Consider the following 142,903-nt stretch of genomic DNA (forward strand, 5'->3'; position numbering starts at 1 on the left):
CCTTTGAAAAATCATCTATACAAAATGTTATTGTGTGAAATACGAAATGAATAGTTTTGAACAGCACAATCAAAAAAACTTCTCACTTTTGAATACATTTCTCACAATAAACCAAAAAAAAGTTTAGAAAAGTAAAAACATTCAATTTTCCTGCTTAGACTGTCTCTCTCTACAATGATGATTTGGCAACTCGTTTTACTTAACAAATATGATAGATGCTCATCGATGATTTGTGCCTGCAAACTTAGGTAAACACGTCATCCTTCTTACCATGAGAGGATATCTATCCATTTAGAGTTATGAGATAGACTGATTTTTCTAAAAGATGATTTTCTATCCAATAATTCGTATTTTATGATCTTAATTGTTAAATCTCTTCGCATTAAGAAACAAACGAACAAAGGGGTCGGTTGATAACATAATATAATTCTTGCTCTATGATTTCTTTTAGATGGGTTAGAAATATCTTTCTTTTTCGATACCATCTTTCTGTACGAAAGATAAGATGTTTGAAAAAATACACTGAGTTTTTTTAGCATATTAAAATATGATTTTTTTATCTTGATTCGACATGAAATGATAGAATTGTTTGACTCATTTCATTGAACGAGCTCAAAAAATGAATTATTTCACGAGCTGATTATCAATCCAAATGAAAACTCATTTTATTTTAATAAAACTATCAGAGTATTTTTTCAAAATGAACACTCTATATTCATATTTGATAAAAATAGAACATTCCAATCTCTCTTACACAACCATTCAAGAAATATTATTCCTTGGGCAAAAATTAAACAATGAGATTAAACATGGCTCTAATCGATAAACCAATTTCTTCAACCTTCGAATGCGAAATATTCATTTTACATCCTAAAAATATCTCTCATAAGAAAATTGAAGATGAATGTCCATAAAAAGAAAATTTTCTGTGAAATAATTTCCCTTGAATTTCAGGAATCAATTTGAAAAATTTCATTAATTGACACTCATTTTTGACGATCGACTAGACTCAATCAGTTACTTTAAACTTAACATATGACTCGATTTTCAGATGGTAAATTGTGAGTTATTTGTCTTGAAAATATGAGAATTTTCACATACATTTTTTCGTGTACATCCTGAAAGAGTAACTTCTTTTTTTGAGTGTGATTCAAAAATATAAGAGCAGAATATTTATAAATGTTTACAATCTTAAATAAAAGAAGAATAAAGCAGTTAAAACACACAACATTTAAAAATTTTCTTAACAAACACAATCAAATGATAAAATTTATGAATCTTATCCTCAGATTCATTGTTTTCTTACAAGTAATATCCTGTTCAGAAAATTTAAGTCAGTCAGAATTCATGAATTTTCAATTTAGACACTCAGAAAAAGAAAAAAATTGCGTGATTTTTAAGAATTTTATCAATGGTTTCAATGCAAATGGCTACACTGATGAAAGGGTACAGTATTTCGTTCAGTTTTTGAAATTAGCATTCAAAAATAGAGACATAGAAAGAGAATTTGCAGTGCAGTACATCAACAGCCCTTCATTTGAAGGACCAGTCGATCCTCTAGATGAAAAAAAGGATTATTCTAATTCAGACATATTTGAAATATTTAGGTACTACGATGGCACAAGTCCTCACGAGATGTGAAATGTATTATTTTCTTGAGTTCACGGCATGTTTTCAACGCAATGAATCAAGCCATTGATCAGAAAGGTCCTGATATTTTAAAAATTTTTAGGATATTGCTAGATTGGAAAATAAAAAATTTCCCAAGCGAAAATTCTTTCAAAAAAGCGGTATTTCAAATGTTTATGAGGATTTTTATCGAATTTATAAGAGTTGAATATAAAAACTATCGGTATGGAAAACATCTATCTGCATCTTCGATTGATCTACATGAAATTTTTTCATTCAAAACACAAAATGGTGGTTTTTTAGTACATTCGAACTATTCACCAACCACATATGATCTGGTTTTAAGAGATGGTGTTTATTATTTTAAGTATGGAGTTGCTCTGCAACATCTCACAACCTTTAGAAATCATCCACGAATAATTGAAATTCGTAATCCATTAGAGAGCGAACAACATTTAACATATTTCAAAGGCTATCGATATATAAACCCGGACAATTTGCTAGTTTATCATGGAAGAAGGTTCAGACTTCTAGGCAGTTTAAAGTTTGGTAAAGGGAACTCATTGGATTCAATGTCTGTGAAAACCTACAAAATTTACAAATGGAATGCAGATGGTACAAGACTAGTTAAAAGGTACGACCTAAACAAGCCTGTCTCCATTATTAATAAGTCAAGTGAAAATCTATCCTGTGATGATCCACAAAGCTACTTCTATTTTGAGTGTATTGATGAATAAATTCTATTTTTCGAAAATTATGGTCTTCATTCTTCGTCTCTGTAAATCGAATGTATTATTTGCAAGATCTGTATGTTCAGCGCTTTGTGACTAATTTCAATACTTTTTCGAAACTAATCGGTTGAATATATTGAAAATAAAGAATTATACTGATTTAAAGAACAAACCTACCACTTAACAAATTTGAAGAAATATGACAACTGAAGTAGATATTAGATGTAAATTTTATATACGTACATCCGCTGGAATGTCACATTTACGAAAGTGAAATTGTTTCGGTCTACTTCTTGGATTTATTTCTGTCTAATCAAAAAAACCCTGAATCTTGAAACCCTAGTAAAAATTCTAAGAAGAAAGTTACAAATTATAAGAACATTTAAAACATTTTTCTGTACATTGTTGAATGATCTTATTAAAAATGTTTTCAATACCTTACAAATATCTTGGGCTGATCATTCGGTTTATATAAAGCACATTTATGTCTGTATGCGAGGCGTGATGCTGTAATCTCGCGAGAGGGTACGTGACGCGCGCAGGTCAGACAAGCGGAATACAGCGCTCCCAAACAATCTTAACTATTCAAACATCCGCAAAGTATCCTTAGATATAAACCAACATATTTAACTGCTGGAAAAGTTACAGTTCACAAAAAACAAACCTGGAAGATCTGGAGGAGTACATCGACGGTTGCTTCGATAGTATCGTCATGGGCAAGTCGGGCAAGTCACCCAAGACGCCGAACTCCAAGCGTAGCCGTCCTGAGGACTCCCCTGGGGAAACGTCGCCACCAGGCACAGACATCAAGGACATCCTCGATTCCATCGACAAGAGGCTGATTTGCTTGGACGGCCGCCTGGCTCTTGTCGAGGTACTCCATAAAGAATTTCAGGCCATCCGTGAGTCTCTGGACTTCAGCCAAAAACAAATAATCTCCTTGGTGACGGAGAACGCAACCCTCCGTGAATCGGTGAAGTCCCTCACCGACGGAGTTTCACAACTCCGCCAGGAAAACAAGTCCATGAAGGAAACGATCTTGGACCTTCAGGCTCGAAGCATGAGGGACAACCTCGTCTTTGCAGGAATTCCGGAGAAATCCGAGGAAGACCCGGAAGAATCCGTAAGGGCCTTCATGGCGCAACGGCTCAAGCTCCCGGCTGACGTCATCGGGGACATCACCTTCCATCGCGTCCACCGCCTGGGAGCCAAGAAGCCAGAAAATACAAGACCGAGACCCATCGTGGCAAAATTTGAACACTTCAAGCAGAAGGAGCAGGTGAAAGGCCGAGGCCGAGAGCTGAAGGGGACGGACTTCAGCGTGAACGACCAGTTCCCAAGGGAGATCCTCGACAGACGCCGTCGCCTGTTCCCTATCCGAAAAAAGTTCATCAACGAGGGGTGCCGAGCTGTCATCACAGTGGACAAACTCTTTGTTAATGGACAGCTATACCGCGATCGTGAAATTACACCATGGCTGTATTAATCATTCTAACATGGTAACTGAATATGCTTGGTAAGGTAAGGTAACGTCCTACTTTTTCATAGTTACATGATAAAGGTTCGTATATTATAACGCGCTCATCCTCGTTAACGCCTGCACTCTGCCTTCAAATTACTCCCCATTTTTCTCCCTTCCATGTCACCTCATTCCTTTCCTCCCTGTCTTGCACACTTTCTCACTGTCTTTCCCCTCTTTCACTCACTTATATTCCTGTTTGTCACTTGTCTGTTTTCTGTACCAGCATGTCTATACAGTTCACACACACTCACATAATCACAAACCCGCAAATACAAACATTGTACATAAAGACACACATCCATGTACACAGGTGGCTCGTACTGTACATCTGACACATAAATCTACAACACTGCCACTTACACACACGCATATCTCACACATGCATACTCCAACATTACACCTTCACTAGTCAGATCAGGAGGACTACATTATAATATGCCCATGTGCACTTTAAGCATATATGTAATAGTATATGCTTACACTACCTACAGGCACATATACTTCACACTTGCACATATATACACACACATATCATCATAAGCTAGTCTAGGATGTCCTCACTGCAATTTGTCACTTGGAATGTCAGGGGAGTCGGGTCTCGAGAAAAAAGACAAAAAATGTTTAACCATCTAAAGAATATCCAAGCAGACATTGTCTTATTGCAAGAGACTCACATCTCCAATGCAGCTGCCCATACATTTCACTCACCACAGTTTCCACACATATACCTAGCAAACTACAACTCCAAACAGAGGGGCGTAGCCATTTTAATTCGCCGGAGGGTCAATTTTACACTGCTCAACAATACTATAGACATAGAAGGTAGATATATAATAATCAACATATCTGTGGACAATGTTAAATTTTGCATTGCCAACATACGTATATGGCCCTAATGTTGATGACCCCTCTTTCTTTCACACCTTTTTTTCTTCTCTCTCTGCACACCTGGATTCAAGCTTGATCTTGGGAGGGGACTTCAACTTGGTATTTAATCCAGATTTAGATAGGTCTAGCCCAGCTGGGGGACATCGTGAGTCTCAAGCAACAACAACACTGAAAAAATATATGTCTGATTTTGGTCTTTGTGATGCTTGGCGCTCTTATCACCCTACTCACAGAGAATATACGTATTTCTCACCAGTGCACCACACGTACTCCCGAATTGACTACTTCTTAACAAGTAGCTCAATCTTATCTGACATATCAAATATTCACATACACCCTATCATTATTAGTGATCACGCACCAGTCTCTCTCTTTCTCACTAACCAAACCACAAGTACACCTACTAAATGCTGGAGATTTAATACATCATTGCTTAAAGACCCAGACTTTTTAAACGACTTTGAGAGAGAGTGGACAATGTTTTTAGATTTTAATGACCAACCGGGAACCTCGGCTTGTGTTCTCTGGGAGACAGCAAAAGTAGTAATGCGCGGGAAAATTATCTCCTACTCATCATATAAGAAAAAGAAAGAAAGATTATTGGAATTGGAATTGGAGGAAAAAATTAAACTCCTTGAAACCGCTTATGCAAATTCACAGGATGAGAATACTCTGAATAATCTTAGAAAATTGAAATTAGATTTAAAAGAAATTACTGATAAGAAAATTCAGTTCCAATTACAAAGACTACGTTTGGAGAAGTTTGAACATGCCATAAATCTGGAAAATTCTTAGCTAACCAACTAAAACTCAATAAAGAAAAAAACTCTATCTCCTCCATTAGAAACTCAGAAGGTAACATCACTCACCTTCCGGAGGAAATTAATTCAGTCTTTAGGGACTTTTATAAAAGACTATACACACCTCAGATTAACCCTTCTGATCCAGACATTGAAACATTTCTAAGTACCATAGAATTACCAAAATTAGAAAAAAATCAGGTGACAACCCTGGACTTACCCATTTCACTAACAGATCTTTATGATGCTCTACAGGAAATGCCAAATAACAAGGCACCAGGACCGGACGGGTTTCCTGCCGAATTTTATAAAACATTCTGGTCACTGCTAGCCCCAGTTTTTTTTTAAATGGTTCAGGAAATAAAAGAAAATGCACGCCTACCCCCATATATGAATTCTGCTACAATCAGTCTTTTGCTAAAATCAGAAAAGGACCCAACATTACCTTCCAGTTATCGTCCAATTTCACTTATTAATGCGGATCTTAAAATAATATGCAAAGTATTAGCTAGAAGACTGGAAAAAGTTACCCCTCATATAATACATCCCGATCAATCAGGATTTATCAAGGGGAGACACTCAGTTAGCAATGTACGCCGCTTAACCAATCTGATTGATCACTCTATCATCCATAATTTGGAAACCACAATCGTCTCACTAGACGCTGAAAAGGCATTCGACAGAGTTAACTGGAAATTTCTCTTTGCAACCCTACAGAAATTTGGCTTTGGCGAGTCATTTAGAACGTGGATCCAAATATTATATAGCATCCCAAAGGCCTCCGTTCGAACCAATAATCTGATCTCTCCAGAATTCACTTTACAAAGAGGTACTAGGCAAGGTTGTCCACTCTCCCCCTCATTGTTTGCTATCTTTATTGAACCTCTTGCAGCTGCTATTCGACAACATGGAAATATTAAAGGGATCCAGACAACAAATGTTCATCATAAGATAAGCCTTTATGCTGATGATGTGTTACTCTTCCTAAAAAACTCACACTTCTCACTTCACCAAGCTATCACACTCATCAATAACTTTAGCACCTTCTCGGACTACTCTATTAACTGGTCTAAATCCATAGTATTGCCCATTAATTTCGTTTTCCAGAGCACCCCCTCTATACCACTGCGTTCAGGGAATATCAGGTATTTGGGCATCAACATTTCCTCCAATCTGTCAGACCTGATCAGCTTGAATTATACCCCACTGTTGAAATCGATTGAGGATGATCTTGAACGTTGGAGAACTTTGCCGATCTCTCTTATGGGCAGAGTGTCCACTGTGAAAATGATGATATTACCAAGGATCAATTATCTGTTCTCTATGATCCCAACCAAACCATCTATAACTTGGTTTAAGTCATTAGACTCATATATAAATAAATTTCTTTGGAAAAATAAGCCAGCACGAATAAGCCTAAAAACATTACAAAAATCTAAAGAATGTGGGGGCTTAGAACTGCCAAATTTCTCCAATTACTTCCTGGCAAATAGGCTACAGTATATCTTAAAATGGATAAAACCTAACCCCTTGGATCAGTTATGGCTAGACATTGAACAATCATTTAGCCAAGAAATCCCCATCTTTAACTTACCTTTCATAAGTCAAATCCTTAGGAAACACGATTGTTTTAAAAGCATAAATATTAAAACCACTCTGACAGCTTGGTGGGAATTTTTAAAAATAACCAGGTCCTCGCTCAATCCTTGCCAGTACACTCCGATCTGGAATAACCCTGATATATTGCTTAAAAAAAAACCCTTGGATTTTACAACATGGCATGACAAAGGAATAAGTTGCTTGGAAAATATCATAAGGGGGGGAAAGTTTGTGTCATTCACTTACCTTGTCACACAGTATGGGTTAAGCCAGAATACATTTCTTGAATACTCACAAATTAAATCCATAATTAGAGCTAGGTTTCGTAACATATCTTGGGAAAGCTATCCCACCATTGACCAATTCTTAAACATATCCACTCCCCAAACATTATCCAAGTTGTACATTCTTTTGTCAAAGTGTGACAACACCGTTGGGGTCCCAGTCTCCAAATGGAACCTAGATTTATCTACAAGCTGTGACCCTGAGTTCTGGAAGCAAATATGCCTTAATTCGTTCCGTTTAATAAAAAATCCCAACCTACAGTTGGTTCAGTTCAAAACCATTCATAGAGTACACTACACAGGGCAGAGAATGTTTAAAATGGGTCTAACCGACTCCAACATCTGTGTATACTGCCCAGATCATGTAGTAGATGATTATTTACACTCCATGTGGGCATGTGCCCCCATTAGTAATTTCTGGCAAGCAGTGTGCGAGGACCTTTCTTTGGCACTTGGGACCTCTATTCCTTCCTCACCTGTATTATGCTTGTTGGGTGATCTTTCTACAGTCAACGTAGAAACAAATCACACACAACTCCTCATCACAGCGTTAAGCATTGCCAAGAAAACCATTCTTATCAATTGGAAATCCAAAAAAAAACTGAACATAGCCTCTTACAAAAATCTTCTGTTAGATCATATAGCAATTGAGAGAATGTCTGCTGAATCCAAAGAACAACTGTCAGAATTTCAATCTATATGGGCTCCAATAATTAATCTCTTAAATTAATCTCTTTTTGTAATTCTCGAAGGGCTGAGTGTGCCTGTCTCTGCCCCTGGCGGTCTCGTTCCTCTGGCTTGGGGCATGGTCTTGGTCGCCGGGTTGCCCTGGCGTCTGGGGGGTGAGCGGGTGGGTGCCGTGTATCTCTGTCCCTTCCTGCTGGGCTGACCCCCTGGAGGTTCAGGTGGGGGTTGGTGGGGGGCTGTCCGGATCTGGGGATGGGGCGTGGGTGGGGTGGTGGTGGTCGTCCCGGGGGTGGTGCAGGCCGTCCCTCGGGGTGGTGGGTAGACGGGGAGCCGCATCCTGTGGGTGGTGGGCGCCTGCTGCTGCTGGGGGGGGCCTGTGTGCGTCCGGTGGCGCTGGTTCCTCCGCGGCCTCCCTCGCCCCTGGGGGTGGGCCGGGTTTGCCCTGGGTGCTCTGGCCTGGCTACTGTGTGGGACCGTGGGGTGTGGGCATGGGAGGCTTTGGCCCTGCCCTTGGTGTGGGCACGGGTGGTTATACCCCGCTGCCCTTGCAGAGCCTTCCCTCTTAGGTATGTACATGGCTATATATGTGTGTGTGTAGGTATGCATGTATATATTTATTATTATCATATCTAAAATAGTTAAAAGATCTAAATTATTAGAAAATATATTTTATATAAATTATTATATATTAAGTATCAATAGTAGTATCATTATTATACATACATAACTATCAATAAATATTATTATTATTACTATTATTGTTATTACTATTATTGTTATTATTATTATTATTGTTATTATTATTATTATTATTATTATTATTACTACTATTATTATTATGGTTACTATTATTATTATTATTATCAATTACTTTACTTTATTTTTATTTATTTATTTATTTATTTATTTTTTATTATTTTTATTCTCAATTTTAATTTTTGTGTATGGTAGGTGTATGGCCCCGGGTGGGGCGCCTGGTAAGCTCATATGGGAGGGGGGGTCTCGTTTGTGCAGCTTGGGCTCTGGGTGGGGAGGTGCGGTGCTGGGGTGGGGCATTACCTGCTTCCCTCCCTTCGGTGGAGGGATGGCTGGGTTGTGGTGGATGTGGGGCGGGCGGGTGGGGGGCTGGCTGTGGGTGCGTGGGTAGCGGGGCGGATAGCGGTGGGGGTGGTGCTCTGCGCGGCGTGGGCCGGGATTAGCGGGGGGCTTGCTTGGGGGGCGGGGTGGTGGGCTCTGGGTCGTGGGGGGGCCTCGACCAAGGGTTGGGGGGTGGGGCTGGCCGGTGGCTCACGGGCGGCCCCTGCTATTTGCCGGTGTCTGGTTGGCCCCTTCTGTCTCCGGTCTGGTGGCGGTCTTCCCGCCTCCGGGGTGTCCTACTTGGCGGGTCCGTGGGTGGATGGGAGATGTGGTGGAGATGGGTCGGCGCTGTGGTGGAGGGTGGGACTGGGGGGGGCATTCACTTTTTGCGGCTGTTGGGGTATCGTCTGCCTGGTGGGCTCTGCTGCCTGGTGTGTGTGTCTCTGTCCCGCCCTGGCACTCTTGGCTCACGAGCCCGGGGGGTGGGGTTGGGCTCTTCCCCATGCGGGTCCCGGTTCTCCTGCGGTCTCTGTGGTGTCACTCCCTGGGCTGCCATGGTGACGGATGTGTTGCCGGGGCGCGGTTCCTGCTGTTCTGGTGGTTGTAGGAGCAGCCTCGGGGCGTGTGGTTTGTCCGCGGCTCCTGGTGGTCCGGGGGTGGCATAGCTGGCTCAATCTCTGGTGGGGCCCTCCGGGGGGGAGCTGGCAGGCCGGACTGGCCGCCACGATGGGCTGGGTGGGGCCCGTGGTTGGTCCTGTGGCCCAGGGCTTGCTCCGGGCGGCTGGCTTGCCCGGCTCGGTTGGCCGGTAGTGCGGGGTGGGCGTGTGTGGGGCCCCGATCCTCCCTGCTGCACTGCACCACCTCACATACATGTAGGACTTTGGGGGGTGGCCTGCAACTGGTTTTGCCGGGGGCGAAGGGTTTCCTTGCGGATGCCCTTTTGTCCTCGGCATTCCTCTGGCTGGTCACCCTTCAATTTTAACCGCACCTTAGACACTCAGTTCTGGGGGGGGTCTGGGCAGGCAGGGGACCCACCATTGCTCAGCTTCCTTCCACACACACACACACACATACACATACACCACACACATAGGTCAGCCCTATGGGACAGGCCTATTTTTAATTGCCCTATCTACACAATACCATCTTCACACACACAGGTGTAGCGGGCTGGACCGGAGAGCCTACTGCCTACCCCCGCGATTGGCCCGCTGGCTGCTGGGGCTTGGCGGCTCGCTCGGGGTGCCCTGGGCTGCAGGTCTGGTCTGCCTGGCCTTCCTGGGGGTCCCGCTGGAACCAACTGACGCCGGGGCTTGCCCTGGTGTCATGGTTGGCGCTACCTCCCTGGATCTGTCCTGGGTCGCGGGCGCCAACGTGCCCTTGGGGGGGCGTTCACCGGCCTCCAGGCAGTGGGGTCCGCGCTGCTGGTGGCCTGAAGTCTACGGTGGTGGCTTGGGGTTGTTGCGCTGTGGTGGCTGCTGCGGGGACCGGGCTGTGTGTTGGGAGGGGACCTGATCCTGCTCGTGGGTACGGGGGCCGGGGTGGCGTGTGGGGATGGGGAGCATGCTCCTCGGGGTGGGGCCTGCTGGGGGGGGCAGTGCTCTTTCGGGCGTTTGGGTGTCTGCTGCCACTGGTCCTATGCTCTGCCGCATCGCTGTCCCTGTCTTTGCCCATCCCCAGTCTTGCCTTAGGGCTCGTCGGGGATGGTTCTCCGGTACGTGGGCGGAGCGCTGCTGGTTCTGGGGGCGGGGGGGGGGCTGGCCCTCCCGGTGGATGGTGGGGTCCTTCGGGGGCCTTGCGCTGGTCTTAACTCCTCGGCTCTGGTGCGTGGCCTCCCCGTGACTTGGAGCTATGGCTCTCCCTCACGGGGGTGAGCTGCCCGGTGGATGTCGGCCGGCGCAGTGGAGCGCCTCACCACTCGCCTGCTCGCCCCCTCCGCTTGCTCATGTGCGGGCCTCCTCCCCTCGCCCGCTCCTTTGTCTGCCACACTGCAGTAGCCCTGATGCCGTGGTCGAGGGGAGTCTGGGGGTGCTATGCCTTGGCGGTCCGTACCTCCCTGGGCTCGGGGCCTGGTTGTGGGTCTGGGACCCCTGGGTCCCCCACCCTGTGATGCCCCGGACGCCCCACCCGGGGACGTCCACAGCATGTGTGTGTATTGAGTGGATGGGGTGTGCATGTGTCTGAGTTTATTTTATGTATTTATTGTTTTAAATACTTAGATAATTAATGATTAGTTTTATTATAATTATATATATATGTATATATATATGTATATGTGTGGATGTGTATGTGGGTATATGGCCATGTAGATATACGGGGGGGGGCTCTGCGGGGGTCTGGCGTAGGGTGTTCCATCTCAACCGCCCGGTCCTCCATGGGGCAGTGTGCCCGGGCCTCTTCTGTCCTGGCCGGGGCGGTCCTATGTCGGTGGTCGGGCCTGGGGTTACCTGGGGCGGGCCGGGTTCTGCTCCCTGGGGGTGTGTGGGGGGCGGGAGGCGGTGCCTCCGGCCGTGGACGGGCTCCCTTCCGGCCGGCGGGGGCGCCCCTGTGCCCACGGGTGTGTGGCCTTCGATGCCCTTCTGCCCTAGTAGGGTATGGTCTCCCGCTGGTCTCGGGGGTGCGGCTCTCCTCCGGCCTGCTGGCGCCCTGTTGCCGGTTGGGATTGCTCCTCCATGGCCTCTTGCTGGTCTCTTCGGGGAGTTGCTTCGGGGGCGGGTCTTGGGGAGTCGGCCCTGGCTTTGCCCACACCCACGGGGCCGGAGGATCTCTGGCGGTGGGGGCTTGACCTGGCTGCGCGGGGCGGGGTTTGCTGGGTGGTAGAAGGCAGTCTCTCTCCTTTTGTCATTCTCAGTGACAATTACACATTCACACACTCGCATTCACATACACAACACACCTCCATATGGGCACTCACAGCACATGGGTGCTTCTCTATACAATCTACTCTCTTATCCCTGATGTTTATATAGTATTGGTATGCTATTATTACAGTAATAATGATGTCAAGCAATGAGATTTTAATTACTGTAACTGTATGGTTGCAATTGTGTTTACTATCATGGGTCATGTCCTCATTGTTACTATTGCTATTGGTAAGTTGGACTGTTTCATTCCACTGATATCATCTCCAGTGTGACCCTTAGCCATCATTGACATTTAACTGTTCTGTTTGTCACTGTTGTTGTTTTGGGAATTCTTGTTGCTGCTGTTTTTGTCTCTCCCTCTACTGCCCCCCCCCCCCCCCCCCCGACCCCACCTTTCTCTTCTCTCTTCTTCTTTTCTGTTCTTCTTCTTGCTCCGGTCCGGTCGTCCCAAATGGCATAACAAAGACATCAAATAACGGCAAATAAAATTTCATGGTACAGGGAAGTTGTAGCCAACACCTTTCCTGACACAGAGCAAATCTGTCTAGCATGTAAGGGCATTTAGATCAACAATACTATCTGCCCCAATGGCTGGACGGGACAAAAAAAAAAAAAAAAAAAAAAAGAAAGTGGAACTTAAGTGTGCTAATATTGAAAGGCTTTTGGAACATAAAAGAAAAGTGTTGAAATTGTAAATATGGTACCTTTTAGATAAATTGCCTCACCCTCTCATTGGGGAATTATGGTTGGCCCTTCACGGGTAAAAGGGGCTGGTGAATTGCTGGGTGGAAGGCCTGTTGTGTGTGTGCTGGGGAAAATACTGTTGGACTGTCTGGTCTGGGGTGCGCTTCAGAGGCTATGGCTATCCTGGGCTAGTAAGAGGCCATTTTAAAAACTAAAATCTTACAGCATGCTAATGAATCATTAGCATCAGCAATGAAGCCCCATGAGGCTTGGAACCATTTCAGTCAACTGGTTAGAGAATGGATTCATTTCTTGAATCTTCATGTGCACACGAAACCACCTGCTGGCCGTGGATCGAATTACAGGCGGATGTATCTTCATGTGTGATGCATTGAATGCTGATCTGTTTTGGCTCTTGGAAATTATGTACCACAAAAAAATGTATAACCGAATGATTAATCTACAAAGTGTAAGATAAAATATACAGTATATATAAAATACTGAATGTTTTCTTGTCCATAAATGCCATGTATCATGTGATATGGCTAGCTTCATCATGGTTGTGTTGTTTATACTGTAATATGTTAATATTATAATGTAGTACTATTAACCTTACCATGGATGGGTGAAGGTCATGTGGTACAATTCTGGCCCCTCCCTCAAATGAATCAAGCCTTGGTACACGCTTTGTAGAAGTGCCCACTCGATTTTTCGACACACACTTCGAAGCCCTGGCACCTCATCACTACTAATGATGTTTACTGATGTGATACAGGTGTGGTCAAAACTAGTGTATTTGTATATCACCACACAAGTGGACAGACAATACAATTCCAAAAGCAACACACACCTGCCATGACCCTGATTCGACCAGGGTTGCTGCGGCCACAACACAGAGTACGAACCACGATACCGTTACGGCTGTGAGCTATGCTTTTCTGGGCAAGAACCATAAACTCAGATTCGGAGGTGCAGATTGCTCATTCCAGCTGCTTCAAATTTGTCTGTGAGCAAAGCTTGAATTTTAGACTCAAATCAATTGAAAAGGCTGTCATGCACGTTTTCCTTTTGTTAGAATAAAATGTAGATAGAATGAATATAATGTCAGTTATCACCCTCATATCCATTTGCTTAGACAATAGAAAGTGTTTGACTGTGCTGAAGAGGGAATGTTCCTGTGACCCTGATCTCAGACCCCCAGTGACCCCCAGGTCCTGGAGGTGCCTGGATGCGCCAACAGCAACCCTGCCTGCAGATGTTTCTGTTAATCCTGCAAGAATGTGTCAAGATAAGAACTCATAAAACAATAAAAGTAATAACTCTCAAAACAAAACAAAACAAAAATAGCAGTAGTTTGAGGTTAGGATCTGGATTGTCACTGTTTTGCCAAGAGTAAAATGGGTTCGAGAGAGAGGTCCTATTTGGCAAGACAAGAAAAAAGCAACAATCCAGAAGCTAGAGAGAGATGCTGATGCATGCTTTTATTTCCAGTCGTATTGACTAATGCAATGCCCTGCTTTCTGGTCTTCCTAAAAGAAACATCACAAGTCTACAACTTTTACAGAACAACTTTTGATGCATGTGTGCTGACGAGGACCAGAAGGCAGGCGCATATTACACCGCTTCTAAAATCACTGCATTGGCTCCGTGTATGTTTCAGGTTCGATTTGAAGGTTCTCGTAATGGTTTTTAAATGTCTTAGGGGTTGTGGGCCTTCTTATCTTTCTGAATTACTTATAAGTTACGAACCCTCGCGGACCCTCAGGTCCTCCGACACCGGCCTGTTATGTATTTCCAGAGTTAAAACATGGACACACACGATGAGGCATCTTTCCAGTTTTATGGCCCCGTTTGTGGAACAGCCTGCTGGAGGACCTGAGGGCCGTAGAGAACGTTGAGATTTTTACAAATAGGCTCAAAACCCGCCTATTTAATTTGGCTTTTAACTCTTGCTCCTAGTATACTCTTTTTTTAACTTTTGAACTTGACTTTTATTTAATGATTATTTTATACCCTGTACCTTTTATTTTGGATCTTAACCAAATGTTTTTATAGTTTTACACATGCTTATTTTAGTTTTTATTAATGTTCCTATAGATTTCATTTTTATGTTTATTTCTATATATACGTACATTAAGGGAAAAGACCACAAGGAAATGCGCACAAGGAATAATTCTCACTTGTGGCCACTCAGACTGGCATTATTTCACCAATCCTGTTCAAAGCTCAGCACTTCATATGATTTCCATAGTGTTGTGGTAACCATGTGCCCCTAACCTGTGAAAGGTCCCCAGTTCAAAACTGTCATAAATAAGCAGGGTGACATGGCAGTCATAGCAGAGGATAGTTTTCATCCATCGATCTAAAGCACCAGATGAAGGCTTTCGCTCAGGAAAACCGAAATCTGTGACACCGTGGTGAAGTTAGTTTCACGTTGGATATTCTCCTCCATAGAAACGGCGGTCGTTCCCCTCACTGTGCCGGCCGGGCTGCTCTCTCCTGCTGCGGGGAGCTCACACGGAAGTCCCGCCCTCTATGCCGCTTGTTCGGACTAGGGACCGTCAATAAATTTCCATTCATTTCTATTCCATTGAAGAGAGTTTGCTAAAAAAAAAATTAAATCACACCAGAAATTGATCCACAACCGTGTCAAATAATAATTCGGTGTGCAGAGAAGGTGATTGGCTGCAATTTCCCGTCCCTCCAGATCTGTACGCCTCCAGGACCCTGAGGTGTGCAGAAAGGATTGTGGCCGATCCCTCTCACCCCGGACACAGACTCTTCGAGACGCTCCCCTCTGGCAGGAGGCTGCGGTCCATCAGGACCAAAACCTCACGCCACAAGAACAGTTTCTTCCCGTCTGCTGTCAGTCTCATCAACAAAGCCCGGAACCCCACCTGACACTCTTCACACCCCACCTCTGCCTCATCCTGCCACTTTGACACTTTCATTATATGCGTTACATTAACGCATATAATGAAATCCCCGACAGCGAAGTGTACATCTCTGCGACCTGCATTACAATATCTGGCTTGTCGAGCTTTGGCCGCACCAACATGTCTCTCCACTTCATTGTGCAACTGTGTGTGTGTGTGTATTGTGTGGTATGCAGATGTGTGTGGTGATGGAGCTTTGTGTACCAGTCGTTCCAGCGGTCCCATCAAGTTCCTACCAAGGGCCAACATGGCGGGAGTGGTGCCTGTTGTCTCGTGGACTGCGGTGTTGAGAGCGAGACGGAACTCAGGCAACCATCCATCCCAGTCTTGATGATGGTTCCCCACAAAGGAGGCAATCATTGTTTTTAAGGTCCGATTGACTCTTTCAGTCATGTTTGTTTGGGTGTGGTAGGCTGTGGTCAGCTTATGGGACACTCCCCAAGCTTCACACAACCGGGACATCAACTGACTAGTGAACTGGGGGTCACGGTCGGACACCATGTATTTAGGAACCCCCCATCGGGTGAAATGGCGGTGACTGCAGCAAGGCTTTGAGGTGGTTGAAGGCCTCTTGGCAACTTGGGCTCCATTCCCAAGACACATCCTTCTTTTTTAGATGGTTTAAGGGCGCTGCTAAGTCAGCGAGCCTGGGGATGAATTTATGGTACCAGCCCACCAACCCCAGAAACCTCTGGAGACTTTTCAGGTTGGTTGGCGGCGGGTAGGCAGTAATAGCAGAGATCTTAGCTGGATCCACCTCCACCCCTTTCCCGGAAACCAGATGTCCCAAAAAGGTGAGCTGGCGTTGGAGTAAGTGGCACTTTTTCACGTTGAGCGTTAAGTTGGCTTGATGTAATTTTCGAACACAGCATCAAGGTCGAGGAGATGTTCCTCTGTCTTCGAGAATACAATGATATCGTCAATGTACATGAAACAGGTCCTCCCTCTCAGCTCACCCAAGACGGTCTCCATCAACCGCTGGAAGGTAGCCCCAGCGTTCTGCAGTCCAAAAGGCATAACCTTGAACTGGAACAGGCCTAGGTGGGTGGTCATGGCAGTCTTCGGCTTGCACTCCACATCCATGGCCACTTGCCAGTATCCACTCTGCAAGTCCAGGGAGCTGAAATAGGTGGCGCCGAGCAGGGACTCCAATATCTCATGGACCAGGGGCATGGGGTACGCATCATGCAGTGTTTTAGCATTGAGGCCCCTGTAATCCAAGCAGAACCGGGGTGCCCCATCCTTCCGGGGAGTCAGCACTACAGGCGATGCCCACGGCGATGTTGATGGCTCAATCGCTCTTCGATTATCTGCTGTTTTTGACACCCTGTAAGCGCTCCGCCTCACCGGCACCTCATCGGTCGTCCTGATTTTATGGGTAATGATCCGGGTGGCACCAGTGGTCTCAGTCCAAACGTTTGGCCACTTCTGCAGCAGCGGCCTCACAACTTCGGGCTGAGCCTCAAAGAATGGAATGTTGGATGGGTGGCCTTTGGGCTCCTCGTCAACAGCCATGTAAAAATTCACAGAAGATTGAGTATGATTCCAGTGTAGTTTATCTCGGGTTTTGTTGAGAAACCTAAACTCTTTCCCACCTGACATAGCATACTTGCGGAGATGAGGTTTCAGAGTGATCTCAGTCAGGGCCATGAAGTCAAGACCTAGGAGCAGCGGCATACACAAATGGTTGTCAGGCATCACATGTACTACCAGAGTGCCGTGGAAGTCCTGCAGGGTGAGGAGCAGGGTGGCTTTTCCAAGTGCCCTTTTCTCTTGCCCATTGGCCATGATGAACCTTGGAATTCCGCTTGGCTCTAGGATTTCCCCCTCCTTCCTTATTGCCTTCCACAAGGAGTGACTAATCAGGGAGTAGGAGCACCCTGAGTCAAGGACTGCATCCCCATGCGAACCTCGCAGGCTTACAGGCACGACCAAAAGGGCTTTTTCTCCCACTGCAAAGGCGAGGTCAGCTGCTGTGCTTTGGCTTGACCCCTGCTCCGCCTTCTTGCCCGGCCTTTTCACTGGGTTAGCCTGTTGTACACGACTCCAATAGTCTTTGGTGTTGCTCCAGTCCCTCTCGATCAGGGAGACAACCTTAACCATCTGGTCCACTGTGGATACGATACCCCGCAACACGCTGGCCAGCCTTGGGTTACAGGCACCGAGTATGCGCCGCACGATTTCCTCTTCCTCCATGTCGGGTCTCCATTTCAGGCACAGGGCGCGGTAATCATACGCAAAGTCACGCAGACACTGATTGGGGGTTTGCACATTGGAACGGAGCTGCTCTTCGATCTCAGATTGGTAGTCGGTGGGTAAAAAAGCCTCAAGAAAGGACTGCTTGAAGGTAGCCCAGCATGTTATTTTACTGCGGGCAGCCAACCACGAGCTTCGTGCAGGTCCCTTTAGGACTGCATTGAGGGTTCCCACAGGGTTCGGCATCACTCAGAGGCCTGAGAGCCAGGAAGTTCTCACATTGCTCAATGAATTATGTTACATCAGCAGAACCCCTGGACTCTCCAAACTGGGGAAACTCCATCCTCGCTGTGACAGCCGGCGGAATGGGAAAGGTGGCATCGATGGCGGGCGGCTGGTTGCTGCCTGACGCTGGAGGTGCAGGGGTGGAGAAACTAGCAGGTCTCCAGGGCAGGCGACTCTTGGTCAGGGTCTTCTTAAGCGCTTCGTCCCACCTTGCATCTCGGCGTTTCAAGCAGGCTACCACAACTTGATCAAAATGTTGTAGCTTGGTGTCCACATATGCCTTTAATTCTGCCGTCATCGTCTCCATTGCCGCTCTAAGCCCCTTCTCTTGACTGAGTGTGCTGAGTGTACAGCCCTGTTTCGTCATCGCCCTCATCAGCCTGTGCGGCGTCCTGATCTGGCTGGTCCAAATACATGGACCCCAACAGGCTGGACAGTTCAGTGACTGCTGTGTGGCTATGCCTGTAGGTGACATGTCGGCAAGGCTCAAGGAGCGGTCAGGTCCTGGGCTGTTTCAGCCCCGTCCACTCTGTCGTCCTCGTCTGACACCTGCTGGCTGGAAGCTGACATAACTCCGGTTTATGTATGCAAATGTATTATGCTGTGTGTTATGCTGTGTGTAAAAGTAGATGAGTGACAATATGCTTGGATGTAAAACAGTGGAAATGCCGCACTGATGGACCCCACTACCTCAGCTGATGAACTTCTGTGGCCATTACATCTTTACTAGGATTTTTGATGAATTTTTTACACAAATCATTATCAATAGCTTCCAGGTCATACGACCCTTGACCTCCAAACCACTTTGTATCAGTTGGACTTATCTGCTAGTACCGTACACGCCTTATTGCTTTTCTACTCAACTTTGCTAGGATTTTATGTAATTTTTTTAAATGAACTATTATCAATAGCTTCCAGGTCATATGACCCTTGACCTCCAAACCACTTTGTATCAGTTGGACTTGTCTGTTAGTACCGTACATGGTTCTTTGCTTTGCTACTCAACTTTCCTAAGATTTTATGTAATTTTTTGAAATGAACTATTATCAATAGCTTCCAGGTCATGTGACCTTTGACCTCCAAACCACTTTGTATCAGTAGGAATTGTCTGCTAGTACCATACACGCCTTTTTGCTTGCTACTCAACTTTGCTGGGATTTTATATAATTTTTTGAAATTAAATATTATCAATAGCTTCCATATCATGTGACCTTTGACCTCCAAACCACTTTGTATCAGTAGGAATTGTCTGCTAGTACCATACATGCCTTTTTGCTTTGCGACTCAACTTTTCTGGGATTTTATATAATATTTGGAAATTAAATATTATCAATAGCTTCAAGGTCATATGACCCTTGACCTCCAAACTACTTTGTATCAGTTGCACTTGTCTGTTAGTACCGTACAGGTCTTATTGCTTTGCTACTCAACTTTCCCAAGATTTTATGTAATTTTTTGAAATGAACTATTATCAATAGCTTCCAGGTCATGTGACCTTTGACCTCCAAACTACTTTGTATCAGTTGGACTTGTCTGTTAGTACCGTACAGGCCTTATTGCTTTGCTACTCAACTTTGCTAGTATTTTATATAATGTTTTGAAATAAATTATTATCAATAGCTTCCAGGTCATGTAACCTTTCACCTCCAAACCGCTTTGTATCAGTAGGAATTGTCTGCTAGCACCATACACGCCTTTTTGCTTTGCTACTTACCTTACTAGGATTATTGATGAATTTTTTTTACACAAATCATTATCAATAGCTTCCAGGTCATGTGCCCTTTGACCTCTAAACCACTTTGTATCAGTAGGAATTGTCTGCTAGTACCATACACGTTTTTTTTTATTTGCTACTCAACTTTACTAGGATTTTTGATGATTTTTTACACAAATCATTATCAATAGCTTCCAGGTCATGTGACCTTTGACCTCCAAACCACTTTGTATCAGTAGGACTCTTATGATGGTACCATAGGAGTGGCAGTCAATCAGGCCGGGAATACTATTAACTAAATGCTAAAGTGTACAAATAAGTCTTGAGTTGAGACTTTAACATTTCCACTGAGGTAACAGCTCTAGTATCAGCAGTTAGGGCATTCCACAATGCTGGAGCCCCAATGGAAAAGGCTCTCGAGCCCGCATTCTTCTTTCTTGTCCTTGTTGGGGCATTGTTGCTCAAATGGTAGTGTGGTCGTACCTGAAGGTACTAACGGCAAGCTTTACAAACTAGACATTGGAAGACCAGAAAGCAGCACAAGCAGCACACAGTAATAGAGGTGAGACATGACAAATGCATGGAGTAGGTTCTCTGCATCGGAAGTGGATAGAAGTCGATACATAGAACAGGAGGTGTCCAAACAATGAGGCAAAGTTGCAACAAAAGCACAACTCAGGGAGCATTCATTCTTTCATTAATTTTCTACTGCTTATCCTCACAAGGGTCGCGTGCATGCTGGAGACTATCCCAGCTGTGTTAGGGAATACACCCTGGACTGGTGGCCAGCCAATCCCAGGGCACATATAGACAAACAACCATTCACACTCACATTCATACCTATGGCCAATTTGGAGTGGCCAATTAACCTAGCATGTTTTTGGAATGGGGGAGGAAACCGAAGTGACCAGAGAAAAACCCACACATGCACGGGGAGATCATGCAAACTCCACACAGAAGGTGGAATAGAACTCAAGTTTCCTAGCTGTGTGGCCTGCACACTAACCACTCGACACAGTGCAGCCTACTCAAGGAGCAGTCCAAGTTAAAACAAAAACACTGTAGTTAAAGGGATTCAGGAAAATGACGCGTTAGGTGCTGGAACCAAAAACACGGATGCAGAAACCAGCGGGCAGGTACTCAGTACAATACAGGTAAAAGCCAGAAAGTGAGGGGTCAAAGCGTTGCTTTCTCCAGATTGTCCCAATCTGGTGGTTTGCAGCTTAGGAGCAGGGATGATAAGTAATCCCAGGGCTATTGGGCTCTGGTGTGCAGAAGAAGCCCGCCTGCTGCCAATCAAGGTGTACTAAAAGAGAAGAGGCAGCAGGAGGCAGCAGAGCAACAACACAGATCATGACAGTTTTATGTAACATGGTAATTGTAGCTTACACTTTTCCCTGGCATAGTAAATCTGTTTAGCATGGAGGGGTATCTAGATCTGCCGTAAAGGCTGGACAAGACACAAAAACACTTAAAACACAATGTTCTGCCAACATCAACTTTTATTGGCACAGAGGACAAAGCCAGTGATTATCTTCCGCTTTCTTGAGATCGTCAATTTTTATTCCAACGCATTCCCCGTGAAACCACCGGTCACATATGTCACATTAAATCTGTCATAATGGGAAAAAATGAAACTGTCAAAATCAACAATTAATGTCCTGTAAATGTCATTCTGCATTATCAATCTTACCCAACCAGTATCACTCTTCACGGTCTATGTAGCTGTGGCAGCAGTAGATGTAGGTGGGTCTTTGGAGGCACAGATCACACACCAGGAATCCATTTGGAAAACTACAAAATCATTATATTTTCAATGAGTGCATTAAAAATGTACCTTATAAATTGATGACCTATTAGCTACCTGATCCCTGCAGAAGTTCAAGGGCCATTGTTTTTCTTTCAGTTCTCATGCTGTCTGTCGTTGTAGAAAACATTACATTGGGTACACTGCTGTAGTACACTGCTGGAAAAATGGTTTCCAATTTACGCCTATGGCCTCTTCGACCACCAAGAAACATTCATTCACATTCATACACCAGTGTGGGCCGCTTTGGAGACAAGGTGGGTGAAGTATCTTTGTCAGGGGACACAAGAGCGACTACTGGGTGGAGGGAGCAAGGATCGAACCGCCAATATTCCAGTTTCTGGATGACTGACTAGCTCTACTTCCTTAGCCAATGACACCCAGCAAAAAATATCATCAAGGATTTGTTAAATGTCAAGTGACCCATAATAATTTAACCCATAATGTCCTCTTTTAAGAATTGCAGTCTGGCTTCTGTAGTGTCCTCTTTAGGACAAAAGATAATCTTTTGTGCGACAATGTGTAATTGCACCCCCAGCACAGCACTGAAAATGCACTGAAAACCCTGTGCAGCCACAAATTATCATGACAGTTAAAATTTTTACTTATTTGATTTACTTATGAGTTTTTCCTATGATTGTAGGTATGTCCTTGGGATCCTTAAAATCTTACAAAAGAAAATGCATTATTATTATCATCAGTGGTTCAAGTGGTCCATCATATAAATGTGGTCCAGTACCCCTTTCTTGTGGGCAGCAAGGTGGAGCATAGCCTCAATTACCTGAGAAATATGCAATTAATGTCTATCCATATATGTATATGCAGAGATACATACAAACACACACATGTATACCTCTCCAACCAGCCATTCATGAGGTCTGAGGGTCTGGAGCTCACTCTGGCGAATAAGGATACTAGATGCTACATTTTGAGAAGGGATGGCGGCCACAACAATCTCTGTTTCCTTTTTTTGCCACAATAAAGTTAACTGTAAAACATAAACAAAACTTTTTGGATTGATGAATACCATATTCAAGTTGTGCATTTTTGATAATGTGCACACTGTTAGAATTACATTTCTATACAATATAATACTGCAATTACATAGATTCACATTGGCTTGCATTGAAAAAAGCTTACCTGTGCCTCGGTTTCTTTCCTCGGTTGTGTTTTTGAAATACTTTGACCTGGCAGACTTAGCAGTACTGCTGCGTTTATTCCAGGCCTCCTGATGGTCATCCTCTGGCATTAAATGAGAGTCTTTTCCTCTGTACAGTATTTCTATTGGTAAGTTGTGCTCGTTTAGATGTTCCACATACCGTCCCTGCAGTGCACTGTACATGATGTTCACAAATTCCGCTGGTCTTAAATGCCTTCTTCTCTGTAAAACAGAGTTTTTTACCAGCCCAAACCACATCTCCACATAACAGTTGGTTTCTCTGCTTTTTTTGGTTTGATTAGTTTTTTTGACAGGCTTATCGTATCTTTTAAGATCGCCCAGTGCAATTCCACTCCAGAGAGGAAAGAGGCCCATGTATTTCCTCAAAAGAATGTCCACAACACCTGGGCAGAAGTATGCATTGGCCTGTCCATTTTTTTCTTGATGAGAAATGTCAGACTAAGCTTGGTCCCTTTTTTGCCAGAAGGCTTTGGTAAAGGGTGACTGATCCACAAACTAATTTGCTGATCCAGGGTCTCCCTTCTCACAGACCTCGGTCAGAGGCTCAGCTTTGTGGATCTTCATGACCTTCTGCAGATGCTGTAGACTCCCCCGAAGCAAGTTGTTTTCTTCTTCGCTGAAGAAAACAACGCACATATGATGAAAAATTTGTAGCGCTGTTTCAACATCTGTGCTGTTTTGGACAGCAGCAAAACAGTAGGTAGCAAATTCCTTAGATTTTTTGCATTTGGTTTTGCTGCCGATTGCCTGGCTAACAGCTTTTAAAATATGGGCTGCACAGAGATGAAGGATAGTGAAGGGTCGGTTGAAGTCACCTTGATGGTGGACAATGGCGTACACTTTTCGGATATATGCTGAGACGTCTTCTCTATTGAAGGCCAGTAAAACACTGTTTATAAGTGCCCAACTGAAGTCTGTCTCCACCTGACTTATTTTCCTTTTGGTGATGTGTGACAGCTGTCGATGAAAGTTCATGAGCCAGTGTGTTATTGAAGGGACGGCATGGTCATTTGTTATTACCTCCGAAACTGGCAAGGGGGGGTTTCCCATTCCTGGTAATACCAGAGCATAATATAGAATGCCACTTCCTGCTGTCATTCCCGTGTCACGAGCCTAGTAGATTTGGATTTGGCAGCTTTGACTTTGACTTTGACCACATTTTTTTACAATTAATTAAAAACAAAAGAGAGTGAAAATGCCACCGAAAAAGGGACCTGCTCCGGAGGAGTTTGAGGAGATCAGGAGCGCACTGGACTCCCTGAGTGCCAATGTTAGCATGGTGCTAACACAGCAGGAGCAGCTACTGCGGAGGTTCGGAGCTATGGAGGAAGAGATGAAAAGACTGAGTGCTAGAGACGCCGAAAGGGAGCAAAGGATCTTGGAGCTAGAACAACGAGTGGACGATCTGGAGCAATATACAAGATTAAATGACATCATAATCACAGGTATCAAAATTCGTCCGCGCTCGTATGCTCGGGCTCTTGTACCTGAGGAGAGAGGGACCGGCGAACCGAGCGATTCTGAATTGAGCTCAGTTGAGCAGCAGGTGATGACCCAGCTACACAACTTGGGAATTAAACTGGAAACGGAACATATCGAAGCTTGTCACCCCCTGCCTACACACGGAAGACCACCCGCAGTAATAATTAGATTCACCAACAGAAAGGAAAAAAACAGAACTGCTAAAACAAGGACGCAAACTTAAAGGTACTGATATCTACATTAACAAACACTTGACAAAACGGAACGCAGACATCGCAAGAAAAGCACGCCAACTAAAGAAACAAGGGAAAATCCAGCAAACATGGGTCAGGAATTGCAAGGTCTTCATAAAACAAAATGGATCACCAGAAGAGGCAAGAGTGATGGTAGTGAGGCAAATTCAAGATCTGGACAAGTATTTGGAAACATAATCAACACATCATACCATAATGACAGATACACATGGACAATCATCATCAAGTAAGCAACTACAATCATTAATTAGACAATATCAAAATATTGAATTAAACCCCTTTGAGAGCCAAGAGTATAGTGATTTAGAAAATGAAACAAATATAGACCCTGACAATAATCTTTTCAATAATATAAACATAAATAGCAAATACTACACTGCTGAACAATATAATCAATTAGATAATGAAGGCAAATTCAGTATAGTTCATTTTAATGCACGCAGTTTGCTTTCCAATTTTTTGAGTATTAAAAACTTCATAAGTGAATTTACACAGCCGTTCAATATTATAGCAATAACTGAGACGTGGTTAAGACCAGACATAGATAATCAATTTGACATAGAAGGATACAAATTCATTCATCTAGATAGGAAAAATAAAGGAGGAGGAGGAGTTGGCTTGTATGTGAACAGGAATCTAAATTATAAAGTCATAAATAACATGTCACTTACCATAGATAATTTAGTAGAAAGTTTAACAATTGAAATATTTAATGAAAAAGATAAGCGAGCACTTGTGAGTTGTGTATATAGACCACCATCAGCAAATATCGAACAATTTAAGGAATGGATGGAACAAACATACTCACCGAAAGATCATAAGAATTTATTCATATGTGGAGACTTTAATATTGATATTCTAAAAACCGGTCATGACAAGACAATAGACAATTTCGTAAACACAGTATATAGTATGCATTTGTACCCATCCATAACCAGGCCAACTCCAGTTACAACTCACAGTGCAACACTATTAGATAATATTTTCATAAACAATTTCACCAATAGCCTGGAAAGTGGGATCTTCTTGAGCGACATCAGTGACCACTTACCAATATTTTTATTATATGACACTAATTATAGAAGAAAATATTGCGGCACATCTAAAATATATTACAGAAGAATCAAAGATGACAACTCACTTAACAAATTGGAAAATGAATTGAAAGCAGTGAACTGGGATTTGGTATTATCAGATAATGATGTGGACAGTGCATACAATAGATTTCTGACTGTTTTCAATACTATATATAATGAGTGCTGTCCAATCAAAAAACATTGTATAAAAAAGAATAACAATCCATGTCCATGGATGACAAAAGGTCTTCAGAATGCTTGTAAGAAAAAAAATGCACTTTATAAAAACTTCATCAAACAAAGAACACAGGATGCTGAAAGTAGGTACAAATCATATAAAAACAAATTAACTTCCATTTTAAGGAAAAGCAAACAAGATTATTACAGTACCGAGTTAGGAAAAAGCAGAAATAATATGAAGGCTTTTTGGAGTATTCTAAAAACTGTGATAAACAAAGGAAAAAAATCTAATAATTACCCCAATTTTTTCCGTATTGCAGGCAAAGAATGTTTCGATAAAAATACTGTGGTAAATAAAATAAATGAATATTTTGTAAATGTGGGACCAACACTGGCCAGGGAAATACCAGATCCAGTACTCCCCTTAGGCTGGAAAGAAAATTTAACAGAACGTAATACCTCATCCATGTTCATATCCCCAGTCGAACCAAATGAAATTATACAAACAGTTAACAAATTCATCAGTAAGAAATCAACAGACTACAATGATCTCGACATGTCAACAATTAAATCCACAATTAAACATATAGCTTTACCACTGACACACATATGTAATTTGTCTTTCAGTTCAGGTGTATTCCCCAGCAAAATGAAAATAGCCAAAATTATACCAGTATATAAATCAGGTGACAAACAGGACTTTAATAACTTTAGACCTATTTCATTATTACCGCAGTTCTCAAAAATTCTCGAAAAGTTATTCAATAATCAATTGGAAAAATTTATGAACAAACATTCACTACTGTCCGATGCTCAATATGGGTTCAGATCCAAGCATTCAACAGCCTTAGCACTCATGGACACTGTAGAAACAATATCATCTGCTCTTGAAGAAAAAAATCACTCCATTGGAATATTTGTGGACTTGAGCAAAGCTTTTGACACCATAGATCATGATATTCTACTGAGGAAATTGGACAGATATGGAATAAGAGGATTAGCATTAGAATGGATTCGAAGTTACCTAGACCGAAGAGTACAGTACGTTAGTATGGAAAATTATAACTCAGAACATTTGCAAGTAACCTGTGGGGTCCCCCAGGGCTCTGTGCTAGGACCCAAATTTTTCTCATTATATATTAATGATCTGTGTCATGTGTCAGACTTTTTAAAACCAGTTCTTTTTGCCGATGACACTAGTTTGTTTTCCTCAGGAAAAAATCTTGATGAATTGATCCACAAAATAACATCAGAATTTTTCAAGATTAAATTATGGTTCGATTCAAACAAATTATCACTGAACATGGACAAGACAAAATGTGTATATTTTGGAAAGCAATTAAAAAACAAAGAGATTAAAATTTCAATTGGTGGAACAACAATCACACAATTTAATGAAATCCGATTTTTAGGTGTAATTCTATGAAGTAAGATAGCTGTCAAAAAGGTGTGTGCATGATTTTAACCATTCATATTCGTAATCTTAAACATTTGTATGTCAATGAAATTGTTGTACACAAAATTCTGCTGTCATATACATGAATCTGAGAAATTGTGCGGGTTAGGATTTTTTTCATGTGAGTATGAATCTAAAAGCTGTGAGTGCAAAGTCTTGTGAATACAACTCTAATTTCTACGACTACGACGTCTCTTCTATGAGCACGAATTCAAGTTTGTGGGTACGAGTTGAAAAGCGTTAACATGACGTCACGTAGGTCACAGGCACATCACAGAGAAAATAATCGAACCTCGATTCCTCCAATCGCGCGTTCGCCAAAGGAAAAAATGGCTGACAGCAGTGGACCGAGTGGAGCTGCCCGCTCAGGAGAAACATCACAGGTAAAGTCAACAATGTGTTTATCCAATATTCATTTCATAAAATTGTACTTTATTAAACAATGTACAGTTCATGGACTTACAGACTTACTCCTTTAGCTCGCAAACTAACGACATGCCGGTGACGATAAGTTAGTGCTAGCATTACTAGCATCAGAAGTTGGCTTGTGCTAGTTATTTAGCATTGACCTGCAAAATATGAAATTATGTGAAATTAATTTGCAAAATGATGTTGATCAAAATACAACTTTTGTCGATTTGTAAATGGTGTTATTTGGCGTATAAATCTGTCCATCGTATAAGTCCGGTCTCTTTTCCTCTTTGCCAATTCTCCTCTAGGCCATGTGCATTTGTTTACCACAGAGGAAATCAATCAGTGGACGATGGAATTATCATACACACATTTTGACGTCTGTATTTGTGTAGTCTTATCTGTCAACAACAAGAGATTCCGGTTTAAGGGGCGCGTTTGTGTCGCGGTAACCAGCAGCACTATTACTCTGAAGCTGTTGTACTTAAGGTAAAAATGAACCATAAGGAAAATATCCCATGCTCCTCTGATCAGAGCGGCGTCGCTAGCAACGCAGCGATTGGCAAGGTTCAATAGAGCCGGCTATAATAATTATTATTATTTGCCTGCAGTCAGTTGCTAGAGATTAGGCGCACAAGTGTGGGTTGCATGGGTCCAGACTAGCTTGCTGTTTGATGTGGATGCTGACCCAAACTCAGACTTTAAGTTAAGGAGAAGTTATTTTGCAGGCACTCTGTACAATCGTGCAAAATACCCATGTCTGTAACATTTGCTGTTCTTCTTCTTTCTTAATTTATTTCAGACATGCATACTATGTTACATTATTCTTTCTCACATATACACTTACAATATCTATATATATATATATATATATATATATATATACGTATATACATACACATTTACATACACACATATCTACATACATATATATATATACACATATACACATACACATACATGCATATACACAACACCTCATTACTACACATGTCTGAAAAGGAGCAGGAAGAAGCAAAGCTTATTAAATCCTACCCCTTCTCCACGCCATAGCAGTTACCAATTCAATAAGTTTTTTTTTTGTTTGTTTGTTTTTTTTCACACATATAATCACAGAATCTTTCATAAGACAAACAACAAAAGAAGAGTGGGAACATCGGACACCCCAGCAAAACCCCAGGACATTGCTGAAGCACACCACCAACCCCGCCAGTCAACCCACCTGGCCCCGACCCCCCTAGCCCCTAAGTGCACCCACCGAGTGCCCAGCACCCCAGCAGTCCCCGCGCACAATTTTGTCTTTTCTCTCACTCAGGTCCAATTAAGAGACATCATCATCACAGCACAAAATCTGGTGTTGATGTTAAGTAACAGCGTACAGGAGAATCAGGCCAGGCCAGTCAGACAGGAAAGTACAGGAGAAGCTGCTGTCGGACAGGGAGCACAGTCAGTTCCAGCAGTGAGGTCTCAGCAGGCAGTGCAACAACTTATAAGATCTCAGAACAATGGCCCTGGACTGTCAGTGAAACAAGAAATGGCGCGGTAGGGTACATGGGTCATGTATTGCACTCTCAGTGCAGGCACATTTGGACAGACTAGGTCCCTGATTTAAGTAGAAGGCAGGGAAACGGCTGCAGATGTTTTAAATTCTATTATTTACCTTAGAATATTTTCTGGGCTTCAGACCATCACCATGTGAACTATTGCATAAAACAAATTAAACAAATTTACATAAGCTAACATAATCATAGAATGTAGACATCTTCTAAGTTTGGTTGTTTTTTGTTGATGGAATATAAAAGATGAGAATAATAGTATGCCTTCTTTTTAGGTCCTTTCCAGGATTTTTTCAAAAGGAGGCAAGAGGCAAAAGACGTTTTGCACCATATAGGACAAAAGAATCTGGGAAGAGTTTTTTGGTGAGCTTTTTTCTTCTTGAAAAACAATATGAAAAAACACCAAAAGGAAAAGAGGAACTGCCACTCATGCTGGCTGGCCTTGGCAAGCGTTCACTAACCATATCCGAAAACATGACACATTCAGAGGTATGCTACCATTCATTAACGGCCTTGTGTCAAGTCAAGAGAAAAACACCCATCTTAGAATTCATCTTGATGCATGGTTTTATTAATATTTGCATGATGAAATACACAGTAGTTCATAAATATAGGTCATTGCAATAAAGCTCTAACTATGCTTTTGTCTCTTAAGTTTTCAGAGTTGCTTGTCAGTGCATATCCAAGATTGGCAAATATCTGTGGTGGCTGGATGCTGCACAAGTCCACAGGTATGTAGTCAGACACACTGGATTAACGTTGTTCCAAAATACTCTCTATATGAGTAGTTATTGAATTTTCAGGTTTGTTTAGTATCTATAATTCATTAATTTTAGGTGGGGGTGGACGGCGGAGCTTGGTTGTTATTCCTCCAGATCTACATGGATACACTGGCCAGCAGCTGAAAGTAGTGAGCGGGAATGGAAAATACACATTGTACATTTCTCCTTTACAAGAAGAACTTGATACAATTCCATTACCACCTGAAGCAAAGGAGTTTGAGAACATGCCCAAAGCCCAGTGTACAACCTGCAAGAAAATGATTCCTCTTCAAATTCTTCCAGTACACATCAAGGAATGCAAGACAGACCTTGTAGATTTGTCCTATTCTGCTGAAGAGGTATGTCAAAGTTTTAGTCTTTTAGGCTTTATCTCACAGCTGTTTGTATTGAAAAATGAGATGTTATCCTGTATTATGCTCTAAACACTTACATATTATTATTGTTTTTCTCCCCCAGGAAAACTGCAACGAAGAACATGAAGATGAATTCCCAGATTCCATTTGCAACCAGACAGACAAGGTGAAATTGTTTGTGCCTTCCTGGTAAATTAAGATATTAATCTCTGGAATAATGTAAAATTGTATTTACATGCCTTGTGGATTCTATTTTAAGACTGCAGAGTGTCCTGTGTGCAACAATGCATTTCAAGTTGACATAATTGAGATCCATGCAGCCATATGCGGATTACGGTAATATTAATGATTTTGTGCAACTTTTTTAAATGTTTACCTACATTCATTTGACAAATTACATATAAGGAGATTGCCTTGCAACATTTTGTACGTATGCAAGTGTTTATGTCAAGATAATTTAGGACAAGTTGTTATTCTCTATGTGTGCAGACCTTCAGATAATGACGGCCATGAGTCAAGTGGATCAGTACCAGTCAGTCAAATCAGTACCTTTCAAAGGTAATATTGTACATTAGGTAATTATGGTGGCAAATTATGTCATCTAGATAATATGCACTTTAAATTGATACTGCAGTATCAATCATCTTTTTCCTGTTGAAAAGCTTTGTAATGTGTTCAGTGTGATCACAGAGAAATGTGGTAATCACAAAACATTGTATGTTTATGACACATTTTGCTCTTATCTTGATTTACATGAAGCCTGCTCTCACCACATAGTTTCACCAGAATAGGAGGTGTCGTGGTTGTTAGGTACAACCACCCAGAATAATTGTAGCAAACAGCTATGAAATTATACATACAGTATAACCATGTCTAATTTTGGTTTTTATTCAAATGCCCAGTGGTGAACAAGAAACAAATAAGTATAAGTGTCTATCTTAATGTTCATTTTTTGTCTTTTGTTCTTAATTCCAGTTCTGAGGAAATCTTGGAATGGATCGCTTGTCAAGTTGATGAAACAAACACATTTTCCATCTGTGTGTCGCGAACTGACCTCTTCAGCAGAGGCATGCAACAGTGGCAACGGCAGAAGAAGACGTCGCCCAAATGTAGACTTAAGGTCACATTCTTTGGTGAGGCAGGCATCGATACTGGAGCCCTTAGCAGAGAATTCCTCACAGGTACAAATGTTTGTCTATATATCATGTCACGATAAGAGAATATTTGTGCACATTAGATTTTTACAAGGCCCCGTGCAGGATAAAAGATAATCGAGAACAAAAAGGAAAGGAATTATCTACACACTGAATATAGTTCCAAGAATTTTTATTGGACTGATGTGTGGATTTCGTCCTCTTCCTGTTTGTCCATATTTGTCAAATCAGACACACTTTACACACTGTGAACATCACCACCTCTGGTGTTGTAGTGGGCTCAAATGCTAATTAAATGGGGAAAAACGAGAGACAGAAGAGACCTTTTGAATGTCCTGTATTTGCTGTTTTGCAGAAATGCTGGCAGAGATCGAAAACAGACTCTTCATTGAAGGGTCAGATAAGAAAGGGAAGAATCCTGTTTATTGTCTGAACAGTTTGGACTCTAATTACTTTAGGTGTGTATTGAAATTCCTCTTGTTTTCTTTCAGTATATTAATTGCAATAATACTTAACCCTATTTTGTATCATTGTAAATATATTCAGGCAGTTTATGCTGTGTTGTTTTGTTTTGGTTAGGGGTGCAGGAGAGATCATGGCAGCCAGCCTGGCACAAGGCGGACCTTGTCCTAGCTTCATGCGTGAGTGGTGCGTCAGATATCTCTGCTCCGGAGACTCTGACAGCATACAAGTGTCTGCCAGTGATGTAACAGATTTTGAACTGTCACAGCTTATTGAGAGGGTAAATACAATTTTATTAAAGTTAGTAATTGCATTAACCTCAGTATGATATAGCTTGCACAATTACTTTTTAGGTTTGTAGCCTTTAGAGAAAAATGATACAATGCAACTTAATTTCACTTGACACCCACTCTGTTTTCAGATAAACAGCGCCAGTAATGACAACATCAGTGACCTGGTTGACGATGTTGTGACCTGCGGATACACTGGAATCGTGTCTCTGGAAAACAAAGACAGCATGATAAGGTACGTTGGTGACATTTTTGATTTTCATTAAGGTAAGGGTGTATTGTACAAGAATTTGTGACTTGAGTTAGGCTACTTGTTTGGTCATGTCTAAAGCACGGATTACGTGGATTAAGTAACATGGCATTGTTTCATGCAAGGCTGTGTTGTTTAACTTCTTTACATGTCACCTAATAATAATAATATAGGTTTTTTAAGTTGTTTTGGCAGTTTTTCCCTCTACATCCAACAGGTTTACCACTTAAGTATATTCTCCTGATGAAACATTTTGTCCATTAGAACTGTTATACTTCACTCCACCATGAGAGTCATCCCAATGCTCAACCAGCTCAGAAAAGGCCTGCAGCTGTATGATCTATCAAAAATCATGAAGACTCATCAAGACCTCTGCCTACCACTGTTTGTTCCAGGGGAAGATAATGAGGTCTATTCTTACATTTTAGACTGCTTTTAATTGAGCATGAATGTCTTTTGCGAGAATTACAATGTTTATGCAGACTGAAATGCACTTCCTTCTTCTTAAAGGCGGATGCAGGCTTCCTTCTAGAGAGGTGCCGCCCTGTCTTCAGTGAGATTGGTTCTGCCAAGCACCAAAAAGAAGTAAAAATCATTAACTTTCTCCAGGACTACCTTCAGGAGATTGAGGATTCTGGTATGTTTTAGCCAAGATAGGGTAATAAAGACATTAACTTTTTCTGCTATCCTGCAGTACATTTGATTTAGTGCAGTGTAAATGGTTAATTGATTCAAAATAAACAACCCATTCAATCTAAGCGTTTTTGAAAACTTGATGTCACTATTTAAAATGAATGTAAATGATGAAATGTAATATTGTGACCTAGAAGAACAGTTTGATTAAACTAGACATGAAGGGCTTACAGATGGATGACTTGCAGTTATATCTACAATAATATAACAACATAGTGCCTGTCATCCAGTCACAACAAATGCTGCTTTTATTAAAATCTCTGTGGTTTCTACTGTGATTAATCAAATGTTCTTATACTCAAAAAGGTCAGTATGATTTGTGTATATGTAAGGGATTTTTATCAACTTCAAAACTAAAATGTATTGTTTTCAATTCAGACTAACATTGTGTTAATCTCTTCATTAAGAACAAGAGGGCCCCAACAACAACGTTACTCCAGAAGGCTTGACTGTAGGACGCATCATGCAGTGGATGACTGGACAACGACATAAGCCTGTTCTGCCAAGCGAAAAGAAGGACTTTGTCATAAATATGAAATTCAACCATGACTGTGATACGCAACACACTTTTTTGTTTGTTTTCCAACTGTAAGCGCCTGCAGTCGTACTGTCACATTCCCTTCAGCTCATCTGAAAACATATACTGAATTCAAAAACATTTTGACACTAGCCATATGCCATGGGCAAACTTTTGATCGGGTGTAACCGCTCAGTGTAAAGGAAAACAAGTAACTGCGACATGTCAGATCATATGTTTTATTCTGGTCATTTTTGTGACAGCTTCCTTCCTTTTCTGTAATCGCCATGTTGCTCTTTGGAATACCCACAGTCATTTTGTTTTAGAAAAGTCCAATTTAATTCTGATGAATAGAAATTTCATCGGAAAGTTCTCAGTAAAAATGTTTGGGACTCCTATCTCATGTTAAATTGAACAGATGTCAGAGCAAGTCTTTTTTAACAAGTAGACTGCAAATGTTTACCTTTAGTTTATGCTATTAAAATCTTTTGCAAGATCATGTTATATCTCAGGCATTTCTTGTGTTGCCATTAGACTTTCAATACACTGAACCATTGTTATGTAAATGTCTCTGCCAAATGACTCTGATGAGGCCAAGGGATTTATCATGGACTGTACAGTTTCCATAATATGCGGAGTCAGAGGGCACTCAATTTCCTGGACTTGAACTCCATATGGTTCCTCGTGCACAGCATCAAACATTTCCCAGTCAGTTCCAAATAGCTCCATGTTCTGGGGAGGGGGGGGGGGGGAATATTTTTAATATTTTGTATGAAACAGCATTTGTTAGCGTCATAGAATAACTGCCTGAGTCATATTTTAAGGTTTTTAACACAATAATGCACTGTGAATCAGCAGTGTTAGGGGAACTAGGCAGAATCAAAATTTAGCTAAAATATGATTAGGTTATAAGTCTAATAATTTTGAATTATTTTAAAAACATACCAAAGCACACACTGAAGTACACAGGCATAGTGCAGTGACAACAGAAAACCATTGAAATAACAATAAAAAAATCATACGTTTTTATATATACCTAAGCCTTGTATTTTGATCAACATCATTTTGCAAATTAATTTCACATAATTTCATATTTTGCAGGTCAATGCTAAATAACTAGCACAAGCCAACTTCTGATGCTAGTAATGCTAGCACTAACTTATCGTCACCGGCATGTCGTTAGTTTGCGAGCTAAAGGAGTAAGTCTGTAAGTCCATGAACTGTACATTGTTTAATAAAGTACAATTTTATGAAATGAATATTGGATAAACACATTGTTGACTTTACCTGTGATGTTTCTCCTGAGCGGGCAGCTCCACTCGGTCCACTGCTGTCAGCCATTTTTTCCTTTGGCGAACGCGCGATTGGAGGAATCGAGGTTCGATTATTTTCTCTGTGATGTGCCTGTGACCTACGTGACGTCATGTTAACGCTTTTCAACTCGTACCCACAAACTTGAATTCGTGCTCATAGAAGAGACGTCGTAGTCGTAGAAATTAGAGTTGTATTCACAAGACTTTGCACTCACAGCTTTTAGATTCATACTCACATGAAAAAAATCCTAACCCGCACAATTTCTCAGATTCATGTATATGACAGCAGAATTTTGTGTACAACAATTTCATTGACATACAAATGTTTAAGATTACGAATACGAATGGTTAAAATCATGCACACACCTTTTTGACAGCTATCTTACTTCATATAATTCTCGATAGCCAATTAAATTGGAAATCACACATTAACTACACAGCAAAAAAAATGGCAAAAAATGTTGCAATTCTCAGTAAAGCACGACATGTTTTAACCTATAAATCTCTTCACATCCTATATTCCACACTTGTAATGCCATATCTGACTTATTGTTCAGAGATATGGGGAAACAACTTCAAAACCAATCTGCAACCTCTGGTCCTCCTGCAAAAAAGAGCAATTCGGCATATACATAAGGTAGGTGTCATAGAGCATACTAACCCATTATTCCTCGAATCCAAACTGCTCAAATTTGCAGATATAATATCCTTGAAAACCTTACAGATCATTTACAAAGCTAAACACAAACTCTTACCAGGAAACATTCAAAGTCTGTTCAAGGAAAAAGAAATATCCTATCAATTCAGAAATCCAAACCATTTTAAATCTGAAAGTTACCGGACCACAAGAAAAGGTTTCTGTGTTTCCAATTGTGGAATAAAGCAATGGGAGAGTTTGCCGTCGGAAATTAAGGAGAGTAAAAGCATATCACAATTTAAACGAAAATATAAAGATTGGATTTTATCAAATTATAATAGCGACATCATAAGTTAGCCCAATTTCACCATCAGTAAAACGACACTAAAAGGTCTGACTACTTGATGCAGGTCATATTAGTTTGGAAACGTGTATATAAAGTTGTATTGCAGTTATGTTTATCCTCAATATCTTATTTGTGTACATGTGCATGTGTGTGTATACATCTATGTGTAGATGTGTATATATACATATGCATATGTATGTGTGTTATATGTATATGTATGTATATATATATATATGTATATATATGTATATATGTATGTATATATGTGTGTATATATAAATGTATTTTTTTTCCCCCTTTCTCCTCTTTAAATGTTCTCCTCTTTAAATGTTACTCATTATTTTGTTTGCTTGGTTGTCGGTAGCCACAGGGGAAAAGTATTGTTGATTTTGGGGGGAAAAAAAAAAAAAAAACTGTCTACATTGGTGGCACTACTGAATTTAATTTAGTTGTAAATTCAATGACATGTGACACAGTACAAGATAAGTGTCTTATAAATATAAATATAAGTGGGAATGGTATTTTAATAGTGATCATTCTACTGTCTTGTCATCTCTGCTGGAATCTCTGATTGACTGATATGAGAAATGTAAGAATATTACCTTAATACCTTTGTAACTATACTAAATTGTTAGAGGTACCCAGGCTAACATGCATAAATATAGAGGTAGGGATTATCATTATTATTATCATTAATTATAATTATTATTAGTTATTACTTTACAAAAAATAGTAATAATGGACAGCAAGACATCATTGCTTCAAAAATTGGTGTGAGCACAGACCTAAAACCTTGCTTCCTAATGCACAAGACTAGACACACACAAACTAATAAACACGTCTAAAAACCTCAGGTAGGGTTTAACAAGAAGAAACTGATGTTTGGGTTGGTCACCTGTCCAGACACAGTCTCAAGTTCTTGTTTTTTAATGCATAAGATTAGACACATGCAATACAGTAAATAAGTAAATGTCACAAAAAAAAGTGGGCTAATAAATTGACACACAAAGACTGCGGATTTCAGAAAATAACAGATGAAATCTCTACACTCTACAAGAAGCAATGAAGTCTGTAAAATTAAATAATTAAAAATAAAAAATCACAAAAATTTTAACTATAATGATGAAAATGGTAATATTAATGATGATTATAATGATGGTAATAATGATAAAGATTATAACAATAATTATAATAATGATAATAATAATAATAATAATATTACAATAAAAATAATAACAGGGGAAACAAGACAGTGGCATGAACATGATTATATCCTGCAAAAAGGGGTAGGCATTTATAAGCTTTTGCTTCAGCCTACTCCTTTTGGGCTAGTTGAATATATATATATATATATATATAGTTGAATACAAATGTAAATAATGGAAAGTTATATTTTGATTGATGTAAGAAATGCACTGTAATGATTCACATATTTGCCCAAATAAAGGGAAAAAATATATATATATATATATATATTTTATGTTTTTTTTAATTTTATGTACCCCGAAGCAGACTCAATCGGTACCTTGGCGTTATTAGCACCACGCTCTGACCAACTGAGCTAACCAACCACAGGACACCTTTGCATCAAATGTTTCCAGCTCAAATCAACTAACTCATCCTTAACAGACCGCATTCTCTGTGCTCGTGGTCGAAATTTTGCTTCTCGGACAACGGGGTCATCTGCCCCCATTGATTATGCAGTCACGGTGGGCGAGAGGTTTGCCGCTGCTCTGCTTTGCCATGCTGTTTTCTTTACCTTTCCCCGGTCGGTTGGCAGCCTTGATGGGGGTGTTTCGCAGTTGACTGGGTTGTGCGCTGTTGGTTATGGGGCCTGGGGGGTTTTGGGCTTTTGTCGCCGCCATGCTGTTTTCCTTGTGGTGGTGTACTGTTAGTTGTTGTCAACGGGGGCTTTTGTCGTTTCTTCACGGTCCGCATTCTCTGCACTCGTGGTCTGAAGAGGATAATGGGGTCCACTGCCCCCATTGATCTGCTCCTTGAGTCTTGGTGACCAAGAGGTTTTTTGCCGCTCTGCTTTGACATGCTGTTTTCTTTACCTTTCCCCGGCCTTGTCGAGGGTGGGTGGTGTGATGTCGGTTATGGGGGCCGGTAAGTTGCCGCCCTGGGCTTTTGTTGTTCCTGGAGCACATAAAGAAGAGTGGCTAGTACGGGGGTTGAACCCGTGACCATGGCGTTATTAGCACCACGCTCTGACCAACTGAGCTAACCGGCCACTGGACACCATTGCAATATTTTATGTTTTTTTTTATTTTATGTACCCCGAAGCAGACTCAATCGGTACGCTGGGGTCTGAGGGCGATAAGTGGGTACCTGGTGGACACCTTGTTTGTGCTCTTGACAGGTATTTCGGGACAGTTTAACAATTGGCTTTTGATGGTGGAACAAGCTAAAACAAGGAAAACAAATTGTTTAGCGTGCCTGGGAGTGGGCCCCTTATTGCAAATAGTTCCCGCTGTGATTTCCGCCGAGTGTCCCTGATGAATACATCCACTGCTCCAGAAGCAGCCTCTGCTAATTGTCGGCCATTCGCCATAGCGCACCCCGAGGTTACAGAGGTCAAAGGTAAGCCCATATTCAGCAGCACACTGGCGAAAGGTAAATTTATGTGCATTACCGTTTCCACAGGTTCCCGCTTGGTACAACCCGGCATTAATATCTCTTGGTGTAATTCTACCTTACAGATGGATGCCTTCTTCCGGCCGATACTCAGGGCTGACCTCTGGTGGTGGTGCGGTGGCACACGGTGCAAACGTCTCCTTTTTGCCCTCAAAATACAAGGGCAACAGGACAATCCCTTGGTTCCACCAAGACTTGAACTTAGACCACTGGATTCAAAGTCCAGGGTGCTAACCATTACACCACGGAACCTGCAAGGGTACAGACAGCGCCGGGCCCTGAAGTACATCCTGTCAGATTACATTAGCGTTGATATAACTTCACTGAGGGTAATTTCTCTACGCCTTCGGGCTGGGGAAAAGGTCCTAACTGTCATTTGTGCGTACGTGCCAAACGGCAGTGCGGAGTACCCGGTCTTTTTGGAGTCCTGGTGACTCCGTCGTTCTACTGGGAGACTTCAACGTCCATGTGGGCAATGACAGTGTGACCTGGAGGGGCGTGATTGGGAGGAACGGCCTCCCTTATCTGAACCCGGGCAGTGTGATGTTATTGGACTTCTGTGCGAACCACAGTTTGTCCATAACTAACACCATGTTCGAACATAGGGATGTCCATAAGTGCACTTGGCACCAGGACACCCTTGGCTGCAGGTCTATGATCGACTTTGCAGTCGTGTCATCAGACCTGCGTCCGCATGTTCTGGACAGGCGGGTGAAGAGAGGGGCTGAGCTGTCAACTGACCAGATTAAGGTTCCTTACGCTCAGGAGGCACTGGTTGAAATCCCACAGCTGGCATTTTCCTGGTCAGCTCCATTATCCACGACTGGAATGATTTGGCAGCAAAAGACTGTCAGATTGTACAAGACACCTGAACACCTTGAGAAGAAGATTAAGAGAGGTTTTGTTCTAATGAGAAGGGTTTGTTTGTTGACATTGTGACATACAAAAGAGGAACTCCCCGTCGGGGAATCGAACCCCAGTCTCCCGTGCGGCTGGCGGGGATAGTTCAGCTGAAACGAGCTAAATTTTCCCCATTCATTTCCAATGAGAGAGAAAGGCCACTATGAATGTAATATACTTTTGTCCATGAGTGGCGCTGTGGCCGCTTCTGCTACACCCACCCACCACATTCATCCTGAACTTCAGGTAGAAATTAACTCTATTGAGTTTCATTATTTCATATGTTATTTGTGTTTCTCAGAGATTGCTGCGCACCATTCAGGGTTGCAGAGTCTTCTGCGGAGAAACACCTCAACTGGGATGCATGGCAAACAACTGACACAATTGTTACTGAGGCCACATCTGTGTGCCTCAGAATATCCCCCGTTATACGGCACCTTCGCACAGTTCCTGTCGGCTGCCTTCTCTGTGGTGGACCAGGAAGACCTGCAGAGGCTCCAGGATGCATACGTCTTCTGTGGCATCCAGCCTGCAAATCCCACCAAGCAGCATATTCGTGAGCACTGCAGGATAAAGAGTCCGCCGCCCGGGACGCTTATTCAGAGAGTGGAAGGGGTGTTGAAGCACTTTCACCTGACCACAGATCCGAATGGCATCCCTCTTTATAAGCCCTCCATGCTAAAGAGATGGAGGATCCAACGAGTCCACATTCTGCGCGGTTGCCTCAGTGATCCTGAGGTGGAAGGGGGCATACTGTACCGCCGTGGAGGAACGATACAGTTAAACCACGTGCCAGGTGAGCGTGCAGCAGTCCCCGTCTGGATCCCCATCAGAGGCACGTCGCAGCAGGAGGGCTACCACTTTCACCAGGCCAAATGGGTGACCGGCACGCAGGTCTCCCCAGAGCTGTTCCAGGCCCAGGCCATGACAGGAGTGTGTCGCTGGAACTATCAGCGTCTGCTGGACCTGAAACTGCCAGGCGTTTCTCTCCCGCCTGTTTTCAACCCTGCACTGATATGCTCCCTGAATGCTGTTTCCAGACGGGTCTTTGGCGAAGAAAAGTACCCTGCTCTTCGTCTGGCAGCTGAAGACACCGGGGAGAGGTTTGGCCTGGAGTACAGGGAGCCAGAATGTTGTCCGGTCCCTTTAGACTGGGACAAACATAAAACCAAGAAGGACCCCGGCCACGCCACAAGTGCTCCTTCTCCAGGCATCCTGCCTGATCAGGGAGCTGGTCAGGGAGCAGACCCAGTGCAGCCTTCCTCCACACCTCCCACCAGGCTTTTCAGCTTTGTTCACCCTCTTCAAACTGCTACTGTGACTACGTCTAGTCGTGTGGCCCCTATCCCAGCATCTGACTTGGACAATAAAGCTTCTGTTACTGAGCTTCAGCCACAGCCAGGTAAAAACCTAATCATGTGTCCCCTTGTTCTAATAGTGTTGCATCTTGTTTGAACCAAATAACAAATGTGTATCTCTTGGTTTTCTTTGCCTAGAGCCCACAAGAAGATTACCCATCCAATGTTCTCCGACTGCTGCCCGCACTGGACCAGTGAAGACTGGAGGGAGAGTATTTGTGTTGGACCACAAGCGCTGGCCGTCTCCAAAGAAGTCGGCAATTGACGAGCTCCTTAATAAACACCGCGGGCACGAGGACATGATCAAGCTTGTGGTTCGGGAGTATGGCACTCTTGTCCACAAGTCCAGCAAAGACCCCAACAGCATGCTGCATCCAACATCAAAATTGCATATTTCCAAATACATGAAACACAACAGTAAATTTCTCAATACATCATCTTCACTAAATACCAGCCCAGAGAAGCTGCAACATACACAGCAGCTTTGGCAGTTGCTAAGCACTACCTCTGCTGTGCCTGTCGTGACACTGCCTGCAGCTATGGTCATTCCACCATCACCACCACCACCACCACCTGCTCATACCCCATTGGAGCAGGAGCAACCACCTCCCGTGTCAAATAAACTCAAACAAAAACATGTCTGTGCTGTTGTCAACCAAAATCAAAATATCAAGGGGATGGGACATCAATACATGACTTTTATCAGCGGGGCCCTGTCAGATACTTTTATTGCGCCACAAAAGTGTGTGTTTTATTTCAAGCACTGGTATCAATATAAGCCTGATAGGAATAGTTTGTAATCATATAGGGATTAATTGGAAAAAATATATATTGTGGAGAAGAAAATGGTGACTTGACTGATGCTTAGACGGGATTCGGACACCTGACTTCATTTCTCCAAAGTCTCTCTGCTTGTCTGACATCCGTCTCGCATCCTGATTGGCTGGCAGCAAATGTCAACAACACAAGCGCGGCCCGCGCTTGGCAAGTGAGAATTCTACCACTGAACCACCAATGTCACGTGGGGACACACTGTAAGAGAACAAAATTCAACTGTCAAGTGGATGAGCCTCTGCAAAGTGGCGCTGAATGACAACACATCACAATGTCATACTCTTTGGATTCAAGCACCTTCTGGCGTACTGGGATCCACAACAATCATGTCAGCTGTGGATGCAACGTCAATTCGTTCTTGAAGGGCAAGTGACAAAAAGAAGTACATGGTTGACAAATCAGCTGCCAAAGTTTCACTTACCAAGCACCCAGGCACTGCTGGAATTTGAACCCACGATCTCCTGTTTACTAGACAGGCACTTTGACCAGCTTAGCCACAGTGCCAGCAGTTCATCTGGTACCAACACAAAAACAGTTCGCCAGTGGGGAAAAATGTTCATACAAGGGAGGGAGTCCAAAGTCCAACACATGTGTGAATTGAGAGTCCCTGGGTGGGCTCGAACCACCAACCTCTCAGTTAACAGCCAAACGTGCTGACCAATTGCGCGACAGGGAGTACAACAGCATGACTGCAGTAAGGTTTCACTAAGTGCTGTCCACCTTAACTCTCGGGTGGTCCGGTCTGTTACGTTTCAGGTGTCATTCTGAATACTGCCCTTTCGCAGGAAAAGAGCCTTTGTACTTTTTCAACATGAGCTCTAAAGAAAGGTATAAGCTGAGATATACTGCATTGGCCGGGAACAGGACCCGGGTTTCCCGCTTGACAAGTGAGAATTCTTTTTTTTTTTTTTTTTGTCCCGTCCAGCCATTGGGGCAGATAGTATTGTTGATCTAAATGCCCTTACATGCTAGACAGATTTGCTCTGTGTCAGGAAAGGTGTTGGCTACAACTTCCCTGTACCATGAAATTTTATTTGCCGTTATTTGATGTCTTTGTTATGCCATTTGGGACGACCGGACCGGAGCAAGAAGAAGAACAGAAAAGAAGAAGAGAGAAGAGAAAGGTGGGGTCGGGGGGGGGGCAGTAGAGGGAGAGACAAAAACAGCAGCAACAAGAATTCCCAAAACAACAACAGTGACAAACAGAACAGTTAAATGTCAATGATGGCTAAGGGTCACACTGGAGATGATATCAGTGGAATGAAACAGTCCAACTTACCAATAGCAATAGTAACAATGAAGACATGACCCATGATAGTAAACACTATTGCAACCATACAGTTACAGTAATTAAAATCTCATTGCTTGACATCATTATTACTGTAATAATAGCATACCAATACTATATAAACATCAGGGATAAGATAGTAGATTGTATAGAGAAGCACCCATGTGCTGTGAGTGCCCATATGGAGGTGTGTTGTGTATGTGAATGCGAGTGTGTGAATGTGTAATTGTCACTGAGAATGACAAAAGGAGAGAGACTGCCTTCTACCACCCAGCAAACCCCGCCCCGCGCAGCCAGGTCAAGCCCCCACCGCCAGAGATCCTCCGGCCCCGTGGGTGTGGGCAAAGCCAGGGCCGACTCCCCAAGACCCGCCCCCGAAGCAACTCCCCGAAGAGACCAGCAAGAGGCCATGGAGGAGCAATCCCAACCGGCAACAGGGCGCCAGCAGGCCGGAGGAGAGCCGCACCCCCGAGACCAGCGGGAGACCATACCCCACTAAGGCAGAAGGGCATTGAAGGCAACACACCCGTGGGCACAGGGGCGCCCCCGCCAACCGGGAGGGAGCCCATCCACGGCCGGAGGCGCCGCCCCCCACACACCCCCAGGAAGCAGAACCTGGCCCGCCCCAGGTAACCCCAGGCCTGACCACCGATTTAGGACCGCCCCGGCCAGGACAGAAGAGGCCCGGGCACACTGCCCCATGGAGGACCGGGCGGTTGAGATGGAACACCCTACGCCAGACCCCCGCAGAGCCCCCCCCCCCGTATATCTACATGGCCATATACCCACATACACATCCACACATATGCATATATATATACATATATATATAATTATAATAAAACTAATCATTAATTATCTAAGTATTTAAAACAATGAATACATAAAATAAACTCAGACACATGCACACCCCATCCACTCAATACACACACATGCTGTGGACGTCCCCGGGTTGGGCGTCCGGGGCATCACAGGGCGGGGGACCCAGGGGTCCCAGACCCACAACCAGGCCCCGAGCCCAGGGAGGTACGGACCGCCAAGGCATAGCACCCCCAGACTCCCCTCGACCACGGCATCAGGGCTACTGCAGTGTGGCAGACAAAGGAGCGGGCGAGGGGAGGAGGCCCGCACATGAGCAAGCGGAGGGGGCGAGCAGGCGAGTGGTGAGGCGCTCCACTGCGCCGGCCGACATCCACCGGGCAGCTCACCCCCGTGAGGGAGAGCCATAGCTCCAAGTCACGGGGAGGCCACGCACCAGAGCCGAGGAGTTAAGACCAGCGCAAGGCCCCCGAAGGACCCCACCATCCACCGGGAGGGCCAGCCCCCCCCCGCCCCCAGAACCAGCAGCGCTCCGCCCACGTACCGGAGAACCATCCCCGACGAGCCCTAAGGCAAGACTGGGGATGGGCAAAGACAGGGACAGCGATGCGGCAGAGCATAGGACCAGTGGCAGCAGACACCCAAACGCCCGAAAGAGCACCGCCCCCCCAGCAGGCCCCACCCCGAGGAGCATGCTCCCCATCCCCACACGCCACCCCGGCCCCGTACCCACGAGCAGGATCAGGTCCCCTCCCAACACACAGCCCGGTCCCCGCAGCAGCCACCACAGCGCAACAACCCCAAGCCACCACCGTAGACTTCAGGCCACCAGCAGCGCGGACCCCACTGCCTGGAGGCCGGTGAACGCCCCCCCAAGGGCACGTTGGCGCCCGCGACCCAGGACAGATCCAGGGAGGTAGCGCCAACCATGACACCAGGGCAAGCCCCGGCGTCAGCTGGTTCCAGCGGGACCCCCAGGAAGGCCAGGCAGACCAGACCAAAATATCCTGCAGCCCAGGGCACCCCGAGCGAGCCGCCAAGCCCCAGCAGCCAGCGGGCCAATCGCGGGGGTAGGCAGTACGCTCTCCGGTCCAGCCCGCTACACCTGTGTGTGTGAAGATGGTATTGTGTAGATAGTGCAATTAAAAATAGGCCTGTCCCATAGGGCTGACCTATGTGTGTGGTGTATGTGTATGTGTGTGTGTGTGTGTGGAAGGAAGCTGAGCAATGGTGGGTCCCCTGCCTGCCCAGACCCCCCCCCAGAACTGAGTGTCTAAGGTGCGGTTAAAATTGAAGGGTGACCAGCCAGAGGAATGCCGAGGACAAAAGGGCATCCGCAAGGAAACCCTTCGCCCCCGGCAAAACCAGTTGCAGGCCACCCCCCAAAGTCCGCCAACCGAGCCGGGCAAGCCAGCCGCCCGGAGCAAGCCCTGGGCCACAGGACCAACCACGGGCCCCACCCAGCCCATCGTGGCGGCCAGTCCGGCCTGCCAGCTCCCCCCCGGAGGGCCCCACCAGAGATTGAGCCAGCTATGCCACCCCCAGACCACCAGGAGCCGCGGACAAACCACACGCCCCGAGGCTGCTCCTACAACCACCAGAACAGCAGGAACCGCGCCCCGGCAACACATCCGTCACCATGGCAGCCCAGGGAGTGACACCACAGAGACCGCAGGAGAACCGGGACCCGCATGGGGAAGAGCCCAACCCCACCCCCCGGGCTCGTGAGCCAAGAGTGCCAGGGCGGGACAGAGACACACACACCAGGCAGCAGAGCCCACCAGGCAGACGATACCCCAACAGCCGCAAAAAGTGAATGCCCCCCCCAGTCCCACCCTCCACCACAGCGCCGACCCGTCTCCACCACATCTCCCATCCACCCACGGACCCGCCAAGTAGGACACCCCGGAGGCGGGAAGACCGCCACCAGACCGGAGACAGAAGGGGCCAACCAGACACCGGCAAATAGCAGGGGCCGCCCGTGAGCCACCGGCCAGCCCCACCCCCCAACCCTTGGTCGAGGCCCCCCCACGACCCAGAGCCCACCACCCCGCCCCCCAAGCAAGCCCCCCGCTAATCCCGGCCCATGCCGCGCAGAGTACCACCCCCACCGCTATCCGCCCCGCTACCCACGCACCCACAGCCAGCCCCCCACCCGCCCGCCCCACATCCACCACAACCCAGCCAATCCCTCCACCGAAGGGAGGGAAGCAGGTAATGCCCCACCCCAGCACCGCACCTCCCCACCCAGAGCCCAAGCTGCACAAACGAGACCCCCCCTCCCGTATGAGCTTACCAGGCGCCCCACCCGGGGCCATACACCTACCATACACAAAAATTAAAATTGAGAATAAAAATAATAAATAAAAAATAAATAAATAAATAAAAATAAAGTAAAGTAATTGATAATAATAATAATAATAGTAACCATAATAATAATAGTAGTAATAATAATAATAACAATAATAATAACAACAATAATAATAATAACAATAATAGTAATAATAATAATAGTAATAATAATAATATTTATTGATAGTTATGTATGTATAATAATGATACTACTATTGATACTTAATATATAATAATTTATATAAAATATATAATATTATATAATATAATATATAATATAATATAGGGAAGGCTCTGCAAGGGCAGCGGGGTATAACCACCCGTGCCCACACCAAGGGCAGGGCCAAAGCCTCCCATGCCCATACCCCACGGTCCCACACAGTAGCCAGGCCAGAGCACCCAGGGCAAACCCGGCCCACCCCCAGGGGCGAGGGAGGCCGCGGAGGAACCAGCGCCACCGGACGCACACAGGCCCCCCCCAGCAGCAGCAGGCGCCCACCACCCACAGGATGCGGCTCCCCGTCTACCCACCACCCCGAGGGACGGCCTGCACCACCCCCGGGACGACCACCACCACCCCACCCACACCCCATCCCCAGATCCGGACAGCCCCCCACCAACCCCCACCAGAACCTCCAGGGGGTCAGCCCAGCAGGAAGGGGCAGAGATACACGGCACCCACCCGCTCACCCCCCAGACGCCAGGGCAACCCGGCGACCAAGACCATGCCCCAAGCCAGAGGAACGAGACCGCCAGGGGCAGAGACAGGCACACTCAGCCCTTCGAGAATTACATTAAGAGATTAATTTAAGAGATTAATTATTGGAGCCCATATAGATTGAAATTCTGACAGTTGTTCTTTGGATTCAGCAGACATTCTCTCAATTGCTATATGATCTAACAGAAGATTTTTGTAAAAGGCTATGTTCAGTTAGCATAATACAGGTGAGGAAGGAATAGAGGTCCCAAGTGCCAAAGAAAGGTCCTCGCACACTGCTTGCCAGAAATTACTAATGGGGGCACATGCCCACATGGAGTGTAAATAATCATCTACTACATGATCTGGGCAGTATACACAGATGTTGGAGTCGGTTAGACCCATTTTAAACATTCTCTGCCCTGTGTAGTGTACTCTATGAATGGTTTTGAACTGAACCAACTGTAGGTTGGGATTTTTTATTAAACGGAACGAATTAAGGCATATTTGCTTCCAGAACTCAGGGTCACAGCTTGTAGATAAATCTAGGTTCCATTTGGAGACTGGAACCCCAACGGTGTTGTCACACTTTGACAAAAGAACATACAACTTGGATAATGTTTGGGGAGTGGATACGTTTAAGAATTGGTCAATGGTGGGATAGCTTTCCCAAGATATGTTACGAAACCTAGCTCTAATTATGGATTTAATTTGTGAGTATTCAAGAAATGTATTCTGGCTTAACCCATACTGTGTAACAAGGTAAGTGAATGACACAAACTTCCCCCCCCTTATGATATTTTCCAAGCAACTTATTCCTTTGTCATGCCATGTTGTAAAATCCAAGGGTTTTTTTTAAGCAATATATCAGGGTTATTCCAGATCGGAGTGTACTGGCAAGGATTGAGCCACCAAGCCACCAATTCCCACCAAGCTGTCAGAGTGGTTTTAATATTTATGCTTTTAAAACAATCGTGTTTCCTAAGGATTTGACTTATGAAAGGTAAGTTAAAGATGGGGATTTCTTGGCTAAATGATTGTTCAATGTCTAGCCATAACTGATCCAAGGGGTTAGGTTTTATCCATTTTAAGATATACTGTACCCTATTTGCCAGGAAGTAATTGGAGAAATTTGGCAGTTCTAAGCCCCCACATTCTTTAGATTTTTGTAATGTTTTTAGGCTTATTCGTGCTGGCTTATTTTTCCAAAGAAATTTATTTATATATGAATCTAATGACTTAAACCAAGTTATAGATGGTTTGGTTGGGATCATAGAGAACAGATAATTGATCCTTGGTAATATCATCATTTTCACAGTGGATACTCTGCCCATAAGAGAGATCGGCAAAGTTCTCCAACGTTCAAGATCATCCTCAATCGATTTCAACAGTGGGGTATAATTCAAGCTGATCAGGTCTGACAGATTGGAGGAAATGTTGATGCCCAAATACCTGATATTCCCTGAACGCAGTGGTATAGAGGGGGTGCTCTGGAAAACGAAATTAATGGGCAATACTATGGATTTAGACCAGTTAATAGAGTAGTCCGAGAAGGTGCTAAAGTTATTGATGAGTGTGATAGCTTGGTGCAGTGAGAAGTGTGAGTTTTTTAGGAAGAGTAACACATCATCAGCATAAAGGCTTATCTTATGATGAACGTTTGTTGTGTGGATCCCTTTAATATTTCCATGTTGTCGAATTGCAGCTGCAAGAGGTTCAATGAAAATAGCAAACAATGAGGGGGAGGGTGGACAACCTTGCCTAGTACCTCTTTGTAAAGTGAATTCTGGAGAGATCAGATTATTGGTTCGAACGGAGGCCTTTGGGGTGCTATATAATATTTGGATCCACGTTCTAAATGACTCTCCAAAGCCAAATTTCTGTAGGGTTGCAAAGAGAAATTTCCAGTTAACTCTGTCGAATGCCTTTTCAGCGTCTAGTGAGACGATTGTGGTTTCCAAATTATGGATGATAGAGTGATCAATCAAATTGGTTAAGCGGCGTACATTGCTAACTGAGTGTCTCCCCTTGATAAATCCTGATTGATCGGGATGTATTATATGAGGGGTAACTTTTTCCAGTCTTCTAGCTAATACTTTGCATATTATTTTAAGATCCGCATTAATAAGTGAAGTTGGACGATAACTGGAAGGTAATGTTGGGTCCTTTTCTGATTTTAGCAAAAGACTGATTGTAGCAGAATTCATATATGGGGGTAGGCGTGCATTTTCTTTTATTTCCTGAACCATTAAAAAAAAAACTGGGGCTAGCAGTGACCAGAATGTTTTATAAAATTCGGCAGGAAACCCGTCCGGTCCTGGTGCCTTGTTATTTGGCATTTCCTGTAGAGCATCATAAAGATCTGTTAGTGAAATGGGTAAGTCCAGGGTTGTCACCTGATTTTTTTCTAATTTTGGTAATTCTATGGTACTTAGAAATGTTTCAATGTCTGGATCAGAAGGGTTAATCTGAGGTGTGTATAGTCTTTTATAAAAGTCCCTAAAGACTGAATTAATTTCCTCCGGAAGGTGAGTGATGTTACCTTCTGAGTTTCTAATGGAGGAGATAGAGTTTTTTTCTTTATTAAGTTTTAGTTGGTTAGCTAAGAATTTTCCAGATTTATTGGCATGTTCAAACTTCTCCAAACGTAGTCTTTGTAATTGGAACTGAATTTTCTTATCAGTAATTTCTTTTAAATCTAATTTCAATTTTCTAAGATTATTCAGAGTATTCTCATCCTGTGAATTTGCATAAGCGGTTTCAAGGAGTTTAATTTTTTCCTCCAATTCCAATTCCAATAATCTTTCTTTCTTTTTCTTATATGATGAGTAGGAGATAATTTTCCCACGCATTACTACTTTTGCTGTCTCCCAGAGAACACAAGCCGAGGTTCCCGGTTGGTCATTAAAATCTAAAAACATTGTCCACTCTCTCTCAAAGACCTTTAAAAAGTCTGGGTCTTTAAGCAATGATGTATTAAATCTCCAGCATTTAGTAGGTGTACTTGTGGTTTGGTTAGTGAGAAAGAGAGAGACTGGTGCGTGATCACTAATAATGATAGGGTGTATGTGGATATTTGATATGTCAGATAAGATTGAGCTACTTGTTAAGAAGTAGTCAATTCGGGAGTACGTGTGGTGCACTGGTGAGAAATACGTATATTCTCTGTGAGTAGGGTGATAAGAGCGCCAAGCATCACAAAGACCAAAATCAGTCATATATTTTTTCAGTGTTGTTGTTGCTTGAGACTCACGATGTCCCCCAGCTGGGCTAGACCTATCTAAATCTGGATTAAATACCAAGTTGAAGTCCCCTCCCAAGATCAAGCTTGAATCCAGGTGTGCAGAGAGAGAAGAAAAAAAGGTGTGAAAGAAAGAGGGGTCATCAACATTAGGACCATATATGTTGGCAATGCAAAATTTAACATTGTCCACAGATATGTTGATTATTATATATCTACCTTCTATGTCTATAGTATTGTTGAGCAGTGTAAAATTGACCCTCCGGCGAATTAAAATGGCTACGCCCCTCTGTTTGGAGTTGTAGTTTGCTAGGTATATGTGTGGAAACTGTGGTGAGTGAAATGTATGGGCAGCTGCATTGGAGATGTGAGTCTCTTGCAATAAGACAATGTCTGCTTGGATATTCTTTAGATGGTTAAACATTTTTTGTCTTTTTTCTCGAGACCCGACTCCCCTGACATTCCAAGTGACAAATTGCAGTGAGGACATCCTAGACTAGCTTATGATGATATGTGTGTGTATATATGTGCAAGTGTGAAGTATATGTGCCTGTAGGTAATGTAAGCATATACTATTACATATATGCTTAAAGTGCACATGGGCATATTATAATGTAGTCCTCCTGATCTGACTAGTGAAGGTGTAATGTTGGAGTATGCATGTGTGAGATATGCGTGTGTGTAAGTGGCAGTGTTGTAGGTTTATGTGTCAGATGTACAGTACGAGCCACCTGTGTACATGGATGTGTGTCTTTATGTACAATGTTTGTATTTGCGGGTTTGTGATTATGTGAGTGTGTGTGAACTGTATAGACATGCTGGTACAGAAAACAGACAAGTGACAAACAGGAATATAAGTGAGTGAAAGAGGGGAAAGACAGTGAGAAAGTGTGCAAGACAGGGAGGAAAGGAATGAGGTGACATGCAAGGGAGAAAAATGGGGAGTAATTTGAAGGCAGAGTGCAGGCGTTAACGAGGATGAGCGCGTTATAATATACGAACCTTTATCATGTAACTATGAAAAAGTAGGACGTTACCTTACCTTACCAAGCATATTCAGTTACCATGTTAGAATGATTAATACAGCCATGGTGTAATTTCACGATCGCGGTATAGCTGTCCATTAACAAAGAGTTTGTCCACTGTGATGACAGCTCGGCACCCCTCGTTGATGAACTTTTTTCGGATAGGGAATAGGCGACGGCGTCTGTCGAGGATCTCTCTTGGGAACTGGTCGTTCACGCTGAAGTCCGTCCCCTTCAGCTCTCGGCCTCGGCCTTTCACCTGCTCCTTCTGCTTGAAGTGTTCAAATTTTGCCACGATGGGTCTCGGTCTTGTATTTTCTGGCTTCTTGGCTCCCAGGCGGTGGACGCGATGGAAGGTGATGTCCCCGATGACGTCAGCCGGGAGCTTGAGCCGTTGCGCCATGAAGGCCCTTATGGATTCTTCCGGGTCTTCCTCGGATTTCTCCGGAATTCCTGCAAAGACGAGGTTGTCCCTCATGCTTCGAGCCTGAAGGTCCAAGATCGTTTCCTTCATGGACTTGTTTTCCTGGCGGAGTTGTGAAACTCCGTCGGTGAGGGACTTCACCGATTCACGGAGGGTTGCGTTCTCCGTCACCAAGGAGATTATTTGTTTTTGGCTGAAGTCCAGAGACTCACGGATGGCCTGAAATTCTTTATGGAGTACCTCGACAAGAGCCAGGCGGCCGTCCAAGCAAATCAGCCTCTTGTCGATGGAATCGAGGATGTCCTTGATGTCTGTGCCTGGTGGCGACGTCTCCCCAGGGGAGTCCTCATGACGGCTACGCTTGGAGTTCGGCGTCTTGGGTGACTTGCCCGACTTGCCCATGACGATACTATCGAAGCAACCGTCGATGTACTCCTCCAGATCTTCCAGGTTTGTTTTTTGTGAACTGTAACTTTTCCAGCAGTTAAATACGTTGGTTTATATGTGAGAATTCTACCACTGAACCACCAATGCCACGTTTGGAAACACTGTCGGAGAACAAATTAAATTGTTGAGTGGATGTGCCCCTGCAAAGTGGCGCTGAATGACAAAACATCACAACACACGCATGGGATGCCAGGGGAGGCCGAGTACTAACAGAGCTGAGCGAGAGGGCATAAGAAAAAAATTTGTGACCTTGTGGTGGTTACCCGGCAGCACCAAGGATATGGTGCACGTCTGATGCGTAATGCATGCCAGGTGATGTTCATCTAGCGAGCGGACATTCTTGTGGGGGACAAGCTCAACAGTAGGAATGTTGAGAGAACTGACCAGTCCGCTATCAATGAAGTTCTCGTCCGCCCCATAGTCAATTAATGCTGTGGTAGGAGAAGCTTCCCCCGCCCAGGATATCGTACCTTCCACCTGAAGTCGGCCCACCAAAGCGGATGACGCAGCCGGTGTGGTTGGAGCGGGCAGTGCCAGCAGCTGGGGAATATCCCTGGTGGAGGAAGAGCGTTGGCGTGCTGGGCGAACTGGACAGCGGGAAATTGTGTGTAGGACTCCCACAGTACAGGCACAGCCACAGGCGTGGACGGTGACTCCTCTCCGCTGACGAAAGGCGACTGGCTCCCAGTTGCATGGGGACGACACTCCCGACGTCATCAGACGGCGCTCCGCTGCTGGAGCAGGGAGGGAGGAGTGGTGCCGGAAGAGCCCCAGGAGGTGGGATTTGGAGCCGACGTGTGGGTCGGAGAGGCTCCGCCCTCCGCTGTGCGCTGCGCTCCCGCAGCCGGTTGTCGAGTCGAATGGATAGCGACAGAGAGCGGCTGGAATGACAAGGCGCTGCGGAGCGCATATCGGGCGAGCCTCAGCCAACAAGTGCAAGATGAGCTGGCCGCTCGGGATGAGACCCAGACGCTGAGGCTCGCCCGATACGCGTTTCGTAGCGCCTTGTCATTCCAGCAGCTCTCTGCCGCTATCCCGGTTAGCTCAGTTGGTCAGCGTGTGGTGCTCATAATGCCAAGGTCATGGGTTTGACCCCCCGTACTGGCCACTCTTCTTTATGTGCTCCAGGAACAACAAAAGGGCTACAACCCACTGGCCCCCATATCCAACATCACACCACCCACCCACCTGTGAAACACCCTCGACAAGGCCGCTGAAAGACCGAGGAGAGGTAAAGAAAACAGCATGTCAAAGCAGAGTGGCAACAAACCTCTCGGCCACCGAGACTGCAAGAAGCAGATCAATGGGGACAGTGGACCCCATTATCCTCTACCCAAAATTTAGACCTCCAGTGTAGAGAATGCGGGCCGTGAAAGGACAACACCCCGGCCCTCATAACCAACAGTACTCCACCACAAGGTAAACAGCATGGCGGCAACAAATGCCCAGCCAAAGCGTCACAGACAGGATTCCAACCTGTGCGGGGAAACCCCATTGGATTTCGAGTCCAACGCCTTAACCTCTCGGCCACCGTGACTCCTTGGAAAAGACCAATGGGGGCAGGTGACCCCATTGTCCTAGAACCAAATTTTTGCTGATGTCAAGGATCAGCTGGCAACATGTGCATGGGTTTGTGTGAGGGGCTACACAAGTCTTTCCACTTCTAGTTAAAAGCCAGGCACCTCACATTGTTTCCATAAAGTACCAAGGGATTGTCCTGTTGCCCTTGTATTTTGTGGGCAAAAAGGAGGCGTTTGCAAGTGGACCTCAGACCCTATCACTGGTCACCTGAACAGGGACTTGAATCCCGGACACTCAGATCAAAAGTCTAATGTTCAGGTGACTGGCTCAAACTTTGTCTTGTCTGACCACTCTTTTGTCCAGAAGATATTTGGCTAATGTTTTCTTAAACCTGCAAATGTCCAAATACACAAGGGTATTGTCTTTGTAGGGAGCATTGTAGTACATGTGACATGTATACTACATATGACATCAGAAATGATGGGTCTTTATTCAACAGAAGAAGAACAACATTTCTTTTAAATAACAGCATAGGAGCTGCTGAAACACAGAGAAGGCACTGCTGGGATTTGAACCCAGGATCTCCTGTTTACTAGACATGTCTGTCAAAAAATCACAACAGTATACAGTATACCTCAGTATGTTTACAGACCATGGACTCCTCCTAAATTTAGATACATACCCTTATCCATGCCAAAACCACACAACAACCATGACCAAATCCTGACTGACATAACTGACTTGGTACATAATCACCGTCTCAACGGAACTGAATTAGCCCAACTGTTGACATTGACCACAGGCTCCAAGTATGGTGCTTTTTGTATGGCCAATTTGGCCAAAGGGGAATTCAGAACACGCTCGTGGCCCATTGCCATTTTTATGGTACCTGGCGACTTCAACCAGTGAACTCCACTGTACCGCTTATCCTCATCAACGGACTGTATTCCCCACCCTTTACCAGCATGGGGACATTCCAACCCAAGATGAGAACACACTGGACCAGGTGCACAGCAACATAGTACGTGGCACAGACACAGCTTCACCCTACCCCCACTTTTAGCCCAGACTGAAAAAGCAGAGAACCCCCTTTGCAGCTGAAATTGCTCAGTTGGGAGAGCGTTGGATTGAATCTCTAAAGGTCCCTGGTTCAATCCCAGTTTTCAGCACAATTGCTGTTTACATCGTGAGTTGGCAAATAGTTTGTAAAGGGGTGACTTTGTTCTCTTGATTTCATCAACATCGATCACGACAACACAGCCAATGACATATTAAGACCAGACAAGTGCAGTTGGGAGGTGACATACCGAATCCTGATGCATATCATGTTACAATCAGACACAAACAGGATGTAGGACCCAACCTTGAGTTTGCGCAAATGTTCACAGCATTAGGTCTGCAAAGTGTTCAGCTGATGCACATTTACTGGAAAGGAAAATGGGCTTTTGTCACGGTAGCCATGCCGACACAAGCTAAAATGTTTCTCCCGCCAGGACAACACCCACATGAAATTCAAGCTTTGCTCGCAGACGAAAAAGAACCAGCTGGAATGAGCAATCTGCACCTCCAAGTCTGAGTTTATGGTTCTTGCCCAGAAAAGCATAGCTCACAGCCGTAATTGTATAGTGGTTCCTACTCTGTGTTGTGGCCGCAACAACCCCGGCCGATTCAGGGTCATGGCAGGTGTGTGTTGCTTTTGTAATTGTATTGTCTGAAAAGACAAGATTGTCTGTCCACTTGAAGTGTGGTGCTATAAAAATACACTAGTTTTGACCACACCTGTATTTTTAGTAAACATTATTAGCATGCAATGAATCAAAGTATAAGGTACGATGTCGGAGATCAAGAACGCTTTTGTTGGCAAAAAAGCCATAACATATCATTTCGACAATACGGGTATCAAACCCGCTATTTCTTGCATGTAGAGCAAGAACTCTAGCCTTTGAGTTAAATCCCCCCGCTGCACAGGAAGGCTGCCACAATTTCTGCAACACCAAAACACTAATTAAGATGTGTCATTTTGAGTCAACAAGACCATGTCCACAAAGGAGATGAGGTGACCGAGAGGTTAACGTGATGGACTGCTAATCCATTGTGTTCTGCACGCATGGGTTCGAATCCCATCCTCATCATACTATACTAATGCACCAGTTTTGACACCACCTGTGTTTTTAGGAAACATCATTAGAATGCAAATAATTAATTGCATTCTTGTGGGGGACAAGCTCAACAGTAGGAATGTTGAGAGAACTGACCAGTCCGCTATCAATGAAGTTCTCGTCCGCCCCAGAGCCAATTAATGCTGTGGTAGGAGAAGCTTCCCCCGCCCAGGATATCGTACCTTCCACCTGAAGTCGGCCCACCAAAGCGGATGACGCAGCCGGTGTGGTTGGAGCGGGCAGTGCCAGCAGCTGGGGAATATCCATAGGTGGAGGAAGAGCGTTGGCGTGCTGGGCGAACTGGACAGCGGGAAATTGTGTGTAGGACTCCCACAGTCCACAGGCGTGGACGGTGACTCCTCTCCGCTGACGAAAGGCGACTGGCTCCCAGTTGCATGGGGACGACACTCCCAACGTCATCAGACGGCGCTCCGTGTTTTGTCACGGCTGGTGTGTGTTGCTTTTTGTTGTTTTCTTGCCTGAAAGGACTTCTCGCTCGACCCAATTTTACTCTTGGCGAAACACTGATAATCCAGAACATAGCCTTAAACTGCAGGTGCATTAGTTGGAGGGCTCGTGGCCACCTGGTCACCTGAACAGGGACTTGAATCCCGGACACTCAGATCAAAAGTTTATTGTTCAGGTGATTGGCTCAACCTTTGTCTTGTCTGACCATTAACTATTTTTGTCCAGAAGATATTAGGCTTGTCCATGTGGGCAGTTTAAGACCTCCGTCGATCTTGGAGGTGGCAATTTCGGGACAGGGGCTTCTTCATCTCTGCAAGGTCAAGTACAGTATGCCAGAAGATTTTGCCTTGTGAGTTGTCCTCATTCATCAAGCGCCTGGATAGCTCAGTTGGTAGAGCATCAGACTTTTAATCTGATTGTCCAGGGTTCAAGTCCCTGTTCAGGCGGAGAAGAGTAGACCCCACATTACCAGCATGGGGACATACCAACCCAAGATGAGAACACACTGGGCGAGGTACACAGCAACACATGTGGCAGAAACACAGCTTCACCCTGGCCCCTCTTTTAGCCTCTACTGAAAAAGCGGAACACCACCTTTGCAGCTGAAATCGCTCAGTTGGGTGAGTGCGAGAATTAAGATTTAAAGGTCCGTGGTTCAAGCCTGGGTTTGAGCACAATCCCTGTTTACGTTGCGACTTTGCCAATAGTTTGAAAATGCTTATTGGCAGGCTGAAAGGACCTTAACTTCATTCATCAAAGGGCCACCCCCCAGACAACGTTAGAGGAGGTTACAAGCCAAACCTGTCAAGCCGTGATTGTGATTTCATGTTTTGTTGAAGAAAAGCCCATAATTTGTGGAACAATTTTCCCTACAAGGGAGAAACATTTGTCGATTTGGACAATTGTCAATATGCCCCCACATCGGACACATCGTCTTGTGTCATTGTTTGGCAACTGCTTCACCAGTCCCCTTAAAGGGCTTACCCTTCATAGTGTAGTGGTTAGCACGTTTGCCTTACATGCAAAAGGTCCCTAGTTGGAAACTGGGTGGAAGCAAGGCCGTTCAATTCCTTCTTTCACAAAAAAATCAAGGTGACAAATGGGAACAAGGATATGTGCTTGATCCCTGAAGGTGTGTACACGGGCATCTGTCCCCAGTTTGGACACACAATCCATATTTCCCGGATGACTGATCGGGTGCGTCACTGGCCTGCACGAAGGGGCTCATAGGAAGGAGGTGGCCGCTGTGGTGTCGTTGCATGCAAACAACATCCTCATCCTTGACACAGCGAAGACCAAGGAGGAGAATAATCGTGGATTCGGTCCGCTTACACTGGCAGGATTTCACCAGTCCTGTTGAAAGCCTGGCCACTGGTGTGGTTTCCGTCATGCAGTGGTTCGCCTAACACTGAAGACACTCCTTCGCCGACGCTGTGGCTTAGTTGGTCAAAGTTCCTGTCTCGTAAACAGGAGGTCCTGGGTTCAAATCCCAGCAGTGCCTTGCATATGTGTTTCAGCGACTCCATTTTTTTCTCTCCAACATTTCAAGTAAATGTTTTGAATCAGACGTCATGTTCTGTTGAAAAAATATCCATCATTTCTGATGTCATATGTAGCATAAATGTCATATGTACTACAATGCTCTCGACAAAGGCAAAAACATTGTGCATTTGGACATTTGCAGGGCTAAGAAAACAGACCACATTAGCAAAACAAAAGAGGTTCGGGTCTAACATTTAAGGGAAGCGCTCTACTATCTGAGGTAATTCCCCTGCTGCTGCAATGTTGGCAGAGAAGGTCCAGTCACAGAACTATTTTGGTTCCTTTGCTGGAGTACGTCAAAGTGACACTGTCTCTGCCTTGCTGAGTGCAGACATAAAGCAGTCCCTGGTGGTCTAGTGGCTAGGATTCGGCGCTCTCACCGCAGCGGCCCGGGTTCGATTCCCGGTCAGGGAATTTACATTTGGGTAGGTTTTGACTGGAGCTAGGATTTGTCTTCGGCCTCGGTCGAATGGTTGGGGTCATCTTGAAGCACAAACCGTTGTCATCCTGAAGCGACTGACAACAGAAATATAAACAAAACATGGACAACACAATAAGACAAGGTCCTCGACTGAGAATGCTGTCAGGCCTGGGTTTAGGGTGAGACAGAGCATTTGTCGGATGCTCAGGGATAGATCCTTGTTAGAATAAAATGTAGATAGAATGAACATAGCATCAGTTATCACCCTTATATCCATTTGCTTAGACAATAGAAAGAGTGTTTGAATGTGCTGAAGAAGAAATGTTCCTGTGACCCTGATCAGAGACCCCCAGCAACCCCCAGGTCCTGGAGGTGCCTGGATGCGCCAACCGCAACCCTGCAGATGTTCACGTAAATCCTGCAAGAACGTGTCAAGATAAGAACTCATAAAACAATAAAAGTAATTCCTCTCATATACACACAAATACACATAGAGAAACAAATACAGCTCGTGCAACTGCCACCCCTAGACCCCTAGAGTTGCATGACCATGTAGTAGGGACCCCCGAAAGAGAATAAATAAAGAGGAGTTTGAACTGCATACTCAGTGGAGCGGCATGTAACTGGGTATGTGGTTTCACTCTCCTCGCTGCGAGTAACTTTGAATATTGTTGTCTGTCTCTTCTGTATTTCTGCATTTAAGTGTTTTTACAAGTGTCACAGGAGTTTGACCCTGACAACCCACTGACTCACAACGACCTTGCACATCTACACGTGTCAGGGTTAAACATATTGGCCTCTCATGTTACATGGTGTGACTAGGGACGTGGAGTCAGTACTTCAGTCTCCGCATTGAACGTCTGCAGCAACTGCCCTAAGCCACTTGCTGCCGCTGCCTTTGCTCAGAATGAAGTCACAAGAGTGCCACACAGACTGACTCCTTGAGATAACCAAAGTCCTGTCTCTGAATTTGGACACAGGTCAAGTGGCTGGGCTTGTTGTGGGCGACCTGATGAGACCACCACTCAGCATGTGGCATGTGCGAGAGACTAGTCCGGGCGGGACCGGTGCAACTCATACTTACCTGCCAGGGGAGATACCATGATCAAGAAGGTGGTTCACCCAGGGCGAGGCTCAGCCATTGCACATGGGTTGAGCTGACCTCTGCGAATTCCCCAAATGCGGGAATCTCGACTGCATAATTTGTGGTAGTGGGGGACTGCGTTCGCGCTCTCCCCTTATCCCGTGTTTAAAACAAGAGGCAGCACCGTGCCGAGCTCCTTGGCTTGCGAGTGCAGCCAGACCGAGCAAGAAACGACCAGCCCAGCACTACCAATGCTTGCTGGAAAGGTCTGCCCGTCCACGGGAGACAACCAACCAGCCGTGAGGCCGATCTGCTCTCAGTCAGGAAACCTCAATGAGAAACGGCAACAAGACAGAGAAAGGGGCGTCGACAACCATTTCGATTGATCTGAGTCTAAAGTTCAAGGTTTGCTCGCAGGCAAATTTGAAGCAGCAAGAATGAGCAATCCGCACCTCTGAGTAGGAGTTCATGGTTCTCACCCAAAAAACGATAGCTTGTAGCCGTAATCGTGTTCTTGTTTGTATTCTGTGTTTTGTCTGAGTCACGGCTGGTGTGTGTTGCTTTTTGTTGTTTTCTTGCCTGAAAGGACTTCTCGCTCAGCCAAAGCAAAGCCAGGTAAAAACGCGTAATCATTTGTCCCTTTGTTGGAATAGTTGCATCTTGTGCCTGTAGTGACACTGCCTGCAGCAATGGTTATTTAACCACCACCACCTGCTCATACCCCGTTGGAGCAGCAGCAACCACCTCCTGTGTCAAAAAACTCAAACAAAAACCATGTCTGTGCTGTGGCCAACCAAAATCAAAATATCAAGTGGATAGGACATCAACCACGACGTTCATCAACAAGGCCCTGTCAGATAATCTTAGTGCTGCAGAAGGTCTGACAGACCCTAAGATGCCATTTAAAGATTTCAGTCAAACAGACTTCTTCCAGCGAGAGGTGGATGAGACAAGAAAGAGGGTGGAGGAAAAACAGCAGAAGAAGAGAAAGAGGGATGAATCCCCTCCACTCCCTGTCCGAAAGTGCCTCTGCAGGATGCAGCTGAAGCAGGGCCGGAAAAGCCCCCGCATCCACACTGGCTTCAGAGAAGTACATCTACTGTCCTGCCAAAGTGTTCTCCATCTATAGAGAGCACAGGATGGAAAAAGAGATGAGCTGGAGGGAGTTCCAGGCCTCTCCTTTCTATGAAAAGGAGAAACAAAGGCGGCAAAATAAGTGAACAATGTGTATATTCATTATTCATAACTGCTTACATGTAGATTTTTTTTATTATTATTGAGAGTGTTCTTGAGTGTGGCAACCTGATAAATAAATATTCTTTGTGACATTGCATTGATTTTGTATTTTATTTCAAGCACTGGTATCAATATAAGCCTGATAGGAATAATTTGTAATTATATAGGGATTCATTGGAAAAAAATAATATTGTGGAGAAGAAAACTGTGACTTGACTGATGCCTTAGACGGGATTCAAATACCTGACTTCATTTCTCCAAAGTCTCTCTGCTTGTCTGACATCTGTCTCGCATCCTGATTGGCTGGCAGCAAATGTCAACAACACAAGCAATTGCACAGAGACTACATCAGCATCACTGCAGTAAGGTTTCAATAAGTTTCTACTTCTGACAGAAATGTGCAAATACTCAAGTGCTGTCCACCTTAACTGTCAGGTGGTCCGTTCTCTTACGTTTCAGGTGTCATTCTGAGTTCTACCCTTTAGCAGGAAAAAGAGCCTTTGTACTTTTTCACATGAACTCTAAAGAAAGGTACAAGCAGAGATGCACTGCATTGGCTGGGAATTGGACCCAGGGCTCCCGCTCGGCAAGCGAGAATTCTACCACTGAACCACCAATGCCACATGGGGTTGCACTGTCGGAGAAAAGTGGCTGAGCCTATGCAAAGTGGCACTGAATGACAAAACATCACAATGTCATACTCTTTGGATTTAGCTCCTTCTGGCGTAATGGGATCCACAACAATCATGTCAGGTGTGGATGCACCGTAGACTCGTTTTTGAAGGGCAAGTGACAAAAAGAGGTACGTGGATCAAAATTCAGCTGCCAAAGTTTCACGGACCAAGCACCCAGGTACTGCTGGGATTTGAACCCAGGATCTCCTGTTTATTAGACAGGCACTTTCACCAGCTAAGCCATAGTGCCAGCTGAGCATGTCAACCTGGCAATGCTGCCTTTACTCTTCTAGACAGTAACTGCTTGCAACGTTGAGACAACGCCATTTGTCGTGTGTCATTCGGTCAGCAGGTGGGGAATCCCGTATATATTTGGCACCGATACAAAGGGTTTACCTATTGGGAAGAATGCAAGGGCTCTCCAAAAGAGTCCAACACAAGTGTCACACGAGGGTCTGGAAATGGTCCCTGGGACTGACACAAATAACTAGGTTGTTAATCTGGACTAACATAACATAATACCCACATGGGAAACAAAACGCAGTGTGAATGTGTGAATGCCTTTTAAAAAGTAGCCTCTGGAGGGTCAGGGTGGCCGAGTGGTCGAAGGCACTGCCTTCAGGTGCAGTGCCTGGACAGTAAACCAGGGGTACTTTTCAAAATGTCTGCTGCTGAAAAGTGTACAAAGAAGACCTATTGTATCCCGGGATCTTGCATTTCTCCTGAAAACAGGCTTTGTATCTCAACATGACCTCTGATAAAAAAGTATGGAAATACCAGTAGAGGACTGCTGGAATTGGAACCAATGAGCCCCTAGACATGTAATTTGACCAACTAAAGCATCGTGCCTGTGAAGCATGCAAACTTGACTTGAATGGGGCCTTTAGTAGAAAAGGAAATCCTGGGCATCTGGCACGGACACAAAAACAGTTCACCAATGGGGAAACATGTTCATACAAGGGAGGGAGACCAAAGTGTCAATTGTCACCAGTGAAACACCCTCGAGAGGTAAACAAAACAGCATGTCAAAGCAGAGCGTCAACAATCCTCTCAGTCACCAAGACTGCAAGGAGCAGATCAATGGGGGCAGTGGACCCCATTATCCTCTACCCAAAATTTAGACCACGAGTGCAGAGAATGCGGACCGTGAAGGAACAACAAAAGCCCCCGTCGACAACACCCTGCCCCTCATAACCCCCCGGCCCCATAACCAACAGCGCAGAACCCAGTGAACTGCGAAACACCCCCATCAAGGCAACCAACCGACCAGGTAAAGGTAAAGAAAACAGCATGGCACGGAGAATGCGGTCTGTTAAGGATGAGTTAGTCGATTTTAGCTGGAAACATTTGATGCAATGGTGTCCTGTGGTCGATTAGCTCAGTTGATCAGAGCGTGGTGCTAATAAAGCCACGGTCATGGGTTCACCCCCGTACCGACCACTCTTCTTTATCTGCTCCAGGAACAACAAAAGCCCACGGCAAAAACCCATCGGGCCCCATAACCAACAGCGCACAACCCAATCAACTGCGAAACACCCCCATCAAGGCCGCTAACTGACCGGGGAAAGGTCAAGAAAACAGCATGGCAAAGCAGAGCGGTGGCAAACCTCTCGCGCACCGTGACTGCATGAAGCAGATCAATGGGGGCGGCCACCCCATTGTCCTCTACCCAAAATTTAGACCCCGAGTGCAAAGAACAAACAGCAACAAAAGCCCACGTCGACAACACCCCGCCCTCATAACCAACAGGACACCAGGAAAACCTATCCAAGGGTCAATGTACGTCAGTTTGGAAGCACCGAACCAGGGTGAGGTTGACACACCTTGTCTGGTCCTCAGGGCGTCCGTGGCATGAGGTGAGACCCTACGGAAGTAGCACTATGCACTAGGCGCTCCACATCAATTGACAATACTGTTATTGGAGGAAGGAAAGAAATCAGGGCACAAACACCAGTCATGTTCTCGGTCGGTAACCTATCACTCACGTCGGGTCCACCGCACCACTACCAGAGGTCAGCCCTGAGGAGCGACCAGAAGAAGGCATCCACCAGTAAGGTAGAATTACACTAAGAGGTATTAATGCCGGGTTGTACAAATCGGGAACCTGTGGAAACGGTAATGCACATAAATTTACCTTTCACCACTGTGCTGCTGAATATGGGCTTACCTTTGACCTCTGTAACCTCGGGGTGCGCGAATGGCCTACAATTAGCCAATAAAACAAAGGATTCCTTGTAGAATTTAGGCAATCGATCCCGCTACCTCTCACATGCAAAGCAAGCGCTATACCATTTGAGCTAATTCCCCTGCTTTTCCTGAATTGGCAGAGAAGGTCCAGTCTCAGAACTATATTGGTTCTTGAATTAACTCAGAGCAAATGACTACTGGATCCTGGGAGGGAGCAAAGCAGTGGCTCAACATATTTGACAGTGCATCCCATGCCAGAAAGCTCGAGGAGCCACAGAGGAACAAAAGATGGCTGACTTACCTCAAGACCACATTGAGCCTTCTCCACCAATTACCTATGGTGGCATGGATTGTTTTGGCCCGTTTCACACAAAACAAGGGCGTAAAGAACAAAAACAGTACAGTCTACTATTCACTTGTCTATGTTCTGGAGGTGTTCACATAGAGATGCTGGAGGACTTGACCACTGACTCATTCATCAATGCCCCAAGATGCTTCATTGCCATCAGAGGTGCTGTTTGGCACATCCGATCAGATCAGGGAACATACTTAGTTTGAACTAAAAATGAAATGGAAAAGTCTCTAAAGGAAATAAACACAGAAAGAGTAACAGAATACCTGGCAGACAAGCAATGCAACTTTGTCATAAATGCAAGCCATATGGGAGGTGTTTGGGAGCGCCAGATCAGAACCATCAAAAGCGTGCTCATTTCAGTCCTAGCAAACAGTGCTGGCAGGTTGAGTGACAGTTCCTTGAGAACCTTTCTTTAGGAAGCCATGTCTGTTGTGAATAATCACCCTCTTACTGTGGACAATGTAAACAACCCATGTGTCTGGAACCACTGACACCTAACCACCTGATTACCATGTAGTCATCTATTCCCATGCCACCACGTGTTTCCAAAATGGCGCTGCGGACGGCTGCCTTGGTGTGTTGGTCCTCCAGCACCTGGACTCCGCAGGAACCTATGCTAGGATCCTGTTTGTGGACTTCAGCTCCGCCTTCAACACCATCCTCCCAACTCTGCTCCAGGAGAAGTTCTCCCAGCTGAGCGTGCCTGACTCCACCTGCAGGTGGATTACAGACTTCCTGTCTGACAGGAAACAGTGCGTGAAGCTGGGGAAACACATCTCAGATACAAAAACCGTCAGCACCTGATCCCCCCAGGGCTGCGTTCTTTCTCCTCTGCTCTTCTCCCTGTACACAAACAGTTGCACCTCCAGTCACCAGTCTGTCAAGCTCCCGAAGTCTGCGGACGACACCACCCTCATCGGACTCATCTCTGACGGCGACAAGTTTGCCTACAGGTGAGAGGTTGACCATCTGGTGACTTGGTGCAACCTGAACAACCTGGAGCTCAACGCCCTAAAAACAGTGGTGATGGTTGTGGACAACAGGAAGAACTCAGCCTCTCCTGTCCCCATCACCCTCTGTGACTCTATGATTGACATTGTGGAGTCCTTCCGCATCATCTCATCTCCCAGGACCTCCAGTGGGAGCCGAACATCAGCTCCCTCATCAAGAAGGCACAGCAGAGGATGTACTTCCTACGTTCCTATGGCAGCTGAAGAAATTCATCCTGCCAAAGACAATGTTGGTGCACTTCTACAGCTCCATCATTGAGTCCATCCTCACCTCCTGCAATCTCCCGTCCCTCCAGGATCTGTACGCCTCCAGGACCCTAAGGCGTGCAGAAAAGGATTGTGGCCGATCCTTCTCAACCCGGACACAGTCTCTTTGAGAGGAGGCTGCGGTCCATCAGGACCAAAACCTCACGCCACAAGAACAGTTTCTTCCCGTCTGCTGTCAGCCTCATCAACAAGTCCCGGAACCAGCCAAGGTGTTGAGGGAATCTGTTTCAGGGGCCTTAAAATCTCATCTCTCTTATTTGCAGATGATGTGGTTCTTATGGCCTCTACGGGCTGTGACCTTCAGCGCTTACTGGGACGGTTTGCATCTGAGTGCGAAGCGTCTGGGATGAGACTCAGTACCTCCAAATCAGAGGCCGTGGTTCTCAGTCGTAAAAGGGTGGAGTGCTCCCTCCGGGTTGGGAATGAGGTCCTACCCCAGGTGGAGGAGTTTAGGTATCTTAGGTATGGTCACGAGTGAGGGAAAGTGGGAGCGTGAGGTCGACAGATGGATCGGCGCAGCCTCGGCAGTAATGTGGTCGCTGTAACAGACCGTCGTGGTTAAAAAAGCTCTCAATTTACCGGTCGATCTATGTTCCCACCCTCACCTATGGTCATGAGCTTTGGGTCATGACCGAAAGAATGACATCTCGGATACAGGCAGCTGAAATGAGTTTCCTCCGTAGGGTAGCTGGACTCATCCTAAGAGATAGGGTGAGGAGCTCAGTCATCCGGGAGCGCTCAGAGTAGAGCTGCTTCTCCTTCACATCGAGAGGAGTCAGTTGAGGTGGCTCGGGCATCTAGTCCGGATGCCTCCCGGACGCCTCCCTGGTGAGGTGTTCCGGGCATACCCAGCCGGGAAAAGGCCCCGGGGCAGACCTAGGACATGCTGGAGGGATTATGTCTCACAGCTGGCCTGGGAACACCTTGGTGTCCTCCCGGTGGAGATGGAGGAGGTGGCCGGGGACCGGGAAATCTGGGCTTCCCTACCAAGACTGCTGCCCCCCGCGACCTGGACCTGGATAAGCGGAGGAAGATTGATGGATGTGGAGGTGGAGAGGTGTGACATTTCTGATCAAATTCAGAGGTCATGTGTTGGTCCCGAAAACGGTCTTTGCATTTTTTTACACCGATGAAAGGTATAAAAACAGCCCTGTTGCATTCGGAATCGGACCCGGGTCTCCGGGTCTGCTGAAACGACCGAAACATTCCCCATTCATTTCCAATTATAGCGAAAGCCCATTATGAATGTAATATACTTTTGTCCAGGAGTGGCGCTGTGGCCGCTTTTTCCTCCATCCATGTTGAACTTCGGGTAATAAACAGCACAATTGCTTTTTCCGAGCGAGCGAGCGACGAGACGGACAAAACTACAGTAAAAGAAAACAGCACAAATACTTGAAAATATTTTGTCTTTGAACTGTTCTGCTTTCATGTTTTTATGTGGCTGTTTGTGGTGTGGCGGTGCCACTTCCGCTATTGTTCGTTATTTACGACCGCCGCAGTATACCTATTACACGTAGTATACCTATTAGCATTAGCAACAGTTACATTACATTAGCAACAGCTTCAGCCAAAGCAAAGCCAGGTAAAAACTTAATCATGTGTCCCTTTGTTCTCATAGTTGCATCTTGTTTGAACCAAATTACAAATGTGTGTTTCATGGTTTTATTTGCCAAGAGCCCAAAAAAGATTGTCCATCCAAACTTCTCCAACTGCTGCCCACACTGGACCAGTGAAGACTGGAGGGAGGGTATTTCTCCTTTCTATGAAAAGGAGAAACAAAGACGGCAAAATAAGTGAACAATACGTATATTTATTATTCATAACTGCTTACATGTAGATTATTATTTATTTTTTATTATTGAGAGTGTTCTTGAGTGTGGTACCCTGATAAATAAATATTCTTTGTTACATTGCATTGATCCTCTCGCCCGAAGACAGCTGGGATAGGCTCCAGCACCCCCCGCGACCCTTGTGAGGAAAAGCGGTAGAAAATGAATGAATGACATTGCATTGATTTTGTATTTTATTTCAAGCACTGGTATCAATATAAGCCTGATAGGAATAGTTTGTAATGATATAGGGATTAATTGGAAAACAATAATATTGTGGAGAAGAAAACAGTCACTTGACTGATGACTTAGACGGGATTTGAAAACCTGAATTCATTTCTCTGAAGTCTCTCTGCTTCTCCGACGTCTCTCTTGCATCCCGATTGGCTGGCAGCAAATGTCAACACCACACGCGCGGCCCCCGCTTGGCAAGTGAGAATTCTACCACTGAACCACCAATGCCACGTGGGGACACACTGTAAGAGAAAAAAATTAAACTATCAAGTGGATGAGCCTCTGCAAAGTGGCGCTGAATGACAAAACATCACAATGTCATACTCTTTGGATTCAAGCACCTTCTGGCGTAACGGGATCCACAACAATCATGTCAGCTGTGGATGCACCATTGACTCGTTTTTGAAGGGCAAGTGACAAAAAGAGGTACGTGGGTCAGAAATCAGCTGCCAAAGTTTCACGGACTAAGCAGCCAGGCACTGCTGGGATTTGAACCCAGGATTTCCTGTTTACAAGACAGGCACTTTGACCAGCTAAGCCACAGCGCCAGCCGAGTAAGTCACCCTGGCAATGCTGCCTTTACTCTTCTAGACATAAACTGCTCCAACGCTGAGATGATGCCATTTGTCGTGTGTCATTCGGTCAGCAGGGGGAGAATCCCGTATATTTGGCACCGATACAAAGGGTTTACCAATTGGGAAGAATGCAAGGGCTCTCCACAAGTGTCACACAAGGGTCTAGAAACGGTCCCTGGGACTGACACAAATAACTAGGCTGTTAATCTGGACTAACTGTTAGAATAAAAAGTAAATTCAATTATTATAGTGTTAAGTTATCACCCTTATATCCGTTTGCTTAGACAATAGACAATAGTCTTGAGTGTTTTGAAGCAGCATTCCAAGACGCTGACCAGCAACTCCCAGCACCACTAATCTTGCAGGTGCCTGGGAATATCAGTAGCTACCTTGAAGATGTTCCTGTTCATCATGCAAAATGCGCCAAGATAAGAACACATAAGAACACAAAAAGTAATTGCTCTCACATACACACACACACACAGACAACAAGTACAGCTCGTGCAACTGCTTGCTTCCCCCTCCCCTTAGAGTTGCACAACCATGTATTAGGGACCTCCTAAAGAAAATAAAAAGAGAGGAGCATGAATGGCATCCTCAGAGTGGAGCGGCATGTCACTGGGTTTGTTTTTTCACTCTTCTCGCTGCGAGAAATTTTGAATTTTGTTGTCTGTCTCTTCTGTAATTAAAGTGTCACAGGAGTTTGAACCTGAACCTGAAGTTTGGTGCTGCATTCAGGTTGCAGTCTCTAATGAGGCGTCGGTTTGAGTCCCACTTCTGACAGCTTCTTGCATCTTGAAGTGGCGTCACCCTTCATTCTAAAGTGGCCGAGGCTGCTCCTCATGGGCAGTAAACCAGGGGTGCTTTTCAAAATGACCACTGCTGAAAAGTATACAAAGCAGACCTATTGCATTCTGGGGTCTTGCGTTTCTCCAGAAAACAGTCTTTGTTCTTCAACATGACCTCTGATAAAAAGTATGAAAACCAGAGTCATGGAAATACCAGTAGAGGACTGCTGGAATTAGAACCAATGAGCCCCTCTTTGCTAGGCATGTAATTTGACCAACTAAAGCATAGTGCCTGCGAAGCATGCAAACTTGACAATGATGCCTTTAGTAAAAAAGGAAATCCTGTGCATCTGGCACCGACACAAAAACAGTTCACCAATGGGGAAAAATGTTCATAAAAGGGAGGGAGCCCAAAGCCAAACACATGTGTCAATTGAGCGGCCCTGGGTGGGCTCGAACCACCAACCTCTCAGTTAACAGCCGAACGCGCTGACCAATTGCTGCATAGAGACTACATCCGCATCACTGCAGTAAGGTTTCAGTAAGTTTCCACTTTTGACAGAAAGTTGCAAATACTCAAGTGCTGTCCACCTTAACTCTCAGGTGGTCCGGTCTGTTACTTTTCAGGTGTCATTCTGAATTCTGCCCTTTGGCAGGAAAAGAGCCTTTGTCCTTTTTCAACATGAGCTCTGGGTAAAAGCTTAGATATACTGTATTGGCCGGGAATCAGACCCGGGCCTCCCGCTTGGCAAGCGAGAATTCTACCACTGAACCACCAATGCCCGCCTGAGGTGCCTACCTTTTAACTGGAACTGGAAAGGCTTGTGTAGCCCCGCACACAAACCAAGTGTCTTCCTCACATGCACACCCAATGTGGGTCTCAAACCCAGGACCCTGAGAGTAAGAGTCTCATGCTCTACCCACTGAGCTAACCAGGCCTTTTTCTGCTGTAGATATAATTTTTTGTTTTTCTTTTTTATCGATGTGGCCATCTTGATGTTTGATCAATTCCACAGACAACCTTGTTTCAGAAGGAGTGAGACTTTCAGTCATCTGTAGTTCTACAGTCTCCGACTCAGGCAACATCTTTGTACCCGACATTTCCAATTTATGATCACTCTGCAACCGCCCCTGAACAGACACCCATGTCCACCCTCTCTTGGGGAACTATTGACTCGACTCAATTAAATGACTAAAACTAAAACCAAAAGACCATAGTTGGAATCCTCCCAGCCTCGTTGGCATATCAACGAGTATGTCCACACCCCGAGGTTATCAAACTCGCTCCCAAGGAAATGTTGGAACTCGGGAAAGCATTAATGGCAAGAAGTAGGATTAAGAATCCTACTTCTTGCCAAAACCTACCCTTTGAAGTAGAAGGAGAAGCCTACCCTATGGTAGAAGATAAGATATGCCTTTATTCACCCCTCAGTGGGAAAATTTGCAAGTTCCTGCAAGTTCCGCAACAGCAGGGGGAGTATCTCAGTATGTTTACAGACCATGGACTCCTCCTAAATTTAGATAAATAGCCTTATCCATGCCAAAACCACACAACAACCTTGACCAAATCCTGACTGACATAACTGACTTGGTACATAATCACCGTCTCAACGGAACTGAATTAGCCCAACTGTTGACATTGACCACAGGCTCCAAGTATGGTGCTTTTTGTACGGCCATTTAGCCAATTCTGCCAAAGAGGAATTCAGAACACCCCCGTGGCCCATTGCCATTTTTATGGTACCTGGCGACTTCAACCAGTGAACTCCACTGTACCGCTTATCCTCATCGACGGACTGTATTCCCCACCCTTTACCAGCATGGGGACATTCCAACCCAAGATGAGAACACACTGGACCAGGTACACAGCAACATAGTACGTGGCACAGACACAGCTTCACCCTACCCCCACTTTTAGCCCAGACTGAAAAAGCAGAGAAACCCCTTTGCAGCTGAAATTGCTCAGTTGGGAGAGCGTTGGATTGAATCTCTAAAGGTCCCTGGTTCAATCCCAGTTTTCAGCACAATTGCTGTTTACATCGTGAGTTGGCAAATAGTTTGTAAAGGGGTGACTTTGTTCTCTTGATTTCATCAAAATCGATCACGACAACACAGCCAATGACATATTAAGACCAGACAAGTGCAGTTGGGAGGTGACATACAGAATCCTGATGCATATCATGTTACAATCAGACACAAACCCGACCTTGAGTTCGCGCAAATGTTCACAGCATTAGGTCTGCAAAGTGTTCAGCTGATACACATTTACTGGAAAGGAAAATGGGCTTTTGTCACGGTAGCCATGCCGACACGAGCTAAAATGTTTCTCCCGCCAGGACAACACCCACATGAAATTCAAGCTTTGCTCGCAGACGAAAAAGAACCAGCTGGAATGAGCAATCTGCACCTCCAAGTCTGAGTTTATGGTTCTTGCCCAGAAAAGCATAGCTCACAGCCGTAATTGTATAGTGGTTCCTACTCTGTGTTGTGGCCGCAACAACCCCGGCCGATTCAGGGTCATGGCAGGTGTGTGTTGCTTTTGTAATTGTATTGTCTGAAAAGACAAGATTGTCTGTCCACTTGAAGTGTGGTGATGTAAAAATACACTAGTTTTGACCACACCTGTATTTTTAGTAAACATTATTAGCATGCAATGAATCAAAGTATAAGGTACGATGTCGGAGATCAAGAACGCTTTTGTTGGCGAAAAAGCCATAACATATCATTTCGACAATACGGGTATCAAACCCGCTATTTCTTGCATGTAGAGCAAGAACTCTAGCCTTTGAGTTAAATCCCCCCGCTGCACAGGAAGGCTGCCACAATTTCTGCAACACCAAAACACTAATTAAGATGTGTCATTTTGAGTCAACAAGACCATGTCCACAAAGGAGATGAGGTGACCGAGAGGTTAAGGTGATGGACTGCTAAGCCATTGTGTTCTGCACGCATGGGTTCGAATCCCATCCTCATCGGACTATACTAATGCGCCAGTTTTGACACCACCTGTCTTTTTAGGAAACATCATTAGAATGCAATTAATCCAAGCATCCGGTACGATGTGGGAGATTGAGAATGCTTTTTGCAGGCAGGCATCGATTCCACTTCATCTCACATGCGAAGTGAGCGCTCTACCATTTGTGGTCCTACAAGAATGAAATGTTTTCCGCATGTTGCAGAATTTTCCACAGGAAAGAAATCTTTAAGATGTATCACCAAAAGAGCTGAACCGCCCAATGTGGGGCTCGAACCCACTACCCTGAGATTAAGAGTCTCATGCTCTCCCGACTGAGCTAACCGGGCCTTTTTCTGCCAAGATATCACTTTTTATTTTTTTTAAATTGATGTGGTCTTCTTGATGTTTGATCAATTCCACACCCAACCTAGTTTCTCGGGGAACAAAGGAGCGAGAGGTTCAGTCATAGCTGAGAACTTTGGAAGTGTAGTCATCTTAACCCTCCTGTTATGTTCATTTGCCAGGAACAGCCATGATGTTCCCGGGTCAGTTTGCATGTTTATTTATCTGAAAGATGTCCAAAACCAAACAAATCCCCACAAGCATTGTTAGTTATTCACTACTAACTCCATTACTAACTATTCTATCAATCTTTAGTGCAATGGTGTACCTTACCTCTCACAGGTAGTGGTTTAATTAATTTTAATTAATTAATGAATTGAATTAATCAGATGCATCATGACCAGTCTGCATCAAAACATTATCTGAAATCCTGTGGCAGGTTTCTGGCATTGATTCTTAATTCAGTTGCCATCCCTGATAGATGGTAATGGTAATCATGCCCGCGTGGCAGGCGAGTCTCTTTGCTTGTCTGACGTCTGTGTCGCATCCTGATTGGCTGGCAGCAAATGTCAACAACACGCGCGCGGCCCCGCGCGGCCCCCGCTTGGCAAGTGAGAATTCTACCACTGAACCACCAATGCCACGTGGGGACACACTGTAAGAGAAAAAAAATTCAACTGTCAAGTGGATGAGCCTCTGCAAAGTGGCGCTGAATGACAAAACATCACAATGTCATACTCTTTGGATTCAAGCACCTTCTGGCGTAATGGGATCCACAAGAATCACGTCAGCTGTGGATGCAACGTCAATTCGTTCTTGAAGGGCAAGTGACAAAAAGAAGTACATGGTTCACAAATCAGCTGCCAAAGTTTCACTGACCAAGCACCCAGGCACTGCTGGCATTTGAACCCAGGATCTCCTGTTTACTAGACAGGCACTTTGACCAGCTTAGCCACAGTGCCAGCAGTGCATCTGGCACCAACACAAAAACAGTTCGCCAATGGGGAAAAATGTTCATACAAGGGAGGGAGTCCAAAGTCCAACAAATGTGTGAATTGAGAGTCCCTGGGTGGGCTCGAACCACCAACCTCTCAGTTTACAGCCAAATGTGCTGACCAATTGCGCGACAGAGACTACAACAGCATGACTGCAGTCAGGTTTCACTAAGTGCTGTCCACCTTAATTCTCGGGTGGTCCGGTCTGTTACGTTTCAGGTGTCATTCTGAATACTGCCCTTTCGCAGGAAAAGAGCCTTTGTACTTTTTCAACATGAGCTCTAAAGAAAGGTACAAGCTGAGATATACTGCATTGGCCGGGAATCGGACCCGGGCCCCCCGCTTGGCAAGCGAGAATTCTACCACTGAACCACCAATGCCACATTGGGAAACACCATCGGAGAACAAATTAAATTGTCGAGTGGATGTGCCTCTGCAAAGTGGCGCTGAATGACAAAACATCACAATCACAACACACGCACATGATGCCAGGGGAGGCCGAGTACTAACAGAGCTGAGCGAGAGGGCATAAAAAAAAAATAGTGACCTTGTGGTGGTTACCCGACAGCACCAAGGATATGGTGCACGTCTGATGCGTAATGCATGCCAGGTGATGTTCATCTAGCGAGCGGACATTCTTGTGGGGGACAAGCTCAACAGTAGGAATGTTGAGAGAACTGACCAGTCCGCTATCAATGAAGTTCTCGTCTGCCCCAGAGTCAATTAATGCTGTGGTAGGAGAAGCTTCCCCCGCCCAGGATATCGTACCTTCCACCTGAAGTCGGCCCACCAAAGCGGATGACGCAGCCGGTGTGGTTGGAGCGGGCAGTGCCAGCAGCTGGGGAATATCCCTGGTGGAGGAAGAGCGTTGGCGTGCTGGGCGAACTGGACAGCGGGAAATTGTGTGTAGGACTCCCACAGTACAGGCACAGCCACAGGCGTGGACGGTGACTCCTCTCCGCTGACGAAAGGCGACTGGCTCCCAGTTGCATGGGGACGACACTCCCGACGTCATCAGACGGCGCTCCGCTGCTGGAGCAGGGAGGGAGGAGTGGTGCCGGAAGAGCCCCAGGAGGTGGGATTTGGAGCCGACATGTGGGTCGGAGAGGCTCCGCTGTGCGCTGCGCTCCCGCAGCCGGTTGTCGAGTCAAATGGATAGCGACAGAGAGCGGCTGGAATGACAAGGCGCTGTGGAGCGCATATCGGGCGAGTGTTAGAATAAAATGTAGATTATTTTGTTAGTTATCACCCTTATATCCACTTGCTTAGACAATAGAAAGTGTTTGAATGTGCTGAAGAAGGAATGTTCCCGTGACCCTAATCAGAGACCCTCAGCGACCCCCAGGTCCTGGAGGTGCTTGGATGCACCAACAGCGACTCTGCAGATGCTCATGTTAATCCTGCAAGAATGTGTCAAGATAAGAACTCGTAAAACATTAAAAGTAATAGCTCTCACATACACACACACACATAGACAAACAAATACAGCTCGTGCAACTGCCTTCTCCACCCCCCCTTAGAGTTGCACGACCATGTAGTAGGGACCCCCGAAAGAGAATAAAAGGAGAGGAGTGTGAACTGCATATTCAGAGTGGAGCGGCATGTCACTGGGTATGTGGTTTCACTCTCCTCGCTGCGATCAACTTGGAATATTGTTGTCTGTCTCTTCTGTATTTCTGTATTGAAGTGATTTTACAAGTGTCACAGGAGTTTGAACCTGACATTTACTTGGTTCTTCGAGCCAGATCCCAAGATACCTGAGGAGTCCAGTTGTGGAGCGGACAAGACAGAAAGACCGTGGCCACGGCAGACAAAACCCTTTGACGGGCTGTCTTCTCAGCTCAACAACTGGAAGCTGAAGGTTGACGGGATACCGACGGAAGAGAAGACAACAATCAGTAAGACACTTTTGATCAGAGTGTGAGTGAAAGGGCGCCGTCCCTTTGTGTTGTGAGTGAAAGGGTGGCATCCCTTTGTGTTAAAGCAGGGGTGGGCAAACTGAGACCTGGGGTCCACATGCAGCCCGCTAAGGGTTTTTGACCCCTAGAGCTGAGTGCGGCCCGCGAGTCAATAAGGTTTGTCACCCGGTGCTAAAAGCCTTGTGTATACTAGTCGCTGGCAAGCAAAGAGACGGACTCGACAGTCTTCTGTAGGAAGACGAGCTGGCAGTCTTGTGTAATAAGATGGACCCACAGTGTTACGGAGTTGGCGGTCTTTCACAATAAGACAGAGTTGGCAGTTTTTTTAACAAAGACAGAGTTGTCGGTCATGTTAGGCTAGAAAAGGAGTGCCTCCACGGTGAAAGGCCTTTTCGGGGTTTGAATGTGAAAACGTACAAATGAGTGTGTGAATGGGAGATTTTGTCACTAGACAGGTCTTCATATTAAAGGGTGAGAAATAGAGTAAGTCTTTGAGGAAGCAGAGGCAAGAATTCTCCACCCTCACCGGGGTAGAAGCTTGAGAAGTACCTCAAAGAAAAGTTCATTACTCTCTCACTGACAAACAACCCTGTTGTTAGTTTTCCCTAGGAAGCTCATCACAACAGGGACCAAATTATTCCCAAGATGGGAAATAAAAGTGGAAAAACACAAGTCAAAAGGGAGGAACTAAATTGCAAGGATTGGTGTTACGTGTTTCAGCACCAACCAACCAAAATAAAACATCTAGAAATATGGATTAACAAGTATGGTTTTGACGGACAATTATCGATCCCTAAATTAATAAAATTGCAACAGGATATAGCAAAAAGGAACAAGAATCAAACCAAAAAAATGCAAAAGCAAGGGTATGATGACCTGTCATATTGGAAGGAGTTGGCAGAGAGAAGGCAAAAAGGCGAGGCGAAGATGGAAGAAAGGAAGGCGAGAGATAGAGCAGAAAAAAAAGGTTGTAAAAAGGAAGAGTTATATAAGATAGTAAGGGAAGTTTTACTTCAGGAGTATCAGAAAGATGAAGGAAAAGTAAATGAGGAGAAAGACGCAGACACATTTTTTACACGAAAGGAAGGTAATGAAAGTAGGGTTATGCCAACTAAAGGAGTGAGCAATAGTAGTCAAAATGATGGTGTAGTAGGTGGACAATCACAATTGTATCCACAGTTCGCTGAACCCCCACAATATGACAACCACGGTGTCAGACCATCAGTGCCATACCCACCACAAACAAGAGCTAAACCTTTTTCTGTTGAGTGGTCAAAACAGATGGGAGAAGTATTTTCTCCTAAATCACCATCTAGGGTTTCACGGGAAACCGATGCGTTTCCAATGATAGAAGTACCGAACCCTAATGTAGCCAATGATGAACGTCCCACAATCCTAGTGTATCGTACATGGACACAGGAAGATGTAAAGAAGGCCTTAGATGGTGTCACACCTGTAAAAGAGGACGCCGTAAGATTTATTACAGACATGAACAACTTGAGAATGTCATACCACCTGAACGGAATAGAAGTACAACAAGTGTGGATGAGAGCCTTAGGGCCAGAGTGGTGTCTGTGTAAAGGAAATTGGAGCCCCACATATGGCAATGGCCAACCTGTGGCCCATGATGACCCCACATTGGAGCAAAGAATCAATCAGTTGGAAGAGAGAGTCCTAGCAAAGTTCAGGAAAAGAGCTAATTACTCAACAATAGGACAATGCAAACAAAAGAATGACGAATCATTTGATGAGTATAGAGTGCGTATGATTACGGTATTCAAACTAAATAGCGGCCTTGCTGAAGATGATGAACCCACAGGCCCATACCAACAACAGTTAAAGAATGCGATACATGCTAATTCAAATCCTGGCATAAAAGGGTGGGTTGATAAACATTTCATCGGAATGCCCACAGCAACTATGGCAGACTATATCACACACGTGCAGCATGCAGCATGCAAAATGCAGGTGTTAAGTAACAAAAATAAGATGCAAAAAATACACACCTTTGTTACAGATAACGGAGAAATCCTCTTTCAAAGTCAAGGACGATTCAGAGGAAAAGGTAGCGGAACAGGTAGACAGAATGTACGAAGCTATCCCAACAATACTGGATGTTGGAATTGCGGTGAAGAAGGTCACTTCTCCCGTGATTGTGACAAAGGCCAGTTCAAAAGGAACCAAAAGCCATATTAGGCATGACTAGGCTTGTCTAAACAAATAGAACCAGAACCAAATGATGAACCAGTAGTAGAATTAAATTTACAAGAGGTATTTGCCTTTGAACATCGCAGAAGTCACATTGGAAGTGAATGGTAATCCAATCAGATTTCTTTGTGACTCGGGAGCATGTAGAACAACTTGCAGATATGAATTTCCACATTCAAGATCTGCAGGCAATACATGGCTCAGGACAGCAGGAGGAAAATTTGACAATAATGGTCAAGTCCCTACCAATAACGTTGTGGTCCATCAGATGTAGGACTAATTAAAAGTGCCCAACCTGTACAAATTAAAGCTAAAAATGATTACAGGACATGTGTTAGGCAATACCCAATAAAACCAGATGCATATGAAGGAATAAAACCAGTGATAGAAGAATTGTTAAAAGCTAAAGCCTTAGTAGAATGTAACAGCTCAAAATGGAACATCCTTAATTTTCCAGTGGGAAAAAGTGCCACTCTCTGTGGGATGGAGAATGATACAGGACAAGCTGTAAATCAAGCTGTGGTGGCAAGAGCACCTTGTGTGCCTGACCCACACACATTGTTAAATTCTTTACCAACAGATGTCACATAGTTCACCATAGTAGACATCAGTAATGCATTCTTCTCCATTCCAATACATAGAGAAAGAAGGTTTAGGTTCGCATTTACGTTTGCAGGAAAAATATACATACACACGCCTACCGCAAGGATATTGTGAAAGCCCGAAAATGTATTCACAAGCAATGATAGCCATTATGTCTATGTTTAATCCCCAAATGAAAGCCATATATTACTATATGTAGATGACATCCTACTAGCGTCACCAGATAGGAAGTCATGTGAGGAAGACACAATAGCCTTATTGCACCATTTAGCGAAAGAAGGCCTTAAAGTCAATAAAGACAAAGTACAATTTTGTAAGCAATCAGTGAAGTATTTAGGGCATCAGTTGACAGGACAAGGACAAACTATTCTAGCTGACAGGAAACAAGCAATTTTAAATGCACCTAAACCACAAACAAAAAAGCAAATTATGTCCTTCTTAGGACTCACTAATTAGATGTAGATGTTGGATTCCAAACTATGCACAAATAGTGTCACCATTAACAAACTTAATGTATAAAAATGATGTCACTCTTACAGTGGAATGAGGAGGCAGAAAAAGCATTCTGTGAAAAAGAGTACTGGTAGGAAGTTTGATTGTAGCACTGCATGATTACAGCAAAACATTTAAACAAACAGTAGATTATAAAGATGTGAAGTGAGGCCGAGGTCATGTACTCAACTCAGTCTTACCAAGAGTATGGTGCAAAGAAACAACCAATAGCGTACTACTCTTGTAAGCTAGATGCAGTAGCATGCGCCATCTTACATTGTGTGCGGGCTAATAGCAGCATCTATGGCCGTGGAAACAAGTGCAACCATTATATTGTTCCATTTACTAGTAACTGAAAGTACCTCATGCGGTTTCCACCCTGCTATTGCAGACGAGCATGACATTTTTGTCTCCTGCTAGACATCTGTCTTTTGTCTCAACCACATGTAACACTTGAGCGATGCACCACGCTCAACCCAGCTACCCTTCTACCACTCCCTGAGGAAAGCGAAACACATGATTGTGATGAACTAACAACACAAACTACAAAGTGTAGACCAGACTTATTAGCTCAGGCACTAACAAAAAGAGGAGATTTTTGTAGATGTTTCCTCAAAGAAAAATGATTTGTGGAAAGAATCATAACTGGCTATGCAGTCATAGCGCTTACAGAAGCATGCAAATTAATGAAAGGTCAAAAGGTGACAAATTATACCGATAGCCAATATGTACATTGAACAGTACATACCTTTGCAGAACAGAGGTATGATAACATCAACAGGAAAACCAGTAACTCATGCAGGATTGTTAACAGCATTACTAGAAGCAGTGCAATTACCAAAACAAATTGCATTGCATGTAAATGGGACTTACAAATAATACTGATCCGATATCCTTAGGAAATGCGTTCGCTGATAAAATGGCAAAACAAGCGGCACTAAAGGAACTGGACCATCTTGAAACTGAAAGATTACAAGTAGACTTTGAGATATTGGCTGATATGCAACAACAAAGTCCAAAATAGGAAATTGACCACTGGCTTAGGAATAAAGCAACCCTGGACAAAAATGTTTATATGTCGACAGAAAAGAAACCAATCTTGCCAAAAAATTGTAAAAGTGGGCTGACATTTTGAGCCATGGTGTTACACATGTCTCAACAGGAGGGATGTGTCACACTATTAACACCCACTTTAATTCGTGTTTAAAAATTCTTATTCAAAAAATTTTTGTTGAGCGTTTTTAACGTGTGCAAAACACAACGTCCAGGACAACTTGTGACCGAGGCGTGGCCAATTTCCAAAACGACAATATTAATTTCAAGTAATACATATGGACTTATTGAGCTAATTAAAAGTGAAGGAAGGTCAGCCCTGATTCTTGCATCCCAGAGCTGTTGTAGATTGGCCTCATATGGGATGGAGTAGGGGTATGTGTATGAGATGGACCAGGATCCTGTTCCTGGACCAGACACTTGCTCCTTCACCCCATTATCTTTATTGCCTCCTGAGTTTAGTTTTCCAATGAGTGAATGACCATAAATGCCTGAGACCATCCTGGCTTTTTGGTTCTCCCACAATGATCTCTGCAAAGATAACACGAGACGCAGCACAGGATGCTGTGTCCTGACCTTCTACTAACTTTACTAGTGGTTGACAAGTACTGATCGCAGTTTAACATGGTACTCATCTGATCTGCATGGAATATATTGAGAATGAAACAGAATTAGACTACAGCAGTCACTTTGTAAATTAACTTGTAAAAGAAATGAAAAAAAGGAAAGAAAACAGGAACAATGTTCCGCATGGACTTAAAGAACCATAGCGCGTACCATCCCCAAAGTGGAGGACTGGTAGAACAGAAAATGCATGGAAGAAACAAAGTGTCCAAGGACATAATGTTTAGATCCAGTTAAATTACACATAAACATAACGGCACAAATGGTTTGAGTCCATATGAAACGTTGTTTGTCAAACCTTATAGGTTGACACAATTCGAAAATGTGTAGGAAACTGATGACGATTCTACTTTGATAGAAGACATGAGACTGACACCAGGAGACTGAGTGTTGAGTAAAAGTGGAACAAGAAAACACTGGCACTCTCCCAAGTGGGAAGGGCCTTATCAAGTACTGTTAACGACACCAACAGCATTAAGAATTGTAGAAAGAAACACTTGGATACGTCAAACGCATTGTAAAGTAGTCATTGTTCGGGAGTCTGACGAGGAAGGTAAAGACCAGTCTGTGATGCAGGGGACTTCAGAGTCCTAGACTCTGAGGCATTGTGTTGAGCAGTGAAGATTATAGCACATACCCTGGTCCAGAAAACCGAACAATGCATCCTAGTTCTAAGATCACTATTGTAACAGGAGGATTGGTGTTCCTGATGTTGCAGTGTCCTCGTTCCCATACAGTACCTCAGTGTCCATGATCTTGATCTCACACCTCCACCTTTGCTCTGCCAACAACCTGAAAACAACATACTGATACAACAATATGCATAATGAGTCCTCTCATCACCTCCAGACATGCATTGTGTCCAGTTTTATCTTCACCAAGACCTGAAGAAGATCCATCACATGAACTGTGCTCTGACAGCAAACGATCCCTTCCAGACTGAAAGTTCAGAAGATGTTTGCTGACATGGTGTTTATGGTGACAACGACAATCACATCACCAGCCACTAAAGTGGAATGTGGCCGACTCAGAACTGGACAGGATCACACCTTTGATGCAAGGACAAGCCAAGCACCAGAATCTAGAAGTGGCAACAAATGGCCACCAGCAAGGAGGACATCCAGAGGAGAGACTAGAACAGCAATATGACCCTGGCATGTGCAGAAAAGGAGACTTTGGACCAAAGACTTGATGGAGGACTTTCTTAACAAGCAAGGTGGAAGGAAGCAAGGAGGTGGGGTGTGATGGGATCATGCCTACTCTGACTCATCTGATGCCAAGGTTGACACTGAAGTAGACAGTAACGCACACACACACACACGAACACGCACACACACACACACGAACACGCACACACACAAACAGTACTCGAGAACAGACGTGTGGTGTTGATGTAGAGACAAATACCACTATGAAATTGTATATAACATGAGCGGAACGTGCAGTAGTGACATTACAGATTTCAGTATCCATTTACCCTATGAATGTTGACATGTTACTAAATGCTAAATCTTTGAAGCAGATGAACATCACCTCCCAAACTACTTCCAAACAAAAAGGGAGGTTCCAGACACCGACTGGATAACAAAAGACAATCCCACTTACATCGATGCCATCAGCGTGCCACGAGGGGTACCACCAGAATACAAACTAGTAAATCAGATTGCAGCGGGTTTGGAGGGAAAGTATTATCCCATGGATAACAGTTAACAAAAATGTGGATAGGATTAACTACCTCCACTATGACATACAGAAGCTTGGGAACTACACCGAGGCCGGACTCACAGCAATTGGAGAACAACTCCATGCCACGTCACTCATGGCCTTCCAGAATCGCATCGCCTTGGATGGACTGCTGGCACATCAGCAAGGAGTGTGCGCCATGCTTGGCGACCAATGTGGCATGTCCATCCCCAACAATACAGATTCCACAGGAATGCTGATGCGTGCGATTTCTGGTTTAAAGGCGCTAAACACCAAGATGAAGGAACACTGGTGTTGACACTGAGATGTTCGGTGACTGGTGGAGAGCATTTTGGGGACAATGGTCTCCTTATGTGATGTCTGTGCTTATTGCACTCGCTGTTGCCCTTCTTTTGTGTGCCTTATGTGGATGTTGTATCCCTATCTTGAAGGTTAGAATCACATGGACTGTGAATTTAGCCATGGCACCAATGACAACAAGGTAAATGAAATGTACCCCCTACTGGTGGCAGGTGGCAGCGATGACAGTGATGATGACTAGGACAACCATGATAGATATGCTCCTGACTTGTTTCTGACTTGTACTTTGACTCAGATGACGAGAACACTTCCGTTTAAATGTAAGCACATTTTCTGACAAAGATGACCTGCGAGGAAAAAACCGAGAGGAGACCCAAGGAGCGACAGCAAACAGATAAAAGCGTGATAAACAGGAGGGAAATGTTAGAATAAAATGTAGATACAAGTATTATTTTGTTAGTTATCACCCTTATATCCATTTGCTTAGACAATAAAAATTGTTTGAATGTGCTGAAGAAGGAATTTTCCCGTGACCCTGATCAGAGACCCCCCAGTGACCCCCAGGTCCTGGAGGTGCCTGGATGCGCCAACAGCAACTCTGCAGATGCTCATGTTAACCCTGCAAGAATGTGTCAAGATAAGAACTCATAAAACATTAAAAGTAGTTGCTCTCACATACACACACTCACATAGACAAACAAATACAGCTCGTGCAACTGCCTTCTCCACCCCCCTTAGAGTTGCACGACCATGTAGTAGGGACCCCCGAAAGAGAGTAAAAGGAGAGGAGTGTGAACTGCATATTCAGAGTGGAGCGGCATGTCACTGGGTATGTGGTTTCACTCTCCTCGCTGCGAGCAACTTTGAATATTGTTGTCTGTCTCTTCTGTATTCCTATACAGTAAATTCTCGTTATATCGATATCGGTTATAACGAATTACTGCTTATTACGATACTATTTTCATTTCCCGGCAAATTTCTAGTCTTTTATGATATAATTAGTTCCGTTAGTACGATACCCGGTTATTATGATAATCCGGTTACTACGATGCCCTTTTCATCTCCCGCCAGCCAATTTGGTCTGCTTATATCGATACAAAAGCAGCTTACATCAATCTTTGCTTAAGGATTTCAATACCAAAAAAAAACACGGCAAACGGCTGCTTCCAGTCAACTTTATTTTTCACACTTCCACCACCACAGCGCAGCACACACACCGATTCCCGCACTTCCTGGTTCACAGGTCATGCTCAACCCGCCCCACATAGCTGGCCAAACACATGCCTGCAACAGAAGAACCAACTGACATAGCATACACACCTATTCCAACGAAGACACAAGCGTACAAATACATGTATTTAATTGTGTTGTATTCAGATATCTTTTTATTCTATACACACGAGAGAAACCACGAACGCAGTTGGTTCTTCTGTTGCAGGCATGTGTTTGGCCAGCTATGTGGGGCGGGTTGAGCATGACCTATGAACCAGGAAGTGCGGGAATCGGTGTGTGTGCTGTGCTCTGGTGGTGGAAGTGTGAACAATAAAGTTGACTGGAAGCAGCCGTTCGCCGTGTTCTTTTTTGGTATTGAAATCCTTAAGCAAAGATTGATTTAAGCTGCTCGACATTGTTCTATACTATAGAACAATGTTGAGTGTATTATTGCCCACTTTTAATGCAGTTCGGCGCAGAATACCGGTTATATCGATATTTTTTCCAACTCCCGACAATATCGATATAACGAGACTTTACTGTATTTAAGTAAAGTCACAGGAGTTTGAACCTGACAATGCTAACATGCTAACGGATACCACGCTAGCACCTAGCAAGAGGGCCTCAGGTCCCGAACAGTTTGATGCAGTCCCATAGTGTCCCCACATCATACAATGTGTGTATTTGCCTTGAGACATCAGCAAATTAGCTAAAATGCTAATATGCGAACAGTCATCATGCTATCACCTAGCAAGAGAGCCTCAAGTTTAGAAACTGCCAAGGTTGTCCTATAACCTCCCTGCATCATGCCATGTATGTATTTGCCTTTAGACATGAGTAAATTAGCTTAAATGATAACATGTTAACGGCTACCATGCTAGCACCTAGCAAGATAGCTTCAAGTCCCAAAAGTATTAAAGCAGTCCCACAGTGTCCCCACATCATGCCATGTGTGTAGTTGCCTTTAGATATGAGGAAATTAGCTTAAATGCTAACATGATAACAGTCATCATGCTAGCACCTAGCAAGAGAGCCTCAAGTCAGCATGCAAGCTCCATAGACAGCTGCAAAGCTTGTATGGCTGGGCAAGCCCATAACTAGAAAATTCCAGCGGAAATTTTGATGCTGTGAACCTCGGGCCCGGTGTCTGCCGTGCCGCGCTGCCGAGCATTAAGCATTGCATATTGCAGGAATAATTTTTTACAAACTCTTTGCAAAAGGCATCTAGTGGCATCACATTGAAAGTGAAAGCTTAAATGTGTTCATTCATGTGACCTAACATCAGCAGTTATTTCCAAAGTTGGGGTTTCTCAACTTACTGTCACCTCATAAGCCAAAATAGAACCAAACAGTAGATTTCAAGGCATGTGCAGCTGGATGAAGGAGCCAGGAGACTGAAGTCGGGGATTTCCTGCTGAGGTTGCCGCCCTTGACCCAACCTCGGAAAAGCAGTAGAAGATGGGTGGAATGCAGCGGAATATTTCGGTTTAAAAAGACAGTGGAAGCAAAACCTGTACTTAAGTTCATATATAAAACCAGACAATTTCTGAATAAATCGTTTGACAGTTTATTTAAAAAGGAACCACAACAAGATGCAACAAAGCCTTAAATTCTTGAAGTCAAAATGTCAACAATTACACCAGTTATGAACAGTATTGTGATGTATAATATTCTGCAATATAGAAAGATAAAACCAATGACAAACACTTCATGTAGCAAGGCAACATGTCCCGTATGTAACAGTTTAGGTCAGCGGCCCAAGGCACATCATTATTTCAGAAAAAAAAAACAGCAGTAATTTTACAAGCGTTCAATGACATTATATCGCACCAACTCACAACAAAACAAGTGATCTCGAAGCACTTTGGTTCACATTATTATTATCATTAGTTTGGTCTATCATCAAGTTCATCATAAATGAACAACAGAAACCCACACCTGCACCTGGCAACGGAGGCAAGGAAAAACTCCCTCTTGGGAAGAAACCTTGGACAGAACCCAGGCTCAGTGGGGCAGCTGTCTGTCTCGACCGTTTGGGTTACTACAGAAAAATGTTTGGTACAGCATGATTATGCATTATAATAATAATAATACATTTTATTTAAAAGTGCCTTTCGGGACACCCAAGGTCGCTTGTACAGAAGATAAAAAACACCAATATAAAATCGAAGACGATTAATGGAGCGCAGATGGAAGTAAGCTGACCTGGTGACGTTATTGATGTGGGATTGAAAAGATAGTGTGCTGTCGAGGATGACACCCAGACTCTTGACCTGAGGGGAGGGGGAGACTAAGGAGCTGTTGATGGAGAGAGAGAAGGAGTCAACTTTAGATCAGGTGGATTTGGTGCCAATGAGTAAGAATTCAGTTTTATTGCTATTAAGTTTCAGAAAGTTGGAGGTGAACCATGATTTTATTTCAGAGAGACAGGAGGTGAGGGAGGGGGGTGGGAGTGTGGAGTTAGGTTTGGAAGAAAGGTAGAGCTGGGTGTCATCCGTGAAGCAGCGGAAGTGAATGTTAAATTTACGGAAGATATGGCCGAGGGGGAGAAGGTAGGTTATGAAAAGAAGGGGCCCCAGGACAGAGCCCTGGGGCACACCTGTGGTGACTGGGGAGGGGTCGGAGGAGAAAGACTTAAGCTGTATGAACTGAGTGCGGTCTGTGAGATAGGAATGGAACCATGGAGGGGGGTGTGGGTGATGCCAATTGAGGAGAGTCTACTGAGGAGGATGGGGTGTGAGATGGTGTCGAGGAGGATGAGAATTGAAAGTGAACCAGTGTCAGCTGCAGTGAGGAGATCGTTGGTGATTTTGATGGGTGCTGTTTCGGTGCTGTGACGGGGACGGGAGCCGGACTGGAAGGGTTCATACAGACTGTTAAGAGTGAGATGTGCGTGAAGTTGAGAGGAGACTATTTATTCAAGAATTTTGGAAATGAAAGGTAAGTTGGAGATAGGGCGGAGGTTATTGAAGTTGTTGGGATCTGAACCAGGTTTTTTCAGGATTGGAGTGACAGCAGCAGTTTTGAAGGCTGGGGGGACAGTACCGGTAGACAGTGAAGAGTGGATAATGGCAGAGATGAGAGGAAGCAGAGAGGAGAGGCAGGATTTGACCAGGATTGTTGGGATGGGGTCCAGCTGGCAAGTGGAGGGCTTGGATTTGTGGATGAGGTCAGATATTTCAGACGCATTGGGGAGTTGAAAGGAGGGAAAAGGCTGACTGTAGAAAAAGGGTCCGGGTGTGGGGAGAGGAGGCGGTTGTGAACAGAGGTGCTGGTGAATGGAGTTAATTTTGTCATTGAAGAATGCCATCAGTGAGTTACAGGTGTCAATTGAGTAAAAGTGGGGGGGGTAAGGAGTGGGGAGGCTGGAGGATCGTGTTGAGTAATGAGAAAAGTGATTTGTTATTTCCTTTGTTGGATGTGATGAGTCCAGAGTAATAAGCGGATATACGGTGTGCAATGGCGTCTTTGTACTGGAGAATGTGGGTATTGTAACTGTTTTTGTGTATTGTGAGTCCAGTTTTTTTGTCGAGCCGTTCCAGGTGTCGTTTTTTTTTTTTTTTTTTTTTCATTGTCCGGAGTTCAGGGGTGTACCAAGGTGCAGAAACAGTCAGAGTTTTCAGTGGGGCAATAGAGTTGAGGATATTGTTTAGACCAGTGTTGTAAAGAGCTGTGAGAACATCAGGGTTGGAAGGAAAATCCGGGATTGGGATACAGGAAATTTCGGAGCAGAGAGTGTCAACATTAATGTCCTTTAGGTTCCTGAAGGAGATGAGACATGGAGGTTTGATTGAAGAGAGGGAGAGTGTAGTGCTGAATGAGAGGAGGAAGTGGTCCGTTATTGGAAGTTCGTCGGCGGTGCAGTTGGAGGGGGTGAGGCCAGAGCAGCAGAGTAGATCCAATGTATGTCCTTTGGTATGTGTCGGGAAGTCAATGTATTGATGGAGTCCAAAACTGTTAAGGCATAATAGAAAGTCTCTGGTGAGGGGAAGAGTTTTATTGTCTTTGTGTATGTTGAAATCTCCCAGCAGTATTAAGTTATGTGACAGAGTGGAGAGTTGTGTAAGGAGGGTGGCAAAGTCAGTTAAAAAGTCAGTGTGGGGCTTAGGGGGACGCTAAATGGTGGCGACGACAGTGGGGGAGGGTCCAGGGAGCATAAAAACAGTGCATTCAAATGAACTGAATGCAGAGGCCGTCACCGGCAGGACTTTCCACTTCTCGCGGTGAATTAACGCGAGACCTCCGCCGCGACCGTTGCCACGGGGATGACAGATGTAAACAAAGCCAGCCGGTGTGGATTCGTTGAGGGTGGAAATGTCATTTGGCTGTTGCCATGTTTCCGTTAAACACAGAAAATCAAGCTTACGGTCAGTGAGGAGATCCTGGAGGAGATGACCCTTGCTCGTGAGAGAGCGGATGTTGAGCAGACTGAAGCGAACAGTGGCGTTGTCATGCTTAGCGGTAGCGTTAGCATTAGCCGTCCTAACCAGGCGAGCTAATGCACTGCTATCCGCTACCCTGTCGGAGTTTCTGAGAGGACGACGAGTGGTAGACCAGATGGATTTTATTGAGTACTTACGTATGTGAGACGGCGTGGATGGATGGAGGAGAGGAAATGGCCACATGGTCATTGCAAGCAAATGTTCATTGGGGACAAGACAGCATGTGAAGACCAGACCAGGACCTAAAAAATGATGTTAAGATACAGTACACCGGACTGTGGTAACTGTAGTAAGAATGCAGAACACCTGACTGAATGCAAGACTGCGGTTGAGAAATGTAAATGTGATCAATCAGTGTCTGCTTTTGCCAGTTGTTGCCTTGCCGATGAGCTGTGTATAGCCTCTGGACTCAAACAACTCCAGTATAGACTTCTTACCTTTTGAAAGCAGGTCCTCGTTGAAGTCGCCACAAACAACAATGGGGTGGCTTTCCATCACTGCCAAGGTGTCCAAGAGGCTTGCCAAATTAGGTAGAAATGTGCCCAGACTCAAGTTCGGTGGTCGATAAACAGTAGCCACCACAGCCGTGATCGGCACCATGACTTTAACAACCAAAAATTCAAGGTCTGGCACATTCTGAACAAACCGGAGGGGCTGGCCTTGGAGTTCCCTCCGACGGCTGCAACTCCGCCTCCCTCTTTCGCAGCCGTGTCTGGCCTGTTTAAACAGGAAACACGTCTGTTCCGTACAAAAACAGCGTAGCCCTCCAGCTGCAAGTGCCGCGAGATGGAACCAGACAAATGCGTTTCCGTCAAACAAAGCACATCAGCCAGTCTCAGCTCATGATGAGATTTGATGTCCTCTATGTGACACGCGAGGCCCTCTGTGTTATGGTGGACAATCTTCAAAGTCGGAGAAGGCCCTTGTGCAAAGTGCAACAGCGGTCTGACAGACAAGAAAGAAGCAACATGCTGTCCATTGCCAAAGCAATGGTGGGATCAGCATATATTTTCTTCTCATCCAAGTCCATGATCTTCAGTCCCTGGAGCGAGGTCGTGCAACTTAGAGCGACGTAGGCCATTCCAGGTTCAAACACGCGCTTCAGAGATACGACCGCAGAAGATAGCGTCATGCCTTGCACTTTGTGCGCCGTGCATCCAAAGGCCAGTTTTGCCGGGAATTTCCGCCTCACCAGTCCTTTGATGCTTAAACTTTCCTCTGACTTTTCTATGTAGGCCAAATCATCCCCGGATCCCTGAAGTTTCTTCCGAAATTTCAGGCCTGCTCCAGGATTGTCCAAAGAAATGCCAAGAAAAGTAACAGCGGCCTGTGGTCCACGGACAATGTTCATGATGGTCCCGAAGGTGCCGTTCACGAGACCATCCTCAATGTCCAAGTTCCGGATGATCATGACTCGCGCTCCTACAGCGGCTTGCAGGTTGTCGGGCAGATCTCTTTTCCTCCCGGTTATCATGTTGGACACGATGACCAATTGTCCGGTTGGGGGGTCTTTTCTGTAGTTTTCTGCCGGAATGCCGACCACATTCAATTTCAAAGCTGCCACATTTGCACTGTTGTGTTTGTCAACCTCCTTATTGGTTGCAATAATGTGGAGCGTACTGGTGTGACACTGCGGTGTTTCAACGGTAGCCTGCTGCAGTAAAGCCCGGTCACTTTCATACAAGGGCTCCTCCTTCCGCTTTTCCCTTACCCTATTCAAAAGCTGGGCAAAGGTCAGGTCCTCCTTCTGCCGCATGATCTCTGTAAGTCGAACCAACTGAAAGTTGGTCCAGAGGTCAAGGACATTATCCTCATACACACAGAGGAGTTTGGCCCTTCCAGTAGGTGGCAGCTGGTAAAAGTCCCCAACTGCAAGCACAGATATCCCTCCAAAGGGCTTCCGGTTGCCCTTGATTTGCTGGAACCGTCAGTGGACATATGCAAAAAGATCCTTGACATTTCATCAATGATTAAAATATCCACGTTGGAAAGACTCACCTGCAAGGTGTCCAGCGCGTTGTCGAGTCCTTGATATGGAGGCCTCAAACTTCTTGGGAGCTTCAAGACAGAGTGAAGGGTTTTCCCAGAAATGTTGAATGCAGCTGTGCCGCTAAATGACGTCAGCAGAACCGTAGGCTGAGACAAATCCGCATCGGCACGAATGCCGGGAAGCTGCCGAAAAAATCTTGGTGGCCTCCTGGTAAATGCGCTTGATGACATCTCTCCCTGAGATGAAATAATGAAAGGGCTCAAGGTCGCGATCAGAAACACGCTGCAAACACCAGTCGCGTACGGCATAGATTGATGATGTTAAGACTGCGGTACATCCTCCTCACAAAGTCCGGACTCAACTAGGGTGATTCAAAGACCGTCAGCATTGGGGCGCCGGAAAGGTCAGCCTGATAGGCAGGAACGTCATCCTGCTCATCCTGCTCGTCCGCTGCGTTTGGCATCATGGCCTTCAGCGGAGCAAGACATTCGGCCCTCTGCTTCCACCTCTGGCGCAAAAGAGTTCCACGCATTAACAGCTGGACCCTCCTGTTGGAGTCGCTCCAAAGCCTTGTCCAGTTTCTTCGCTTGGCCCTCAAACCGCTTCATTTTGTCATAAATGATGGCCTTCGCCGGACCTAGTCTTGACCGTCCGTCCAGGGAGAAAGACTCATACGTTGGGTGGGAGTCGCTGGTCAACTCGTGGTCCATCCTGTGGGGCGAGTTTGAGAAGGGCCCTGTAATATTTTTCAGGAAACTTTGTGATGGAAAACTGTGTGTATCTTATGATGGCAGGTTTTCCCCTGGTCCTCTTCTGAATGCAACCCATGTCGTTCAAAAGGGAAATGACATTTGGCCCTTCTCTCTCGTAACCGTAGACCACCCTGTAATCAGACGCAAACTTTGCCAGACACATATACTCAAACCCCTGCATAGGTGGTCTGTTGGCGTACTTTTCTGGCAAACTTGACATCCAGACTTCAGCTGAATCTCATTCGCAAACCGTCCTCGTCGGTTTGGAGGAACACCACATTGCGTGAGGACTTCTTCAGGGACAAACTGCAAGTTCGTGCCACTGCTTCCTGAGCACTTACCTCTCTGTGCTTTGAATACACCTGCATGATCTTTGGCATCTCCTCCTTCTGGTTGACGTCAGACTTTTGCACGTCCTTGATGACAGATTTGAGGAACTCGTCATCTCATGCTCCGGCTTGGAAATGTACGACATCATGTACATGATGCAGCTGATATCATCCAAAATATACTGGATGTCCATGTTGGCGTTCCACGCCCGCAGCAGATGGGGGTTGTAGGCATTAGTCCAACTTTCTTGCAGTGTACGCTTAAAGTGCACAGCCATCCCAGTACTGAGGTTCTCAACGTAGTGCTTATACTGACCCAGGGTCAGCTGGCACACGTTGAGCAGGTCCGTCAAATCCTCCGGAACCCGTGTGTCCATAAGCCTCTCTCTTACCTGTTTCAGCTTTTCCTTGGACTCCCTCAACTGCCTGGCCATCGCATGGAGCTCCCGGTGAGCTTTCTCCCAGTATGCTGGTGTTCCTCGGAGTGGCTGCATAAATCTGGTCGCTTCCCTGCTCTGTATGAGCCGCTCCAACGCCTCCTTGTCCTGGATCATCCGGTTCAGAATTTTCCTCCCATCCGCAGTATGAGGTTTTCCCTTCCGCGTCTGAATAGACATGCTGTTATTGGCCATGTATGTTTCAATGACAAATTGGGCAAAGAAAAGGTAGCCCTGATCTTCAGCAAAGTGTGGATCCACGGAAAACAATCTGGTGTTGAAGTAAGAACTTGGTGATACTTTAATGATCCTCTCCTCATCCATCGTGTTCTTTCCCGTTGGGAACAGAACAGGAAAGGCCATGGCCTCCAGCTGCGGCACAGCAAAAAATCCAACAGGCTTGTTTTGTTGGGCAGGAGCAATGCTGAATATCCCATCCCCAAATGAAAGACTTTCCTGTGAAATGTCAAGCGGCTGCATGCATGTATCGAGCATGAGGCCCGGCCGAAGTTCCTCCTGATCACATTCAACATGCTGTGCCTGCATAACTTGGGCATTGCTGGCCTCTTGCTGCATGATGGCGGGGCGGATGGCTCCTCTTCCCCTTCAAGGACACTTTCAGCTGCTGCACTCTCATTGATGCACACATCCCTGTACTGTGGATGAGTGTGTATCAGCGTCCTGAGCCCTACTAGTATAACATTCGCCATATTTACCGTATAAAAATGCTGATGTCCTTTATACCGAATGTGTCTCTTTAGCTTTACCTGCAGCAGTTGAGCTTCGCTACGTGGCCTAGGTAGTGAGTTCACTGCTGCTTCCATTTCAGCACGGTGGCATACAGTACAAACACATGTGCGACTCTTTCGCGGAAAGACGATATTGCTGCTTTCATTACAGCGCTTGCTGGATCCTGCACATTGTTGGCTGAATGCCGAGTTATAGTCATGTATTTAGTCTTTACTTGAAGCGCGCATTGTAATTTGTGCCGAATACGCTGCCCGGTAAGACTGTTCTTTTCGCAACGCTGAACATGATGTAGCCTTACATTAGAATGTCCGTTTCTTATTTCATATTTCTTATTTTGAAAATAAGGATCATTTCTATGCTTCTGCATCCACGTTTTCATGAAAACCGCCCACCTTTGCTTAAAACCTGGATGGTTGCGATATTTATCTCTTAGATACACCCTATATCTTGCCTGGAAAGCTGGATCCCGGTGGTACCGCTCCCTCTGATATAACGTTCATCTCACCTGAATATCTGGATCCAGGTGATACCCTTCCCTGAGGTCAGCTTCTGTCGTTCAACAAAAGCCAGATCAGATTGATACTTTTTCCCAACATATGCTGACATTAAAGTATTTTTGGTTGTCAGACTTCTGTGATATTTTTCAGCTACGTGCATATTATGTTTAGCTGTTTAATTAAAGCTAAAGTTTCTATTTTATGTAAAGCTGTTTAATTTTTGTTGATGGTAATTAGTGTCTGTTACATACTTGACCTTCATTTGTAGATGTTTTTTTTCACGGGGATCGGGTTCTTTTGAAGCTTCATACGGTCTACATTGTTGGCACTTGAGTGCCTCTTTCATAGCGGTCCGTCACCTCGTTTTACTCACTTTGGGAAAATCTGTTTGTACATGGACGCATGGTGGTACTATCAGCTCCTCGTGATCTGTCTCAACACATTCTCTTATTGCTGTGTCTGTTACTTTGGTGGGCTCTGAAATTATTACGACATCCAACTGTACCTGTCTGTCACTTGCTATCTGTTCTAATCCAAAGGAAACCGGTACCAACTCGTAGTTTGCATCGGGTCTGCGATCTGAAAGGAGCTCATGCACATGGTCGACTATCATCATCATATCATCATAATCACAGTTCTGTTTGGGTCTGGCAAACCTACTGAAGATCGACTGTGCGAATCAAAAAAACCGTAGCATCCTGACCTATCACGAAAAACCGCAAAGCACTCTGGAGCCACAATCAGAAAAGCATGAGTGACATCTTGTGAGAGGCACTCAAGTTGTCTGGCAAGTGGCAACAAATAAGGATCTATTAGGGAATTGCTGCGATCCCTCACCAAACCAAATTTCGGCTCCAACTGTGTAACTGTGTATGCATTGTTGTCGGTGTGAACTATCTTTGGCATTTCCTCCTTGGTTAAATGATTGCTGATTAAACGTAGTCCTAGCCCACATACTGTCCACCCGTAGAGTGCGTCTCCATTTTCAAGAACTCTGTCAAGAATGTCTGCATCAAAATGAAACCCCTCAGCATGGTAGGCCAAGAACGTCAGTGCCATAAACGTGCACTGAATATTGCGAGTGAGTGGCCAGGACAGTACGAATGTGTCGACCAGCTTCTGTGCCACAATCCTGAAATGTAGTATTTGTCATGTTAACATACATTTGTGTAATCAGGTTAGTTTTTACCATAGAAAAGCTTACATTAGCCTTGTTTTACCAATGCAACTTTACAGTAGATCTAGTAGGTGTATACATTTCCTGTGTTAAAATTAACGGGCTGGTTTCATCCAGGACAATGTGCAGTAGTGGCATTGAGGACTTTGCACAGATGTCTCTCTAAAGCACTGTCTCTGGACTGCAAGGCGGTGATGGTGTTGACGGCATCTAAAAATGTACACACACCACTTTACTACCAATGCACACACACGCTTTTACAACCAGAACAACATTTTGTTTTTCTCCTATGACATTTTGTTCATTCATTCGTTTTCTACCGCAGTGATTTTCAACCACTGTGCCGCGGCACACTAGTGTACCTTGAGAAACCGTCAGGTGTGCCGTGAGGAATTATCCAATATCACTTTTTATAGTTAACATTGATTAATCATCATTTGCAAATATTATGTCAATAGCCATGAATATATGGACCCAAATATTCCAATTGCATTTGGTGTATTTGCTCAAACAGAAAGAATTGAACAGGGATGGAATATTCCTTTAACCAATCCAATTCAGGTGTCTTGTACCCGCTCAAACGGAAATCTGTCAGGGTACGTTCTTCTTCGTGGTGTTTTTCTTCTTCTGTTGTTTATTGGCGGTTGGCAAGCAGCTTTCATGTGCATTACCGCCATCTGTGAAACAGAATCTAAACCCTTCTATACTTTATTCACAATTCCAGTTTTATTAAAAAAGAATATATATCATTAGAAAACATGTCCCGAGTTTAATAATAAAATATTAGCAAGATTGAATGTGATCTTTTCCTGTTTAAATTTATCCCGTGTGCGTTCTTTCAGCGCATGCTCAGATATGACGTAACACGCAGATCCAGACGTTCTTCAGTTTTAAAAATGGAGGCCAGCAATCGGCATTGGACTAAGCAAAGTTTGTTTTTGATTCAAACTAAATTTCAAGACTGGACAGATGAAAAACTGACAATACAGAGTTATTCCAACAAGTGGAAGAATAACTCTGGGAAGCCGGTATCACGTGATGTTGGTGTTTACGTTTTACTGCACATGACCCATTGACTATTCTGGTTGAATTTAATGGTGCATGTAGACAAGAGATTGGAATATTCCTTTCCATGGATACCATTGTTTCCCGAAAGGTCATTTGGAAAGAGAAAACTCGTCATGTAAAAATGTGGCTACTGTTGAGTGTCTGTGGTGTAAAGACTGGCAGAGCAATGTAATATTGGTCCGTGTGGCAACACCTACCTTGTTCCTCCCATATACTTTTTGATGCACGTGTGAGGTCATGGTGACATTTTGGAACATTTTTGGTTAGGGGTGTGCCACAAGATTTTTCCAATGTAAAAAACGTGCCGTGGCTCAAAAAAGGTTGAAAAACACTGTTCTACCGCTTATCCTCATGAGGATCGTGGAGGTGCTGGAGCCTATCCCAGCTGTCTTGGGGCGAGAGGCGGGGTACACCCTGGACTGGTGGCCAGCCAATCACAGGGCACATATAGACAAACAACCATTCACACTCACATTCATACCTATGGACAATTTAGAGTCGCCAATTGACCTAGCATGTTTTTGGTATGTGGGAGGATAAAAAAAACCCACACGTGCATGGGAAGAACATGCAAACTCCACACAGAGACACACTGTGACATAGTTAAATATGCATATGCATAGTTGCATATGCATAGTTACAAATTAGCTAAAATGCTAACATGCTAATAGTCATCATGCGAGCACCTAACAGAGAGCCTCAAGTTTAGAAAGTGCCAAGGTTGTCCTATAATCTCCCAACATCATGCCATGTGTTTAACGAACAACCTGAAGCTGGCACAGAAGGAGTGCTACTTTTTGCGCAGGTCTGTGAGGTTTCTTGGTCATGTGGTGGACAGTAGTGGTGTCTCAGTTGACCAGGAGAAAGTGAAAGTCATCTCAGCTTTCGAGAAGACAGACCTTATGGAAGACGATGGCTGCACCCCATCGCAGCAGAAGGTCAAGTCATTCCTTCCTTGGCATGGTGCTTTATACTATCAGCATTTCATTCCTGGCTGTTTGTCCACAGCAAAACCGCTCTACACTTTGACAGTGGGACAGAAGAGGAGTGCCAAGGGTTGCTTTGGGCGGAGACGAGCAGCACTTTTAGAAAATTATCTCCTCAGGATTGGACTCCTGCTTGTGACAAGGCGTTCCAAGACCTCAAGAGTGCCCTCCTCAAAAGTGTGGTGCTGGCACACCCGGACATCCTCTGTACCGATGCTTCCCTTGATGGTCTGGGTGCTGTCCTGTTCCAAGTACGCAAGCAAAACTCTCAGTAGCAGTCAAGCGAACTATCCTGCCCACAGACTGGAGTTTTTGGCTCTTAAATGGGCGGTTTGCGATAAATTTAGCCATTGGCTCAAAGGTCACAAATTTACTGTCTGGTCGGACAACAATCCCCTCACTCACATCTTGACTAAGCCAAAACTGGATGCCTGTGAACAACGTTGAGTCTCCAAACTGGCTCCGTATGCCTTTGAAATCAAGCACATTCCTAAAATATTGTATATATGTTCATGTTATAATGACACAAATGTCTGTTAAATTTAAGTGATACCTGATGTGTTTGTGGTGTCATGTTTATGTGGAACGCTGAGAATGTCACCGTGTACCCCTTACTGCTCCTAATTAGTGTAACACCTCCGGTGTATATAAGTTTTGGCCACTCCTTCCTACTTCCTTTTTATTCATGATCTCCATGTGAGAGAGGTGCGTTACTCAACCACATTGTGACTACAACGTGTTTATTCTCTTCCTTCAGCCGAGAATAAAGTGCAGCAACTGCAGCAACCCGGTGCTCTTTCATCACAACGCATGCGTCAAACACCACCGGTTACAAACTAAAACTTTGTAAGCAATCAGTCCCTGATTCTGCCATTAGCCTGGACGGCCTCGCAACATTCAGATCAGACAGGAGCCATGCGCTCACTGGTAAAACCCGCGGGGACGGTGTTTGCATCTACACTAATAACAGCTGGTGTACCAACACTACCCAGGTCTCCAGTCACTGCTGTGTGGACATTGAGTGTATGATTGTGAGATGCAGACCTTTCTACCTACCTCGAGAATTCACCATCGTCACCATTGTTGCTATCTACATTCCACCTGATGCTAACTGTAAGCAAGCCCTGAATGTACTCTACCCTGCCATCAGTGACATGCAAGCCACACACCCGGACAGCATGTTTATTGTTGCTGGAGATTTCAACCAGGCCAACATGATGACCGTGCTTCCAAATGCTTTGTGCTTTACCAGCATGTGGATTTTGCTACCAGAGGGGAGAATACTTTGGACTTGGTTTACACAAACATCAAGAAAGCATTCAAAGCAGTCTCTTATCTCAATATCTTTTAGCTATAATAGCAGCAGAAGAAAACACAACTCAACTAGCTGACGGACAAACTAACAATGATCCCACAAAGGCAGAAGCGCACACCTGAACTAAATAGAGGACAAATTAGGGACAGGTGTGGGTGGCCATGGCAACGAAGGCAGACGAGGCAAAACAGGAAGTCCAATACAAAATAAGTGTCCAAAACGGAAACCAAAGCCCAAGAAGGTAACCCAAACTCAACATGTCACGTGCAAACCCACACAGAGCGTGACAGTACACCCCCTCAAAGACGGATCTCAGACGTCCGAAACAGTTCAAAGTCAGAGCGATGGGTGGTGGGGGACCGGAGGTGGGTCGCCGACGGACCCCTCAGGGAGTCGGCCGGGGTGGCAGGCCCCCTCCAAGTAATGGAGGGAATGGTTGGGTCGGCAGTGGTGGTAAACACCCTCCGGGGGGCCCCCTTGACCAAGCGCGAGGTAGGCATCCTCAGAGGGGCGCCCTGGGTGTGGAACCTGGGCTCCGGCAGAAAGTCTAGAAGCAGGCGGCGTCCGGCCCTGACGCGGCGACGGTGAAGCAGAGTTGTCAATATATGTCATAACACCCTGCGACACAGTCAATTATGGACACATCTATATCCCAGCTATATTTCGATGAGAGGTGGGGTACATCCTGGACTGGTCCCAGCCCATGGCAGGGCACATATAGACAACCATTTACAGTCAATTTTTCATCAACATCAATTTTACATTGCAAATATAAATACACACAAATGTAATTTTTTTTAATATTTACTTTAACAGCGCACATTTGCATCAAAGAGGTCTGGATACTATATGTAGTTAATAAATTGGACATGACATTTTTCATAATTGTTGGTGTGTGCATGAGAGAAGTATGTAACTTACATGTACAGTAAAAACCAATCCCCTTAAGGAGTGGTGTCCACCTATTTATTAAATTAGTGGGGATTAAAGTGGCAATAAGGTGTTTTTTCCTCAAGACAACAGTTGTTAGTGGGTTGGAGCAAGTGTGATCCTATAATTTATCTTACGGTTACTTACTTTTATTTGGGGAGGTGACACATATCGAAGTAGCCAGAAAGCTATGGAATATACAAATTATTGCATTTTGTATCATTTCTATTTTCACTAATTTATCAGTGGGCAGCCAGTATGCTGTGCTGGTGGACTGGATTATGAATGTTGGTTAGCGGGCAGCCTGTGTGCCATGATGGTGGACTCGATCACGATTGCTGGTTGGGTCCTTGGTCTGTGAAGCATCTCTGTGGTCCACCCAGGGTCAAGTGGGTGGAGTGTTTTGCAGGATAGCAGCAGAGACTGAGTTGACATTGTAGATTGTCTAAACTATGAATGAACACGTGTGGGGTTATATACTAAACATGCAGATATGACAAAATCAGTTATGTCAAGCCAATTTATTTCATATAGTGTCAATACAAATCATCATATGGAAGTTATCTAGAATCACAGGCTCGAGAAAGGGAACCAACTGAACCCCACACAAACAAGCACTTGGCAACGGAGGCAAGGAAAAACTCTTTGAGAAACCTTGGACAGAACCCAGGCTCTATGGGGCGGCCTTCTGTCTCGACCGGTTGGGTTGAGAGGGATGACATGGTGAGATGGTAGGTAGACAGTGGTGAAGAAAGGACAGAGGGTTAAGAATGGGTGGAGGAAAGGATCAGCAGTTGCAGTCCCACGATGACCAGTTCCCGGAATCACCAGTATCCTATCCCGTCAGCAATGGGTGGATGTCAAGGTGCAATGGTGGGAGCTCCTCTGGAAGCAGCCAGCATTCACTACAGGTCAGAGAAAGCGGGAAAGCAAATACGTTAGTAAACTTGCTATGAGCAGATCATATAAAAAGGTCAAAGAAGACAGAATGAGGAAGTTTTTTTTTGTACTACAAGTACCATGGCATTCTATGTATAATTTTAGTAGCACAAGCACAAGGCCCCCATACATTTTGGTTAACAGGTTAACATTTTTCCCCTGCAGAACATAAACTCATGTAAGATTCTGTGTCCCATTTAGCATAGTGGAGGTGTTTCCAACTTCCAGCTAATTAAAGCTACTTGGTCAAAAAGAAAATGTTATGTGACTGGCAACATTTCAAGATGTATTTTATTTACTAAACAAAGTTTAACTTGTGGTCTGGAGCTCGGTTTACGTATCGGGAGAAATCACATGAGTATAATGTCAAGTGGCAAAAAGTCAAGTGTTTCACACATGAACAGAATTTGACCAATATGAATAGTGAAAACAGCTCCATATCTTACCACATGCAGCAGTTGTCAGAGGACACTCACACCGTCAGAGGGGTCTTGTCCTGTTGATGAAAACTCACATGCATGCAAACGACTACATTGCTATTATAATAGTTGGTATGATGCACTTATGGGATTAGTTTTACTTCTATGCTATTCTACTGCTACTATGTTAATATAAAGATGATGTGCGTGGAACTGAAGACAGGCGGCAACTAGAAAGACAAGAGCAGAGGTTAGTCACAATATACATCACAATATACATTCACAGTATTCACATATTTACATTTTTACATATTTACATTGCCCTCATTGTCTTCATTACCGTGTCTGAAAAAACGTATTTTTTCATCAGTGATTGACAAACACAATCCACCGTTCTTGTGGTTGAGTAAACTCGTGGATTGTAAATTGTCCACTGGTAAGAAAAATACCAACTATGTGTTCAGAAAAGTCCATAGTTTTAATCCCTTTGAATCTTAATTTTGGGCAGTGGTTGAATTTTGCGCCAGTGATTGACTAATACAATCTGGTTAGAAAAATATCAACTCTTTGTGTTCAAAAAGGTTTGAATCCCTTTAGTATTTAATTTTAAGGCAGACATGCGGTAACTACCAAGACAAGAGGACAGGTGAGTGAGGCAGCGCTGGGATCATTTCATCAGGTACTATTTACATATATACATATATACATTTTTACAATATGTATACTATTTAAAATATATGCAGAGGTTACAATATTTACATATTTACAATATGTACATGTTCACAAAATGTACATGTTTACAATATGTACAATGTTAATTTTCTGGTTTGACAAATAAGGAAAATAGTTACCATCCTAAACAGAAACTGGGATCTTAATTTTGGCCAGTGGTTTCACTTTTATTCAGTGATTGAAAATACAATCCACCGTTCTCGTGGGCAAGTAAACTCGTGGATTGTAAATTGTCCACTGGTCGAACCTGAACCTATTTTACACACTATAAGATGCTGAAGTGGAATGTGTGTGTGCGTGTGTGTGTGTGCATTTTAAATTTGGTGTTTAAAAGAGCACAAAAATAATAAAATAAGAAATAGGTGGGCATCACAACCGATTCTACATCAAAGTGTGATGTTTTGACATATACATGGTCAATTAGTGTACCCTTTTCTGTGGTTGGATGTTTGACTGACTGGCAGAACCCTTTCCTAGCCATGAATGTGCTGATAGTGGAAGATTTTAACAAATTTTTATTAAAATCTCCCAGTATGACAATGCTGGCGTACTTCTGGTGCAACCAATCCAGCAGCGTGCCAAGGTGACCTTGAAACAACGCCATTGGATAGGAGGGTGGTCGATACACAACTGCTATTAACACACTGGGTGCGGAGCAGTTCACCAGTAAAACTTCCAAGTTGAAGTTTGGGGCGGAGACAACACTACAGTGCAGGTGGTCTGCAATGTACATGCCAACTCCGCCATGCTGTTGCCCTTGTAATTCTACCAAAGCAGGGTTACTGCTGGAGTAAGACAAACATCGTGGTTGGCTATGGAAATGATACCCAGGAATGGTTACACTCCTGGGTGTACATGCCGTTGGCAGCCACGTTTCTGTCACAGCGATGCAGTTAGGCTGCAGGTGCTGTGTACATGCTGCCAAATCTGACGCATGTTTTGTCAAATTTTGGACATTCATCAAATAAATCGTGAATTGTGGTTGCACATGTTGTGGTGGTACATTTTTGCTCAAAAATGGTGACATCCTTCCTACAGCATCCTTAATGGCATTATTACAGTATATTTTTGCTGCATCAAAGTCCTGAATAATCAAACCAGTTAAACCTGTGACCCGACTCAAGGCTACATATGCCTGCCCTGCGGAGAACACCCTGTCCAGACACACAACTGCATTGCTCACGGTAACACCCTGGACTTTATGCACCGTGCAAGCCCAAGCGAGCTTCAGAGGGAACTGGTGACGCATGCCACCACTTTTAGTTACCTTTTCTTCCTTTGGCAGAATAAATGTACTGTCTTTTAGCGTGACGGACTCATTAGTAGTTTGTGCGTGCCTTTGTTTACCTACTTGGGCATCATCAAATTTTACATAGATCCTACTGTGAAATGTGTCATCCTGCTGGAAAAGAATGTCAGAGACAGTGCCACAAACCCTGTTAACTAAGCCGTCCTCAATATCAATGTTTTTGCAAAGCATTACACGTGCATCTTTAGCGATGTGCAGAGTTTCCTCTAAACACGTGTTGTAAACTTTGCTGTGGTGCCCAACTTTTTTTTTCTAATTTACCGGATTTTTTGTTTTGGCTGAAATCCTCAGCTTTTATTATTGTGTACTCCGGACAGATCCTGAAAAGCTGTTTTAGGTTGTACTCGTTTACTTGTTGATTGGTTGGAAACACATGTAACGCGGAGCTGACCTCACCCGTTTCGCGCTGTTTCAGAAGTTCTATGTCTGTTTCCAACAACGCCGCGCCTTTCGGATGTTTGCGGAGTCTATTTAGCAATGCTGCAAATTGATTATCTTTTTGACGGACTATCGTTGTCAGTTCGACCACACGGAAAAGCTTTGTCCACAAGTTGAAAGTGGCGTCTTTGACATAGAGAGGCTTTCCTTTGACTGGCGGTAACTGGTAAAAATCACCGACGGCGATGATGCTGACGTTGCCAAATGCAGCATAGTCACCGGTTTGCTTAATTTGTCGGAGCCTACCATGAATGTACGTCAACAACTTGTGATCAACCATCGATATTTCATCGATAATCAAAATTTGGAGGTCCGCGAACTTGGCACGCAAGGAATTCACCGTTTCCTCACCCAGTGGTGTGTAAGGCAAACGGGTATCCTTGCCGATGCTCAATGTGCTGTGTATTGTTGTGGCATTCAAATTGTAAGCAGCAATCCCTGTTGGTGCAGCTAGACAGACAGAAATATTGTCCGGTTGCCGACACATTGTTGACAACAACCTGGTAGCCTCATATTGGATGGCTTTAATTAGGTGGCTTTTTCCTGTCCCGGCACCACCTGTGATGAATAAGTGTAAAGGCTCGGGTTTTCTCCCACCTACTTTATCAAGGCACCACTGTCTAATTTTGTAAAAAATGTCCATTTGAGTATTATTTAGGGAGCGGATTAATGCCAAGTCATCATTTCGACTCATTGACTTTTGCTTTTGTAAGTTTAGAGCGGTTCTATTTTCATTTGCCAAGTCAGGTATTACTTCTGCCTCTTCTTCGACCAACTGTTGTTTTTTCCGGCGTTCTTCTTCGCATTGTAGCCTTTCCAATTCTTGCTCTGGACACAGCAGACACCACGCACCCTCAGCAACACCGCTGTGATCAATAGATCTTTGGATGCTGTCCAGTTCATCCCCGTCGCTGTCGAAATGTTGTTTATTTGTTTCCACTATGGATCGAACAGAATGCATCGACCCATCATTTAATCGGACCGCACCATTGTCATAAAATTCTTCAAATGTTGGGCAGTTGGCAGGTCTTAACTGCAAATCCACTCGGTATGGCAGATACAACTGCAAAAGGCTACGATAATACAACTCTGGGTTTTTGGTTTCTGAAAAGCGCGCAGAGCGTACTACGGCAGGTTTGGTCCGTGTACGTTTTGTCACATGTCCGTAGTTGTTTTTAAGTTCTATTTTGGATGCCGACCTTTCGTTTTTGCTAATGATGCGGTATTCCGAAGCAAATTGTGCCAAGCACATGTCATTAAACGTGTCGTCGTTTGGTCTGTTTTTATAACGGTCGACAATGCTGGTCATCCACATGTCTTCCGTTGTTAATTCGGCCGATGAAGCTTTTTGACGCAAAACACTCACAGGCAAACTCATTTTGACCACATTGTCCCCTGTTGGAACAAAAACTACTTTGCGCGAGCATTCCTTAAGATGCATATTTGTCACCCGGTAAACGGCCTCTTGTGCACACACGTCTCTATTGTGCAAGTACACACTGCCAAGACTTTTTAAGGCCTCTTTGGCACTGACGTTTGCCTGTTTGGATGCTTCTTTCTGGGCATTACTCAGCAGCAATCCAATCTCCCTCTCAGCTTTGGAAATATACGAGATTATATAAACCACGCACGCATACGCATCAACGACATACTGGATGTCCATATTAGCATTCCAGCATTTAAGCAGAGGTTTGCTGTATGGATTGATCCAAACCTCATTGATTTGACGCTTCATTATGACTTCCGTACGACGACCCAAGCGGCGATGTGCGGCCTCAAAAGTATTTTGTGTTATACCGAGACTATGGAACAAATGTTCCACGCTTTGATATGCGTGGTTCTCGTCAGCCAGGGCTGTTTTAATGGATTTTATGATTTCCGACGCCTCTTCTGCTTTCATGTTCACGGCATTTTGGGATGCTTTTGGACATGTGCATGTTTTAACACCGGTTGATTGGCTAACCTGACAAGTGCATGTTTTTTGTCCCTGTCCGTCAAACTGATGGCTAATAAATGTTCGTCCTGACACAGGTTTGGGAAAACCGAAACGACACACTGTGTTTTTCTTTTTGCACGTTTTAGAGTGTCTCTTAGAATGCTGCTGTACGGAAGACACTGTCTCTGTCAATCCTTCATCCTGTGGCTGCAATTCACAAGTAACATATCTATCAATAAACTTTGTGACTTCTTCATCTGAGTTCACTTCAATACGTGGGGCATTCTCGACCCAGAACAAACAATGTACATGCGGGGAACCACGCTGCTGAAATTCCACCCGGTAAAAATAGTCTACAACTTTGCCAATCGGTTGGCTCGAAGACATTATCACCCCTCTGAGAAAGACATGCCACCGGAAATCAAACATCCGTGCAGCAGTCACAGGATTCCGTCTCAACAAATCACACCTGTCAGCCCACTCCAACTCTGCAGCCGTTTGCGTTCTAGCCTCTTGCCTCAAAACACAGTCTACCAAGTTTTGCCACCGTAAATCAGCAGACGAAAAAGAACAAAACCACGTGGGAACACCAAGCTGACGCACACAAGCCAAAATATCGCGCTGCGTACTCTGCCAAAAGGCTGGAGTGCCTCTGATGGGCTTCAGAAAACGATAGCCCTGGTCACATTCCAACAATGTCTTTAACGACTCATCGTTGGTCAACAAATCCTTGGCCATTTTTGCCACCAAACCAGCAATTCCTTTGCGTAAAGCAATGGAAATGCTCGACACCACCTGCACAAGTTCACACAAGTACTGAGCATAGAATATGTATTCCACATTCTGCCCAAACCGCTTATCAGCATGCATGACACGATTATTGAAATATCGCGACGCCGTCAGCCTATATTGTCGAGTGTCATGAAACGTGAAACGACCATGTGGAAACAACACTGGGAAACATCTAGCTTCATTCGAATGGTCAGAAAGCAACCTCACAGGATTATTTCCTTCTGCTGGAGCCACATTCAATATATTGTCGTAATACTGATCTAGCGCTTCCTGACCAATGTCAACTGGCATTAAACATGTGTCCTGAAACATGTAGTGTTGCTGTCTATCATGGAGAAGTTGATCTTCTGCATCTAGAGGCGGTGTGACATCTACTGCAGGAACACTGTCCTCCACCTGAGAGGCATCAGGTTCCCTACAAAAGTCATTGACCCACTCCTCGTTGTACTCTATATCTTCATAATGCACATTAGACTCTTTCAGATACCTCAAGGCTTCACAAATGTGCATGCTGTCAACAAAATGGTACTCGTAGTGTCCTTTGTAAGTCAGCTTCCTTTTGAGTTTGACACGGAGCATAGAGCCTTCCATATTGGACCGTGGCAACAAATTTGTCGTTTCTACAACATTGGCCGGAACACAAGTCACAGGCCCATGGACACCATTTTGCCCCCCTTTAGGCAATGCAAGCATTTTCATGAAGGGGATATTTAGTGCAATTAAATGCTGCTCTAAACTGTTCAGACAATCCAGCTCAGGAGGAATCGGGTCCACTCTCAAATTATTTGCCACACATTCAGGTGGGAATTCCCCTTTGCTAATCTTGTAATGGCAAGTGTAGCAAATCCACAGCTGCCCTCTACCAGACTCCACCAAGACACATGGTACCGTGCACTCTGCATTACATTGGTGCAAATACTCCTCATTAATGCACGTGTTCACAAGAGAAGCACTTGCACTACTTCTGCTGTAATGCTCTCTGTGACACTGCAGGACCTGATGTTTAAACATCAACCTATGGCACACACAGCAGACAAATTGGGGCCCATTCTTCACGTTCTATAAAATCTGCTCAACAACAACATCAAATTCTTCCTCTGGCAACTTTGCAGCATGCCTTCGTGCCTTGACATCTGCAATGACACGCATTTTGTGTTCTACATTACTGAGATATTTCTTCATACTGGCTAGTTTGACACTGGCCCGGTGCCTTGTATCCATTTTATATTTTTTTATGCTCTGCATCTTGACCCTGTCCCGATGCAAGCTGTCACTTCTATACTTACTCACACTACACATCTTGACCCTGTCCCGATGCAAGCTGTCATTTCTATACTTATAGATGCTAGATGTTTTAACTCTATTTTTATGAATGACATAATTTCTATATTTTTCAACACTCATCTTCTTTCTCTGCCTAAAGACTGCTTGTTCTCTGCAATTCTTCATAGTCATTAGTTTCTTTGTCTCCCTTATGCACATGTCAGCGACATATTTACATTTTTTGTCCAGGGCCCTTTTCCTTTTTAGATATTTGAACGGGCTTACAAGTGGAACCATGGACTGAAAAAAGTGGGATGTGTCACGAATTACGTGACGTTCCCTTAGTGTAGTATACAACTGATCGCCTTCAACAACAGCCATGTCAAGATCAGCAGTATCCCACAACAAGACATTTTTAATACTGTGTAAAGCAGTGGCACAAAAGGCAATCGCCATACACTGTGTTCCTGCATACTTAAACCTTGTATTGCCTTGATGAAATGACCCTTTGACCACCTTTTGTAACCCACCTGTTGGTATGTACCTCCACTGGTGACAGTGAAGATACTTCTTCCCTACCTTTTGTTGCAACTGCACAGTCAACAGCTTGGGCAGCCCTGGGTGTGCGTCGCATACGGAAACCCTTCTTTCGTGGCATCTAAAAGAAAACAATGAAATCAATGTCAGTTCACACGCCATGTACTTAAGCTTCTAAATGCTCTTTTCCATGCTCTCTGGTTACCCCGTGTGTGCGTGGGTTTTCTCCGTGCCCCCCATTGGCGATGCCATATTGTCCATAGGCAAGAAAGTGGGTGTGAATGGTTGTCTATATGTGCCCTGTGATTGGCTGACAACCAGGATGTACCCCTCTCGCCCGAATACAACTGGGATAGACTCCAGCAGCAGCAGTAGAAAATGAATGAACATAGCCATACATTTTACGTACTGCCTATCCTCACGGGTCGCCGGCATGCTGGAGCCTACCCCAGCTATATTCAGGCGAGAGGTGGACTACATCCCGGTCACCAGCAAAACACAGGGCACATAGACAACCATTCACAGTCACATTCATGGCCACAGACAATATGGAGTGTGTGTGTGGGGTGGGGGTCAAATGAAAGTGAGTATAAATGGTTGTCTCTATGTGCCCTGTGATTGGTTGACAACCAGGATGTACCCGCCTCTCGCCTGAATACAACTGGGATAGACTCCTGCAGCAGCGGTAGAAAATGAATGAATAAATCAATTTATTTTCTGTGCTGCTTATCCTCACAAGGGTCGTGGGAATGCTGGAGCCTACCCCCGCTGTATTCTGGCAAGAGGTGGACTACACCCTGCTCACCAGCCAAGCATGGGTCACAGAGACAACCATTGACAGTCACATTAATGCCTATGGACAATTTGGAGTCACCAGTGGGGGAGGGGGTACACGGAGAAACACACACACAGAATAAATGCAAACTCCACACAGAGATGAAATGATAAATCAAACTTTGTCAATAAATACAACTATTATGCAGAAAACAACATAAATAAATAAACACCTGCTGTGTGTTTTACTGCAAGAGCACCATCTTCCCCCACCCCCCTCATATTGTGTGCGTTTGAGTGGGCACATGCACACTTGGGTGTGGCCCTTTGGATGAATGACGGGATTAATCATTGGAAACAAGAAAAATGAAGAAAACGTAAGGTGGACGTCTTCTCCGCAACGCAGTAGTGGTTTAGATGAATGACGGGGTTAAAATCATTGGAAACAGAGAAAGCTAAACAAGTTGAAAACCTACGGTGCGGTGGCTTCTCCACACAAGCAAATCCCAGGTGCTTAATGGTGCTTTTATGGTACCCTATCTCCATTTAGCACAGGTCACAAAATCGTTACCTTTAGGTGTAAAATACTCCCATACTTTTAACATCCGTGAGAATTTATTTTCTCCCCGCCTGCTGCGATAAGATGGCGCGGGGGGGGCGACCGCCATTTTGGGGCCTGTGGCATCAACGACGCCATTTACGACGACGCCATTTCGGGGCCTTTGTCATCAGTGCCGCCAATTTGCCCGCTAACGGCTCGTTTAAGGTGCGGCAACAACGAATATAATTTTCGCTATACAGCGTTAAGCTCCGACCGTTCGTGTATCCTGAACAAGCGGCCTACGTGCAGCACCACCGAATATAACTTGAGCTATATTGAGTTAAGTTCCGACCGTTAGTGTATCCCAAACATGCAGTTACCTTGCGGCGACACCAACGACAACATAAAAACACATAAAATTATACACATGTGGAGAAAAAGCCGAAGAAAAAACAAAATGGAGTTAAGCTCCAACCGGACGTGCATTCCTGCGATGGCGCTCATTCTTACAAATGAATATATTTCAGTTTACTAAGTCTATTAAAAAAAAACTCACCTCTATGTCAGCAGATGAAGTCCAACACAATGGCAAACTGCAGTTTCCGTCGAATTTAGGTCCTTTGTCTTTGTCTTTGTCTGAGGCAATGCAAAAAGCGTTCTCTCGAAAAGTTTTCTGTTCGGTCGAGCAGAAAGGGGGGGGAAGCGGGCACGCGAAGCAGCATTTATAGCACCGTGCACCACACCGTGGAAGAACTGACCAATCGTAGCTCACAAAACCAACCTGTCAGGCTCCGCCTTTGGATAAATGACCAATCGTAAGTCACCAAACAAACAACCTATCAGCGATCGTCTGATTGAATGTAATGTGAAAGTTGGGCGGGTCAATATTTTTTAAATTGACCAATCGTGCCCCACTCACCTATCAATCGATCAGCTATTGGCGGAATGAATGTAATTTGAAATTGAATTAAACCAAACAATGTTTACGTGGACGAACGGAGGGAAAACTAACCAATGGCATTGCGTGCTCACTGTATAAATAAGCTGCAAGTGCAACTATCGGCATAACGATGAACGGGACGCAGAGGACAACGTTGTGGCTCATCGGCAGCTCCATTGTGACCCGGCTGGAAAGACACGTCAGGCTGCACCGCCGAGATCCGAATTTCGGCCTCCCTTGCCAAGTCACCTGGCATGGACAAGGCGGCAGGAGGTGGGAGCATCTGGTGCCTTTTATACACCAGAAGCTGCAAACGGGAGCGACACCTCCACAGTTGCTGCTCATACACCTTGGCGGCAATAGTTTTGGCTTCGGCGGCCAAAATTGCCGCCGGCTTCTCCTTAAAATGATGGCGGATCTCGACTACATCATCCACTTGCTACCCGGCACAGTGGTGATGTTTTCGGATATCTTGCCCCGTTGGAACTGACGTTACCAGACGGCACCCACAGAACGTGGACTGGACAATGCGAGGAAAAGGATTAACCGAGTCCTTGGCGGCTTCCTACGACAACGCGGCATGAAGCGCATCCCGCATTCCAACATCTCCGTCCACGACTTGCTTGCCGACGGTTGCCATATCAACGAGAGGGGAAATGAGACGCTCTATCTCAACTTCCGCCGAGAAATCGCTGCAAATCTGCAGTAGATTCACCACAACGGCTCTTTTAAGAGCCAACCACTTTTCCATAAAGAGCAAAATGTTCCAATGCATTCCACACACCGCAACGCACTGCTTCAGAATAAAACGTAAACAAATGGTTGTCGAAAGGATCTGACCGATTAGAATGATGTACAAAATACTACACTCAGAAAATGACCCAGAGCCTTATTAAATATAACAATAATAAAGTTTACTAACTTAGTAAAACCTCTGAAAATCATTTAATCGCTTACATAAATAAATGCTTAAGTCCAGCGCTTAAGCTTGGTGACGTAGACCGTCATGACGTGCCCCCTTCGCGGCCAAAGGGGTGGAGTTATGAGAGGTCTATGGTACAGTTTCCGGCAACACAACAGCCCGAAGGTATCGAAGCACGGCAAGTTATATGGACGACAATACATCGGTAAGTACAGCACTTGCAATTTTTAAACTAATAGCGACCCCGTCTTCCTTCAAATACGCTGGGTGTTGTTTTTTTAATGTCACCGCTATTCTGTTGTGCGTAAGCTAACTTTAGCTATGTTTGCTAGCCACCAAATTGCTCAGCTAACATGGTTCGTTGGGCGAACATACTTTAACAGGTAACGGACCATCGAACCGAAAAAGTTAAGCTTTTAACCGCGCTCTCTTTATGTGTGTACGCCGTGTTTTGCTTAGTTTTACATTGTTTTTGTAACATGACGTGATGTCGATATGCTCCGATGGGAAGCTCTTGTGGGAACAGCCGAGGTACTTCCGGAGCTCATTACAATTATAGTACAAGAGTATTCAACATTCGTTTTCTACCGCTCACCCCCACGAAGGTCGCGGGGGGTGCTGGAGTCTACTTGGAATTAAATTTGCATGTTTTTGGAATGTGGGAGGAAACCGGAGTACCCGGAGAAAACCCACGTATGCACGGGGAGAACATGCAAACTCCACACAGAGATGGGCGACATTATTCATTAAAATTATTTATTCATGGTTTTATATACGAAATATTAATTCGAATTATGAATTACTGCATGTTTTCCTGTAATTATATTTGGAGATATAATTAATGTCAATGTGCATTTTTGGCAGGCGAGTGATTAGCGTGCAGACCTCACAGCTAAAAGATGCCAGTTCAATTCTACACTCGGCCATCTCTGTGTGGAGTTTGCATGTTCTCCCCGTGCATGCGTGGGTTTTCTCCGGGTACTACGGTTTCCTCCCACATTCCAAAAACATGCTAAGTTAATTGGCCACTTCAAATTGTCCATAGGTATGAATGTGGGTGGTAATGGTTGTTTGTCTATATGTGCCCTGTGATTGGCTGGCCACCAGTCCAGGGTGTACCCTGCATCACGCCCGAAGACAGCTGGGATAGGCTCCAGCACCCCTCGCGACCCTTGTGAGGATGAGCAATCGAAAATGAATGCATGAATGAATGTGCATTATAATTCTTTCTTTAGAACTGTGGATTTAAAACGCAATCCAAAAACGATGTACATGAAATTGGACAGCACTTTAAAAACAAACCATCCTGACACTGTTTATGCTCCTTTTTAAGGTGGCGGCCCGTGGCCTGGCAATGTAGGCGCTGCACATTGGAGGATACTTCAAAAGGGGAGCTTCTCAAGCATTACCAAGTCAAGCACAGTATTTATGGATGTGGCTGTAAGTACCCTGTCTTCATTTAAGATGTCCTTGCTCCCTTAAAACATGGAACAGTGGTGAAGTGGTATTCTTCCTCGCTATCCTCCAGGAGCTGAACCAAAACCAACTAATCACCAATTAAAGAAGAGAGACAGCCCAGTCATTAAGGACTTCATGTGCAGAATTTTTTGCACATAGAGGAACATACGACATACACATGAGCATCAGTGACATGAAGCACAGGTGGCCTACCTTGTTTAATGTCTCACAGGTGAGTATTTGGATCTTTTGTGTTAAACACATTAAGGACTGTAAACAACTACTGTATGTTTCACAGTTATACTTAAGTATGCACTTCACTTTTTGTTGTCACTGGTTCTTTTGTCTCTTCTTTCATATCTCTCTTTCAGGAGAGGAAGGTGCCAGAAGGGAGGTGAAAGGACACCAAAACTGATGTCCTTGTTTCCAGCAAGGAAAAGCGATGTCAGAGCAACAATTCAAGCACAGACGAACATTCTACTTCAGGTATTAAAACCATCCTCCACCTATTAAATTTGTACCTTACCTGCAATAGTCATCATTCCACCTGTCTCATTCACATTTCTCTCCATTCTCTGTTCACATCATACAGCTGACATTTATCTTTTCTGACTCTCCCTCCTATTTATTACTCATCCTTTCCTCCATTCTTTCTCAAAGGAGCTGTACGTATGTACAAAATGCACATCAAGTAAATAAAATATCGCAAAATATGTCTGTCATCAGAGACTAAGAAAACATATTCATTTGAAATAAAGATGTGACAACAAGCCTTCTGTAGGTGCACAGCGCACAGACACAATGTCAGGGCGGTGAAAGTGAAACAATAACCAGCACAGCACCTGAGTGACATGACCTCTGCTTTTAGTTACTGTGACTGATAGTAAGAAGCAAAATACCCGTCCATCCTACCCGCTTAAGCCACAGAAGCCTGAATAGATATCACTGTGACAACAGATACTGCCGCTTCATTCCTGCTGCTAGTTGCAATACAGATTGTTTTTTATTTCACTCCAGCAACAGCTACAATAGCCACAATCTTACATACAGCCCCTTTTAAACAGTTTTTGGTTTTTCTTCCTTAATTTTCTGTGCCTCAATCTCTCACATCCTTTGCACACCGCACCACAATATCCACTTATATTCATGCGCCTGGCAAATTTTTAGGTTTTAGTTTTTTTGCTGACATCACTACTTACAAACTTCCCTCTCATGCAAATTCTATTGAAATGTTTGAGACTTAAGTTTTTCCTGTGAATCAAAGCACTGCTTCAATGTTTCTGTCCGGCAGATGGAATCCAACGTGAGCAGACAAGGGACGTTGTCATCCGATTCCTTATTGACTATCTTGCTGAACATGCTAGTGCCCTTTTCAAGGACTTTGAGGTTGGTATACTACCGTACTTTTCATGATTTTCAAGGTTTGGCCAAATGTAATCTCGAAGTGCACAGCAGCAGTACATTTATATTTACAGTTAATTTATCTTTACTGCACACCAAGATGGAGCTGTTTTTTGTATGGTGTAAAGCAGCTGTGGACATTAGAAGACAGGAGGTGCTACTTGTCTTGTGAGATGCACGTTTAACGTGAGCATTTAACAGCTGCCTTTACAATGTCTGCAGGATGCTGGGGATGGATCAACCAGCATTCAAGAGCAGATGGCAGATGAAGTGATGGCGATTTACCTGTTGCGGAAAGATGGGTCAGTTGATGTCGGCATAGTGATTGAGGGCAGCACTATCCTCTGCACTCTTAAGGATCTTAAGAGGTACCCAACGCCCCTCTAATACAGTCTTGAGGTGTTCCAGAAAGTACTACTGGATCTGGATTTATGAAAACCTTTCAAAAACAAACCATCCTGACACTGTTTATGCTCCTTTTTAAGGTGGCGGCCCGTGGCCTGGCAATGTAGGCGCTGCACATTGGAGGATACTTCAAAAGGGGAGCTTCTCAAGCATTACCAAGTCAAGCACAGTATTTATGGATGTGGCTGTAAGTACCCTGTCTTCATTTAACATGTCCTTGCTCCCTTAAAACATGGAACAGTGGTGAAGTGGTATTCTTCCTCGCTATCCTCCAGGAGCTGAACCAAAACCAACTAATCACCAATTAAAGAAGAGAGACAGCCCAGTCATTAAGGACTTGATGTGGAGAACTTTTGCACATAGAGGAACATACGACATACAAATGCGCATCAGTGACATGAAGCACAGGTGGCCTACCTTGTTTAATGTCTCACAGGTGAGTATTTGGATTTTTTGTGTTAAACACATTAAGGACTGTAAACAACTACTGTATGTTTCACAGTTATACTTAAGTATGCACTTCAGTTTTTGTTGTCACTGGTTCTTTTGTCTCTTCTTTCATATCTCTCTTTCAGGAGAGGAAGGTGCCAGAAGGGAGGTGAAAGGACACCAAAACTGATGTCCTTGTTTCCAGCAAGGAAAAGCGATGTCAGAGCAACAATTCAAGCACAGATGTGATGAGCAGGCACAGCAACAGCCACAATAGCCACAATCTTACATACAGCCCCCTAAGTGTAGAAGTTCATGTGTTGATGTTTCCATAAGTGTCAGAATGTCATCAAAATGTCCTTCTTTGTGCATTTGAGCCACATGCTGCATCCATTTCAGCCATATACTCATATGCTCATGTTGATGTACCCTGAGGTTATATATTTCAAATAGAGATTTCTCAGACTCTGTTAGTAGATATATTATATTTTATATTTTTGTCAAAAAAATTTTCATGGTTTGTTTCATATATTATATACAACAAGAGGTTCCCACACACTGTGTGGCTCTCATTCATTACTTTAGTTAGGTAACGTTTCGGTCCGTTGGACCTTCATCAGACATATTAGGTCTAGCATACTAGGTCTACCTTCATCAGACATATTAAGTCTAGCATATTAGGTCTACCTTCATCAGACATATTAGGTCTAGCTAATATTTCTGATGAAGGTCAAACGGACTGAAACGTTACCTAAATAAACTAATGAATGAGAGCAACACAGTGTGCAGGAACCTCTTTTTGAACACTTTGTTGGCTACACCTGCTTCCTACGCACCTGTGTATCTTCAGGTGTGCTGAAACTCTGCATTCACTCTTGTTTCATATATTGACAGGAAGTACTGAAGTAGATTAAAGAGAAAATACATTTTAGATACTCATTTTTATATATTTTCTATATTTGATAGTCCATTATGACATTAAAGACATCAAGTAAATATTGCATATTTGTTTTGTTCAACAATAATCTCATTTTCTACTTGCTGAAATTGTAGTTTTGGAACACCATTACACTGTATATATATATGTGTGTGTGTGTGTTTACTTCCATTTCTACAGAATTACGTGGGCACCAGTGTCTCCCTTTAAAAGGTGGAATATTATGTGTGCAGGTTTGTGTAGTAGTTGATGAGCAAAAAAAAACAAGAGAAATTGTCTAATATATAATTTATTTCGATAACTTCCAACAAATTTACAAACACCGATGAAAAAATTTACAAAAATACACACTTTACATCTAGGGGGAGGCACTTGTCTCCTCTTCTCCGGTTTGGGTGCCACATTCTCTTTTTTCTGTATATTGTAAACATCACACGTTTTAGTGATACACACAAATCCACATTAATAGATCAGAAATTGAAAACAATACATTTATGCATGAACTTTCTCACCATCTTCAACAAAAAGACACGTTGCCTCAGCCACCTCAGCTCTTAGCAGAGCTTGTTGGAGACCAAATTTATATTTGGCAATTTCAGCCCTTTGTCTCCTGCTCACGAGTTCCTCCCGTTCCTTCTGCTCCATCTCCCTGGTCACATAGGCCATAATGTCATGGCTCACCTCCACACATTGTTGATTTAATTCAACCCTGGGCACACTGCGATCTCTGCATGAATACTGCACAAATACAATAAAAATTAGATTATTTGCAATACTAGACGCTATCATTAACGACAGTGTTTTAAATAGCTTATTACAACCTTTACCTGAAGACATTAACAAATGAGCATGATACTTAACTGTGTAACAGTACACTGTTTGCAATTGGTTTTAGTAACAACATTTTTGTAAGATTCATACATTACTACAATTTATACACATATGCAAAAATGGTACATGCTCACTTCATTCAAGTGACATCGTATTTGGCTCTTATATAATACCACGATCTTGTTATGCAATATAAATAACATTGTTTCTTATTTTTATCATGTTAACAGTCAATACAATACAAACATTTACGATTGCAATTACAAATACTTACACTCAACACCTGGCACTGGCTCCTGATGGAGTCCACCTCGGGGTCATCTATGCTGATAAACCTTGCAGGAGACGAGAAATGTGCCATTCTATAAAGAAATACATCACATGTTATATACCCACATTTGCTCAAACATTACGTGCATTCGTGTAAAATGCACTTCATTTGAGACATAAATTAATTAGAAAGGAAAATAATCAAGTACTTAATTCGCAGCAGTAATATCGATGTAACTGTCTCGACAGTATGACAAAATGTCCATTTATACACTGTCGGGTGTCTTTGCTGCAACGGACGGCCTGCACAGGTGTTTCATTCTGAGATTCCAACAGATGATCAAAGGGCCATGAATGCATCGTTTGAACCTTCAAACAACGCCAGAATCAAATACAACAGTGTGCCGCTGTGCCATGCCCACATGTGGAGCATCCAATAATACATGACAACTGTCCAGTGTCCAAGAATTCCACGCCCATCACATCGTCGTAGAATCACGTATAAAAGAGGTCATTCGATCATTTTTTCCTACCTCTGTCCATCACCGTGAACGCAGCTGAAAGGTAAGCGCTTTCCTATTTTTCCCCATATTTTGACCATGAATGCAATTCATGTTTAAGTAAATGTGGACACATATTATGCATCTCTTTTTGTTTCTAGAATGGCAAACTCTTCTTCCCCGGCGAAATCGCCCAGAGCCACAAACCCTCAGGTGCAAGCTCTGAGAACCAAATGCCGGCTGATGTGTGTAAGTATTTCTGTGATTTTACTTTTCAATATCATTATTATTCTGAAGCTAGACTATATTTTATTGTTTCTATAGTTTTACGGTTCAATAATATTAACAATAACATTTGATATTGTACATGTGGATCTCCATGTACACTTCATTTTGTCATATGAAACATTGTGTTGCATGTTACCATGCGTTACTATCAATGACTGTTAATAATATGTTTGTTTTAACAGTACTCGTCCCAGGACCAGTGTGTGTCCCGCGAGGACCTATTTTCGCAAAGCTGCGTGCTGGCCGAGACTTTTCTGGGTTTCGCTGCCAGACAGGTCGACGAGAGACAAAGAAGGGCTGAACTATTAAAAAAACAAAAAAACACCATCAGCCAACTCAAAGAAGCCTTGGCAGAGGCCAACCAACGAGTTGACGCAGCGGAGGGGAAAGAACGAAATGGTGAGAAATTCCATATTTAATAGATTAAATTTTATGTATTGTGTTGATGTTGCAATATTGTCATTTTATGTGTAATAAAACATATGATTCTGATGATATTATTTACGTGATTGATGGCCGTTCATGCAATGGTTGTTCCAGCGTTTCACCAGTAGATGTCACTCATCTGTTATTTCATCAATTCTCCTATAAACAGACATGCGGGACTCAGAGACTCAGACTGGCAACGAAACGACAACAGGAAGACAGCGAAGATGTCCCGAAAAACCCCGTCCGGAGAAGAGACCAAGGCAGAAATAACCCCCCCCCCCATTCCAAAAACATGCTAGGTTAATTGGCCACTCCAAATTGTCCACAGGTATGAATGTGTGTGAATGGTTGTTTGACTGTATGTATATGCCCCCGCGACCCTTGTGAGTATAAACAGGAAAAAAGTTTGTTGAATGATAAATCATAGTGTTCTTGCCTTTTGTATTTGTTCACTTTGATGGTTATTTCAATTTACATAATTAAACTTTTTATTTTGTTTGTACATGACTGTGTTTAAATGTTTTTAGCTTGCATCCATCATTAGATATTCCACAACATGGTTAATTTGACAAACCCAGTCTTTTTTTCTATTTCACACACTTAATAAGGTTTAAGTAGCATATGTTCTCAATTTTTTTTTGCCCGGGTGACCCAATCTCTGGTCTGTTATACTGCGTGTACATAGACTCTATAGCGCCACCAACTGGCGCACAAGTATGACTTCATCATACTTGGTACATGTGATCATGGCCCCGCCCCGAAGGTCCCCGTAGGTCACTTCCTGATTTCGTCGCAGCGCCACCTATTGGCGACAGGCTAAAGGCGTGTGATCTTCATGAGGCCTTTTCTGGCAGGAGATTCATCAGATGAACACCGAGGTCACAAGGTCACTGCCTGACAGCCTGGTGAAGCCTGTTGATGGACCATGATGCAGGAAAAGCGCACGTGGTGGGCGTGGCCTGGCGGCGAATGCTCAGGCCTCGCCGTTTACAAAGAAAGGGTCATCATTCGCCCGCAGAAGGTCGAAGGTCGAAGATTCCAGGCCTGAGGGCCCTGGTGTGGTCCCCATTTGAAACCAAGCCAAATTGACTCACTAGCGCCACCTACAAGTTTTAAAATAATTATCCCTCGCCTCCCGTTGCACGTATGGGCATGATTTTCGGAGGAGACATCACTCGTGACAGGACGCACAAAAAAGTCTCAAGAACCCATGTTCAAAAACCAACAGGAAGTCGGCCATTTTAGGTGGCGGCAACCATTTGGGGGCGGATGTAGGGGTCGTATCAAACTCCTCCTAGGGGGTTTGACCGAATGAGTCCGTTGTAGCATCAACGGACACTAGACGGATGGCCCACGTTAAATTGCGAAGGATTTTGGGCTGTGACATATGATGTGGGCGTGGCACGCCACCAAACTTTTACTTTAACCTTAACTTTTACCTTATCTGGCCCTGCCTGGTGTCTGGCCTTGCCTTGAAGCAATGTACATCAAAGTCAATACACAGTTTGACTGTCAGTCGATGGACTGTGATGTGTGTAAAGCACATGTGGTGGGCGTGGCCACGGCGAATGGTCAGCCTTCGCCATTGACCATCGAAGGCTCATATTTTGCCCGCAGAAGGTCACAGGCTGCTGAAATCTTACACGTAAGGTCAGAATCCAGGCCTGAGCGCCCTGGTGGTGCTCCCATGTGACACCAATCTAAATTGACACACTAGCGCCACCTAGAAGTTTCAATTCATTATCCCTCGCCACCCGTTGCACGTATCACTATGATGTTCGGTGGAGACGTCTATCATGACAGGACGCACCTAACGCTCCAGAACCCATGTTCAAAACACAGTGCCACCAACTGGTGGAAATGTATGTCTGCCGTAACTTCCTTCCACATGGTCGGATCGTCTCCAAATTTTTTTGGGTGGGTTCGGTCACCCTCCAGTCTGTGACTGTGTGTGTATATAGATTCTATAGCGCCACCAACTGGTGGAAATGTATATCTGCTGTAACTTCCTGATTCATGGTCAGATTGTCTTGAATTTTTTTTGGTGTGTTGGGTCAATCTCTGGTCTGTTATACTGTGTGTACATAGACTGTATAGCGCCACCAACTGGTGGAAATGTATATCACCTGTAACTTACTTCCACATGGTCAGATCGGCCCCAAATTTTTTCTGGTGGTCTGGGGTACCCTCTGGTCTATGACAGTGTGTGTACATACACTATAGCACCACCAACTGGTGGAAATGTATATCTGCCGCAACTTCCTTCCACATGGTCGGATCAGTCCCAAATTTTTTCTGGTGGTTTGGGGTACCCTCTGGTCTATGACTGTGTGTGTACATAGACTGTATAGCGCCACCAACTGGTGAAAATGTATATCTGCCGTAACTTCCTTATGCATGGTCGGATCGTCTCCACATTTTTTTTGCTGGGTTGGGTCACCCTCCACTCTGTGACCGGGTGTGTATATAGACTCTATAGCGCCACCAACTGGTGAAAATGTATATCTGCCCTAACTTCCTCCCACATGGTCGGATCGGTCCCAAATTTTTTCTGGTGGTTCGGGGTACCCTCTGGTCTATGACTGTGTGTATACATAGACTCTATAGCGCCACCAACTGGTGGATATGTATATCAGCTGTAACTTCCTTCCACATGGTCGGATCGTCTCTAAATTTTTTTTGGTCGGTCGGGTCACCCTCCACACTTTGAATCTGCGTGTCCATAGACTCTATAGCGCCACCAACTGGTGGAAATGTATATCTGCCGTAACTTCCTCCCACATGGTCGGATCTGCCCGAATTTTTTTCCAGTGGTTCGGGGTACCCTCTGGTCTATGACAGTGTGTGTACATACGCTATAGCGCCACCAACTGGTAGAAATGTATATCAGGTGTAACTTCCTTCCACATGGTCGGATCGGTCCCAAATTTTTTCTGGTGGTTTGGGGTACCCTCTGGTCTATGACTCTTTGTGTACATAGACTCTATAGCGCCACCAACTGGTGGAAATGTATATAGCCGTAACTTCCTTCCACATGGTCGGATCGTCTCTAAAAATTTTTTGGGTCGGTCGGGTCACCCTCCACTCTTGGAATCTGCGTCTCCATAGATTCTATAGCGCCACCAACGGGTGGAAATGTATATCAGCTGTAACTTCCTTCCACATGGTCGGATCGGTCCCAAATTTTTTTTGCTGGGTTAGGTCACCCTCCACTCTGTGACTGGGTGTGTACATAGACTCTATAGCGCCACCAACTGGTGAAAATGTATATCTTCCGTGACTTCCTTCCACATAGTCGGATCGGTCCCAAATTTTTTCTGGTGGTTTGGGGTACCCTCTGGTCTATGACTGTGTGTGTACACAGACTCTATAGCGCCACCAACTGGTGGAAATGTATATAGCCGTAACTTCCTTCCACATGGTCGGATAGTCTCTAAATTTTTTTTTGGTCGGTCGGGTCACCCTCCACTCTTTGGATCTGCGTGTCCATAGACTCTATAGCGCCACCAACTGGTGGAAATGTATATCAGCCGTAACTTCCTTCCGCATGGTCGGATCGGCACCTAATTTTTTCTGGTGGTTCGGGGTACCCTCCATTCCATTACCGTGTGGGCGCATAGACTGTATAGCGCCACCCACAGGCGGAAACGTATATCCGCCGCAAGTACCTACTGCACGGTCCAATCGTCGCAAATTTTTTTATGGCGGTTCGGGGCGCCGGACGGGACGTGACCGCGCACCCGCCTCGCCGCCGGCGTCCCCCCCTCCTGGCAGAAAATTGCAAGTGCCGTAACTCCCTTACCGCTTATCCCATCGCCGCGGTTTTTCGTACGGCGCGTCCGCGCGCCCGTCCGGACACGCGCGCGCCCCCGACCCGCGCGTACCCCCGACCCACGCGTACCCCCGACCGCGTCGGGGTGCTCGAGCCCGCTCATCACTGCTTGCAGTTTTAATTCTTATTATTATTATTCTTCCGCGCCTTTGAGCGCCATTTTGAGGGTCTCAACATGCCCGAAAACTCACCAAATTTGGCGAGCGCATCAGGTCTGGCGAAAAATTTGATATTTTATGGGTTTCAAATATAATGTTCCAAAATTGGCTCTCTAGCGCCACCTTGAAATTTAAAAAAAATTGGCCCCCGCCACCAGTTTCATCGATCGTCAGGAAACTTGGTGGAGACGTCTACCGTGACATGACGGACCAAAAAGTCTCAAGAACCCATATTGCAAAACGAACAGGAAGTCGGCCATTTTGGATGGCGGCGGCCTTTTTCGTGCCAGAAGTTGGGGTCGTATCTCGAAACCAAGCCAAATTGACACACTAGCACCACCTAGAAGTTTCAATTCATTATCCCTCGCCACCCGTGGCACGTATCACTATGATTTTCGGTGGAGACGTCTATCATGACAGGACGCACCTAACGCTCCAGAACCCATGTTCAAAACACAGCGCCACCGACTGGTGGAAATGTATATCTGCCGTAACTTCCTTATACATGGTCGGATCGTCTCCAATTTTTTTTTGGGTGGGTTCGGTCACCCTCCAGTCTGTGACTGTGTGTGTATATAGACACTATAGCGCCACCAACTGGTGGAAATGTATATCTGCCGTAACTTCCTGATTCATGGTCAGATTGTCTTGAAATTTTTTTTGGTGTGTTGGGTCAATCTCTGGTCTGTTATACTGTGTGTACATAGACTGTATAGCGCCACCAACTGGTGGAAATGTATATCACCTGTAACTTCCTTCCACATGGTCGGATCGTCTCCAAATTTTTTTGGGTGGGTTCGGTCACCCTCCAGTCTGTGACCGTGTGTGTATATAGATTCTATAGCGCCACCAACTGGTGGAAATGTATATCTGCCGCAACGTCCTTCCACATGGTCGGATCAGTCCCAAATTTTTTCTGGTGGTTTGGGGTACCCTCTGGTCTATGACTGTGTGTGTACATAGACTGTATAGCGCCACCAACTGGTGAAAATGTTTATCTGCCGTAACTTCCTTATGCATGGTCGGATCGTCTCCACAGTTTTTTTGCTGGGTTGGGTCACCCTCCACTCTGTGACCGGGTGTGTATATAGACTCTATAGCGCCACCAACTGGTGAAAATGTATATCTGCCGTAACTTCCTTCCGCACGGTCGGATCGGCACCTAATTTTTTCTGGTGGTTCGGGGTACCCTCCGGTCCGTTACCGTGTGGGCGCATAGACTGTATAGCGCCACCCACAGGCGGAAATGTATATCCGCCGCAAGTACCTACCGCACGGTCCGATCGTTGGGAATTTTTTTATGGCTGTTCGTGGCGTCGGACGGGACGTGACCGCGCACCCGTCTCGCCGCCGGCGTCGCCCCCTCCTGGCGGAAAATTGCAAGTGCCGTAACTCCCTTACCGCTTATCCCATCGCCGCGGTTTTTCGTACGGCGCGTCCGCGCGCCCGTCCGGACACGCGCGCACCCCCGACCCGCGCGTACCCCCGACCCGCGCGTACTCCCGACCGCGTCGGGGTGCTCGAGCCCGCTCATCACTGCTTGCAGTTTTAATTTACCTTGTTGCCATTGGTGCCATGGCTAAATTCACAGTCCATGTGATTCTAACCTTCAAGATAGGGATACAACATCCACATAAGGCACACAAAAGAAGGGCAACAGCGAGTGCAATAAGCACAGACATCACATAAGGAGACCATTGTCCCCAAAATGCTCTCCACCAGTCACCAAACATCTCAGTGTCAACACCAGTGTTCCTTCATCTTGGTGTTTAGCGCCTTTAAACCAGAAATCGCACGCATCAGCATTCCTGTGGAATCTGTATTGTTGGGGATGGACATGCCACATTGGTCGCCAAGCATGGCGCACACTCCTTGCTGATGTGCCAGCAGTCCATCCAAGGCGATACGATTCTGGAAGGCCATGAGTGACGTGGCATGGAGTTGTTCTCCAATTGCTGTGAGTCCGGCCTCGGTGTAGTTCCCAAGCTTTTGTATGTCATAGTGGAGGTAGTTAATCCTATCCACATTTTTGTTAACTGTTATCCATGGGATAATACTTTCCCTCCAAACCCGCTGCAATCTGATTTACTAGTTTGTATTCTGGTGGTACCCCTCGTGGCACGCTGATGGCATCGATGTAAGTGGGATTGTCTTTTGTTATCCAGTCGGTGTCTGGAACCTCCCTTTTTGTTTGGAAGTAGTTTGGGAGGTGATGTTCATCTGCTTCAAAGATTTAGCATTTAGTAACATGTCAACATTCATAGGGTAAATGGATACTGAAATCTGTAATGTCACTACTGCACGTTCCGCTCATGTTATATACAATGTCATAGTGGTATTTGTCTCTACATCAACACCACACGTCTGTTCTCGAGTACTGTTTGTGTGTGTGCGTGTTCGTGTGTGTGTGTGTGCGTTACTGTCTACTTCAGTGTCAACCTTGGCATCAGATGAGTCAGAGTAGGCATGATCCCATCACACCCCACCTCCTTGCTTCCTTCCACCTTGCTTGTTAAGAAAGTCCTCCATCAAGTCTTTGGTCCAAAGTCTCCTTTTCTGCACATGCCAGGGTCATATTGCTGTTCTAGTCTCTCCTCTGGATGTCCTCCTTGCTGGTGGCCATTTGTTGCCACTTCTAGATTCTGGTGCTTGGCTTGTCCTTGCATCAAAGGTGTGATCCTGTCCAGTTCTGAGTCGGCCACATTCCACTTTAGTGGCTGGTGATGTGATTGTCGTTGTCACCATAAACACCATGTCAGCAAACATCTTCTGAACTTTCAGTCTGGAAGTGATCGTTTGCTGTCAGAGCACAGTTCATGTGATGGATCTTCTTTAGGTCTTGGTGAAGATAAAACTGGACACAATGCATGTCTGGAGGTGATGAGAGGACTCATTATGCATATTGTTGTATCAGTATGTTGTTTTCAGGTTGTTGGCAGAGCAAGGGTGGAGGTGTGAGATCAAGATCATGGACCACTCTGAGACACTGAGGTACTGTATGGGAACGAGGACACTGCAACATCAGGAACACCAATCCTCCTGTTACAATAGTGATCTTAGAACTAGGATGCATTGTTCGGTTTTCTGGACCAGGGTATGTGCTATAATCTTCACTGCTCAACACAATGCCTCAGAGTCTAGGACTCTGAAGTCCCCTGCATCACAGACTGGTCTTTACCTTCCTTGTCAGACTCCCGAACAATGACTACTTTACAATGCGTTTGACGTATCCAAGTGTTTCTTTCTACAATTCCTAATGCTGTTGGTGTCGTTAACAGTACTTGATAAGGCCCTTCCCACTTGGGAGAGTGCCAGTGTTTTCTTGTTCCACTTTTACTCAACACTCAGTCTCCTGGTGTCAGTCTCATGTCTTCTATCAAAGTAGAATTGTCATCAGTTTCCTACACATTTTCGAATTGTGTCAACCTATAAGGTTTGACAAACAACGTTTCATATGGACTCAAACCATTTGTGCCGTTATGTTTATGTGTAATTTAACTGGATCTAAACATTATGTCCTTGGACACTTTGTTTCTTCCATGCATTTTCTGTTCTACCAGTCCTCCACTTTGGGGATGGTACGCGCTGTGGTTCTTTAAGTCCATGCGGAACATTGTTCCTGTTTTCTTTCCTTTTTTTTCTTTTCTTTTACAAGTTAATTTACAAAGTGACTGCTGTAGTCTAATTCTGTTTCATTCTCAATATATTCCATGCAGATCAGATGAGTACCATGTTAAACTGCGATCAGTACTTGTCAACCACTAGTAAAGTTAGTATAAGGTCAGGACACAGCATCCTGTGCTGCGTCTCGTGTTATCTTTGCAGAGATCATTGTGGGAGAACCAAAAAGCCAGGATGGTCTCAGGCATTTATGGTCATTCACTCATTGGAAAACTAAACTCAGGAGGCAATACAGATAATGGGGTGAAGGAGCAAGTGTCTGGTCCAGGAACAGGATCCTGGTCCATCTCATACACATACCCCTACTCCATCCCATATGAGGCCAATCTACAACAGCTCTGGGATGCAAGAATCAGGGCTGACCTTCCTTCACTTTTAATTAGCTCAATAAGTCCATATGTATTACTTGAAATTAATATTGTCGTTTTGGAAATTGGCCACGCCTCGGTCACAAGTTGTCCTGGACGTTGTGTTTTGCACACATTAAAAACGCTCAACAAAAATTTTTTGAATAAGAATTTTTAAACACGAATTAAAGTGGGTGTTAATAGTGTGACACATCCCTCCTGTTGAGACATGTGTAACACCATGGCTCAAAATGTCAGCCCACTTTTACAATTTTTTTGGCAAGATTGGTTTCTTTTCTGTCGACATATAAACATTTTTGTCCAGGGTTGCTTTATTCCTAAGCCAGTGGTCAATTTCCTATTTTGGACTTTGTTGTTGCATATCAGCCAATATCTCAAAGTCTACTTGTAATCTTTCAGTTTCAAGATGGTCCAGTTCCTTTAGTGCCGCTTGTTTTGCCATTTTATCAGCGAACGCATTTCCTAAGGATATCGGATCAGTATTATTTGTATGTCCCATTTACATGCAATGCAATTTGTTTTGGTAATTGCACTGCTTCTAGTAATGCTGTTAACAATCCTGCATGAGTTACTGGTTTTCCTGTTGATGTTATCATACCTCTGTTCTGCAAAGGTATGTACTGTTCAATGTACATATTGGCTATCGGTATAATTTGTCACCTTTTGACCTTTCATTAATTTGCATGCTTCTGTAAGCGCTATGACTGCATAGCCAGTTATGATTCTTTCCACAAATCATTTTTCTTTGAGGAAACATCTACAAAAATCTCCTCTTTTTGTTAGTGCCTGAGCTAATAAGTCTGGTCTACACTTTGTAGTTTGTGTTGTTAGTTCATCACAATCATGTGTTTCGCTTTCCTCAGGGAGTGGTAGAAGGGTAGGTTGAGCGTGGTGCATCGCTCAAGTGTTACATGTGGTTGAGACAAAAGACAGATGTCTAGCAGGAGACAAAAATGTCATGCTCGTCTGCAATAGCAGGGTGGAAACCGCATGAGGTACTTTCAGTACTAGTAAATGGAACAATATAATGGTTGCACTTGTTTCCACGGCCATAGATGCTGCTATTAGCCCGCACACAATGTAAGATGGCGCATGCTACTGCATCTAGCTTACAAGAGTAGTACGCTATTGGTTGTTTCTTTGCACCATACTCTTGGTAAGACTGAGTTGAGTACATGACCTCGGCCTCACTTCACATCTTTATAATCTACTGTTTGTTTAAATGTTTTGCTGTAATCATGCAGTGCTACAATCAAACTTCCTACCAGTACTCTTTTTCACAGAATGCTTTTTCTGCCTCCTCATTCCACTGTAAGAGTGACATCATTTTTATACATTAAGTTTGTTAATGGTGACACTATTTGTGCATAGTTTGGAATCCAACATCTACATCTAATTAGTGAGTCCTAAGAAGGACATAATTTGCTTTTTTGTTTGTGGTTTAGGTGCATTTAAAATTGCTTGTTTCCTGTCAGCTAGAATAGTTTGTCCTTGTCCTGTCAACTGATGCCCTAAATACTTCACTGATTGCTTACAAAATTGTACTTTGTCTTTATTCACTTTAAGGCCTTCTTTCGCTAAATGGTGCAATAAGGCTATTGTGTCTTCCTCACATGACTTCCTATCTGGTGACGCTAGTAGGATGTCATCTACATATAGTAATATATGGCTTTCATTTGGGGATTAAACATAGACATAATGGCTATCATTGCTTGTGAATACATTTTCGGGCTTTCACAATATCCTTGCGGTAGGCGTGTGTATGTATATTTTTCCTGCAAACGTAAATGCGAACCTAAACCTTCTTTCTCTATGTATTGGAATGGAGAAGAATGCATTACTGATGTCTACTATGGTGAACTATGTGACATCTGTTGGTAAAGAATTTAACAATGTGTGTGGGTCAGGCACACAAGGTGCTCTTGCCACCACAGCTTGATTTACAACTTGTCCTGTATCATTCTCCATCCCACAGAGAGTGGCACTTTTTCCCACTGGAAAATTAAGGATGTTCCATTTTGAGCTGTTACATTCTACTAAGGCTTTAGCTTTTAACAATTCTTCTATGACTGGTTTAATTCCTTCATATGCATCTGGTTTTATTGGGTATTGCCTAACACATGTCCTGTAATCATTTTTAGCTTTAATTTGTACAGGTTGGGCACTTTTAATTAGTCCTACATTTGATGGACCACAACGTTATTGGTAGGGACTTGACCATTATTGTCAAATTTTCCTCCTGCTGTCCTGAGCCATGTATTGCCTGCAGATCTTGAATGTGGAAATTCATATCTGCAAGTTGTTCTACATGCTCCCGAGTCACAAAGAAATCTGATTGGATTACCATTCACTTCCAATGTGACTTCTGCGATGTTCAAAGGCAAATACCTCTTGTAAATTTAATTCTACTACTGGTTCATCATTTTGTTCTGGTTCTATTTGTTTAGACAAGCCTAGTCATGCCTAATATGGCTTTTGGTTCCTTTTGAACTGGCCTTTGTCACAATCACGGGAGAAGTGACCTTCTTCACCGCAATTCCAACATCCAATATTGTTGGGATAGCTTCATACATTCTGTCTACCTGTTCCTCTACCTTTTCCTCTGAATCGTCCTTGACTTTGAAAGAGGATTTCTCCGTTATCTGTAACAAAGGTGTGTATTTTTTGCATCTTATTTTTGTTACTTAACACCTGCATTTTGCATGCTGCATGCTGCACGTGTGTGATATAGTCTGCCATAGTTGCTGTGGGCATTCCGATGAAATGTTTATCAACCCACCCTTTTATGCCAGGATTTGAATTAGCATGTATCGCATTCTTTAACTGTTGTTGGTATGGGCCTGTGGGTTCATCATCTTCAGCAAGGCCGCTATTTTGTTTGAATACCGTAATCATACGCACTCTACTCATCAAATGATTCGTCATTCTTTTGTTTGCATTGTCTTATTGTTGAGTAATTAGCTCTTTTCCTGAACTTTGCTAGGACTCTCTCTTCCAACTGATTGATTCTTTGCTCCAATGTGGGGTCATCATGGGCCACAGGTTGGCCATTGCCATATGTGGGGCTCCAATTTCCTTTACACAGACACCACTCTGGCCCTAAGGCTCTCATCCACACTTGTTGTACTTCTATTCCGTTCAGGTGGTATGACATTCTCAAGTTGTTCATGTCTGTAATAAATCTTACGGCGTCCTCTTTTACAGGTGTGACACCATCTAAGGCCTTCTTTACATCTTCCTGTGTCCATGTACGATACACTAGGATTGTGGGACGTTCATCATTGGCTACATTAGGGTTCGGTACTTCTATCATTGGAAACGCATCGGTTTCCGGTGAAACCCTAGGTGGTGATTTAGGAGAAAATACTTCTCCCATCTGTTTTGACCACTCAACAGAAAAAGGTTTAGCTCTTGTTTGTGGTGGGTATGGCACTGATGGTCTGACATCGTGGTTGTCATAATGTGGGGGTTCAGCGAACTGTGGATACAATTGTGATTGTCCACCTACTACACCATTATTTTGACTACTATTGCTCACTCCTTTAGTTGGCATAACCCTACTTTCATTACCTTCCTTTCGTGTAAAAAATGTGTCTGCGTCTTTCTCCTCATTTACTTTTCCTTCATCTTTCTGATACTCCTGAAGTAAAACTTCCCTTACTATCTTATATAACTCTTCCTTTTTACAACCTTTTTTTTCTGCTCTATCTCTTGCCTTCCTTTCTTCCATCTTCGCCTCGCCTTTTTGCCTTCTCTCTGCCAACTCCTTCCAATATGACAGGTCATCATACCCTTGCTTTTGCATTTTTTTGGTTTGATTCTTGTTCCTTTTTGCAATATCCTGTTGCAATTTTATTAATTTAGGGATCGATAATTGTCCGTCAAAACCATACTTGTTAATCCATATTTCTAGATGTTTTATTTTGGTTGGTTGGCGGTGAAACACGTAACACCAATACTTGCAATTTAGTTCCTCCCTTTTGACTTGTGTTTTTCCACTTTTATTTCCCATCTTGGGAATAATTTGGTCCCTGTTGTGATGAGCTTCCTCGGGAAAACTAACAACAGGGTTGTTTGTCAGTGAGAGAGTAATGAACTTTTCTTTGAGGTAATTCTCAAGCTTCTACCCCGGAGAGGGCGGATAATTCTTGCCTCTGCTTCCTCAAAGACTTACTCTTTTTCTCACCCTTTAATATGAAGACCTGTCTCGTGACAAAATCTCCCATTCACACACTCATTCGTACTTTGAAAACGTTTTCACATTCAAACCCCGAAAAGGCCTTTCACCGCGGAGGCACTCCTTTTCTAGCCTAACATGACCGCCAACTCCGTCTTTGTACAAAAAACTGCCAACTCTGTCTTATTGTGAAAGACCGCCAACTCCGTAACACTGTGGGTCCATCTTATTACACAAGACTGCCAACTCGTCTTCCTACAGAAGACTGTCGAGTCCGTCTCTTTGCTTGCCAGCGACTAGTATACACAAGGCTTTTAGCACCGGGTGACAAACCTTATTGACTCGCGGGCCGCACTCAGCTCTAGGGGTCAAAAACCCTTAGCGGGCTGCATGTGGACCCCAGGTCTCAGTTTGCCCACCCCTGCTTTAACACAAAGGGATGCCACCCTTTCACTCACAACACAAAGGGACGGCGCCCTTTTACTCTACACTCTGATCAAAAGTGTCTTACTGATTGTTGTCTTCTCTTCCGTCGGTATCCCGTCAACCTTCAGCTTCCAGTTGTTGAGCTGAGAAGACAGCCCGTCAAAGGGTTTTGTCTGCCGTGGCCACGGTCTTTCTGTCTTGTCCGCTCCACAACTGGACTCCTCAGGTATCTTGGGATCTGGCTCGAAGAACCAAGTAAATGTCAGGTTCAAACTCCTGTGACACTTGTAAAATCACTTCAATACAGAAATACAGAAGAGACAGACAACAATATTCCAAGTTGATCGCAGCGAGGAGAGTGAAACCACATACCCAGTGACATGCCGCTCCACTCTGAATATGCAGTTCACACTCCTCTCCTTTTATTCTCTTTCGGGGGTCCCTACTACATGGTCGTGCAACTCTAAGGGGGGGTGGAGAAGGCAGTTGCACGAGCTGTATTTGTTTGTCTATGTGTGTGTGTGTATGTGAGAGTTATTACTTTTAATGTTTTACGAGTTCTTATCTTGACACATTCTTGCAGGATTAACATGAGCATCTGCAGAGTCGCTGTTGGTGCATCCAAGCACCTCCAGGACCTGGGGGTCGCTGAGGGTCTCTGATTAGGGTCACGGGAACATTCCTTCTTCAGCACATTCAAACACTTTCTATTGTCTAAGCAAGTGGATATAAGGGTGATAACTAACAAAATAATCTACATTTTATTCTAACACTCGCCCGATATGCGCTCCACAGCGCCTTGTCATTCCAGCCGCTCTCTGTCGCTATCCATTCGACTCGACAACCGGCTGCGGGAGCGCAGCGCACAGCGGAGCCTCTCCGACCCACATGTCGGCTCCAAATCCCACCTCCTGGGGCTCTTCCGGCACCACTCCTCCCTCCCTGCTCCAGCAGCGGAGCGCCGTCTGATGACGTCGGGAGTGTCGTCCCCATGCAACTGGGAGCCAGTCGCCTTTCGTCAGCGGAGAGGAGTCACCGTCCACGCCTGTGGCTGTGCCTGTACTGTGGGAGTCCTACACACAATTTCCCGCTGTCCAGTTCGCCCAGGACGCCAACGCTCTTCCTCCACCAGGGATATTCCCCAGCTGCTGGCACTGCCCGCTCCAACCACACCGGCTGCATCATCCGCTTTGGTGGGCCGACTTCAGGTGGAAGGTACGATATCCTGGGCGGGGGAAGCTTCTCCTACCACAGCATTAATTGACTCTGGGGCGGACGAGAACTTCATTGATAGCGGACTGGTCAGTTCTCTCAACATTCCTACTGTTGAGCTTGTCCCCCACAAGAATGTCCGCTCGCTAGATGAACATCACCTGGCATGCATTACGCATCAGACGTGCACCATATCCTTGGTGCTGTCGGGTAACCACCACAAGGTCACTATTTTTTTTCTTATGCCCTCTCGCTCAGCTCTGTTAGTACTCGGCCTCCCCTGGCATCATGTGCATGTGTTGTGATTGTGATGTTTTGTCATTCAGCGCCACTTTGCAGAGGCACATCCACTCGACAATTTAATTTGTTCTCCGATGGTGTTTCCCAATGTGGCATTGGTGGTTCAGTGGTAGAATTCTCGCTTGCCAAGCGGGGGGCCCGGGTCCGATTCCCGGCCAATGCAGTATATCTCAGCTTGTACCTTTCTTTAGAGCTCATGTTGAAAAAGTACAAAGGCTCTTTTCCTGCGAAAGGGCAGTATTCAGAATGACACCTGAAACGTAACAGACCGGACCACCCGAGAGTTAAGGTGGACAGCACTTAGTGAAACCTGACTGCAGTCATGCTGTTGTAGTCTCTGTCGCGCAATTGGTCAGCACATTTGGCTGTAAACTGAGAGGTTGGTGGTTCGAGCCCACCCAGGGACTCTCAATTCACACATTTGTTGGACTTTGGACTCCCTCCCTTGTATGAACATTTTTCCCCATTGGCGAACTGTTTTTGTGTTGGTGCCAGATGCACTGCTGGCACTGTGGCTAAGCTGGTCAAAGTGCCTGTCTAGTAAACAGGAGATCCTGGGTTCAAATCCCAGCAGTGCCTGGGTGCTTGGTCAGTGAAACTTTGGCAGCTGATTTGTGAACCATGTACTTCTTTTTGTCACTTGCCCTTCAAGAACGAATTGACGTTGCATCCACAGCTGACGTGATTCTTGTGGATCCCATTACGCCAGAAGGTGCTTGAATCCAAAGAGTATGACATTGTGATGTGTTGTCATTCAGCGCCACTTTGCAGAGGCTCATCCACTTGACAGTTGAATTTTTTTTCTCTTACAGTGTGTCCCCACGTGGCATTGGTGGTTCAGTGGTAGAATTCTCACTTGCCAAGCGGGGGCCGCGCGCGTGTTGTTGACATTTGCTGCCAGCCAATCAGGATGCGACACAGACGTCAGACAAGCAAAGAGACTCGCCTGCCACGCGGGCATGATTACCATTACCATTACCATCTATCAGGGATGGCAACTGAATTAAGAATCAATGCCAGAAACCTGCCACAGGATTTCAGATAATGTTTTGATGCAGACTGTTCATGATGCCTCTGATTCATTCAATTAATTAATTAATTAATTAAAATTAATTAAACCACTACCTGTGAGAGGTAAGGTACACCATTGCTCTAAACATTGATAGAATAGTTAGTAATGGAGTAGTAGTGAATAACTAACAATGCTTGTGGGGATTTTTTTGGTGTTGGACATCTTTCAGATAAATAAACATGCAAACTGACCCGGGAACATCATGGCTGTTCCTGACAAATGAACATAACAGGAGGGTTAAGATGACTACACTTCCAAAGTTCTCAGCTATGACTGAACCTCTTGCTCCTTTGTTCCCTGAGAAACTAGGTTGGGTGTGGAATTGATCAAACATCAAGAAGACCACATCAATTCAAAAAAATTAAAAAGTGATATCGTGGCAGAAAAATGCCCGGTTAGCTCAGTCGGGAGAGCATGAGACTCTTAATCTCAGGGTAGTGGGTTCGAGCCCCACATTGGGCGGTTCAGCTCTTTTGGTGATACATCTTAAAGATTTATTTCCTGTGGAAAATTCTGCAACATGCGGAAAACATGTCATTCGAAGTACACAAAAACAAATCCCATTCTTGTAGGACCACAAATGGTAGAGCGCTCACTTCGCATGTGAGATGAAGTGGAATCGATGCCTGCCTGCAAAAAGCATTCTCAATCTCCCACATCGTACCGGATGCTTGGATTAATTGCATTCTAATGATGTTTCCTAAAAACACAGGTGGTGTCAAAACTGGTGCATTAGTATAGTCCGATGAGGATGGGATTCGAACCCATGCGTGCAGAACACAATGGATTAGCAGTCCATCACCTTAACCTCTCGGTCACCTCATCTCCTTTGTGGACATGGTCTTGTTGACTCAAAATGACACATCTTAGTTAGTGTTTTGGTGTTGCAGAAATTGTGGCAGCCTTCCTGTGCAGCGGGGGGATTTAACTCAAAGGCCAGAGTTTCTTGCTTTACATGCAAGAAATAGCGGGTTTGATATCCTTATTGTCGAAATGATATGTTATGGCTGTTTTGCCAACAAAAGCGTTCTCGATCTCCGACATCGTACCTTATACTTTGATTCATTGCATGCTAATAATGTTTACTAAAAATACAGGTGTGGTCAAAACTAGTGTATTTTTACATCACCACACTTCAAGTGGACAGACAATCTCGTCTTTTCAGACAATACAATTACAAAAGCAACACACACCTGCCATGACCCTGAATCGGCCGGGGTTGTTGCGGCCACAACACAGAGTAGGAACCACTATACAATTACGGCTGTGAGCTATGCTTTTCTGGGCAAGAACCATAAACTCAGACTTGGAGGTGCAGATTGCTCATTCCAGCTGGTTCTTTTTCGTCTGCGAGCAAAGCTTGAATTTCATGTGGGTGTTGTCCTGGCGGGAGAAACATTTTAGCTTGTGTCGGCATGGCTACCGTGACAAAAGCCCATTTTCCTTTCCAGTAAATGTGCATCAGCTGAACACTTTGCAGACCTAATGCTGTGAACATTTGCGCGAACTCAAGGTTGGGTCCTACATCCTGTTTGTGTCTGATTGTAACATGATATGCATCAGGATTCGGTATGTCACCTCCCAACTGCACTTGTCTGGTCTTAATATGTCATTGGCTGTGTTGTCGTGATCGATGTTGATGAAATCAAGAGAACAAAGTCACCCCTTTACAAACTATTTGCCAACTCACGATGTAAACAGCAATTGTGCTGAAAACTGGGATTGAACCAGAGACCTTTAGAGATTCAATCCAACGCTCTCCCAACTGAGCAATTTCAGCTGCAAAGGGGGTTCTCTGCTTTTTCAGTCTGGGCTAAAAGTGGGGGTAGGGTGAAGCTGTGTCTGTGCCACGTACTATGTTGCTGTGCACCTGGTCCAGTGTGTTCTCATCTTGGGTTGGAATGTCCCCATGCTGGCAAAGGGTGGGGAATACAGTCCGTTGATGAGGATAAGCGGTACAGTGGAGTTCACTGGTTGAAGTCGCCAGGTACCATAAAAATGGCAATGGGCCACGAGGGTGTTCTGAATTCCCCTTTGGCCAAATTGGCCGTACAAAAAGCACCATACTTGGAGCCTGTGGTCAATGTCCGTTGAGACGGTGATTATGTACCAAGTCAGTTATGTCAGTCAGGATTTGGTCAAGGTTGTTGTGTGGTTTTGGCATGGATAAGGGTATGTATCTAAATTTAGGAGGAGTCCATGGTCTGTAAACATACTGAGGTACTCCAACTGCTGTTGCGGAACTTGCGGGACCTTGCAAATTTCCCCACTGAGGGACGAATAAAGGCATATCTTATCTTCTACCATAGGGTAGGCTTTTGGCAAGAAGTAGGATTCTTAATCCTACTTCTTGCCATTCTTAATGCTTTCCCAAGTTCCAACATTTCCTTGGGAGCGAGTTTGATAACCGAGCCCACCCAGGGACTCTCAATTCACACGTGTTGGACTTTGGACTCCCTCCCTTGTATGAACATTTTCCCCCATTGGCGAACTGTTTTTTTTGTGTTGGTGCCAGATGCACAGCTGGCGCTGTGGCTAAGCTGGTCAAAGTGCCTGTCTCGCACTGTATCTTCAATTTAATTATTGAGAATGGCGTTTACCCACAGTCCTGGAAGATCGCAAAGGTGCTTGGTCGAAAAGGTTTACTTAAACAAGTTATTCAGGGAAGGGGCCTACCTTCACCGCCTGAACAGGGACTTGAACCCTGGACCCTCAGATTAAAAGTCTGATGCTCTACCAACTGAGCTATCCAGGCCTCTGTTGAACGAGGACAACTCACAAGGTAAAATCTTCTGGCATACTGTACTTGACCTTGCAGAGATGAGAGCTTCTTCTCTGGCTCTCAACAAAGGCGGTCGCATCTTTCCCCTCTCCTCCCTGTCCCTTATCTTCCCTGCTTTGTTGTCCCCTGTCCATCCTGTCGATGGAGTTTGACTTGATTCTTTGTCACGCAGTCTGAAATTGGCAAACCGAGAAATTCTGATTGAGTGACCAATGCAGTCTGTCTATTTTAATACATTTCGTCTTAACTCATGTTGAAAAAGGACAGAGCCATTTCCGTGAGAGCACAAGACCCCTGGATTGTACCCAAAAATACTTTGCGTTCATCAAAGAGTAAAGCTGGTGTCCTGGTTTGCAATGCCTCGATTGTTACACCAGAAGGTGCGAGTCACATCCAAAACAAAGGGCATGCAGGACGCATAGCATGCGTTAGTATGGCTTCAACTGAACAGAAGTTGGCAGGGTGTGAGTCTCTGTGGCGCAATCGGTCAGCGCGCTCGGCTGTTAACCGGGAGGCTGGTGGTTCGAGCCCACCCAGGGATGTTCTCTGGATGCATCAGTGTCGCTGTTCATTCATGTTTGCGCTCCACTCTTGCACAGCACTTGTGTGGTTCCCAATTGGCAAACTGCGTGTCAATGACTTTTCAAAAGCACATTCCAGCTTCCATGGTCTAACACATTTGATCAGAAGTTAGGTTGATCAAGTCACAGATTTCAGTTTGAAGCTCTGCTTGAAAATATTACCTTTTGCAAAAGCGCCAGCCAGGATTATAGATTAAGAGACGACGGAATGCTTTTATGTTAAAAGGAATCAAGTCAAACCCCATCAACTGGTAAGCAGGGGCCCTTAAGAGAAGACACTGTATACTGTTGTGATTTTTTGACAGACATGTCTAGTAAACAGGAGATCCTGGGTTCAAATCCCAGCAGTGCCTTTTCTGTGTTTCAGCAGCTCCTATGCTGTTATTTAAAAGAAATGTTGTTCTTGTTCTGTTGAATAAAGACCCATCATTTCTGATGTCATATGTAGTATACATGTCACATGTACTACAATGCTCCCTACAAAGACAATACCCTTGTGTATTTGGACATTTGCAGGTTTAATAAAACAGACCACATTAGCCAAATATCTTCTGGACAAAAGAGTGGTCAGACAAGACAAAGTTTGAGCCAGTCACCTGAACATTAGACTTTTGATCTGAGTGTCCGGGATTCAAGTCCCTGTTCAGGTGACCAGTGATAGGGTCTGAGGTCCACTTGCAAACGCCTCCTTTTTGCCCACAAAATACAAGGGCAACAGGACAATCCCTTGGTACTTTATGGAAACAATGTGAGGTGCCTGGCTTTTAACTAGAAGTGGAAAGACTTGTGTAGCCCCTCACACAAACCATGTGTCTTCCTCCCATGCACATGTTGCCAGCTGATCCTTCAGCAAAATTTTGGTTCTAGGACAATGGGGTCATCTGCCCCCTTTGGTCTTTTCCAAGGAGTCACGGTGGCCGAGAGGTTAAGGCGTTGGACTCGAAATCCAATGGGTTTCCCCGCACAGGTTGGAATCCTGTCTGTGACGCTTTGGCTGGGCATTTGTTGCCGCCATGCTGTTTACCTTGTGGTGGAGTACTGTTGGTTATGAGGGCCGGGGTGTTGTCCTTTCACGGTCCGCATTCTCTACACTGGAGGTCTAAATTTTGGGTAGAGGATAATGGAGTCCCCATTGATCTGCTTCTTGCAGTCTCGGTGGCCGAGAGGTTTGTTGCCACTCTGCTTTGACATGCTGTTTTCTTTACCTCTCCCCGGTCTTTCAGCGGCCTTGTCGAGGGTGTTTCACAGGTGGGTGGGTGGTGTGATGTTGGATAAGGGGGCCAGTGGGTTGTCGCCCTTTTGTTATTCCTGGAGCACATAAAGAAGAGTGGCCAGTACGGGGGGTCGAACCCATGACCTTGGCGTTATGAGCACCACACGTTGACCAGGATAGCGGCAGAGAGCTGCTGGAATGACAAGGCGCTACGAAACGCGTATCGGGCGAGCCTCAGCGTCTGGGTCTCATCCCGAGCGGCCAGCTCATCTTGCACTTGTTGGCTGAGGCTCGCCCGATATGCGCTCCGCAGCGCCTTGTCATTCCAGCCGCTCTCTGTCGCTATCCATTCGACTCGACAACCGGCTGCGGGAGCGCAGCGCACAGCGGAGGGCGGAGCCTCTCCGACCCACACGTCGGCTCCAAATCCCACCTCCTGGGGCTCTTCCGGCACCACTCCTCCCTCCCTGCTCCAGCAGCGGAGCGCCGTCTGATGACGTCGGGAGTGTCGTCCCCATGCAACTGGGAGCCAGTCGCCTTTCGTCAGCGGAGAGGAGTCACCGTCCACGCCTGTGGCTGTGCCTGTACTGTGGGAGTCCTACACACAATTTCCCGCTGTCCAGTTCGCCCAGCACGCCAACGCTCTTCCTCCACCAGGGATATTCCCCAGCTGCTGGCACTGCCCGCTCCAACCACACCGGCTGCGTCATCCGCTTTGGCGGGCCGACTTCAGGTGGAAGGTACGAAATCCTGGGCGGGGGAAGCTTCTCCGACCACAGCATTAATTGACTCTGGGGCGGACGAGAACTTCATTGATAGCGGACTGGTCAGTTCTCTCAACATTCCTACTGTTGAGCTTGTCCCCCACAAGAATGTCCGCTCGCTAGATGAACATCACCTGGCATGCATTACGCATCAGACGTGCGCCATATCCTTGGTGCTGTCGGGTAACCACCACAAGGTCACAATTTTTTTTCTTATGCCCTCTCGCTCAGCTCTGTTAGTACTCGGCCTCCCCTGGCATCCCGTGCGTGTGTTGTGATTGTGATGTTTTGTCATTCAGCGCCACTTTGCAGCGGCACATCCACTCGACAATTTAATTTGTTCTCCGACAGTGTTTACCAATGTGGCATTGGTGGTTCAGTGGTAGAATTCTCGCTTGCCAAGCGGGAGGCCCGGGTCCGATTCCCGGCCAATGCAGTATATCTCAGCTTGTACCTTTCTTTAGAGCTCATGTTGAAAAAGTACAAAGGCTCTTTTCCTGCGAAAGGGCAGTATTCAGAATGACACCTGAAACGTAACAGACCGGACCACCCGAGAGTGAAGGTGGACAGCACTTAGTGAAACCTGACTGCAGTCATGCTGTTGTAGTCTCTGTCGCGCAATTGGTCAGCACGTTTGGCTGTTAACTGAGAGGTTGGTGGTTCGAGCCCACCCAGGGACTCTCAATTCACACATTTGTTGGAGTTTGGACTCCCTCCCTTGTATGAACATTTTTCCCCATTGGCGAACTGTTTTTGTGTTGGTGCCAGATGCACTGCTGGCACTGTGGCTAAGCTGGTCAAAGTGCCTGTCTAGTAAACAGGAGATCCTGGGTTCAAATCCCAGCAGTGCCTGGGTGCTTGGTCAGTGAAACTTTGGCACCTGATTTGTGAACCATGTACTTCTTTTTGTCACTTGCCCTTCAAGAACGAATTGACGTTGCATCCACAGCTGACGTGATTGTTGTGGATCCCATTACGCCAGAAGGTGCTTGAATCCAAAGAGTATGACATTGTGATGTGTTGTCATTCAGCGCCACTTTGAAGAGGCTCATCCACTTGACAGTTGAATTTTTTTTCTCTTACAGTGTGTCCCCACGTGGCATTGGTGGTTCAGTGGTAGAATTCTCACTTGCCAAGCGGGGGCCGCGCGCGTGTTGTTGACATTTGCTGCCAGCCAATCAGGATGCGACACAGACGTCAGACAAGCAAAGAGACTCGCCTGCCACGCGGGCATGATTACCATTACCATTACCATCTATCAGGGATGGCAACTGAATTAAGAATCAATGCCAGAAACCTGCCACAGGATTTCAGATAATGTTTTGATGCAGACTAGTCATGATGCCTCTGATTCATTCAATTAATTAATTAATTAAAATTAATTAAACCACTACCTGTGAGAGGTAAGGTACACCATTGCTCTAAACATTGATAGAATAGTTAGTAATGGAGTTAGTAGTGAATAACTAACAATGCTTGTGGGGATTTTTTTGGTGTTGGACATCTTTCAGATAAATAAACATGCAAACTGACCCGGGAACATCATGGCTGTTCCTGGCAAATGAACATAACAGGAGGGTTAAGATGACTACACTTCCAAAGTTCTCAGCTATGACTGAACCTCTCGCTCCTTTGTTCCCTGAGAAACTAGGTTGGGTGTGGAATTGATCAAACATCAAGAAGACCACATCAATTCAAACAAATTAAAAAGTGATATCATGACAGAAAAATGCCCGGTTAGCTCAGTCGGGAGAGCATGAGACTCTTAATCTCAGGGTCGTGGGTTCGAGCCCCACATTGGGCGGTTCAGCTCTTTTGGTGATACATCTTAAAGATTTCTTTCCTGTGGAAAATTCTGCAACACGCGGAAAACATTTCATTCGAAGTACACAAAAACAAATCCCATTCTTGTAGGACCACAAATGGTAGAGCGCTCACTTCGCATGTGAGATGAAGTGGAATCGATGTCAGTTATGTCAGTCAGGATTTGGTCAAGGTTGTTGTGTGGTTTTGGCAAGGATAAGGCTATGTATCTAAATTTAGGAGGAGTCCATGGTCTGTAAACATACTGAGGTATTCCCACTGCTGTTGCGGAACTTGCGGGACCTTGCAAATTTCCCCACTGAGGGACGAATAAAGGCATATCTTATCTTCTACCATAGGGTAGGCTTTTGGCAAGAAGTAGGATTCTTAATCCTACTTCTTGCCATTCTTAATGCTTTCCCAAGTTCCAACATTTCCTTGGGAGCGAGTTTGATAACCGAGCCCACCCAGGGACTCTCAATTCACACGTGTTGGACTTTGGACTCCCTCCCTTGTATGAACATTTTCCCCCATTGGCGAACTGTTTTTTTTTGTGTTGGTGCCAGATGCACAGCTGGCGCTGTGGCTAAGCTGGTCAAAGTGCCTGTCTCGCACTGTATCTTCAATTTAATTATTGAGAATGGCGTTTACCCACAGTCCTGGAAGATCGCAAAGGTGCTTGGTCGAAAAGGTTTACTTAAACAAGTTATTCAGGGAAGGGGCCTACCTTCACCGCCTGAACAGGGACTTGAACCCTGGACCCTCAGATTAAAAGGCTGATGCTCTACCAACTGAGCTATCCAGGCCTCTATGGAATGAGGACAACTCACAAGGTAAAATCTTCTGGCATACTGTACTTGACCTTGCAGAGATGAGAGCTTCTTCTCTGGCTCTCAACAAAGGCGGTCGCATCTTTCCCCTCTCCTCCCTATCCCTTATCTCCCCTGCTTTGTTGTTCCCTGTCCATCCTGTCGATGGAGTTTGACTTGATTCTTTGTCACGCAGTCTGAAATTGGCAAACTGAGAAATTCTGATTGAGTGACCAATGCAGTCTGTCTATTTTAATACATTTCGTCTCAACTCATGTTGAAAAAGGACAGAGCCATTTCCGTGAGAGCACAAGACCCCTGGATTGTACCCAAAAATACTTTGCGTTCATCAAAGAGTAAAGCTGGTGTCCTGGTTTGCAATGCCTCGATTGTTACACCAGAAGGTGCGAGTCACATCCAAAACAAAGGGCATGCTGGACGCATAGCATGCGTTAGTATGGCTTCAACTGAACAGAAGTCTCTGTGGCGTAATCGGTCAGCGCGCTCGGCTGTTAACCGGGAGGCTGGTGGTTCGAGCCCACCCAGGGACGTTCTCTGGATGTCACCAGTGTCACTGTTCATTCATGTTTGCGCTCCACTCTTGCACAGCACTTGTGTGGTTCCCAATTGGCAAACTGCGTCTCAATGACTTTTCAAAAGCACATTCCAGCTTCCATGGTCTAACACATTTGATCAGAAGTTAGGTTGATCAAGTCACAGATTTCAGTTTGTTTCTGCACAGGTCTGGTGAAACACAGAAGCTCTGCTTGAAAATATTATCTTTTGCAAACGCGCCAGCCAGGATTATAGATTAAGAGACGACGGAATGCTTTCATGTTCAAAGGAATCAAGTCAAACCCCATCAACTGGTAAGCAGGGGCCCTTAAGAGAAGACACTGTATACTGTTGTGATTTTTTGACAGACTTGTCTAGTAAACAGGAGATCCTGGGTTCAAATCCCAGCAGTGCCTTCTCTGTGTTTCAGCAGCTCCCATGCTGTTATTTAAAAGAAATGTTGTTCTTCTTCTGTTGAATAAAGACCCATCATTTCTGATGTCATATGTAGTATACATGTCACATGTACTACAATGCTCCCTACAAAGACAATACCCTTGTGTATTTGGACATTTGCAGGTTTAAGAAAACAGACCACATTAGCCAAATATCTTCCGGACAAAAGAGTGGTCAGACAAGACAAAGTTTGAGCCAGTCACCTGAACATTAGACTTTTGATCTGAGTGTCCGGGATTCAAGTCCCTGTTCAGGTGACCAGTGATAGGGTCTGAGGTCCACTTGCAAACGCCTCCTTTTTGCCCACAAAATACAAGGGCAACAGGACAATCCCTTGGTACTTTATGGAAACAATGTGAGGTGCCTGGCTTTTAACTAGAAGTGGAAAGACTTGTGTAGCCCCTCACACAAACCCATGCACATGTTGCCAGCTGATCCTTGACATCAGCAAAAATTTGGTTCTAGGACAATGGGGTCACCTGCCCCCATTGGTCTTTTCCAAGGAGTCACGGTGGCCGAGAGGTTAAGGCGTTGGACTCGAAATCCAATGGGGTTTCCCCGCACAGGTTGGAATCCTGTCTGTGACGCTTTGGCTGGGCATTTGTTGCCGCCATGCTGTTTACCTTGTGGTGGAGTACTGTTGGTTATGAGGGCCGGGGTGTTGTCCTTTCACGGCCCGCATTCTCTACACTGGAGGTCTAAATTTTGGGTAGAGGATAATGGGGTCCAGTGTCCCCATTGATCTGCTTCTTGCAGTCTCGGTGGCCGAGAGGTTTGTTGCCACTCTGCTTTGACATGCTGTTTTCTTTACCTCTCCTTGGTCTTTCAGCGGCCTTGTCGAGGGTGTTTCACAGGTGGGTGGGTGGTGTGATGTTGGATATGGGGGCCAGTGGGTTGTAGCCCTTTTGTTGTTCCTGGAGCACATAAAGAAGAGTGGCCAGTACGGGGGGTCGAACCCATGACCTTGGCGTTATGAGCACCACACGCTGACCAACAGAGCTAACCGGGATAGCGGCAGAGAGCTGCTGGAATGACAAGGCGCTACGAAACGCGTATCGGGCGAGCCTCAGCGTCTGGGTCTCATCCCGAGCGGCCAGCTCATCTTGCACTTGTTGGCTGAGGCTCGCCCGATATGCGCTCCGCAGCGCCTTGTCATTCCAGCCGCTCTCTGTCGCTATCCATTCGACTCGACAACCGGCTGCGGGAGCGCAGCGCACAGCGGAGGGCGGAGCCTCTCCGACCCACACGTCGGCTCCAAATCCCACCTCCTGGGGCTCTTCCGGCACCACTCCTCCCTCCCTGCTCCAGCAGCGGAGCGCCGTCTGATGACGTCGGGAGTGTCGTCCCCATGCAACTGGGAGCCAGTCGCCTGTCAGCGGAGAGGAGTCACCGTCCACGCCTGTGGCCGTGCCTGTACTGTGGGAGTCCTACACACAATTTCCCGCTGTCCAGTTCGCCCAGCACGCCAACGCTCTTCCTCCACCAGGGATATTCCCCAGCTGCTGGCACTGCCCGCTCCAACCACACCGGCTGCGTCATCCGCTTTGGCGGGCCGACTTCAGGTGGAAGGTACGAAATCCTGGGCGGGGGAAGCTTCTCCGACCACAGCATTAATTGACTCTGGGGCGGACGAGAACTTTGATTGATTGATGATTTGAACATTGATAGCGGACTGGTCAGTTCTCTCAACATTCCTACTGTTGAGCTTGTCCCCCACAAGAATGTCTGCTCGCTAGATGAACATCACCTGGCATGCATTACGCATCAGACGTGCGCCATATCCTTGGTGCTGTCGGGTAACCACCACAAGGTCACAATTTTTTTTCTTATGCCCTCTCGCTCAGCTCTGTTAGTACTCGGCCTCCCCTGGCATCCCGTGCGTGTGTTGTGATTGTGATGTTTTGTCATTCAGCGCCACTTTGCAGCGGCACATCCACTCGACAATTTAATTTGTTCTCCGACAGTGTTTACCAATGTGGCATTGGTGGTTCAGTGGTAGAATTCTCGCTTGCCAAGCGGGAGGCCCGGGTCCGATTACCGGCTAATGCAGTATATCTCAGCTTGTACCTTTCTTTAGAGCTCATGTTGAAAAAGTACAAAGGCTCTTTTCCTGCGAAAGGGCAGTATTCAGAATGACACCTGAAACGTAACAGACCGGACCACCGGAGAGTTAAGGTGGACAGCACTTAGTGAAACCTGACTGCAGTCATGCTGTTGTAGTCTCTGTCGCGCAATTGGTCAGCACGTTTGGCTGTTAACTGAGAGGTTGGTGGTTCGAGCCCACCCAGAGACTCTCAATTCACACATTTGTTGGAGTTTGGACTCCCTCCCTTGTATGAACATTTTTCCCCATTGGCGAACTGTTTTTGTCTTGGTGCCAGATGCACTGCTGGCACTGTGGCTAAGCTGGTCAAAGTGCCTGTCTAGTAAACAGGAGATCCTGGGTTCAAATCCCAGCAGTGCCTGGGTGCTTGGTCAGTGAAACTTTGGCACCTGATTTGTGAACCATGTACTTCTTTTTGTCACTTGCCCTTCAAGAACGAATTGACGTTGCATCCACAGCTGACGTGATTGTTGTGGATCCCATTACGCCAGAAGGTGCTTGAATCCAAAGAGTATGACATTGTGATGTGTTGTCATTCAGCTTTCACTTTGCAGAGGCTCATTGTTGGA

General features: G+C 44.9%; 2 protein-coding genes, 2 long non-coding RNA genes and 28 other non-coding genes across 33 annotated transcripts; 21 read left to right on the forward strand and 11 right to left on the reverse strand.

Moving 5' to 3' along the window:
- The first annotated feature begins 29,694 nt into the window (after positions 1 to 29,694).
- LOC131111079 (uncharacterized) lies at positions 29,695 to 34,310 on the forward strand. The gene is made up of 13 exons (XM_058064069.1): positions 29,695 to 29,787; positions 29,954 to 30,029; positions 30,135 to 30,418; positions 30,537 to 30,599; positions 30,693 to 30,769; positions 30,923 to 30,991; positions 31,409 to 31,614; positions 31,943 to 32,045; positions 32,167 to 32,329; positions 32,471 to 32,574; positions 32,854 to 32,998; positions 33,100 to 33,226; positions 33,690 to 34,310. Exons 1-13 carry the CDS (start codon positions 29,728 to 29,730, stop codon positions 33,872 to 33,874), a joined length of 1,662 nt encoding a protein of 553 aa, XP_057920052.1. The 5' UTR covers positions 29,695 to 29,727; the 3' UTR covers positions 33,875 to 34,310.
- LOC131111080 (uncharacterized) lies at positions 34,019 to 35,198 on the reverse strand. Its single transcript, XR_009121091.1, has 2 exons — positions 35,087 to 35,198; positions 34,019 to 34,531 (listed from the first exon to the last, which is right to left on the reverse strand). It is a non-coding gene; the product is annotated as an uncharacterized LOC131111080 (long non-coding RNA).
- A 3,056-nt stretch (positions 35,199 to 38,254) lies between these two features.
- trnai-aau (transfer RNA isoleucine (anticodon AAU)) lies at positions 38,255 to 38,328 on the reverse strand. Its single transcript has one exon. It is a non-coding gene; the product is annotated as a tRNA-Ile (tRNA).
- A 584-nt stretch (positions 38,329 to 38,912) lies between these two features.
- On the reverse strand, positions 38,913 to 38,984 carry trnaq-uug (transfer RNA glutamine (anticodon UUG)). The gene has a single exon. It is a non-coding gene; the product is annotated as a tRNA-Gln (tRNA).
- A 1,243-nt stretch (positions 38,985 to 40,227) lies between these two features.
- On the forward strand, positions 40,228 to 42,715 carry LOC131111082 (uncharacterized). The gene is made up of 3 exons (XM_058064071.1): positions 40,228 to 41,034; positions 41,129 to 41,565; positions 42,689 to 42,715. Exons 1-3 carry the CDS (start codon positions 40,308 to 40,310, stop codon positions 42,713 to 42,715), a joined length of 1,191 nt encoding a protein of 396 aa, XP_057920054.1. The 5' UTR covers positions 40,228 to 40,307.
- Positions 42,716 to 53,572: 10,857 nt separating this feature from the next.
- On the reverse strand, positions 53,573 to 53,654 carry trnas-cga (transfer RNA serine (anticodon CGA)). The gene has a single exon. It is a non-coding gene; the product is annotated as a tRNA-Ser (tRNA).
- A 2,034-nt stretch (positions 53,655 to 55,688) lies between these two features.
- On the forward strand, positions 55,689 to 55,770 carry trnas-gcu (transfer RNA serine (anticodon GCU)). Its single transcript has one exon. It is a non-coding gene; the product is annotated as a tRNA-Ser (tRNA).
- An 868-nt stretch (positions 55,771 to 56,638) lies between these two features.
- trnak-uuu (transfer RNA lysine (anticodon UUU)) lies at positions 56,639 to 56,711 on the forward strand. The gene has a single exon. It is a non-coding gene; the product is annotated as a tRNA-Lys (tRNA).
- A 532-nt stretch (positions 56,712 to 57,243) lies between these two features.
- Positions 57,244 to 57,321, forward strand: trnav-uac (transfer RNA valine (anticodon UAC)). Its single transcript has one exon. It is a non-coding gene; the product is annotated as a tRNA-Val (tRNA).
- A 371-nt stretch (positions 57,322 to 57,692) lies between these two features.
- On the forward strand, positions 57,693 to 57,766 carry trnat-cgu (transfer RNA threonine (anticodon CGU)). Its single transcript has one exon. It is a non-coding gene; the product is annotated as a tRNA-Thr (tRNA).
- Positions 57,767 to 58,149: 383 nt separating this feature from the next.
- trnae-cuc (transfer RNA glutamic acid (anticodon CUC)) lies at positions 58,150 to 58,221 on the forward strand. Its single transcript has one exon. It is a non-coding gene; the product is annotated as a tRNA-Glu (tRNA).
- Positions 58,222 to 59,304: 1,083 nt separating this feature from the next.
- On the forward strand, positions 59,305 to 59,468 carry LOC131111112 (U1 spliceosomal RNA). Its single transcript, XR_009121109.1, has one exon. It is a non-coding gene; the product is annotated as a U1 spliceosomal RNA (small nuclear RNA).
- A 1,629-nt stretch (positions 59,469 to 61,097) lies between these two features.
- trnag-gcc (transfer RNA glycine (anticodon GCC)) lies at positions 61,098 to 61,168 on the reverse strand. The gene has a single exon. It is a non-coding gene; the product is annotated as a tRNA-Gly (tRNA).
- A 6,413-nt stretch (positions 61,169 to 67,581) lies between these two features.
- On the reverse strand, positions 67,582 to 67,655 carry trnat-ugu (transfer RNA threonine (anticodon UGU)). The gene has a single exon. It is a non-coding gene; the product is annotated as a tRNA-Thr (tRNA).
- A 3,708-nt stretch (positions 67,656 to 71,363) lies between these two features.
- Positions 71,364 to 71,445, forward strand: trnas-gcu (transfer RNA serine (anticodon GCU)). The gene has a single exon. It is a non-coding gene; the product is annotated as a tRNA-Ser (tRNA).
- Positions 71,446 to 71,700: 255 nt separating this feature from the next.
- Positions 71,701 to 71,773, reverse strand: trnak-cuu (transfer RNA lysine (anticodon CUU)). Its single transcript has one exon. It is a non-coding gene; the product is annotated as a tRNA-Lys (tRNA).
- Positions 71,774 to 73,072: 1,299 nt separating this feature from the next.
- Positions 73,073 to 73,143, reverse strand: trnag-gcc (transfer RNA glycine (anticodon GCC)). Its single transcript has one exon. It is a non-coding gene; the product is annotated as a tRNA-Gly (tRNA).
- Positions 73,144 to 109,205: 36,062 nt separating this feature from the next.
- On the forward strand, positions 109,206 to 115,048 carry LOC131111066 (uncharacterized). 2 transcript variants are annotated; one of them, XR_009121085.1, is made up of 8 exons: positions 109,206 to 109,298; positions 110,427 to 110,533; positions 110,622 to 111,037; positions 111,843 to 111,937; positions 112,175 to 112,320; positions 112,438 to 112,544; positions 112,633 to 112,793; positions 112,933 to 115,048. It is a non-coding gene; the product is annotated as an uncharacterized LOC131111066 (long non-coding RNA). The 2 variants fall into 2 exon arrangements; XR_009121084.1 differs by having other exon boundaries at positions 112,633 to 115,048.
- Positions 115,049 to 130,287: 15,239 nt separating this feature from the next.
- Positions 130,288 to 130,358, forward strand: trnag-gcc (transfer RNA glycine (anticodon GCC)). The gene has a single exon. It is a non-coding gene; the product is annotated as a tRNA-Gly (tRNA).
- A 342-nt stretch (positions 130,359 to 130,700) lies between these two features.
- On the forward strand, positions 130,701 to 130,774 carry trnat-agu (transfer RNA threonine (anticodon AGU)). Its single transcript has one exon. It is a non-coding gene; the product is annotated as a tRNA-Thr (tRNA).
- Positions 130,775 to 131,656: 882 nt separating this feature from the next.
- trnak-cuu (transfer RNA lysine (anticodon CUU)) lies at positions 131,657 to 131,729 on the forward strand. Its single transcript has one exon. It is a non-coding gene; the product is annotated as a tRNA-Lys (tRNA).
- Positions 131,730 to 132,010: 281 nt separating this feature from the next.
- On the reverse strand, positions 132,011 to 132,092 carry trnas-gcu (transfer RNA serine (anticodon GCU)). Its single transcript has one exon. It is a non-coding gene; the product is annotated as a tRNA-Ser (tRNA).
- Positions 132,093 to 133,949: 1,857 nt separating this feature from the next.
- trnak-uuu (transfer RNA lysine (anticodon UUU)) lies at positions 133,950 to 134,022 on the reverse strand. Its single transcript has one exon. It is a non-coding gene; the product is annotated as a tRNA-Lys (tRNA).
- A 495-nt stretch (positions 134,023 to 134,517) lies between these two features.
- Positions 134,518 to 134,591, forward strand: trnan-guu (transfer RNA asparagine (anticodon GUU)). The gene has a single exon. It is a non-coding gene; the product is annotated as a tRNA-Asn (tRNA).
- Positions 134,592 to 135,537: 946 nt separating this feature from the next.
- trnas-cga (transfer RNA serine (anticodon CGA)) lies at positions 135,538 to 135,618 on the forward strand. The gene has a single exon. It is a non-coding gene; the product is annotated as a tRNA-Ser (tRNA).
- Positions 135,619 to 136,972: 1,354 nt separating this feature from the next.
- On the forward strand, positions 136,973 to 137,043 carry trnag-gcc (transfer RNA glycine (anticodon GCC)). Its single transcript has one exon. It is a non-coding gene; the product is annotated as a tRNA-Gly (tRNA).
- A 342-nt stretch (positions 137,044 to 137,385) lies between these two features.
- Positions 137,386 to 137,459, forward strand: trnat-agu (transfer RNA threonine (anticodon AGU)). The gene has a single exon. It is a non-coding gene; the product is annotated as a tRNA-Thr (tRNA).
- Positions 137,460 to 138,338: 879 nt separating this feature from the next.
- Positions 138,339 to 138,411, forward strand: trnak-cuu (transfer RNA lysine (anticodon CUU)). The gene has a single exon. It is a non-coding gene; the product is annotated as a tRNA-Lys (tRNA).
- Positions 138,412 to 139,143: 732 nt separating this feature from the next.
- Positions 139,144 to 139,216, reverse strand: trnak-uuu (transfer RNA lysine (anticodon UUU)). Its single transcript has one exon. It is a non-coding gene; the product is annotated as a tRNA-Lys (tRNA).
- Positions 139,217 to 139,696: 480 nt separating this feature from the next.
- Positions 139,697 to 139,770, forward strand: trnan-guu (transfer RNA asparagine (anticodon GUU)). Its single transcript has one exon. It is a non-coding gene; the product is annotated as a tRNA-Asn (tRNA).
- A 965-nt stretch (positions 139,771 to 140,735) lies between these two features.
- Positions 140,736 to 140,817, forward strand: trnas-cga (transfer RNA serine (anticodon CGA)). Its single transcript has one exon. It is a non-coding gene; the product is annotated as a tRNA-Ser (tRNA).
- Positions 140,818 to 142,621: 1,804 nt separating this feature from the next.
- On the forward strand, positions 142,622 to 142,695 carry trnat-agu (transfer RNA threonine (anticodon AGU)). The gene has a single exon. It is a non-coding gene; the product is annotated as a tRNA-Thr (tRNA).
- The last annotated feature ends 208 nt before the right edge of the window (positions 142,696 to 142,903 follow it).

This window comes from Doryrhamphus excisus, unplaced genomic scaffold (assembly GCF_030265055.1).
Source record: "Doryrhamphus excisus isolate RoL2022-K1 unplaced genomic scaffold, RoL_Dexc_1.0 HiC_scaffold_24, whole genome shotgun sequence".
Classification (NCBI taxonomy): domain Eukaryota; kingdom Metazoa; phylum Chordata; class Actinopteri; order Syngnathiformes; family Syngnathidae; genus Doryrhamphus; species Doryrhamphus excisus.

Excerpts from the sequence above, each read along its gene's own strand:
- LOC131111082 (XM_058064071.1), top strand. The coding sequence starts at position 40,308 with ATGCTAAAGAGATGGAGGATCCAACGAGTCCACATTCTGCGCGGTTGC. Across the intron at positions 41,035-41,128 it reads TGAGCTTCAGCCACAGCCAG|AGCCCACAAGAAGATTACCC; the intron begins GTAAAAACCTAA and ends TTCTTTGCCTAG. Across the intron at positions 41,566-42,688 it reads CACCACCACCACCACCACCT|GACCCGGGTTTCCCGCTTGA; the intron begins GCTCATACCCCA and ends GGCCGGGAACAG.
- LOC131111079 (XM_058064069.1), top strand. The coding sequence starts at position 29,728 with ATGCTGGCTGGCCTTGGCAAGCGTTCACTAACCATATCCGAAAACATG. Across the intron at positions 29,788-29,953 it reads AAAACATGACACATTCAGAG|TTTTCAGAGTTGCTTGTCAG; the intron begins GTATGCTACCAT and ends TTGTCTCTTAAG. Across the intron at positions 32,046-32,166 it reads TTGGACTCTAATTACTTTAG|GGGTGCAGGAGAGATCATGG; the intron begins GTGTGTATTGAA and ends TGTTTTGGTTAG.